The sequence below is a fragment of the Lagenorhynchus albirostris genome, chromosome 3, assembly GCF_949774975.1.
Source record: "Lagenorhynchus albirostris chromosome 3, mLagAlb1.1, whole genome shotgun sequence".
Taxonomy (NCBI): domain Eukaryota; kingdom Metazoa; phylum Chordata; class Mammalia; order Artiodactyla; family Delphinidae; genus Lagenorhynchus; species Lagenorhynchus albirostris.
In genome coordinates, this window is record NC_083097.1 from 29,540,412 (window position 1) to 29,684,590 (window position 144,179).

The 144,179-nt window shown below is 37.5% G+C and overlaps 2 protein-coding genes and 1 long non-coding RNA gene across 6 annotated transcripts; 1 reads left to right on the plus strand and 2 right to left on the minus strand.

Moving 5' to 3' along the window:
• Window positions 1–296: 296 nt before the first annotated feature.
• On the minus strand, window positions 297–46,405 carry NADK2 (NAD kinase 2, mitochondrial). 2 transcript variants are annotated; one of them, XM_060146024.1, is made up of 13 exons: window positions 46,035–46,405; window positions 30,844–30,932; window positions 29,863–29,951; window positions 28,701–28,782; window positions 23,383–23,466; window positions 21,428–21,564; window positions 16,481–16,559; window positions 13,465–13,530; window positions 12,019–12,114; window positions 7,093–7,148; window positions 6,910–6,963; window positions 4,629–4,752; window positions 297–2,427 (listed from the first exon to the last, which is right to left on the minus strand). In XM_060146024.1, exons 1-13 carry the CDS (start codon window positions 46,332–46,334, stop codon window positions 2,289–2,291), a joined length of 1,395 nt encoding a protein of 464 aa, XP_060002007.1. In that variant the 5' UTR covers window positions 46,335–46,405; the 3' UTR covers window positions 297–2,288. The 2 variants fall into 2 exon arrangements, with proteins under 2 accessions (XP_060002007.1, XP_060002008.1); XM_060146025.1 differs by lacking the exon at window positions 13,465–13,530.
• Window positions 46,406–46,813: 408 nt separating this feature from the next.
• Window positions 46,814–100,739, plus strand: LOC132518011 (uncharacterized). The gene is made up of 4 exons (XR_009539854.1): window positions 46,814–46,913; window positions 57,248–57,353; window positions 86,004–86,147; window positions 100,428–100,739. It is a non-coding gene; the product is annotated as an uncharacterized LOC132518011 (long non-coding RNA).
• On the minus strand, window positions 51,952–101,078 carry RANBP3L (RAN binding protein 3 like). Of its 3 annotated transcripts, XM_060146026.1 has the most exons (15): window positions 100,550–101,078; window positions 78,182–78,240; window positions 76,856–76,895; window positions 76,277–76,354; window positions 75,358–75,432; window positions 71,139–71,210; window positions 70,660–70,799; window positions 67,411–67,514; window positions 66,228–66,312; window positions 63,557–63,659; window positions 63,078–63,208; window positions 61,360–61,480; window positions 59,566–59,708; window positions 56,411–56,600; window positions 51,952–54,124 (listed from the first exon to the last, which is right to left on the minus strand). In XM_060146026.1, exons 1-15 carry the CDS (start codon window positions 100,638–100,640, stop codon window positions 54,081–54,083), a joined length of 1,476 nt encoding a protein of 491 aa, XP_060002009.1. In that variant the 5' UTR covers window positions 100,641–101,078; the 3' UTR covers window positions 51,952–54,080. The 3 variants fall into 3 exon arrangements, with proteins under 3 accessions (XP_060002009.1, XP_060002010.1, XP_060002012.1); XM_060146027.1 differs by lacking the exon at window positions 75,358–75,432; XM_060146029.1 differs by lacking the exons at window positions 71,139–71,210; window positions 75,358–75,432.
• Window positions 101,079–144,179: the final 43,101 nt, after the last annotated feature.

A 144,179-nucleotide genomic window follows, 5' to 3' on the forward strand; every position in this document is an offset into this window, starting at 1 on the left:
AACAAGAATAAACTACATTTGAAATAAACAATTTTCTAGTTCAGCAGTTCATGTAATATGATTTGATTTACTAGGGCCATGAATATAAATACATATGGAGCATCAAAAATATTAACTCAAAATTGTCTGAAGAGTCTACATTTAGCAGGAAGCACTGTGTCACATTAGCAGTGAATGAAGTCAAAGCGCACAGAGTAATACATAGCAGTGGGGAAAAAACTCTTGAAATATAACATTTTTGGGAAATCTGGTTTTCAAATAATGACCCATAAGAGCTAAAGAAATGAACTAAAAAAGAAAAGATAACAATGGTTTAATTTTATTCACATGTAGTTGCCATGAAAAGGTTAACTCATTCATAAAAACATTTTTGCTATTCAAACATACTTTGCCTCTCATCATCTGTTACAAATAAATCCCCACCACAGAGCAGAAATGTTAGAAGTTATATCACAAAGGAAGCACATTAAGTATTTTTAAAACCTTTAAAATATGGCTTATGAACAATTTTACATAGCAGGTTACCTATTAATATGTTACATATTAAACAGATCTCTGGTACCATTTTGGACAATTGGATTTCCTTGATATTAAAGATGGAGTTGGCATTTTTGTCAAAAAGGTATTTTAAACCTGTTAGGGAGTTTCTATAGTGTGGGATTTCACTTCTTTCTAAAGTGGCATCTTAAGTATATCATTTTTAAATCAAACAAGAAATTAGATCCATCTCTGGTAAAACACCAATTTTTATTGTATGCATCACGTAAACTCCTTGCTATTAGTGTCTATGCAGATACTCTTAACTAAGGAAAAAAAAAACACATTCTTGTTCTGGATATACAACAAAACCTAGATTATCTTTGTATAGTAACATTTACATAAAAATTTTGACAAGAACATGATAAATGCTGCCAGAACTAAGAGCACTCGATTTGATTATAATACACCCTAGCTTTCACAGAATTTACTTCTGAGCTCACTAGACTCAAGTTCTATAAGATAGAGTCTGTTTACTTTACCAATGTATATCTAGCACCTGACACAGTACATGGCACTGAGTGGGTATTCAATAAATATTTCAGTGATTGAAGAAAAGCTTTTAACAGCAAGTGGAAAAAAAAAAAACAACTTTGAATAACTGGAGTGAGAATACCAATTGTCTCATGATGCAGCAAGAGGTACTTTCTGTGATAATTCTAGGATTACTTATAAGTAGATCAGGAATTAGGTAAAGAAACTGTCATAATGGGAAAAAAAGAAAAGCCATAACATTTTATCCTCCAAAGCTAATGTGTAAAACTTGGAATATGAGTTAGGTGAAAACTACCATGATAATAAGTAAGGCAATTCCAAAACGAAAGTGTTTTGCATATTTATTAAATAATCCATTTTCTTTCTGACAATACTCCTACACTAGATGAAAATATCTTTTTAAAGTTTTACCAAACTCCTAATAGAATATGTCTAATTAGTTCATCCTTTTAGTCTTTGAATCCATGTTAGATAGTTGTAAATAAGGAAGAACTTTATTAGACACTCAAATCATTAAAAAAAATTACCTAAGACCTAAAATAGTTATTGGATAATTAATACATTTGAAACGGTGTCATGATTTTGTCCAGATATATTTCACCCAGCATTGTCAAAATTAACCTGACAGTCAATTAAATGAAAACATCTCTAAATAATTTCAAAAATGATTGTTTGAATTTTTTAAATCAATAGTCATAACAATATCATTGTGTTCTGAAATTAGAAAACTCTTAGCATATAAAAAACACATTTACCTACTTCAATTAGGTCAATGTCAGGATTTATCAAAATTCTCCATCACCAAATCTTTTAAAAAATCTTGAATTTTAGGTACTATAAAAAAATACTAATCAAATGAGATGTGTTTGGACTGACCAATTCCACAAAATTAGGAGGAAAAGGAAGGAAAAAAAGCTTGTACAGTTAAATTTCAAACCTTAAACATTTAATCTTTTATTGGAGCCTACCTCTCTAAATTTAAAGATATCAGCACTCCTGGAAACCAATTGTAAGCAATATAGAAATTTCACTGGTATGAATTCTAATCAATTTAGTCCATCCATTTTCTTACACAGTGAGTATCTTTTCCATCAGAATCCAACAGAATAATACAAATCTCACTTTCTTGATCACCTTTGAGCCCAAGGCCAACCAGTCTCAACAATAACCGAAAAATGTAGCCTTATGACTGGCAGTCTGTTTCCACAGTAAAACTATTTTTTCCAGTAATCAAAATTGTCATCTGAGGAAATCCTTCACTGTTCTAGAAGCACAGTTCGAAGCTCATCTTCTTTATTGATCAACATTGAAGCAATTGCTCCATCATTAAACTCAAAGGAAGTTCCTCCATCTACAACCATGCAGGCATCCCAACAACGAGAACGAACAGAAACCCTAAGCAGAAAGAAACATCTCATTAAATAGCAACACTTTTCTTAACCCTAAATTACAGGTTCTTTACAACACTTCATCGTCATCTAAATTGGCAGAGAGATCATTTGGCCTTGATTTTAAAAATCAAGTTGCTCTTTGATATGAGAGAATTAGTGACTATGTGAATACATGGGTACATCGTCAAAAAAATCTCAAAACTTCAATGTTCAGGAGAGCTCCATTCACCCAAACATTTATCAGTGAACAAGTTCAGATGGAATTCATAGGCTTTTGAATGTTGAGTTATTACCATTACAAGTATTTTAAGTAGTGAGCAAGAATGTAACTGTTTTCATGTAAAATTTTTATTTACGTACAACATACAGAAAAGGCACAAATTATTAGGGTACAGCTCAATGAACACATTTGCGTAATCAACACCCAAATTAGGAACTGAATGTTACCCAGCTCCCCAGAAGCTCCCTCACTGCTCTTACTCCCATCTCCCAGTCTCTACCCCCAGCCCCTCCTTCCCAAGCATATCCACTACCCTAATTTCAATCACCATAGTAGTAATAGTTTTGTCTATTCTTGAACTTTATATAAATGGAAGAACACAATGGGTATGCCCATGTCTGGCTTCTTCTGCTCAGTAGCATGTTTGTGAAATCATCCATGTTATTACCTGTAGCAGCCGTGTGTTCATTTTCATTGCTGTCTGAAAACACTTGCATTGTACAAAAATACCCAAATTTAAGTATCTCTTCTACTATTCATGGACATTTGGGTTTTTACCTATTGGGAACAGTGCTACTATGAATATTCTTGAGCATGTCTTTTGGTGCACACATTTCTGGTCAGTGTATACACTTCTGCTGGATATATATCTTGGAGCAGAATTACTGGGTCCCTGCATGCGCTGTATTCAGCTTTGGTAGGTAACTGCCAAACAAGTTTCCAAACTATTCCTAATGTTAGTACATAAAGGTCCCACTTGCTCCACCTTATCAACAACTGGTATTTTACTATTCTGGTGTGTGTGGTATCATATTATGTAGTTTTAATTTATATTTCTCAGATGAATAATAAGGTCAAGGATATTTTTCCATATACTTATCAGCCATTTGGATATTCTCTTTTGTGAAATGCCTGTCCGTGACTTTTGGCCATTTTTCTACTGGGCTGCCTGTCTTTTTCTTATTGACTTGTAGGAATTTTTAAAATATATTCTGGATATGAGTCCATTGCTAGACTATCTCACTCTGTGGCTTGCCTTTTTGTTTTCTTAATGGTGCCTTGATTAACAAAAGTTCTTAACTCTAATGTAGTTCAATTTATCAATCTTGTTGCTAAGAAATATTTTCCAACCACTGAAGTCATAAAGCTATTCTCCTACTTATATGAGCAAACATTTAAATGAATCTTTACAGTTTCACCCAAACTGAGTATAGATTCGTTGATTAATCAAAATTAACTCTCAAATGATAAAGTGATTTTTAAGTATGACGAGTTTCCTTTTTTGTGTCTTTCCTGGAAAAATTCAGTTGTGTATTTTCAAAAAACTATATGCACACTATAAGCAGCAATTTGTAATTAAACTGTTCTTTGCTTGCCATGAGATAGATGACAGTTTTTCAGAATTATAGTAGGTTTCCTTGTTAGTTTGGAAAATTGGGCAACCTTTACAAAATAAGAAATTACAAACATTTCTGTATATCCTCTTCCCCTCAAAAAACAATCCAAGGCAAATTTAATAGATGTGGGGAGGGGGGGATTCACTTTCAGGGAAAAGCTGAAAGCAATGACTCCTACTCTGAGGTTATATTAGACTTTGTATGACTTTGTATGAATGCAGGTCCTGCTTTTATGCCACAGCATGTGAAAAAAAAGTTGCTTTCCAGTCAGCTTCTTTTGAAGTGATAATTTGATCTTACTGTGTCTTACTAGAGTAAACAAACAAAGCCCACATCACCCAATTAAATACCTATGTTCTCCTTTCTATTAACTTAAACTTTAGTTTCTCTAAAATGGAACCCTAAGTGTTAGACAAAATATTACTTTAGCCAGGTTAGCATGACACCTCTTTAGTTCTACAGGTTCTACTTTCCCTGCTAGATTAAGTCTGAAGGAGTGAATTTAATGAAATTGAACACTTTTAAAGCCAACTGTGCTTTATAATTACAAGGGAGGAAAACAGCCACAAGACAACTTAGGAAGCTTACTTGGAGGTGAAACAACGCTGACGACTGCTTGAAAAAACTCTGTTTGCTATTGGTTCTCGAATACTGAAAAGTATTTTTGGTTCTTCTGGACTGTAGAGCAGCGATTCATTATATTCATTTGTTACTATAAAGAAAAAAAACAAATATTAGCACATTCGATGAAAGACAGTCACTTCTGAGAAGTGCAAAATGAAAATGGATGCCATCCCCAATTTACAAGCACAGTTCTATTCCAAAGGTCTGGTTGGCAGCAAGTTTCTTGGAACTCACAACACATTCCATTAAAAAAAGAAACCAACAAAAAAACGCTTATAAATGAGGAGTATGTTCCAAGATTAGCCCACAGAAGCCTACATCACCCACAATATAGCAGAAATAGGTACATTTGGCTGGGGTCGGGGGGTACCTATAAAGCTAGTAATCAAACAAAAAAAAGAGAAACTAGCTTGAGGCACTCGAAAATGGACCTTAAATTGCCATAATCTCTTGCTAATAAGTTCCTTTACAAAATACCACGCCAGAGAGTTCATAAGTATAAGTTAATAGTCTTGATATAAAATTCAGTCTCAAACAATGGCAGGCAATATGCTTTCTCTAATGAAACTGCTATTACTCAAGATATTTCTAGAAGGCTTTCGGATCTGCTTTCTCTCTAACCAAGAGGCACACAAGAGTTGGCATGCAGAGCACAAACTGGTTAAAAACAACTGTACAAAGAAACTGGGCTTGAAAGAACATTTAGTTGAGCACCACATTAAAAGACATTGCAAGACTATTAGATAATCTACCTTATATACCAAAATTTCATTTGAATTAAATGAAGTGTCTGTAACAGTTACTGCACCATTGTCATTCACTATTGCTTCTGAAGATAGTCAAATCTTCAAAGGAATAATATTCATTCAGTAAAGCAGTATGTTTATTAAAAGAAAAATCAATCACTGTATTTTATATATACCCTTAATTTGTATACCTGATATAAATTTCAGTTGTTTTATACACGTTATGCTTTAAGTTAAATTATATAATGAAGAATCAATTACTATAAATGCCTAATTTTCATTTCTTTGATGCAGATTTAACACTAATTCTAGCTCAAAGCCATGATTAAAATTATCTTTTAGGTCTCAAATTGAGAGAGGGAGAAAACAGTCCATTTTAGAGAGTTGAAAGTAACCGCAGAGATTTAGTCCTGTTTACAAACTATATTTTAAAGACAAACTATCTCCCCAACAAAGGAAGTCTTACGAGAATCCAAAATATATAAACAAAATGAACTCACACTGTTAATATACTCTATCAGGTATTGCTAAATCATTTTAAGAGCGACCAGTAAGAACATGTCTGTTCTGATAACTCTCAAACTCAAATATTTATGGATGACAGTTGCAGCATAGGTAAATAGATGCAACTATAAACAAGTTCGGATTTTTTGTTGTTTTTCTAAAAATAATTTACCTTGAAATCTTAGGATACTCTTCAATTAAACAGAGACAGCACGATTTAGCTTTAGTTTGAGGTCCATACTTTTGAAAATGATCCTAGCAGATGAGTAGACTTTAGTGTGTTAAAATTTCATATGCAAATCAAATGAATGTGGTTTTCAGTTTACGAATTTAAATATTTAAAAAAAATAAAATTTAACAAATAAATTTGAAAAATTCCTATGCCCCAGCAATCTACGTCCACTCTCTCATTCCACAGTTGAGGAAGCAGAGGAGCAAAGAAACAGTCTTGCCCATCGTTTCACAGTGAGTGACTGGCTGGTCTGGGATTGGAACCTAGTCTTCAAATTCGCTGATCAGTATCCTTCCTCCAACTGTGCTGGTTCTCTTAAAGGAACCCTGAAATAACTGGGCAGGGACATATAGGAGAAGGTTAAAGAGAACATTTTAGTGAATGTGAAGGTAAGCAATCAGAGTTCAGTGAATTCCTTCTCATTTAGAGGATATTAATGGCACATTGAGTTTAGGTGTGCATTTCCTAATTTCCAGATGTGTATTTTTCTACATTTTCCTATCCCCCAGGACATGTTTGCAGTCACACTGTTTTGACACAGAGGTTATATTTCCATGGTTGACAAAAATCGTAATATAAAATTCCAGCTTTAAACTTTTTATTGTTTAAAATATATTTTAAGGGGTATTATATTAAGAGCATATTTGAGTCAAAAAAGCACTACGCTTTGCTTAATTAGACAAGTACACTTCACAATAACATCCTCAAAATATGTACAGAACTTAACTGAAAGTGTTAGTAGTTATGATCATTGGTCACTGACCTTTCTCTACAAATTCTCTGTTCAATGGAAGACTTAAATTTCCTTGTCGTTTTGCTATTGAAAAAGGAAAAGGGGAAATATCTTGATTAAATAAAATAGTTTATAATGTACAATACAGCTAACATACAATAAAATATATTTAGCATATTATAATATAACATATAAGAGCTATTTGGTACTCACCAATATTTAGAACATCTTCCACAGCCTGAGGTGCAACCCTGTTAATATTGAATGACCTAGAAACAAACACCATATACATCTTTTCTTATTTTAGTTCTAAAAACATACGAAAAATGAAAAAGGAATAATCTACTTAATGTACAGAAAACTCTTAGAAATTATCAGGAAAAAAAAAAAAATGACCAAAAGACAACAGCCACCTTATACAGTTTTAAAAAGTGGGCAAAGTATATGGGCAAATAGTTCATGGGTCTATATGAAAAAAATGTTCAATCTTACTCATACTTGAGGAAATACATATTAAAACAAGATTTTTCTCAGATTTTAAAGATTAAAAACTGACAATGTATTGACATGGGTATGAGAAAAGAAGTGTTCTCATATACTAATGGAATTATAGAGATTACAACTGGAGGGCAATTCTGCTCTATTAAGATTTAAAATGAACATATTCTTCAACCTAGTAGTTTATCCTAAAATATATTTGTACATATAATACACAAAGACAAATACAAGGATATTTACTGAAGCATTATTTATAATAGCAAAACAACTGGGAAGCACATAATAGCAAAACCATAGGAAGCTGGGTAAATAAATTATATTATAGCCACTCAGTAGAATACTATGTAGATATTAAAAAGGCTAAAATACAACTATATGTACGGATAATGGAAAGATAACAATATGTTAAGTTAAAAAACCAAAAGCATTATATGGTATGTATGTGTGCATATATATATATAAAACTTACCTGTTTTACTTATATTAAAAAAATATATGCATGTACAGAGTGGTTACATCTGGAGATTAGTACTAGAGATATGAAGTGAAAGAGACTAACTTTTTGTTGTATACTCTATTATCGAACATATTTTAAAATGTGTATTTCTTCAAATTATAAAATAGTTTCTGAAGATGAGAAATCTTTTACTAGCAAATGCCTTGCTTAACCACTTAGGAACAAACATTAACACAAACATGAATAACTTTTTTTTAAATTAATTAATTAATTTATTTATTTTTGGCTGCATTGGGTCTTCATTGCTGCGCGTGGGCTTTCTCTAGTTGCGGCAAGCTGGGCTACTCTTCACTGCGGTGCACAGGCTTCTCATTAGGGTGGCTTGTCTTTGTTGAGAAGCACGGGCTCTACATGCACGGGCTTCAGTAGTTGTGGCACACAGGCTCAGTAGTTGTGGCGCACAGGCTTAGTTGTTCTGCGTCATGTGGGATCTTCCTGGACTAGGGCTCGAACCCGTGTCCCCTGCACTGGCAGGCAGATTCTTAACCACTGTGCCACCAGGCAAGTCCCTCAATAACTTTTAAAAGAAGCTCTGTGCTGGGGTCTAAAAAGATGGTTAAGGAAAGGTTTTTAGAAAACAAACTCTTCCAGGTAATTTGGAATTCTGCCTCTAACTCTTCTCACTCTTCTCAGTAGATAATCCACACGAACAGGCACAATGTTGCATAGTCACACAATTCCTAAAAAAATCTAAAATCTGGCCCCTGCCTTTCCTATTTTTCACCATTATCTGTCCTCCAATTTCACATTCCAAACACCCCAGGCTCATTCTCGCCTCTGTACCTTTGCTCATACTCACTATGTGGTATAAAGCAAAATACTTCGAGTGTTCTGACTTTCTTATTGTTTACTATGAGGTTCACAAAACCTATCTCATTCGCATTACTGTCACACACTACAAGACATAAGGCACTTTAGGCACTACCTGGCTCACAGCAAGAACTCAACACTGAATGAAAATGTCGAATGCAAGGAATATGTATGAGTTATACTCTAATTCCTCTGAATATACCCATTACTGAAAGATACGGTTTTGGAATTATACTTTAAATTAAAAGTCACATAAAAATAAGCTATTTATTAGGGTGCCACTGAATTAAAATATGTTTAGAGCAAAGGATATTAATGACTTATATCTCCTTATTGTAGTTAAGACTTAGTTTAAGAGAACGGAAGTCTTGTAAGACATGCTCTAACATTCCTAGAACTATGACTTATTAGAGATACCACAAATCAACACAAACTAAGTTCTCTGAATTGGGGTTAAATTAAAACTAATTTCCTATGGTTGTAATCTAAATCTCAGCCAATTCACTCTACCTTTAGGAGTGGTTTACATTCTATATCAAAGACAAACTATATGCCAAAGCAGGAGTTAGCTAGCACACAACTTTTTCCTTCGATCTACAACCTTCACCATTCTAAGAGTTCTGATTTGAAACTGGACATAACTTCTACTAAAGACAACCAAATCGAAAGACAAAGATTCTCATATCTTCATCAGCTAGTAAAACTTTCTCTTAAGAACAGCTCCTCACCCTTAATTAAGTCTGCTAGGGCAGAATGTATGGAGGAGGACTGGCAACAGTCTTAAGAACTCATGGAAACATAAATAATCCCGCTCTGTGGAACTTCTCCTAGTGTGTGCTAGAGATCACATCCCACACTGGGAAGAGGACCGAGACGAGAATGCAACAATGCAGAGACACTTGCTATGCAACATAACCATTACATCCTATGTCTTGTGCAAGAATTTTTGGAAATGCAAAGATGGGATAGCTAATCCCTGAACTCTCTTCCCCCCCGACCCCGGACACATGATTAGGCTATATTTCCCACCCCCTCTTGCCACATAGCATGTAACTAAGCTCTAGCTAAAGGAACAAGTGTGGCTATCATGGGCAACACTTCTAAGCATGTCTCACAACCTCCCACAGGGAACCGTCCATGCTTTTCCTCCTTCTGTGGCTCATGAGGTCTACACCTTATAGTTAAGTCCAGAATTTAAATCCCGCCTCCACCATTTATTAGCCACATGGCTTTGGGCAAGTCAGCCAATTTCTGAGACTTTTTAAACTCTATTAATGAAAATAAAATCACTTAATTCCAGAGTATTTTTGAGAATTTAAATAAGACAATATACTTACTTGGGACAAAGAAAGTGCTCAAAGATGGTACTGCAGTAAGTTGAAATTAACATATAGAACATATAACTTTCCCTCAGTCCCTCTGGCCCCTAGGCTTCTCTTTTCTCCCCCTACTTTCTGAAGAGAAAAAGGATCAAAAGATACATGGGAAATGCAATCGTAACAAAAGAAATGTTATCAGTTATGACAGGGAGGAGAGTAGAACATGTTAGAAGCAAGTAAGCTACATAGGGCTGAATAGAGAAGAAAAGGGACTGAGTTAACCAAGGTGGCAGGGACAGGATATAGTTAGAGAGACAGAGTTGGTTCTACACTAGAGCATGGGAGACAAAGCAGACTTTAATAAGCAACACAGAGAAGACTGAAATTCTAGTCTCAGCCATACTTATTTAAATGCAACATCAACACAGGACTCAACTATAAAGTGTGTGGCAGGGGAAATAAAACTCAATTTTAAAGCATCCAAACTTAAAGTCAGTTTGATAAGCACTGTTTTAGCTATATTTGTGAGCATGTAGTCATTTATTCAAAGAGTATTTAAGTGACTTTGTATTAAGTACTGTGCTATGCACACAAAAAATTAAGCAGGAAAAAAAAAAACACTAGTCACCATCCCATGTGCCTCAAGTTGCTCTAACTAACAGGGTATGAGCTTATCAGAAACTAATAATGTGCTAAGTGCTATAACAGTGTGATGAGGAAAAAGTGCTGGGTAAGGGCAAAAAAAGGGATCAATTAATTAGGCTTATGAAAGGAACTAGGTCTTAAGTAAAGGTTTCCTACAGAAAATGACATTTGAAGATTGGAATTTTCAGCCAGTGGATGGAAAGGGGAGAGTGTTCAGGCATTCAATGCAGGAAGAAGGTGCATTGAGCAAAAACAAAAAGCCCAGAGAGAACGTGGCTTGTGCTAAGAATTGCAAGTAGCTTGCAGTGTCTCCAGTGTGATGGGTTAGGGTCAGGCAGGAGTAGGCTGGCAAGGAGGTCATACTTAAAGGGCCTTATATGACAGTCTGAGCAATGTGAACATAGGAGTCAATGAAAGTTTTAAAGCACAGAAGGAAATAGGGAGATATACCTATATTTTAGAAATATTACTCTGTGGTAGTAGTATGAATGACAGCCTGAAGAATAAAGGGTGAGACACAAAGAATATTCACTGAAAAGATGGGGCCCTATACCAAAGAAATAGCAATAGAAACTGAAAAAGGGGGCTAGAGCTTCTGAATTATATCTGACAGGATTTAGAGACTGATAGGGAGAAAAGGGAGACTCAAAGATAAGAGCAAGGTTTTAAGGAATAATGTGTTTTCCTGAGAATATGATGTCAAGGTTAAGGGTGATACTATTAAGCAAGACAGGGAACACGGGGAGAACAACTGAAGACAATAAATTCAGTTTTAAATGTGTTGAATTTGAAATGCTATTGAAATCCTATGTAGTAAGTAGGTTTACAATATGAGTTTATACTCAAGAGAGAAGACAGCTACAGATAAAGGTCTGGGAGGCATGTGCATGTGTGTACTAAGTAGAAGAGACTTCCCAGAGAGAGGTCACAGGGTAGACAAGTTGCAGGATGTCCCAGGTTATCTCCAGTTAGGCCTTGAATGCACAAACCTCCAGCATATTTTTTGGTACTGTACTTTGTTTTCATTTCTTTACTATTACTTGAAATGTTCATTTTTAAAAATATATAATCCCTCAAAACATTTCTCATTTTCTTTTTTCTCTTTACAAACCTAGTATGGGAAGCTAAAGAATGACCAGATCCAGGCTGCGCTATAATCTAAGAAGTCAAAGCCGGACTCCTGGACCCAATCAATGAGTGTAGCTAAACTGAGCCAACAGATATAATAACACCAGGCTAGCTACCTCTTGCATATTAGAGGCCTTAGATACACCAATATGAGATAGCAACTAAATTACATTACGTAAAGTATTTCACAAAAGTTGATAAGCAACATCTCAAGTTACTCACCAGGCCTTTGATCCTGTTCCAGTACACAAATTGAGCCCTGAACTCTTCTGTTTTTCCCATGGACCATCATCAACTGAAATCTCGTAGTAGGAAGCCCTGTGAATTGAGAATATAAAAGTGGATTGGCTGAACTTATGTCTCATGGTAAATAAGATAAACATAGTCTTTCAGCGCTGATGAAATCTAAGTAGGCCAGCTTGACTGAGACATACCTGACTTAGTTGGCACACACATCATGATGCTAATTTCAATACTAATTAAGTGAAAAAAAATTTAAAATATCTGCATGTCTGCATCCCTCCCTGATCTATATGCACCTCCTTTCTATCAATACTTCAACATTTCAAACAGGAGCTTCTTGTAAATTTTTACCTAGCATTGCTGCTACTGCTTTTATGGAAACATACAGAACCTTATTTCAGAATTCAAAAAGAAAATACCATTCCTAGGAGAGTTTCATTCTTGGTAGCTAGTCCTTGTTACATCTAAGTCTGCATCTAATCCTTCAAGTTACCAATAGTTTCTGCTAAACTCTTGTTTCTTAAGTTACATACTAATGTGCCTTTTGAATTGATAGTAAGCTAGCAGAGATAATGAAGTTCTAAAGAAAAATCTCAACCAGTCCTGGATCACTGGACGAAACTAGGGAACAAGAACTGTAATTTTTTAAAAGATTTATATTTCTTAGTGTATTTAATAAATACGGAATCAACTGAGTCTTCTCCCACCAGCAATAATGACACTGTTCTTTAACTGCATGAATGTATAAATGATTTGCAACTATTCAAAGAGCTTTTGAAACACGTAAAAGCTTATTTTGTGAACTGTATCTTAAAATAATGATGTCACTGGTCAACAATGGGTTACTTTTCTCCAGCAAATAAAAAAGTTAAAATAAACCCTTAACAAAATACAGCTTTTCAAAATAATGACAATTATTAGACATGCCTGCAAATACTAACATTCAATGGATAATTTATCTCTTATTCTAACCCTTTCATTTCTCCTACCAAGCTCTTGGTTTGTGAACATTTTACATGATATAACTCCATGTCATTTTTTCTCTAAAGTCAGCATTCTCTACAAAAATAAAAGATAGCAAGCCTAATATTCACATTTAATCTATTTCATAGCTTTGTTATATCTTCCTAGAAAATTAGGAATTTTAGGTACATTAGGAGCCTATTATACACAGACAAGCCATCTGAATCCATAGGAATGGCTGCTATTATGCCAGAATCACATAGAGCCAAATATTACAGGTAAGTGAGGATAGAGGAGAAGCAGAGGTGAAGAGAAAGGAAAGTATAGTCAGGTGAGAGACGTTGAGCCCAAAACAATGAACAAATTTAGTGTCATTCCCACATGCAGGTTTATCAAGATTAGTCAACTCAGAGAATTTTGGCTTCAGGGAGATTATTTTTTTAAGGCAGCAATAAAACTCACAGTCCCTTTAGAGTGGGTATACTTCTTCTTAAATTGTCCACTGCTACAGCCCAAGAATAAGACATTCTAGGTTAGAACAAATAGGAGAAAAGAAAAAAAATTGGGCTTTTAAAATGTTCTTAAGTCTAAGAACATTATAAATGAGGCAGGAATAATATTGCTGCACTTTGTATTTTCCAAGCAAAGCACTTCAGTTTTCAGGAAGACCACAGTTCTATTGTATACACTGAAGAAGAGCACAGGCTTACCCTGGCTCTGTTATTTATTAATTGTGTGATTTGGGGCAATTTATTTCACTTCTCTGAGCCACAGACTTCCCTATAAAATGGAGATAATGAAAACATTTGGCAGGACTCAATATTTATTCACTCCATAAACATTATTAAGTGCCTATTATGTTTTAATAAGCACTGTGTTGGTACTGGGGATTTAATGGCAAACATAATAGACACGATCTTCTTGACGTTTATATTCTAGTAGGTAGGTCAGAAATTTTAAAGTAAATAATAATTACCAACTATTTAGAGTGCTGTTTTCTGCTTTAAGCAGTAAACAAGATGCTATATAAGAAATAATACAAGATGACTTTTAGATAGCACTGCCAGTAGGAAGGCGTGTACAGGCAGGGGCAGTCCAAAAATTGGCAATACTTCACAAGTTTTCATGACAACTCAATACAGCATCTGGAATCAGAAATTCTGGGTTTACATGATGGTTCTGATGCTAATTAACTAAATATATGACCTTGGGCAAGTTATTTGAATTCTCCAAAGCTCAATTTTTCACTGATCAATACAACTACTTTTCTCACAGAGCTGCTATGAGCATACATGTGACAACTTACACAACATACACATAGCAGGCATCCAATAAGTGTTCATTTCCTTTCTGCCTAAGGGTCTATGTCATAGAATCTTTAAAAATAAGTTCTAACATTTCCAGTAGTTAAATCTTTTTCAGTAGCATCAGAAGCCAACCCATTGCTGCCCTTATCTTAGTAAAGATATCAGGTGAGGCATCTAAGATCACAAAAAGAACAAGCATCAGACCTCAGGGGTAAACCAACCAAATCAAGACCACCACAAAAAATAAAAGCATTCAGTCTAAAACCTCCTAATGGGACTTCACTGAATTTCCAAAAAATCTATCAATTGACCCCAATTTTCCTCCTTTTATAAGTTATTTTTTAGTAAGTACAAATCATAAAGCAACACTAGTAGAAGCTCTCAAAAGTTATGACCTTTAAAATATACAAACAGAATAATGTAAGCCATTAAATGGCTTCCCTAGAATTAAGCATAAACTCACAAAACATCTTTACCTTTGTCATCTATTTATTTTAATGCAGACCTCCTCCAATCTCATTTTGAAGTTGTTCTCTTCTGCCTCTTTAGCAATAATGACTAGATTATATCACTAATTAGAGTTACATTCTCTTCGTTCTCTCTTATGACACAAATGTATCCATTACTCATTTCCATGTTGTTTCAAACTTGATATGCTATATACAAAGCTTTTCTGTTGCTGCATAAGTCTTACTATATTAAATACATCTTTACATTTTACCATATTTTAAAGTTCTTTAAGTAATATATTTTTATTTGATTTCTTTGAAGAATACATTTTACTTTTAATAATTTTTAAATTATGTATTTTACTACCTTTATGTGAGATACCACTATCTTTACCTTATTCATCTTTATATCCCTAGTGGGTGCACAATGTATTTTATTGCATACATTTAAAATTATATTAATAAAATAATTACAACTCAAAAAGATCATTCAAATCATTCTGTTGAATCAAGGCTTTGCTCTCTTCAGTACTACCTACCTCAGTTAAGGTATTGGCTAAAATGTGGCTTAAGACAAATTTCTCTTATCATAATTAAACTTCCTATAAAAGGATATGACTTATAATAAAGAGAATTTCAGAATATATGAAACTCTCAGTAAACTAGGGAATCAATTATGTGACCTTCAAAGGGTCACATGGTTCTGGAAGCAGGAAAGTAGGATATAGATTCATCTCTATCTTCCACCCCTAATTCACTTACATCAACAAAAATGAGAAGGAAAGTTCTAACATACTACCAAGAGTTAAATTAACTTTATACTATGGCAGTCACTTTATAACTGGTAACTGGTGTCACATAAAAAAATTTTGCAAAAAAATTCTACTGACAATTTAAGCCTAAATTATGTTCAACACTCACAAAATAGATTTTATCAGTAATAAAATACTATATTTTTATATTCCTAGTAAAGAGCTTCACTAACCTTAATTTTTGGCAATGATGGTTACAAATCTTAAGCTGTCGATACACTTGCTTTATGATGTTGCACTAAGAAGGATCGCTATTATCTATGTAGTATACTTGCCAAAAATGCTCATTCTGAATCTTACCATGCAGAGAAGAAAAAAAAATCATACAAATCTAAAAAAGGGAATATTCTACAAACCAATTGGCTTAGACCATTCAAAAATGTTAAAATCATAGATGACAAAACAGGGGTGGGGCTAAGAACTGTTCTTGCTTAAATCTAAAGGGCCATGATAGCCAAATGCGTTCTCCTTACCTGCATCCTGGACCAAAGCAAGCAAACAAATAAATCAGCATTAAAAAACATTATGACAGTCAGTAGGGCAATTTTAATATGGACTGTCTATAAGATCAATGTTTTTTATCAATTGCACATATATACCTATATATCATTCTCTTAAACATTTATAAAGCACCTATATGATAGATTAAAGGCTCTGAGAAATACTGCAGTAAAGAAATCTGAATAACTTTGTTTACCCCAGGGTTTCACAAACGTTTTTAGTAATAACACCTTCTTTCCTCTTATCATGTATTAACATGTACAAAGGTCTGGAAATATTTCATTAAATAATTCATTTCTCTTACTTATACAGTATCAATCATTCACAAATCTTAGGTTGTAGAAATAAATAGCTTAAAAATTACTAAAATATTAAAATTTCAAACTCAAGATCACAGGTTGAAAAGTACCTGGATGACAGACTCTCCCCAATGAAGACTTCATTTAGTGCTCTCACTGGCAAGAGCTGGGGTCCAGAAGCCTCAAACCCTGAAGGTAATGAAAGAAAAATCCAAGACAGCTCCTTAAATTTTAGAAATTTTATCATATAAAATTTATAAAATATTAATATATTCATATTTGTCTTTGTAGTGTCTATATCTTATCACTATTAACAGATAAATTAAATCATATTTAAAGTATTCATAATACAGACCCACAAAATCATCTAAACATTATGAAGCAATGAAGCCCCTGTCTCTCCAAAATAAACCTTAGGTCTTCTTGAAACAATTTTTCAAGAGTGATAAAATATATTTATCCATAGCATAAGATTCATGTGGTCGCACTTGACTTAGTTTTACTCTGGAAGCTTCAGAAGTAGAGACGATCAAGTACTTCCAAAGGAGAGCCATTCTGGATTTAAGCATCAAATTACATGAATGGCTCATATAGGAAACCAAACCAGTTATGTTAAAACTCAGATTACTTTTTCAAGTAGAAAACCTCAGGAGTGATTTTTAGCAATGGCAGCACTGGAGGAACAGAGCCACATCTCTTCTTAGGACTCCTAAAAAAATGTCATCTATTTTTTACTCTATAAGGTTGTATGCACAGCTTAAGTGATCTTCCTTGATGATTACTTAAACATCACTCCATCATGCAAAATCCTCCAAAGAATTCCCACTGCTTTCTGGATCAAACTTGTGATTGTCACCTTCAAACGGTCTCTCTTACTTTTTATCTTTTACCAGTCTCCAAATGGAAATGCCAGGCCCTTCCTCTCAATGTCACCAGTAGCAGATTCATTGCACCCAAGTATCTCCTGGTGGGCAAGCACTATGGAACAAGTTCCCTTTTCTGTCTCCTCCACATCTTTTTCCTTAGTCAAAGCTTAAAAGTCCACCTCAGCTGTGGCAGCAGCTAGCTTCTAAGATGGTCTCCAGTGATTCCTGCCTCCTGGTATTCACATTCTTGTACAACTCTCCCTCTCACATCACACCAGGATTAGTCTATGTGACCAACGTATGGCAGAAGTGACGGTACGTCACTTCTGAGATTGGGTTAAAAAAAGACACCCTGGCTTCTACTTGGTCACTCTCTCTCTCAGATCACTTGCTCTGGGGGAAGATATTTCATAAGCAGTCCAATGGAGAAGCCAACATAGTGAGGAACTGAAGCTAACAGCCATGTGATGAGTTGTGACGCATATCTTCCAGTACAATCTTGTCTTCAGATACTGCTGTCCCGGCCAACAGCTTGACCGTCACCTCCTGAGAGACCCTAAACTCAAACTAGCAAGCTAAGCCACTCTTGGATTCTTGACCTTCACAATCTCTGTGAAATCATAAATATTTTGTTTTAAGATGCTCAATTCTGGGGTAATTTGTTACATTTTAAGATTCTATGTTTCGGGGTAATGTGTATAGATATCTAATACACATTAGACACTTAATACACTAATAAAACTTTCCACCACTGTCACCAACACGACCACCAATCTATTATTCTCCTCTGACTTGTAGCCTATTTATGTTTATTGAATATTAATTACATGTATCTCATATCTTTTGGATTATAACTGCTTAAAGTGGCCCAACTATTCTTTCGATTATAAGCTGTTGTTACAATACCAAAGAACCTTTTAAAACTTATTTGACTAAATTATGTAATGGGTTAACATTATCAGCTAAATCTCATTAATATAGTAGAAAGAATGTGACACAAAAAGGTATATAGAAAATTTGCTGTGTTTAATCGAATTTGATTGTACTTCAGACTGCAAAACCTAACTCTTGAAACTCTTAATTTGGTACTAGATATATTCACATTTTCACATCTGACAAGTTTTACCAATGTAAAAAGTTAAAATTTATTGTTTAAATTATTTTTCTTTGCATAGGGTAAATCACTAATGGAATGTTTTACATCTCCCCACAGATTTTCTGCAAATGCTCAACTAACAGTAAGTACTCACTAAATATTACTAATAAATCTGAAATCTCACCATCAAATTGTAACCATATCTTTTTATTTTATATGGTCTTGACTTTTTAACCTCTAGACCCGTTTTTCTTCATCCTAATTTGCCTTTCTGTATTGCACTTTTATTATGTGTGCTTGCTGAATTTCACTTGAAATCTTTTATCAAAGAAGGAAGAGAAAACGTAAAATTGCTTCGAGTCTCATTAATCATCTTAATTCTGCTTATATTTTCTTTCATGCTAATTGACTACCAAACATTATCTAATCATGAACTGTTCATTTACAACTTGCTTCAGCAGGACATAATAAGATGGACTCAATACCAATTAACAATTTTCTATCCAAGAGAATGCATTACAAAATTAATTATTAATTTGTATTTTTAAGTATAGAATTGTTATACTAGTGACAGAGACTGCAACCCTGTGCAATTCCCTCACACTGTCAGACTGTTAGACTATGCTTCCAGGTCTACTCACATTGGGTATACCTATGGGACTAGTAATGGCCAATAGAATATGAGGAAAAGTAGTGAAAAGGCCTGGCTCCTAAAACTTCCCTAAGGATCCTCCATGCTCTCACTGTCGTCTTCTCCCCACAAGCTACAGAAGACTCAGAGGCCTTAGAAGATGGTAGGAGCCATTGTTCAGAGGTTGCCTGAACACCCCTTGGACAGTGAGCTGAGCTCTAAATAAACCTTCAGTATGTTAAGCCACTGAGATTATGGGATTGTTTATCAAATCAATTCACTTATCCAAATTAATACAACCAGGCTTTCAAATAAGAAAGTTACTAGTTTATGTGATTAAAAGTTTTTTAAAAAATAATCAACCCTACCTTCCCTTGAAGGTATAAAGGTAATAAAAATGAATTCTTCTTCATTAACTTGTATACAAATATAACCTAGTTAATGATAGATAACACTAGATAGAAAATTTTATTTGCTTAAAAGTTAAATCATCCCTTTTGCAAGCTGAAGTTTAAAAAAAAAAACTAGGATTGTTTTTCTCTGTAATCTTTTGTTCTAAATTAGAAAGCGATCAGGGATCAAACATGGTGGTATATTTATAATCTCAAACCTACTTCTATATTCAAAAATCCCAAATGGCAGCTTCCTAGAAAATGTTCCCTGCCAACTTGAAGAGAATTTAAATAGCAAATATGAGATATCCTTGAAATCCTTCTAAATTTTTCTCAGAAAATAAAGCTCTTTTATCAAAAAAAACCCCCAAAAAAACCCTCTAACAAGCCCACTAAAATAGTGCCTAGACATTGTAAATGTTATATAATTGCTAATAACAATATTAATAATTAATATAAGTAAAGTAATTTCCAGGGTTATTATTGAAAAATCTGAAACTACTGTGATTCCAGATTCTTTATATATCAAAAAACCTGTTCCAACCACAATCACCACCAACACCACCATCACTTCCTTTCTGGAAGCTTGCAAGAGGTTTGCTTTATCCCTAGTATTCTGACATACCTTGGTGTGGGACCTCTTACCACTGACTATATTAAGTACTTTGTGGGTCCTTACATTCAAAAACTGGTGCCTGAGTTTTTAGGAATTTTCTTATATATATATTTTTTATTTCAAACATTTTCTGTTCTTTTTCTAGAACTAACACTAATGAGATAGGAACATCCTGAATATTACTAAGTTTATGTGTAATTTTGTTTCATATACATTAATTTAGCTTATAAACTAAAAACAGTGAATCTGAGATAGGAATCTGAGCAATGAATCTTTAAATACCAAGCTACATCTTTCCTATAATGCTGTTGGTGAAAAAAACCAAATCCTGAACATCTTTTGGAGACAGCAATAACTTCTTTTGGTGAGGTATAAAGTAAAATTTCTAGCTAAGATTTTAATATCTTAAAAAAAAAAATTTAATATTTACTGCAATCTTTCAAAAATGATAATAAGAAATCATATGCTTATGAATTACTTGAAAGATGTCTAGATTTTTTAAAAATAATTACTTAAAAACTTTCTAAAAATCAAATGATTTTTTTTTCCCGGGGAAGAAGCAGCATCTTTAAAACATGGCATTAACTCAGTTTAGGAACATGTTAACCTATAAAGCTACAAATCACCATGAAAAACTCTGAAAAAAAATAAACATAAGTAAACATCAAGATACCATGACAAGACAGAAACAAAGACAGAAAGCAGATATGTAAAGACAGCTTTTGCTGATAAGTTTAGCCAAGAAATGAAATGCAGGAGGAAAAAATATCCTTTTATACAGTCCACAGACATTTAGGATATCTCTTGGGATCTTCTTGCATCATAAAAGTCTTACAGTTACTGGAAAAAGTGGGAAAATATTGCTAAATTATAATCCACAAATTAGCTCAAAACTGAGCATTCATCTTAACACAACAAAAAACCTGCATATCACCTTATGCTAATATTCTCTTAGCATCTTACACAAGTATTTGAAATGCAAATCTTAAAGCTGGGATGCGAAAATTTCCTAACAGAAAGATTCTAATCAATAACTAGAACCATGGTAAATATAATTAAATGTAAGTATATAAATGTATAATTATTATGAAATCTTTCACAGATTGGTTCATTTTCTTTCTACCATTTTCTTCTTCCTTTCTGACATTTCAAAGATTAAGGCCAAGAATCTTTCCCTAAATATCAACTATCCTCCTGGACATTTTATAGTCCTTCCCTAATCAATGAGTTTTCAAATCCACCCTAGAAAAAAATTTCACATGGAAATATGCTATATTTGTTATTTCAGAATCTAATCATAATAAATTTTACAACTCAAGTAGTTCATTGCACTTAAGTGTTGTCAGTGGCACTGAAATCCCCAAATAATTATAAATTATTACTTCTAGAAATTAGAGATCAAAGGAACTATAAATTACATATTGCCCCAAACACACTTAATTCCCAATCTACCTACTTTCATCATGAACTCTCTCAATGTTGAAGGCTCTACTATGCTGATTCAAACTTAGCTGCTGTTCATGAAGGTCCACAGGAACAGGGTTGATGCCAGTCCCTTCAAGGTATAACCTGATTCGCTGCCTCCACAACCATCTTACAAGAGTGAAGGAAAAGCAAATTATATTAAAATAGAATAAATTAAACAAAGGATTAGACATTATAATTTCTCAAAATTAAAAAATTCATAATAAAAAACTAGTTATTCCATGAACTTATTATACTAGAAACACCTAAAACCCACAGGTTCCTGATCAAAGACAGATTTAGATGTTTATTCTCTTTTCTATTATAATGGCAATATCTAATGTACTTGTATAAAACCTCCCAAAAAACTTGAATTAAAGTCAAACTCTTTATCAAGTATTCATTAAATCCTATATACTTAGCTAATAGTTGTGTTTTGCTCATTGTATAACACATATATAAAAAAGAAAGCATTCTGAAATTAAAACACTATTATGTTAAGGTGGTCAGATTAGATAAAAATCCCTTCCCTAAAATTCTGTAATATTGTTTTTCTGTTTTTTACAATAAGAGTTCAATAACAAATATTATAACACTTAAGATTAAACCTAAAACTTAAATGACTTTTTGGTAAAAGTGAAGAAAACAAGAATCAGGTTTAATGTCAAAATCAAAAACTAACATATGAAAAAGCCAGTGGGACAGATTCTACTAGGTAAGTATACAAAAATACACTCCTGCTTGGAGTATATTAGTCATTTGTGAAGGTGCTAAATTTCTGAAATGACTAGAAACTGGAATCGTTACTAAAAACAATGATTCCAGGGACTTCCCTGGTGGTGCAGTGGTTAAGAATCCGCCTGCCAATACAGGGGACATGGATTCGAGCCCTGGTCCAGGAATATTCCTCATGCCACGGAGCAACTAAGCCTGTGCGCTTCAACTACTGAGCCTGCGCTCTAAAGCCCGCGTGTCACAACTACTGAGCCTGTGTGCCACAACTACTGAAGCCCGCACGCCTAGAGCTGGTGCTCCACAACAAGAGAAGCCACCGCAATGAGAAGCCTGCGCACCACAACGAAGAGTAGCCCCTGCTCGCTGCAACTAGAGAAAGCCCGCGCGCAGCAATGAAGACCCAACACAGCCAAAGATAAATAAAATAAATAAATTTTAAAAAAATGATTCCAGAAGTCAAGAAGATTTAATACAATTTCACAAATACCTAGAGAAAAAAAGTTTTCTCAAAAACTTTTTTCTCTCTATAAAATCTAGGCTAAGTCAGGGAAAGAAAAGTAGTCCAACTTGGCTCTAATTAATCGGCCAACCTCAACTCAGCTCCTCCTTCCACCCTTCTCTTTTCAGGGCAGTCTGACCACTGAACAAATTAAGTGAAAGAAATATGAAAAAACATCTCCACTGCTTAAGAAATACTTAACATGTAAGGCAAAGATACCAGGAATCTCAGCATGGCTAGAGTAAATCTAACCCTCAGTCATTCTGGATGGGAGAAGATGAGGATAAAAAATAAAAAATCTCAGAGAATTTGAACATTTAATTTTTCACCAACAGTTTTAATCACTTTCTACCAAACTACCAAACTGCTAAAAACTGCTAAACTGCTAAAAACGTGTAACGAGGTTAAAGTAGAGACATGGCCTCTATCTCACTGAAGAAGAAAAACCTCTACTTGCAATTACATTATAGGCCAAGTGGCACTTGGCAGGGTTTCTCCATACAGCTCCAGTCAGGCTGGAAGAAGGGAAGTTAGATGTGGTTGTGACTCAGCTAATGTATTATTTTTTATGGCTACTGTTACACCTATGGACTAATCCAAATATTATCTAATTTGTTCTGTTTAACAGCATTTTTAATGGCACACATTAATAATATAATTATATAATAATATTTTAATAAGATAATGATAGAGCAATAGTAAGAAATTCCTACCTGAACTCACCACGGTAGAACTTCTGTAAGGCTTCTGGGAAGGAATGTGTGTATCGAACAGGAAGACATAAATGACCCTCAGACCTTTATTTTAAAAGGAATTTGCGTGGTGTAAAGGGAAGAAGAAAAAAAAAGTACTTAATTCAAAAGGTATCACTAAACTACAAAAATCAGATATGAAATTTTTTGAATTTCTACTTCTATAATTCATTTTGCCACAAATTGTCTATACTTTCAACAAGAACAAAAAAAAGACCAAATAGAAATAGTACTTTAAATACAGATTTAATGCCATAATACAACTTAAGTTTCCACATTACAGTAAAACTAAAAATAAAACCGAATTTGCCACTGATTGATTTCCCTGTAAAATTATCTAATGGTATAGTGGTGTTTGCATCTTACCTTTAAATTATTTAACTATAACTTTGGGCAAGTCACTTTAGCATCAGCTTCCTCATCTCTAAAAGGGCCATAAAACCACCAATCTAAAAGGTTATTATGAGGAATCAAACTATTTATGTGAAAGTTTTTTGAACCATAAATCCCTTTTAAATGTCATTTAAGATGTTCTTTTAACCAAAAGAGAACTCACAGCTTAATCTAATGTAACCCTTCATTTATTCAAAAAATATATAAAGGGGCTTCCCTGGTGGTGCAGTGGTTGAGAGTCCACCTGCCAATGCAGGGGACATGGGTTCATGCCCAAGTCCGGGAAGATCCCACGTGCCGCGGAGCGGCTGGGCCCGTGAGCCATGGCCGCTGAGCCTGCGCGTCCGGAGCCTGTGCTCCGCAACGGGAGAGGCCACAACAGTGAGAGGCCCACGTACCACAAAATAAATAAATAAATAAATAATAAACAATAAATAAATAAATTATATATATATATATATATATATATATGGATGAGCTCCTTCAAGGAGTTAACAACTTTATGTGGAAGACAAATTTTTTTTTTAAATGCAAATTACAAAGTGTTAAGATTGCCTATAGGTTGACACAGGAAGATGAGAGTATACGGCACCTAACGTGAGGAAAGGTGTCCAGAAAGTTCAATCATCATCTATATGATGCTGCAATCTTGAAGGAAAGGTTGAGAGTAGGCCTGGCAAAACAAACCCTTAATAATAACTGTAAATTAACATAAACGTGAAGAGCAGAGAAAAAGGCTTTTACAAAGTTGTGACTAATCAATTTACCTGAGAGGGTCAACACTGTGGTTAAGAAACTTAGGCAGGGGACTAAATTTTAAAAATTTTTATATTTACAGCAATACTTCTCTACAGTGCTAAGATTATAAAAGATAATCAACATTTGATAGAATACTTACGGAGGTCAACTGCAGGTCTAAAACACTCTAGAGAGAAGAATCTAGACCTGACCTGGAGGATTCACTTTCATTGTGGCTCACTCACTGGTGCTAGCTGTTGGCAAGAGGCCTCAAGTCTCTCTCCATGTGAGCCTCCCCACAGGGCGGCTCTGGTATCCTCACATCACCGTGGCCGACTTACTCCAGAATGAGCAATCCAAGAGACCAATACAGAAGTTGCAATACCATTTATGACCTAGCCTTGGAATTCACACACTGTTATTCCATATTCTATTGGTCCCACAGGCTGGCCCTGATTGGATACAGAAGTGGGAAGGGAACCACATAAAGGTGTAAATACTAGGAGGCTATCTTGGAGGTTGGCTATCACGTGCCCTCTATCCCATTTTGATCATTAAGCATTTAAATGTCATAATTATTTACAGGGATCAGTAGAGTGAGTACAGAATACAAAAGAGAAAACCGAAATTGTATATTTAATTTAGATGAGTCCTCAAGTGAGCCATCTTAGAAGTAGATCCTCCAACCCAAGTCAAACCTTCAGATGCCTGCAGCCCCAGCTGACATCTGACTATAACGTCATGAGAGATCCCAAGTTAAAACCACCCGGCCAAGCTCTTCCTGGATTCCTGACACACAGAAACCATGACAGATAATAAATGATTATTATCGCTTTAAGCCTCTAAGTTTTGGGATGATCTGTTATGCTGCATTTCACAACTACTACAGAAAAGAAGAAACTTAGGTTGAACATTAACTTCTGGGCTTATTTAAGGATTGTGAGACACCTCTGTGTTTAAGAAGAAGAATTCAGGCAACCTGAATTATGGAACAAGCCAGGGGCTTAATAGATTTCTGCTTGGGGGCAAAAAGAAAAACCAGAGGACTTCTAGAACACATCATTTTAGGCAGAAATTAGAGAAGCAACACCTGTTGCTTACCAGTTTCAAAATCCCCACAGGCTAATGAGTATTAAGCCAGCTTTTAAAGGAAAATATATTTCAACAAACTGTATAAAATATGATCACTAAAGAATCTCCTCCTTTAATGACGTAAAAATATGTCATTGCAAAGTTCTAAAATACACGTGCACGAATACTAAAGGCAATTAAAATGCTAGCAATAGCGAAATTAAGTCCTATACTCAAGGAATTTATAGTCTAATGGAAGAGACAATCAAGCAGAAAATAATAGGAAGAGGTAAGTGCTCTCTGTACAAGGAATCATAGTCAGAGCCCAGGAGAGGTACCAGTCTTGAATGAAAAAGAACTACACAGTTGAGTAAGTGTCGTAAGGGCACTCTAGGCAAAAGCACAAACAAAGGCATGAAAAGCACATGGACATCTGGAGAACTCTTTCACTTACTCTTTCAAACTCTTTCTTGATATCAACAAAGCTCCTCACCAGAGCAAAAACTCCCATATGTGAGCCTTCAATCATGACATTAGGATGCTCATACATTACACTGCACTTAAGAACAACCTTCAGAGGTTAGGGGAGAGGGGACTGAATGAATGTGGTCAAAAGGTATAAAGTTCCATCTATAAGATAAGTACTGGGGATGTAATGTACCACATGATGGCTATCGTTAACACTAGTGTACGGTATATTTGAAAGTTATTAAAAGAGTAGATCCTAAGAGTTCTTATCATAAGGAAAAAAACTTTCCCCTCCTTTTTTTTTTTTCAGCTATATGAGTTGACAGATGTTAACTAAACTTATTGTGGTAATCATTTCACAAGACGTGTAAGTCAAGTCATTATGCTGTACACCTTAAACTTATACAGTGCTGTATGTCAATTATATCTCAATAAAACTGCGAAAAAAATACAATTAAAAAAAACCCCAGGGCTTCCCTGGTGGCACAGCGGTTGAGAGTCCGCCTGCCGATGCAGGGGACACGGGTTTGTGCCCCGGTCTGGGAAGATCCCACATGCCGCGGAGCGGCTGGGCCCGTGAGCCATGGCCGCTAAGCCTGCGCGTCTGGAGCCTGTGCTCCGCAACAGGAGAGGCCATGGCAGTGACAGGCCCGCGTAGCGCAAAAAAAAAAAAAAACAACAAAAAACAAAAACCCCCAAAGAACAGACTTCAGGAAGGATCCTAGAATATTCCTACAGAGGCATCAGTCTTTTTTTTTAAGCTGAAGAATGTATAGTGCCTACAGGTAAATGAGGGTAGATGAAACTAGAAAAGCAGATAGGCAACAGATGGTGAAAGATCATATATATTATGCTACGGAATTTGCAATATAACCTGAAGGTCATAAGGAAACCCTGAAAGACTTTAATTAAGGAGTGGATACAATCAAATTTGTACTTTAGAAAGACCATTAAGGCAAAGTATAAAGAATGGGTTGGAAACAGCAAGACTGGAAGTTACTACAGTAATTTAAACCACAAACTATAAAGCTATGTTTAAATACAGTGAGGAGGGCAAGAGATGGACTCAAAGGTAAGATCCCTAAAACTTAGAACTAAATCCCTAGGCCAATACAACAAAGGGAGTGAGGGAAGGTGGTGAGGGATGGGTCATCACAGCTTCAGCACCCATTATGATTTCATTTATCATGTATGGGTGGGGGGAAGGAGATAAGTTCATCTGTAGACATGTTACATTTTTAATGCCACCGGATACATGCAAGTGGAGGCCAGTATGGCTAGAATAGCATGAAGAAAGGGAAAATAATAGGACATAAGGACACAGAACAGTCAGGCGCCAGATAATGTAGAGTCTTGAATGTCACAGTGAAGGGGACCAACTGTCCCAGTTTGCCTGAGACTGACAATTTTCCCAGGACATAGGACTTCCGGTGCTAAACTGAGAAAGTCCCAAGAAAACCAGGATGAGGATGAGTTGGTCACCCCAGTCATAGTAAAAATTAGATTTTATTCTGAGTTAGATGGGGAACCACAGTAAGACTTTAAGCAGACGTCACAGAATATATCAAACTTTTACAAAACGATCACTGTGGCTGCAGTGGGGAGAAGAGACTATAAGGTAAGAGTAGAAGCAAGATCGGTGTTGGATATACAGATCCTGGAGTCACCAGCATCTAAGTTAAAACGACACATGTTAATCAGCTATTCTGGAGACAGTACAGAGTGGAGTAGAAAAGACTCATCCATGATTGAGCAGAAAGATAATGGTACAAAATATTTAAGAAATTTGTCAGGAAAGTGAATGAAGTAAGGGAGAATTAAGAAAAAAAATAGAGGGGATAAACACACTGAAAGTCAAAGGGCAGATTTACTAGAATTGAGGAAGTAGGACTGCTATTAAGGTAGGCGGCTATGGTCAGAGTGATTTGAGAGGTGGGGAAATTCTAGGTGATGACAAAATCCAAGTATGATCATGGCTGTGGGTGGCTGGAACAGAATGAGGATAAATGTCAGTGAAGCTAAGGAAAGGAAAAAAAAGTGATAATAGGGTTTGGTCTATTTATTAAGTCAACAAAGTCACCCAGGAAATCAGTGGAGGCATATTCAGGAATGTAGATGAGAGCCAGAAGGAAGGGTAGAAGATGGAACATCATTAACTCATCCATCTTCAGCAACACCAAAGTCACCAGTACTCACCTGGGTCAAGGGCTCAAGTCTATCCTCCCACAGATATTACTCCCAAACTACCTGGGAAGTCAAATGTGAGAACTTGTCCATCCCATATCATAATTTTCTACCACCAACGCCAGCGAAATGTGTATATATTTCTCATGCCTAAGCTAAAAAAGAGAGCTATGTCCTTGAAAATAACGACAAAGAAGAGAAATCTACTAAAGGTAGAGGTCAATTCTACATGCCTAAATGTCATCACTGAAATGATTTTGGAACATGATTCTAACATTCACGATAGCCAGCAACGGTGATGTTTCCACTTACACAGCATGCACCATAGTAAACACCCTGTACCAATAGGATAAGGAGCTTCCAAATTTAAGATTTATCATAAACAGGTACCATGCAAAGCAAAGCACAAAAAAGTTTTTCCTTACCGTTCTGGGTCAGTGTTTACTCCAATAACTGGTTTAAGTCTGTCCAAGACTTTACTTGCTGCCAAAAGCATTGTGCCATCACCTAAAGGACATAAGACATAACCAGACTTGTTACAAAACTAGTTTTTAACAACATTTTGAACACTAGTTCTTTTAATAATCCCACCCGCACCCCATCCTGTTGGCTGCCACAGTCTACTCCTTTCTACCCACTATCCCTCTGTATTATCTCTCCCACTCTAATCCAGAATTTCTCAACAGTGGCAAGATGAACACTTCAGGCCAAATAATTCTTTGTTGTGAGGGCTGTCCTGAACTTTGTAGGGTGGCGAGCAGTATCTCTGGCCACCCACTGGATGCCAGCAGTAGCCTCCAGCTGGGAACCGCTATTCTAACTCTATCACTTCTATTAACCAATCTTCTTTCCCTCTCACATAACATCAGTCCCAATTCATAAATTATTTTGATGAGAATACATCCAACAAAAGTGTCCAGATTTGGATTTTTCTCTCCAAAAAAAATGTAAAGGTTTATAGAGAACAGTCACTAACATAATAATAAAGCTCAGGAAAAAACAAGTGTAAGTGTAAGTATATTGGGGCCAAAGAGGGATGGAATTTATCTAATCTCATTAAACTCTTTTTTTTTTTTTTTTTTGCGGTACGCGGGCCTCTCACTGTTGTGGCCTCTCCCGTTGCGGAGCACAGGCTCCAGACGCACAGGCTCCAGACGCGCAGGCTCCGCGGCATGTGGGATCTTCCCGGACTGGGGCACAAACCCGTGTCCCCTGCATCGGCAGGCGGACTCTCAACCACTGTGCCACCAGGGAAGCCCTCATTAAACTCTTAAACTCAACTTTTTTTTAAAGAGTGGCATAACTAAACCAAAATAGTTATAAATAATCCTTTGAATCATACTTAAATACACACTTTAAATATACACACAGAAATACATGCACAGAACCTTACAGTAACATCGTTCACTAGAAAAGTAAAATGTTGTATAAAGCACGTCTTTTAAAACCTGATCCTAAAAATCCAAAAATTCGTCTTATGGTAGGACTCTGAAAGCTTCATCACAGCTAGACCACAGGGTATTTGGCAATATGATTATTAAAGAGCATTTCCATATTCCAGCACCTTTACCTCTGCAAAACTATTACCTCCTGCAGCTATGACAGCATCTGCCCATCGAACAGTTTCTTCATCATATTCTCTCCTCTTTACGAGACGAACCTCAATCCCCTCATTCCTAAGATAAAAAAAGGAAAGTGTGTATAAAATTTCCAGTAACGTAAAGGAGTATGTTTTTTGAGAGGCAGATTATTACAATAGAGATTTAAAATAAATAAACAAGTTTGTTTTATAAACAAATTTATGTTTAGCTTTGTAAGGTCAGCTTCATTTTCACTTACCCACAACAACCAATTAACTATTAACTATAGGAAGCATATGTATAAACTGACTATCCCAAATCGCCATGTGCTTTAAAAAATCTCTTAAAGCCCTTGACGAATAGCAATATTGATTAATTAGAATTGCATTTCCTTTTCTCTACTCTTTCTGATGCTAAAATTCATGAATACAAAACGGCCCAGAAGACTAACACCTCGAGAGACAATTTTTTAAATTATAAAAGTGAATAGCTGTTATTTTAAATTCAACGAATATTGAGTGCCAGACATTGAAAGTGACTAAAATACTTTCTAATTTGCGTGTTCTCACACTGATTCTCTTGCATACACAGAAACTTATTTGCTGACTCATTTAGCCCCTAATTAACTGAAGTTTCTGTACTTGTAATTTTTAGACATTCAAAGACTATTATAATGAACACCTACATAATCCACTATTCTGTTTAAGAAATAAAACACTGCACTACAGTTGAAGCCTGCTGTGTACAAAATTAACTCTTTGTAGAAAAGGCACTTCTTGGGCAGACCACATAATAACTGAAAATCTGTGAAGTTTTCAGAGTACAATAAAAATTTCCTTAAAAACACTATAATATCAGGTCCATTAGCCATGATATAATTTTCTTAAAATGATTCTATAATGACCATCTTTACTAAAAATCTAAGTATTAGCTGCTAGTAAAAATAAAAATTGAAAGTCCCACTCAAGACCTGATCCCACAGACTTACCGTAAACTATCAAGAATGTGCTCTACATTTTGGGTGTGAATATGATGTCGTTCAAGCAGTCCACTGTAGCTAGAGCCTTTCAATGCAAGCTATATCAAAATAAAACAAGTTTTGCCTTATTACATAATATATATTACATATTATATTTCTTTAAAAAGCCCTATATAAAACAGAATGGGTTTTTTTTTGGAAGATACATTTTAATGACTATATGTGAAACCTACAAGTATAAACTTAATTAGAAAGTCTAGTTCCAGAAAATCGTAACTTGGTTTTAATACCAAACACAGCAGTTAGTTTCCTGAATCATGTGGTCAACGGGATCTCAAAAATCTCATGTTTTACAGCTTGAGTGCTTTTTTCCCTAAATGGATTTTTAACATACTGCATATGGCTACTGAAGACCAAAGATGAACTAATATTTTAGAAGGCAGTTAGATGACCTTTGTTCTACTTGGATTTTCAGCTCTCTTGTATTCAGATTTATGAACTCTATTTGGAATTTACACAATCCAAACAAAGCGCTTGTTAGCTGCTTGAGAATGGATAACTTTTAGATATAAAGACATATAGCCTTCAAGGATTATTTTTCCTAGTCATTTAGAATATTTTATAATGTCACTATCTTATCATTAATATTCTTTTAAAGTATATGTCTTCTGAATAATCTGTAAAGTAAAATGTTGAGAGAGAAGTTTAGAAACATCCATTTAATCATCAAGTAGGAAATATGTCCACTAGAGTGAATGCTAGAATTAAAAAGCATGTTATTTTCGGCATACAACAAAATTACTTACAAAACTACTTACTTACAGAGAAACTATTCAAGAAAAAAACCAGAAGACTAGCAGAAAAGATCACCTACAACTGAAGGTATAGAAGAGAACCACAACAAGACAGGTAAGAGGTTCGGAGATGCAGTATAGTCAATACCCATACCCCTGGGTGGCCAACCCACAAACGGGGGGAAATAATTTACAATTGCAGAGGTTCCTCCCAAGGAGCAAGGGGTCGGAGCCCCACACTGGCTCCCCAGCCCAGTGGCTCTGCATTGGGAAGACAAGTCCCCAGAACATTTGGCTTTGAAGGCCAGCAGGGCTTACTTTCAGGAGAGCCAGGGCTTTGGGGAATAGAGACTCCACTCCTAAAATGCACACACAAAATCTCACACGCTCCAGGACCCAGGGCAGAAGCAGTAATTTGAAAAAAGCCTGGGCCAGACCCATCTGCTGATCCTGGAGAGGCTCCTGAAGAGACAAGAGGCAACTAGAGCTCACCCAGGGGACACAGACACTGGTAACAGTCATTTTGGGAAGCTCGTTCTACCACAAGAATGCTAGCGACGGCAAGCACCATTTTGGAATCCTCCTTCTAGCTTTTTACTGCCAGGATGTGAACCCACAGGTCTGCTGCCTTAAGACCCCGAGGCCACAGATATCCCAGGACCCAGCCCTGTCCACCAGAGGGCCCAAGACCCAGCTCACACACCAGTACGCTCACACTAGCCATGGGACCCCCGGGGCCCTGCAATCAGAGACCCCAGGACCTGGCTCTGCCTACCAGTGGGCCTGCAACAGTCTGGGGGCCAGCCTCACCCACCAGTGGGTAGGCACCAGCCCCAGGACCCCCTGGGCCCTGGCCCTGGCCACCGGTGGGCTGAAATACCGACTCCAAGACCTCCAGGGCCCTGCAGCCAGAGACTCCAGGACCGCCTGCATCCACCAGTGTGATGGCACTAACCCCAGAACCTGGCCTCACCCACCAGTGGGAAGGCACCAGCCTGGGGATCCTCTTGACCCCAGCCCCACCCACCAGTGGGCCAACACCAGCTCTGGGGCACCTTGGACCTCTCAACCAACTGCCACAGGATCCGGCCCCTCCCACCAGCTTTGAGACACCCCCGACCCCATAGACAGTCATGTCAAGAACCAGCCCCACCCATCGGCAGGCCAAGACTAGACCCGGGGCCCTTGGCCCTGCAACCACCTACTCCAGAACCCAGCTCTGCCCACCAACGCAAGGAGCCCCAGGGCCCCACAGCCAGCAGCCTTGTGACCCAGCCCCACCCAACGGCAGCTGGCAGCCACCACGCAAGGCAGGGCCTGACAACCAACCAGACCCGGGACCAGCCACGCCTTCCAGACCACCCACAGTAGTCAGCCCATCACAGGAGGGCCCATACAGCCCACACAGGGGGCACCCCTAGAGCACACAGGTCTGGTGACCAGGGCAGAGTGTGCTGCTGGCATGCAAAGGACATCTCCTATAAAAGGCTGCTTCTCCCAGGTTGGAAAAACATAACCAACCTACCAAATACATAGAAATAAAAACTGCAAATTAGGAACAACGAAGCAACAGAGGAATATGTACCGAATTAATGAACAAGATAAAACCCCAGAGGAACTAAGTGAAGTGGAGATAGGCAATCTAAACCTGATAAAGAGATCAAGGTAATGATCATAAAGTTGTTCAAAGAACTCTGGAGAAGATGAAATGAAAAGGGTGAGAAGTCAGAAGTTTTTAACAAAGAGTTAGAAAATATAAAGATGAACCGAACAGAGAAGAACACAATAACTGAAATGAAAAATACACTAGAAGGAATCAACATTAAATTAGATGACATAAAGGAATGGATCAGAAAGATGAAAGATATAGTAGTGGAAATCACTGAAGCTGAACAGAAAAAGAGAAAAAATAAATAAAAATGAATGAGGATAGTTTACGAGACGTCTGGGACAACATCAAGCATACTAACATTCACATTATAGGGGTCCCAAAAAGAAAAGAGAGAGAAAGGGGCAGAGAACATATTTGTAGACATAACAGCTAAAAACTTCCCTAACATGGGAAAGGATAGACATCCAGGTCCAGGAAGCACAGAGAGTCCCAAACAGGATTAACCCAAAGAGGACCACACCAAGACACACAGTAATTAAAATGGAAAAAATTAAAGATAAAGAGAGAATATTAAAAGCAGCAGAGGAAAAACAACAAGTTACGAACAAGGGAACTCCCATAAGGCTATCAGCTGACTTTTCAGCAGATACTCTGTGGGCCAGAAGGGAGTGGCATGATATATTTAAAGTTAAGAAAGGGAAAACCCACAACCAAAAATACTCTACACAGGAGGGCTTTCATTCAGATTTGATGGAGAGATCAAAAGTTTTACAGACAAGCAAAAGCTAAAAGAATCCAGCACCTCTAAGACAGTTTTACAACAAATGTTAAAGGGACTTCTCAAAGCAGAGGGGGAAAAAAAGGCCACAACTAGAAATATGAAAATTACAAAAGGAAAAAGCTCATTGGTAAAAGCAAATATACAGTAAAAGTAGTAAATCAACCACGTACAAAGCTAGTAAAAAGGTTAAAAGACAAAAATAGTAAAATCATCTATATCCACAATAAGTAGGTAAGAGATATGCAAAGTGATGTAAAACATGATGCCCAACAGCAAACATGACAGGAAGGAGCAAAAATGAGTTTGAACTTAAGAGATCAGGAACTTAAAACAGTCACATGTATTTACAGATTGCAAGATATAAACCTCACAGTAAACACAAACCAAAAATCAACAATAGATTCACATGAACAAAACAGAAAGGAATCCAAAGATAATACTAAAGATAGTCAACAAATCACAAAGGAAAAGAATAAAAAAGAACTATAAAACAACCGCCCCAAATTAACAAAATGGCAGTAAGTACACACCTATCCATAATTATTTTAAATGTAAATGGACTAAATGCTCCAATCAAAAGACACAGAGTGGCTGAATGGATACAAAAACAAGACCCATATCTATGCTGCCTATATATACACAACGGAATACTACCCAGCCTTGAAAAAAAAAGAATGAAATCTTGCCATTTGCGACAGCATGGATGAACCTAGAGGGTATTATTATGCTAAGCCAATTAAGTCAGACAGAGAAAGACAAATACTATATTTTACTTATATGCGGTATCAAAAAAAAAAAGGAACATAACAAAACAAACAGTTATAGATACAGAGAACAAACAGGTGATTGCCAGGGGGGAGGGGGGGGAAAGGAAAGAATAGGTGAGGGAGATTAAGAGGTACAAACTTACAGTTGCAAAATAAATGGGTCACAGGTATGAAATGATCACGTGGTGACCATTTTGAAATGTACAGAAATACCAATCACTGTGTTCTGTAACAGGAACTAACATAGCATTGTAGGTCAATTATACTTCAAAAACAAACTCACTCATAGAAAAAGAGGTAAGATTTGTGGTTACTAGAAGCAGGGGATGGAGGGACGTGGAGTTGGATGAAGGCAGTCAAAAGGTACAAAGTTTTAAGATAAATAAGTATTAGAGATGTAATGGACAACACGGTAATTATAATTAGCACTGCTCTATGTTATATATGAAAGTTGTTAAGAGAGCAAATACTAAGAGGTCTCATTACAAGAAAAAACAATTTTCTATTTCCTTCATTTTATGTCTATATGAGATGACAGATGTTCACTAAACTTATTGTGATAATCATTTCATGATGTATGTACGTCAAATCATTATGCTGTACACCTTAAACTTATTCAGTGCTGTGTATTAATTACATCTCAATAAAACTGGAAGGAAAAAAAAGCATGTTATTTTCTTTCCTTTTCCAAATTCCCTTACGCCTTGACTCTTCATGATACAAAATCTGTTTTTCAAGTACCTGTCCAAAATACAGTCTTATATTCTTTCGTTTTAAATCATTACTTACTGAATTATAAAGTAAAACCAATTTTAGATAGTATTTTAATAACATGTATTTTTCTTTTTAAAAAGGTTATAAAAACAACACAACATGGAAGATACAGTCATGAAAAATTAAAACTACATATAATCTTATTACCTTGGGATAATTAGTGTGAATATTTTGATACCTACCTTCCCAATCTTGTTTATGAATAATGGGTTAAGACTTGTTTTTTTTTTTTTTGCGGTACGCGGGCCTCTCACTGTTGTGGCCTCTCCCGTTGCGGAGCACAGGCTCCGGACACGCAGGCTCAGCGGCCATGGCTCAAGGGCCCAGCCGCTCCACAGCATGTGGGATCTTCCCGGACCGGGGCACGAACCCGTGTCCCCTGCTTCAGCAGGTGGACTCTCAACCGCTGCGCCACCAGGGAAGCCCGGGTTAAGACTTTTAAAATAGTGTTGTCCTCACTCTATAATCTACAGGGAAACATGCTTTTCAGAAGAGAAGCTGAGGACATATTTGGCTATTTGAAAATTAGTCCATCTACAAATAATAAATGCTGGAGACGGTGTGGAGAAAAGGGAATCCTCCTACACTGTTGGTGGGAACATAAACTGGGGCAGCCACTATAGAGAACGGTATGGAGGTTCCTTAAAAAACTAAAAATAGAGTTATCATATGAACCAGCAATTCCACTCCTGGACACATATGCAGAGAAAACTATAATTTGAAAAGACAAATGCACTCCAATGTTCATAGCAGCACTATCTACAGCAGCCAAGACATGGAAGCAACCTAAGTGTCCATCAACAGATGAATGGATAAGGGAGATGTGGTATATATACACAGTGGAAGATTACTCAGCCATAAAAAAGAATGAAATAATGCCATTTGCAGCAACATGGATGGACCTAGAGATTATCATACTAAGTGAACTAAGTCAGACAGAGGAAGACAAATATATGATGTCAGTTGTATGTGGAATCTAAAATTAAAATGATACAAGTGAACTTATTTATGAAATAGAAATAACTCTCAGACACAGAAGACAAACTTATAGTTACCAAAGGGGAAAGGGGTGGGGAGGGATAAATTAGGAGGTTGGAATTAAAATATACACAATACTATATCTAAAACAGATAACCAACAAGGACCTACTGTACAGCACAGGGAACTATACTCAAAATATCTTGTAATAACCTATAATGGAAAAGAATCTAAAAATGTTTTATATATATATATATATATATATAAATATGTGTGTGTATATATATATAACTGAATCACTTAGCTGTACACCTGAAATTAACACATTGTAAATCAACTATACATCAATAAAAATTTTAAAAAGGGAAAATAAAAATAAACTGAATTCCACACAGAAAAAAAAATTAATCCATAGATGTTAACTCGCATATACTAAATGAGACAGCCTGTACAACAGTTTAATGCCTAGATATAAACCTCATTATATTTAGACAGAGCAAACCAATGTTAAGAATATTTTCTCTAAAGGAAAGCAGCAAGCAAGGTAATAATTAGATAATCGTTCATTTACTTTGATCAACAAATCAATGTAAATAAGGGTTGAAAAACTATTCTAAGAGTATCATTTCTAAATATGGATGAACATAGCATTAATATTCAGATTATTACTTCCATTACCCAACCACAGATTAACTAAAACTGCACTAACCACCTTTCAGTATATATGGATCACAGTGATTTTCTTTTCTGCTCTCTCCCTGGGGATCTCTAGTTTCAAGGCTTTAAAAGAGATCTTGTATGCTGATGCTGATGACTCCTAATTGCAATCTCTAATCCTGGCCTATCTTTAGGGCTCCAGGTGAAGGTACCCAACTGCGTCTCTGACATCTTTCTCTGGATATCTAACAGGCATCTCAAACTAACCTGCTTCAATAGCAGGCCCCTGATTTTCTAGCAGATAAGTTACCACGTTATATTATTTTTTTACAATAATTACCTCTCATGAAGCCATTTCAAGAGTAAACACTGAATAGCTAGAAATTAAGCTCTAAAAAATTGAATTTATTCATTCAGATATGTGAGTGCCTACTACTGTGTTCAGTGAAACATTAGCTGAGCTCAATCAAATGCATTAAATGCAGCACTGAAAACTCAGTGAGAACCCATTCAAAGGTAGAAAAGTCTATTAAAATATTTTCATCAAATTTACTGCTTCTAACCTGCTATAAATAAAACTTAAGGGTAACTGGCCTTCAGAGTTCAATTCACTGTCCAGATTTTTATCTTATGTTCCCATTTTTGGCTTCCACAATATAGAACATATACCCAGGAATAAAGGACATAAATCCTACATATCGGTACTATTAATTCTAATCTGGTGGTTCAGGAGCTTTGGTGCTTACTTCCTGGCTCTCAGAAAACTCCAGAAAATTAAGATTACTCAGCAGCTGAGTTTTATGAAACTTCAATTTGACATGGTGAAGGAGGTCTGAATTTGCAGGGGAAAAATTATAAAGAACTAATAGAAAACTAAGTTTTCCACGATTTTAATATGTTTTGCTAGCAACACTTAAGTTCCAAATCTAAAGACAAAGTTCATTTAGCATTAGAATACTTAATATTGGAGCAGAAATGTCACTTCATAAATTCTTATTCCCACTCACATTTCTTCTTGTGAACTAATTATTTAACAACTCATGCTCGATACATTTATTTAGAGAATACAAGTTCTTTAATTACTTTCATAAACAATCTAGCTGGTTGGGCTAGTAAGCTGCATTAACATGTACTGGCTAACTAGGCAGCTAAGAGATAAGGCATTTTTAAAAATCACTAATAAAAAGCATCAATTAGAAAGTCTTAAATCACTATTCAACTGGCTCATATTTTTTAAAGTTTTTTTTTAATATTCAAAGGCTAGTAAGAATTTCTAGCTACCCCCTCAGAAAATAACAACACTTCAAAGATTTAAAAACATACTTCAATCAGACAAAAACAAGAACACATGAATTCTCTGTAAAATGTCTTACAATTAAGAGATTAGAGAAATTACTGAAATTTAGAATACATTCTCAATTATGCAATGCTACACCTTAGGTATTAGTAACAAAGTTCTTAATATTTTCTTCCTTTTTTTCCCCAAAAGTTTGTTAGTTCCTATCAGCATTAAAAAACAAACAACAAAAAAACTTTCTTTTATGATTATTCACTAGGATACTTGGAAAAAGCAGTGTGAATCTAAAAGCTCTACAGGCAGACACACTCAGTATTAGCAAAAGAATTTTCTTATAAAATCTCCAAAAGCCAACATCACTTCTCCCCATGCGGCTCAGAGGTTAAAACACAACACAGCATGAAAGGAAAAAAAAGAGGGTTCTGAAGGGACAGAAATTCACCACACCTTAAAGTCAGAGGTGATAGGCTATTTTCTAAACGGCCCAAACACTTTTATTAAAGTATCACAGACATTTTTACTTGACCAAAACTGAATCTATTACAAATTTTTTAAACTTGTTTTACTAGTCAGCTGAGCGTTACTATTTTGTACTCCAGTAAGGGAAGGAAATATGTCTTTTTAAATTTAACACACTGTTTCACCAACTCGTGACACAATGACAGTTTGGTATGTAAACTCACTAGGCATAATTTAAGCACTCTTAGAAGAATACACTTAACTAAATGGTACACGAAGCACCATTCAAAATTGCCTTAAAAGGATTAGTGGTACCTAACTGACAGCTAAAGTAAACTACTTACCTAGTATGATCAGGCCAGGAGCAGGGAACCCTAAATATTTCTTCAGCTATATTTGGTATTTATCTTGGATCATTTCTATTCCATTTATTCTTTATCTCAGACTCTCACCTTTACTTTCCCCATTGTTTTATTCCTACTTCTGCATTCCCCTTAATTCTGTTTACTTACTCCCTTATATGTTGGGATTGCTCAAGTTACCTTCCTTGGCATTCTTATCCGTTCTCACTTCATTTTCATTTTCTCCCCACTCTAGGGACTTGATCTTCCAAGTATACACCAGTACCTATGAAATTAAACTTTAGGGCAAGCTTGTTTCTTGAGCTACAGGCTCAAATTTTCAAAGGCCTACCTTTATATTCACCCACATGTAGATCAAGTACCTCTCCCCAAAACCATCTAAATCTGATAATATATTCCCCGTTCTAATTTGCTTTTCTGAATCCCATATAACAGTTAATAATACTTCCATTTACCTAGTCAACAAAGTAAACCCCAGGTGGCACCTTTAATTCTCCCTTCACACTCAGTCTCCATAGCCGGCCAGTGGTGAAGTCCAATAATTATACCTGTAAACTGTTTCTCCAATCTGTCCTTTACGTTCATGCTGCCACTGCTTGAGTTCTGGGCAACATCAACTCTTATCTGGTCTCATGCAACAGCTTGCCTCTGGAATTTCTAAATGAGTTTCTTCCTTAAAAAGTATTTCCTATTCCCCTCGTCATCTAACCACTCCCATCCGAAGCCTGCTTTCATACTAGTCCCAGAATGGTGACGTCTCAGAAAACTGACCCATCCCTCCACTCCTGTGGGGAAGAGAGTAGGGCTGAGCAAGAGTTGTGTTCTGCTGCTAAAAGACTGAAAACCACTAGGAGATAAAAACATGGCATTTAACAACTTTATAAGGCCCATTTACCTGTTTAGCCTCAATATTACTTCCTCTTGAGCAATGATTTTCAAATTGCCCTTAGAATGGGTACCATACCAACCCACTGATCACAACCAGCATTATAAATAAACTATACTACATGTAACAAGGGTAAACTGGTTCATGTTACCTTCTATTTCAAATATGAGTACATCATGATGTAAGATTTTTCTGACTGTGAATTAAAGTCACCAATGTTTGAGTTCTTTTTACTGGCAAAAAGATGACCTTTCCCACTGTCTTACTAGTACTGTTCTCTGTCTCCTTCACCTGTAAATTCTTCCTTATTCTTTAATACTTAAGTATCTTAAAATTAAAAGATACAATTTCACCCTCATCACATTGGCAAAAATGTTAAAGTCTACCAAGTGCCCATGAGAACACTGGGAATCAGGGAGTTATTCAATGCTTATGGAAAAATTATTTGTATTTTTAATTGCAGCATTTTTTTTAATAGTGGAAAAACTGGAAACAACCTAATTATCCAAACAATGGAATACTATACAGCAGTTAAAATGAATTAACATATATCAACACAGATAAATTTCAAAACCAATAGTGAATAAGAAAATTTCTAAAAACTAGACACATTCTAAAGAATATGATATTACTGATGTAACTTTTTAAAGATATAAAACAATATTAAAATAAAGTCAACTTATACTTTACTAGCTGAGAAGATATTAATGTGCATAATATCTTAACTCAGAGCTTAAGCCATATAATTAAAAATATAGAAAAAGTGATCACCGTAAACATAAATCATGTTATTTACAATTTCATGGCTGGCTACAGGCTCCCCCAGGTAAGCCTGATACATAGTGCAGGCTGAAAATCAGGGCTCTAAAACATATTGATCAATGATTCTGTTAATGGTTAATTCCATCTACTGTGATATTCAGTCCTTTTACATCTTTATGAGTCTCTTATTTAACTGCAAATATTTACGGGAGTATACCTTAAGCCTCTATTTTCCAAGTTGTGTTCCACAGAATTAAAAACATTTTATGCACCCCCCCAAAAAAAAACTCATAGTCAAATAAAAATCATCTTTTGTTTAGGCTCATGTTTATCAAACATATTTAACCTCTTTCAGGGCACTCACATCAGTAATCTCTACCTTAAGTTTTTAGCAGCTAACATCTTTTGGAAGCCTGACAGCTGGAAATAAGGCCCTGGACTGGCAGCCTCAGGGTGAAAGAACTAAAAATGTTTTTTTTTAAATTCAGAAACATTTCACCACCTTTAACTAGTGGGGATGGAAAGGCAGAGAGGATGATGTGTAAGATACAGTCCTTGCCCTCAACTCCAGAGAAGAAAATAACCACAGATAATACACTAAAAAGGAAAGCTCAAAATCATATTATGAAAATACAATGAAGAATACCTAACATAACCTTGGTGGCCAGAGAGAGGCCCAGCAAGGTTACCAAGGATGGCTTCCTGTGAGAGTAATGTGTAAGCTTCACCTCACAGCAAGAACAGGAACTGGCTAAAGGATGGAGGAGCATTCAAAGCAAAAGGGGCTACAAAGGTAAAGACAGTGATGGATGCAAATCAAACTACCCTGAAATACCATTTTTTACCTACCAGGTTGGCAAAGACCCCAAAGTATGCTAAACTGTTTATGAAACAACAAGCACCTTCATATACTGCTGGTGAAGGTATACGCTGGCACAGCCTCTAAGGGGAGCAATTTGGCGATGCCTATTAAAATTTCAAATCTATGTACTTCCTGACTCAGCAAGTCCAGTTTTAATATTTTAGTGTTTGATTCATTAACACAAATGTTATTCATTACACAGTGTATTTAATAAACTAAAGCATCTGCACACAGTAAGTACTATATACATACTATTAAAAAAAGAACAAGGTGAGGAATAGCTTAAATAATGTTATCATTGAGTAAAAAGGGATGGGATAAAGAAAAAGAATATTTCCCTCTGTTGATTTGTATGTATATATTATTTCTGGAAAGAAAAACAAGAAATTGATTAGCATTGGTTACTTCCAGGGACAAAAACTGAGTGCCCGGTGACAGGAATAAGAAAAAGACTTTTCATTGCATACTCTTCTGTATCGTTTACATTTTGAACCATTTTAACGTGCTACTGATCCATAAATAAGTTAATTAAATAAGCACAACATCTCATGGAAATTAAAGCAGTTTGAAATCAATGGAAAATGAAGTTCTAGACAAGAACTGATTAGAAATGAAGCTCAAGAGGTGGACAGGAGTCAATTCATGAAAGGCCTTGTTCTAGCACACTAAGGATAATAAAGGTTCACCTACAATAATGTTTCTCGAAGTCTGATCTGGGGACCACTTGCAAACGTGGAGAGCTTGATAAAATGCAAAGCCCTGGACAAAGCATCAGCAAGCTTAAGGGTATGGTTCAAAGAGGCAGAGTCTGAGAGTTCTCCACAAACTGAATCTTTATATTGAGGGGTATGAGAATAAGGTTCAGGTACCTGCATTCTAACAAATTCCCTGGGTGACTCTATAGGTTATAGGGAGCTTCTGAGGGGTTTTAAGCAGAGGAGTAGAGTGGCCAGATGTTCACTTTGGATAGACCGTTTTGGTTCCTGTGTCTGGAAGATTTGAAAGGAGTGAGGCTCCGTTAGAAGGCTCTCTGGCAGTACTCCAGATCATGTTCTTTAATTTGATAAATACTCATATTGCATACACTACACTCATTGCACATGTGGCAAAAATATTATCTACCCAAGAACTACAACCTAAGCTACACCAGTGTTTTAAGGAAACTGAGTAATGGAAACAAAATCCAAGGCACAGCAACTCCCAAATCTGCTAAGAAGGCAATAACTAGCAAGAATGTAAACCAATAATAGAGGGACCACTACATGAAATTATTCCATCCCATTAGGAAATTAATTTTTTTTTTTTTTTTTTTTTTTGCGGTACGCGGGCCTCTCACTGTTGTGGCCTCTCCCATTGCGGAGCACGGCCTCCCGACGTGCAGGCTCCGTCGCCTGTGGGATCTTCCCGCACCGGGGCACGAACTCATGTCCCCTGCATTGGCAGGCGGACTCTGAACCACTGCACCACCAGGGAAACCCAGGAAATTAATTTTTTAAAAAAAACTAAAAATGGAAACCATTAAAGGGAGTTGCTTCTGAGGTTGTAAGACTTGGAGTCAGGGCAGAGAAGGGTGGAAACTGCTCATTTTTTATTTGGTATATATTAAAATATTTTGAAATGAAACATTCTCTTTGGCCAATAAGGCATGTTTAATGACGTCAAAACCCTTTCCAATCAGCTTTGAGTCACCTAAAGGTCTAGTTTGTGAGTGTCATCAACTCTGTTAATATAAGCTCCACATCCACCAACAGCTACATCACTTATGATGCAAGTAAACTGTAATAATAGTTCAATTAGCCCTTGCCAAGTCTTGAGCCAGTAGATGTAAAATCACTGAGTAGAAATCCTCTATTCACAAGAAAAGTCACTGACAGGTTAGGCGGAAGGGAAATGCAAGAATTAAAAATAAACCAATGTAAAACCAATATGAAAGAGCAAATGAAAGTCAGACTTTCATCCAGTCTGTATATGCTTTATCAGCTAAGAAGTATTTCCTCTAATTGTTTAAGTTGCTACAAAGTTAGAGAACCACAAGGCTTCAGGGTATGAAATTATACTAGCACTCCATCCCTCTTCTTCCATTTGCATTTTAACAAGTGACCTAATAGAGATCTATTTTGCCACAAAACAATCACCACCACCACAGCAAAAGAGAACCCTCTGGTACAAAACTTCAGGTTACCAGGACACCACAGACATAGCCAGCCACGGTGCCAGAAGACTCAAGTAAGCACTTGGCCACTTTCTTTTATATCCGATTCACATGATTCATATACCTTAGTATCTTTTACCCTAGGAAAACAGCAAACAGTATTAATCATCGTGTCATTCCTATTACAGAATTCCATTTTAGAACAACTTCACACAGTCTAGTATTATTTGGTCTGTTCCTGATCTCTGGTCCGGGTTCCACCTAATACTATGCCATTCTGAATACTGGCCTTAACATAAATGATAAAACTCAAATCAGTAAGAAACAAATCCAGTAAAATTTAATTGAAATGATAGCAACAACAACTATTTCAAAACTGTGTTCTACAGTCCAGAAGTTTTACTTCAAAAGTTTTCTTATTCCAAACAGCATACTTAGCAATAGGCAAATATTTACCTATTACAGATTTCTCTTCAGATACTCAGAGTGGGTGTACTAGGTAGTTCGATTTTTAAAGACTTGATTTGCCTTACATTTAAAAAGTTTTTATTAGTGTCAATCTAGTTCAGAGGTCCAAGAATTAATCTAATTCAGATGCCACTCATATTCTTGAGGCCTTGTAAAAGTTCTTCAGTTTTAAAATACCAGAAAGGGCCTTGGAGGCTACCTAGTCCAATCCTAGTATTTCACACACTGAACTAGGTGAAAGCACTTTGAAAACGACAGCACAACACAAAAAGTATCGCTGTCACCAAGAAGGCCCACGGAAGTTAAAAGGAAGTTAGCCACAGAGAACCTGGGCCTGGCTCCAAGCTCCTGACCCCGAATCCCAATCAAGTATACTATTTTTACTTGTCGTGAGAGGCTTCCATAAAATCGTATGAAGAACATATTTAGGGGTATATGGCATCCGACAACTTCTAAAAAGCAGGTCTTTAAAATTAGGAGTACAACCCATATGGCACACCTCTTTCCCAAATCAGAAACGCTTGCTCCAATTTTATTCCCTACCTCACCCTCAACTTCACTCCCTAACACAAACTCAACTACTCCGACCTCCTGCTCCAACTGTTTGCTGATTTACTCTTTAAATGATGCAAATGTTTTCTATAAATTGCTACCTTCAAACACTAGGGAAAAGGAGAGAAACCTGCACCTAGCATGGCCACCCGATGAATACAGGGGCCCTCCTCAATTAACTCATTAAACAGTCAAGAAGTTAAATGCTGAAAACAGTCAGTACTTAAACAAGGATGATTTACAATTTCATTCTGATACCTCCACAAAATATTACCAAAAGATTGCTGATGATTACGAACCAGAAGTTCAGAACAGGCTGTCTACTCTTGCACAGAATTCTACAGGATTATGGTTACAGGCAATTTATTCCAAAGCCTTTTGGTGCAGTGTCAACAATTAGAGATTTCCAATGGAGATTTTTCTGGACATACTGCTCATGGTAGCATCATCACTCTCGTTTCCTTAAAGTGGGTGGGGACATGGGATCAGAAGTTCCAAGAATAAGAGTGAAGGCAGATAATATTCAGGGTTTCCCCCCCCTTAGGTGTATTTATATACTTTGCAAAGTATTAGTAAATATCTATACCAAATATAGTCTGTTGTGGAGGCACTACTATATTATATAGACCTAGACGCTGTATTTCATAATTACCTTGTTTACCTGCCTTTTGCCTGGACCTTGCTACTTAACAACATACATTCAAATTTTCCCCGCTGCTCTGCCCAGCACTGGAGACACGTGAGCTTTTGATACAAACTCCTGGAACCTTGTCTGAGAACCACGTTCCAGCGCGGAAAAGGCTCAACCAGACCGGCTCCCCGGAGTGCCCAGGCCTGGCAGTCCTGCCCACTAAAAGGGGGTGTGTCTGCGGTACCATAGCTTCTTTTCCGCTGCCCAGAGCGGCGCCCAGGGGCTCCCTTTCCCCCGGGGCGGCCTGCGGAGCGATTCCCAGAACCGCACCCCCAAAGTCACGGCCGAGCCAGTGAGCGAACCAGCGCCGGGCCGAGGCACAAGGGCGGGGGCCGCCGGGACCCACCAACTGTTTCAGGTCCTCCTCAGAGAGCTCCGCGTAACGGTACCGCTGCTGCTCGAACTCGTACCGGGTGGTTTTGGCCACCACCACCACCCGGGACGGGCGGAAGCCGCCGTCGGGGCGGCTGCCACAGCCCGCCAGCTCGCGCGGCTGCCCCTGCCCCAGGTGCCGCCGGCCGCCGCCGTCACCGCCGAGCCGCGGCCGCGCGGCGGGGCCTCCCGCCCCCGGCCCCCTCAGCGCCGCTGCCCGGCCGCCCGCCACGCGACGACAGCTGCCCAGCAGGAAGCCTCTGTAACAAGTCATCGTCGGCCCGGCAGCAACTGCAGGCCCGGGCTCCCGCCTCCGCTTCCAGCCGCCAGCAGTGCGCGCCGCTCGCGCCGCCCCGGCCTCTACGTTCCAGCCGGGCGGGCAGAGGTTAAGTGCACAGCCGTGCGTGGCCGGCGCCGCAAAGGGGACGTGCCCAGACGTTGACGGGGGCGGGGAAAGCCGGGCGATTGGGAGCCGGGAGAGCCCTCGAGAGGGAAAGGTGGGCGGGGAAAAGCTGGAGGCCTCCAGGTGGTGGGTTGTGTTTGTTTGGGGAGCCTTTTCCATCGACGCCTGCGCAGTACGCTTCCCCCGCCCGGGAACCGACCTCCAGCTCCACCCCTTTCCCCCCGCGGTCTCCACCCTCCCCCAGGCCACCTCTTCCAGCCAATCAGAACCCGCAGCGGTTTCGGAGGCTGAGGAGCTTCAGGGATTGGCTGCGGCCGGGGGAAGGGCTGGAATTCTATTTGGTGTTGGAGCTAAACCCAGCTGGAACTGGTCTGAGGCTGCGCCGGCCCTGCGAGTGCGGTTTTAAGGGCTTGGCGGGAACGTGCGTGAGGCAGCAGCTTCTTGCTCGGGGTCAGTCCTTTTTTTCGTTTTTGCACATAAGACTAGATTCTTTTCTTATCGCACATAAGACTAGACCCTTTGTTCGTTCATTCAGCCACCTCGTATTGGATGGCTGATATGTCCAGCTCTGGGCCAGGGTTTGAGGAGACGGACTCAGGACCAGCTGCACAATTTGCGGGGCCTAGTGCAAAATGAAAACGCAGCCCCTTGTTCAGAAATTGCTAAGAATTGCAAGAGGGATAGACAGCAGTAAGCCGAGCACCGGGCTCATTTAAGCATGGTACCCTGTGGGATTGCGCAGGTGGTACATCTGCTAACCTCCAAAAAACTATTGGGGTGGAGGGGAGGTGTTAGCCTTTGAGAAAGTTAGAGGATGATGGATAGACGAGTCTGGCCAAGTGGAAAATTTCTAGATGGGAAGCTGTGGTTGAAAAAGTAGATAGGAAAAGAGTGAAGGGTAGAGAATGTTAATAATTTGGACCTTATCCTGTAGGCAGTAGTTAGCCTTTTGAAGGCTTTTAACTGGAATGCAATGAGTCCTGAGAGCAATGTTTGATGACTTGATCTGGTTTTCGAATGTGGAACAAATTGGGAGGCAGGAAGAGGAAGGGAGACTTGGGCGCTGTTGGAATAGTTACTCTTGGATCGAAGCTAGAGTAAAAGTAATGGAAATAGAAGAAAATGCTCCTGTTACAAGAGGAGAATCAAATGGCAGTGCACATCCTAATGTTTATCCCTCCTGCTCTTTAGATCCTTTTGCTTTGGCACTCTCTTCGCTTCTTTGTAGTCCGAGCACTATCAATAACTAGCTTTTGGACTTTGGGCAGGTTGCTTCATCTTTCTGGGCCTCAGATTCCTCATCTATAAAGTGAGGGAGTTGAACTAGAGTGATTCCAAGGTTCTGCCAAGCCCAAATTGATTCCAAATCTGTGACTTACTTTTCAGCTAGCCACCAACGCCAGCATTCACTCTTGGGTTCACTGAATATTTACTGAGTCCCTACTATGTACCAGGTAGTATATTAGACTGGGAAATACACAGTGCAGTCTGATAGATGTTTGCTTTTAGTAGGTCACTGACCCCTTCTGGCCAGGAACTTTCCCTCACAGGAGCTGCTAACAGTGACTCGTAGTGCACCCTAAAGCACACCTCTTAACTTCTGTGAGATGTGAGTTACTCATTTGTAACTTCGAACATCCTCAAGGTCCTTTCTAGTCTTACTAGTTCAACACTTTATAATTCCTTAGATACTAGGAAGGAAGAAAAGGGAGAAGTCACAGATGACACTGAGCTTTGAAGCTTCGTGACTAGGAGAATGTCAGTTGATCCATTTGACAGAAAAAATGAATTTAGAAAACCTGTTCTGGATCAAAGTCTATGAATTCTGTTATGCATATGCAAAATTTCAGACCCCTTTTCTTCCCATTTCACAGATAAGTACTCAAATTTTTGGATCTCCCCCGTTTCCAGCTACAAACTTGTCTACACTGACATCTTCTCATTTGGTATCTCTCTTTGTCCATTGTTATTTTGGGATCCCATCTCCTTCCACCTGCTCAGAAATATTGCTCCGTCAGGTTATCACCTTTAATATACCTTTAATTATCCCTCTCTATTGGACTTTCCTCTTCACTGTTTAAACATGCTCATGACATCTTTAAATTAAAGAAAAAACAAAAAACCTTTTATGCCCTAGCTTATATATATTGCTTGTTTTCTCTTTACAGCTAAGATTCTTGAAAGAGTAGTTGGTTCATCATTGGTCAGCATCCCTGCTGCCTATTCATCTGTCAACCTGTTGTAATCTAGTTTCTCCGTGCTACTTTACTAATTACTGCTATTTCCATGGTGACCAAGGATGTGATTGTAAACTCAGAAGACATTTATCAGCCCTTAACTGACTTGGTCTTCCTGCAGCATTTGAAATGGTTATCATTTCCTTTTGAAATTTTTTACTCTGGTTCACAGCACACCAGTCCCTAATGGTGGTCCTCCCATCTTTCTGTCCCTTTTCTGGATTCTTCCTAAGCTCATATTTGGGATCTATCCTTCCCTATCCTTGCCATCCCTTCTCTCTGTCTCTCTGTCTGTCTGTCTGTCTCTTTCTCTCTGTCTCTCTCTCTCTCTCTGGCTCTCTCTCTCTCTCTGGCTCTTTCTCTCTGCACTCTTCTGCATGAGCTTATCTACTCTTGTGTAATGAAAAGAGCTTGGGTTTGGGATTTAAAAAGACCTTGGTTCAAATCCCAGCTTTACCATTTATTACCTTTGTCAACCTTGGACTGTTCCCTTAATCTTTCTGAGCCTACTTCTTCATTTACAAAATGTAATAGCTTACTTATAAAGCTGTAAATATATGTACAAATGCCTAGCCACATGCCCATTACAAAGTATACACTTGGCAAATGTTAGTCCCTTTCCCCTTCCCTGACTTCAGCTACTACCAGTGTCTTTAGCCCAGACTGTCTCCGGAGATTTACATCCTTATTTCTAGCTTCCTGTTGGATAACACCTCTTGAGTCTTATGTATACAACACGTCAATGGAGATCAAATTATATTTGATTGCCTGCTGTGGGCGAAGCACCCTGCTAGGTGTTGGAGATAAAATGGGAAATAAATAAGTAGTGTCTCCCCTTGAACATACAGTCTGTGCAATGATAAAATTATTCACAGAGTGCTATAGGAATTTGGAGGAACAAATCTTCATTCAGCCTAAGTGGAGTTAGGGAAAGCTTTCTGGAAATGTCTCAAGCTAAACCTTAAAGAGTGAGTTAGGTATTAGCCAGAATCAGCAAGAGTAAGAAAGGAATTCCACAGAGGAAACAGTATGAGCAAAGATACGGAGTAATAAAATAGCAGTTCTGAAATCCTAGAACATTTAGAGAGAGGCAGGCAACAGTGGGAGGTGAGGCTAGAGAGGTTGACAGGGAGAAAGACATGAAGTGTTATATCCATGCTTAGGAACTTGGCTTTTATCCTGTATATGCTAGGAAGCCACTGAAAGGAGAGAATGACATGGTTAGCTTTGCAAAAATTATGAACAGAAATTTCTTAGAAGAAACACAAGCAGTGAATACATATCTAAAAGATCCTCAACCTTATTAGAAATCAGAAAAATAGAAATTAAGCTAATAGTGAAGTAGTCTTTTACATCCACTAGATTGGCAGAAATTAAGAAATATTGGTAATCCTCTAACTGTTTGAAAATTATTATATCATCAAGTATTTATTAGGCTAAACATTTGCCAGTTATGTCAATAACTCCTCCAATGCCTTAGTTTCTAAATATCATCTTAGAAATTTCAACTATGTTCAAGTATTCGAGTTAGTCAATTCCAAGTATGATGTCAAAAATTACTCAGTACTGTGGGTATAATCTGGCCATTGCGAAACAAACCAAAGTGTTGGCATTCATGGATTTAATATCAGTTTCAACTACACTCAAACAACTAAAATAATCTGTAGTATTATTATTATTTTAATTTTATATTTATTTTTATTTTTGGCTGTGTTGGGTCTTCGTTTCTGTGGGAGGGCTTTCTCTAGCTGTGGCAAGCGGGGGCCACTCTTCATCGCGGTGCGCGGGCCTCTCACTGTCGTGGCCTCTCTTGTTGCTGAGCGCAGGCTCCAGACGCGCAGGCTCAGTAGTTTTGGCTCACGGGCCTAGTTGCTTCGTGGCATGTGGGATCTTCCCAGACCAGGGCTCGAACCTGTGTCCCCTGCATTAGCAGGCAGATTCTCAACCACTGCACCACCAGGGAAGCCCCCAATCTGTAGTATTATTGAATTTCAAACTCAAACCCCACCTATGACAAGGGTGGTGTTCTTTTCTAGTGAACAAGCCTACCCAGTAGCCACATCTCAAGCAAGCTTAATTGTCCTCAACATTTTATGGGGAAGAGATTATATATCACTGTGATATTCACAACTTGAAGATTTACAAAGGTTACAATCTATCCTTCCCAATCCCTATAACCCCCTCTAGCTCACTTCATGTACATTCTGATTCTGAAAGATATATACGACCAGCCCCTGGCTTTTTTTTTTTTTTTTTTTTTTTTTTTTTGCGGTATGCGGGCCTCTCACTGTTGTGGCCTCTCCCGTTGCGGAGCACAGGCTCCAGACGCACAGGCTCAGCGGCCATGGCTCACGGGCCCAGCCGCTCCGCGGCATGTGGGATCTTCCCGGACCGGGAAGCCCCACCCTCCCTGGCTTTTTAAAAAATGACATGCACGTGCTCTAAGGCCTGTATAGGATATTAGGCCCTGACAACTAAGGGCTCCTGGCTTTGGCAGTAATGGTTGTAAAATATTTTAAGAGAGAACATTTTGCTGGTTTACAATTAAGCTGAATAACTTGGTATAAAAGTACTGTTGATAGAAAAGAATGTTTAGATTATCATAATATATAATCAGATATCATATTAAATATATCTTGTGTATCTTGTGTATTTGGGGAATATTTATCTAAGTAACTTTTAATAAAAGCAGCTTCTGGGACTTCCCTGGTGGCACAGTGGTTAAGAATCCGCCTGCCAATGCAGGGGACACGAGTTTGAGCCCTGGTCTGGGAAGATCCCACATGCTGTGGAGCAACTAAGCCCATGCGCCACAACTACTGAGCCTGCGCTCTAGAGCCCGCAAGCCACAACTACTGAGCCCATGTGCCACAACTACTGAAGCCTGTGCGCCTAGAGCCTGAGCTCTGCAACAAGAGAAGCCACCACAATGAGAAGCCCACACACCGCAATGGAAAGTAGCCCCTGCTCGCGCAACTAGAGAAAGCCCACGCACAGCAACGAAGACCCAATGCAACCAAAAATAAATAAATAAATATATTTATTTAAAATCAGCTTCTATGGAAGAAGACGTATGCTTTGAAATCACCCACCTAGTAACTTGTGAAAATGAATGTCATTATATGATTGATCACTTCACACTAAAGTGGGGGGGGCAAAGGATATAGAAAAGCCAAAAAGGAGAAGGCTAGATGAAGATATAGGACAAGGAGAAACTATAAGATGTTTCTATTTCTATTACCCCCCAAAATATTACTAAATATATGCATAAAGAGTATAAGAAGGAATAGCAGCGTGGAAATGGGTTGAAAGTCATAAGCTAAATATCATGTTTCTGCTGTTAGTAGCCATGTCATAATCCCTAAATAAAATGTTTGAGGCATTGAGAAAATTCATCTCCACAACTAAAGAGGGGTCAAGAATGAACATGTCAGGAAGATAAGGAAAATCTCTGTTTCTCTGCTTTACTTTAGCAATTTAGCATAATCCCAATGTTCCCATATCAGCTAAGATCTTATAAGAGAACCAATTCTTTAATATCTTCTCCAAATGTCTCCCTGTTTGTATTATGCTTCTAATGAAAATTTTCCTCCGAGTTTGTTCTGCATCAGAGTCACTCTTTTAGAATTAAAAAGAAAACACTTAAAACTTCTGATTTTCCATTCTTTTTATTCTTCCTTTCATGTTAGAGCTCTTCTTTACTGGGTTTTTTTTCCTTCTCTCAACCTTTTCTCTCTTCCTCTCTCACATTAACTTTTCTTCTCCACTTCCTGAGTCATTGCTTAATTTAGAAGTAAAGGATTTTATTTACTGTATTTCTTCTGGAGTCACTAGAAGAATTAATGAAAGTTAAATACTCAGTAGCTAAATTTTACTAAGTTATAGTTAGTGATAGGGAAAGCAAAACTTTCATCAATTATAACATACTAGCTAAATTATAGTCTAAAAGAGTAATTCAGCTTTCATATGCTAAACTTTCAAGCATTAGATTTGACAATAAATGCATATATATAATTGCTTTTACTATTATCTATGGTATATACTGTAATAAAGTAATGTAACTTTTTAAAAATATGTATTCACATGTATACTTCCATGTGAATATTGTTCTTCAAAGTAGAAATGAAGCTATACTCTTATCCCAAATATGTTGTCACTGTTCAGAATGTTTTCAGAAATCATTTTGTACTGTGAATTATTCCTTATTATGGACTGAATGTTTATGTTCTCCCAAAATTCATATGTTGAAGTCTACCCCACAATGTGATGGTATTTGGAGATGGGGCTTTGGGAGGTAATTAGGGCTAGATGAGGTTATGAGGGCCCTGGTCTGATGGGATTAATGTCCTTATAAAAAGAGACACCAGAGAACCTGCTGTCTTTTTCTCCCTACCGCCTCCCCGTGCTCCCACAAGAAAGAGATCATGTGAGCACACAGTGAGGTGGTGGCCTCTACTTGTGTAACTCCTGAAGCGTCTCTGAAACAAATCTCAAAAGAGGAACATCAAAATTCTGTTGCACAATTGTTGAAATTACTGTGTTTTACCTTAATAATGGCATTTAAGAAAAAAAGGTCATTTGGCTATAAAAGGTCTCTGTACAGCCTCACCTACTAGAATATTAATGACAATTTAATTACATAAATAAAGCAAAGAACAAGTTAACATATTTCACTTTTTGTATAGTTACTGTTTTGATACATAGGTAATGTATTTTGTTCATTCCTTTAACAAATATTGAATACTGACCGTGAGTCAAGCATATAGAAGGTGCGATAGATACAAGTGCAAGAACAGATATTCTCTTTAAAGGAATTCATACCATGAATATATAATATTATAGAATTAGGAAGTCCAAAGGTTAAATGAAAATACACATTTCCCAGAAGAAAAACATGATTTAATAACATGTTAACGTGCAGTTATAACATTTTTCAAAGAAATGACTCTGGAAGTTTTGTAAAATATTTGTTTTATGGCCAGACAATATATGACTGAAAAAATAAATATCTTAGATATTTATCAAATCCAGCAATTTATAATTTTAACTATTGTATCCATCAATGTGATGAATAGTCCAAATTAGTTACCAAATCTTATTCTAAATTAACTTCTTCAAAAATGAAAAATTTTGAACTTCCAAAGGCCATGTGTCTCTTAAATTCTGCCATTTTCTCCACAATAATCAAAATATAAAACCTCAGAATTATTATACTACACAGAGAAACATTTTAATTGCAACAAATTATATTTCTTGGACCTTTCTATAAAAACTGTTCCAGGAATGAATAGGATCTTCTCATTTAGTTATTAGGATGGTTTAGATTTTTTCAGTAAGGTGATCTTTTTGTAGATGTTTTCATGTTTATAGTAGGTAGCACTCATGAACAGGCAACCGACTGTCTGTGGGTCCACCTAGAAGAATCTGTGATATAAATTTAAAATAATTTATTGTACAATATTGTATTCATTTAGGTTTAATATTGAATACAACTGAACATGAATACTCATGAATATGCTTACTAGCAAGGAAATAAAATATATATAGAATCTGCATATTTTTAAGTAACGTTTGGAAATGTTCCTAATTTTAAATGTGACATTTTCAGATAATTAAACCTTTCCTTAATTCCTGGGCAACAAAGTTTAAAAAGTGAGCCATTTTATTGCTTCTATAACATTTAGCATTTGTGTGCAACACTTCCTAGAGAAAGTACTAAGTAAGGAGGGGAGAGGATGGGTTCATAAGATTGGCATTTACTTGGCCTTATTTCCATTGTTTCTCATGTTGTATGAAGATAGTTGCATATCACCCCTTTCCTAAAATGGAATATGGTAGAATATAGATTCTATTCATAAATGTGTCATTTGTTGATGAAATAATTTTGCCATTTAATCCTAACTGCAAGTTAACATTTTTCATGGATACCAACCCATTTTCTAATAGATCCCATTTTATTGTGACAATATAAACATTATAATAATTTTTATTTATACATTTCATACATTTAAAAAAAATTAAACCTCTTGTTTAATAGTAACAAAAAGAATCATATTCGCTTAGTTCTCTGGCTCAGAGTCTAGCAGTTTATGATTCTGCTCTGCATGTTCTGTGCATCTTTCCTCTTGACTACACTTTTAGTATTAGGCCAAGGAAGCTACTTCATCAAGTTCTGCACATGTTGTTTGATAGATTCCTAAATTATGTATGATTAAAATAGCTTTAAGATTTAAAATGATTAAAAATTGGGAAAATGCCTGCTAACACACTATTTTTGTAAGTCCTTTGTCAGTCCTCCGTAGAGCAGAATTCAGGGCTAAATGAAAATATTACTGAAAATACTTGGACGACTTATTGGAATAGCTACATCTGTATGAAAAAGCTGGATTACTCAGCCGTAAAAAGAAACAAAATTGGGTCATTTGCAGAGATGTGGCTGGAGCTAGAGACTGTCATACAGAGTGAAGTTAAGTCAGAAAGAGAAAAACAAATATCGTATATTAACGCATATATGTGGAATCTATAAAAATGGTATAGATGATCTCACTTGCAAAACAGAAATAGAGACACAGATGTAGAGAACAAATGTATGGACACCAAGGGGGGAAAGGGGGGTGGGATGAATTGGGAGATTGGGATTGACATATATACACTATTGATACTATGTATAAAATAGATAACTAACGAAAACCTGTATAGCTCAGGGAACTCTACTTAGTGCTCCGTAGTGACCTAAATGGGAAGGAAATCCAAAAACGAGGGGATATATGTATACGTATAGCTGATTCACTTTGCTGTACAGTAGAAACTAACACAACATTGTAAAGCAACGATACTCCAACAAAAATTATTTTAAAAACCCACAAAGCTGGGCTTATTATTTCCTTGACAATGGTTTTCTCCAAAAATAATGATGAATTTTAGTTTTAAATTCACTCATCAGGACAAGCACTAAAACCTAGAAATCCATTAACCAGTGGTTCCACTGCAACCTTGTTCAATTCATGAATCCGGATGTAATAAAAGAAATAGCGCCTTTTGCCCCAGGTAAAGAAGGTCTTTGAAAATAAAACAGTCAAATTCCAAAAAGGGAATAAGCCAGATTTGCCTGCTGGTTCCATTACGAGTATTTATAATTTCTTCTATTATGGCCAATAATAGGAGAATGAGAACAAGTGAAGAGAAATATTAATAATTGGTTAGTTTCAGTGTAGCAATTAATACTTTGCATTGTAAATATGGTCTTTTATGAAATGTATATGCAAATGATGTGCAGGTATTACAATAAGGCTAACTTTTGGTGAAATCCCAATGAAGGCCACATGCAGAAGACAGTGATTTTCAAACCCACCTCTCAGATGCAAACATCTAGGGCTCTAACCCCTGCCCACTTTGAACAGACAAGTTCCACTTTTTTTTTTTTTGCTGTACGCGGGCCTCCCACTGCCGCGGACCTTCCCGCCGCCGAGCACAGGCTCCGGACGCACAGGCCCAGCGGCCATAGCTCACGGGCCCAGCCGCTCCGCGGCACGTGGGATCCTCCCGGACCGGGGCACGAACCCGTGTCCCCTGCATTGGCAGGCGGACTCCCAACCACTGCGCCACTGGGGAAGCCCAAGTTCCACTTTTTAAAAATCTATTTCATATAAAAGGGTTGTGAATAAGATTTCTTTCTTAAACCTCTGAACTAACAAAAAAAAAGTTCTTTACCTGATCTAGTTTTAGTGACTTGGATAAAATCATCCTCATCCTCATCACAGCTCTCACAGTTAAATTGTTGGAGGACTGTTTCTGACTGGCTTTCAGCTTGATTTGCATCTTTCTGCTTATAGAAGCTTCGAAGTGCAACAAGACGGTGATGTATTGCTGCATGCATACATCCTGTATCTTTGGCACTGGCCTGCAAGAGGAAAATTAAGTTGTTAATATAAGTAACTTAATAATAGCCACACTTTACACATTTGTAACCTTTCACTATTAATAAGGAAGGAATTATATGACATAAATCTAGAATATAAATAATCCTAGAAACTAAAGGGTAAAGAGCCAATTCATCTTGAACCAAATTGAATCCTAGAGCAGATAATTTTATGAGGTCCCAATTTGTGCATTTTAAACTGAGAAAATGAAATTTTGTGATTTAAATTTTCGATTTGAATTTGTTTGTTAAGACCATCCTTCCTTCACTGTGTTATACTGTAGAAAATTTTAGGGTTGGGGGAAAAAGACTTGCATTTCCTTTACATCACTTGCTTAGACATCCCTGCAAGCTGCATAGCTCTGTAGAAAAGCAGAGCTCATTCGAATAGTCTGATGTTGTACCATAAACACATCAGAAGTCCTTGCTTTCAGTACTTTTCTATTTTTACAGTTGCTATTAATATAAAAATGATGGTAACAAGAACATTGGTATAACATTTGCTGTTATAATATCCTTTTATTTTTTCAATCCTTATAATAAAACTTTAGGTTATTTATTCCATTTATGTTAGCAAAAGCACATAGTGCAGGTATTCAGTAAATACTTGTTTCCTCTTCCCTTTACAGATGAGAAAATTATGGCTCAGAAAGACACAGCTTGTCTGCATTTAAACAGCTGGTTGACAGATTGGCTGGGACTTCGTTTTTGTCATCAAAGTCAGTGTTCTTTAAGGTAACATGTCAGTGGCTTACATTTTTGTATCTTTTCACAATTTCAAAGAAAATCTGGGAAAATTTTTCTCTTTGCTAAACCTTCAGAGAGCTACCAAATATTTCAAAACCAAGAACTGAGGGTTGAATCAACTACATGCCAACTTTTGGGGAGAAGGGTCTTAAAATATGGTTTTTCTTTTGTATGTTATTAAGTTACCTTAATTATTTTTAGGGAAAAAAATACACATTAAATAAAATATTTTTGTTTCTCATATTATGTTAGATATTACATAGCAGATGTTGAGTAAATATTTGTTGACTCTTGACCAATTTAATCTTTATATTAAGTACAAGGGTGTAATTTTTCTTCAGTAGGTTAATTAATAACAAATACTGAAAATATATGTAATTGAAATATAAATACAGTTCTGCTGCCTTGACTTTTTTACATTAAATTTTAAATATGCCTTTCACTAGTGTGTGTGTATATATATATATATATATATATATATATAGCCAAATTCATTCAGATATTTTCATTCAAGAAATTCAGAACAAGAAGTAAAAGCACAATAATATATATATATTTTTGGACAACAAATTTGCAATGCTTAAAAATAATTTCCAGGAAGTACCATAAGAAAATGCCGGTGAGAATGAAAATTGGCTCAGTCTTTCTGGAGATAAATGTGTCAAGACAAGTCAAAACCTTTTCCCAAGAGAATTAACATGTATGTACATAGAAAATTCCTTGCAGAATTTATAATAATGAACATAGTAAATTGCCTAAGTATTTAACTAAACAGGATTAATGGAATAAATTATGGTACATAATAGAACAGAATTTATTTTCATCTATAAAAGAATTCTTGAAGAATGAACTATTTAATAACAGAAAACACTCATTTTCATTGATAAGTGAAAAGGTTACATATGTGTATTTCACAATCAAATGTTAGCTATTTAATCTTCTCAATCACTTTATAAAGTATATTATTATTGTCTTCCATTGGCAGATGAGTAAAATCAGGTTTAGGAGGGCTAAATAACCTGCCTGAAAGTCATGCAGTATGTACAGTATGGTACACATGTATATATGTACCCACACATACATGTATATACTAAAATGTAGTATAAGACCAAAATGTTAATAGTGACCATCTCTGGGAGTGGAATTTTGGGTGATTTTTATTGCATTTTGTTTGCTAATCTCCAAAAATTATCCTACAGTTTAAAAAGTGAGCATGGGCCAGATATTGAGCCGCAGAATCTAGTCATAGTTAAATCTAATTGAATCTAATCATAGTCTCAATCTCAGACAGGCTGCTTTACCCACTCAAAGACAGGGGCATCTGGCCTAGCAGAGTATCCAGTATTATCTCGCTAAATGGTAAACAGGGTTTAGACATCTTACTCTAAGATTTTAACACTCAACATCACTTACACCTAACAGTGCACCTACAGGTAGTTAATAAAACCTTTGGTTTTTCATCAGTGGGCTCTTGCCAACTTTTGTTTTTTCATTATTATATGGAAGCCAATTTACTTGTATTGTCATCTTCTACCTGAGTTGCTTAGATATTCAGTCTTCTCAAGTCTTCTGAGACTCGGCCTATGGGGGAAATCCAGCCTTTTTTCTCGCCTGATTCATGTCATCTCTGTCTTTTTTGCCTGGATCTTGTATTTGAGGTCAAGCATTCCTGCTGCCGGAACAGCTAAAGCTGTGCTCCCATCCTGTTACCTTGGAGACTGACTCATATCCAGAATTGGAATTTGCTATTGGACTGGTTGTTTTAACTTGCTAGCCCTGTGTTTTTCCATTTCTCACTGGTTCCTTTCCAGTGATTTCAAAGCCTCAATTTCAGCACGCAGTGTAAGCATCAGGGTGTGGATTCTGCTGGCCTCCTAGGAGCCAATCCTGACAGTAGTCTCTCTGGAATTTAGTAAGATGGTTGACATAATTTTAAAAGTAAAGAAAAATGTAGGGGTTTGACAGCATGTACCAATACAAATGTCTTGGGACCAGTACCAATTGACTGCTTTGAACTGTTGTTAATCTCTAAATTTCATGCAAAATTTAGGTCTTATATTAGACTGTAAACAACCATAATAAATGGCTGATTTTTTGCTAATGGTATAGGTTATTTTAATAAAATGAAAAAAACAAATGTGACTGCAGAGATCTATAAATATAGTAGGATAATCCTCTATCACTGAAATTTGTCACTTACCTGAATTAAAAACACTTTGATGTTATAGTCTTCTAAATCAGTAGCTGTTATTCGTAAATTTTTGTGGTTTGCTTTCTGAATCTCCATTTGAGCCCAGAGTTTACTATTGAGAATCAGCCTCAGGCTGCCTTGATTGTGCATAACTAAAATAGGAAGATGAATTTATCAGACTTCAGAACAGTTGATTCCTTAGCCTTTCAGAGGAATTTGCCATTTTGGAAAGCAAATAAATCTGGTAGTTGTTTTTCAGACTCTATTGTCACTACTAAATTGTAATTTAATTGACTAGATTATAATTTGGTTTCCAAATTGGGCTTTATTATGTTGGAGGACCTTTTTATTAGCTTAAATGCTAAAAATGCTATTTTTTTTTACTATAATATTAAAAAATGGTTAAATTTTAGAATTCCTTTGAGGACATAATGGTCTGAAGAATATCTACCCAAGAATTGTTTATAATGGAGAAAACTGAAACGAAAACTTTAAGCATTCAAAAAATGGAATCAGTTAAATAAATGATGGTACAGCTATTGAGGATATTATGAACTCATTAAGAATACTAAAGAAAGATAATTATTAATGTAGAAAGGTGACCATGGCATACTATGCAAAAGAAAAAAAATCAGGTTACAAAGTACTATAGACACCATTTATCACAAATTTTTCAATGTATTGTATACATTTATTGTATACAAAGTCCTTAAGAATATATTTTATTGACAGAAGCTAGCTACTACAGGAAGATAGGCCTATGAGTAATTTAATTTTTTTTCTTCTTGTCGATCCATATTTTCCGTCTTCTGTAATGGACATGTATTACCTGTCTAATTAAAAGAAAAGTTGTTTTGTGCATTTTTTTGGCAAGTAGTGGAAGGAGTGAAATTAAACCAGAGTAGAAAACAGCTAATACCTGCCTTGGGAATGATAAGTCAGGTTATTTAGAAACCTGTTTGCCAGTGCTCCTAACTCTCAGTCTGAATTCTATTCCTTACTCACTTCTTGAGATTGATATCTGAAACTCACCAGATATCCATTTACCAGCTTCTACTTGTGGTCTCCTCCACAAGATTTGACCACCCGATATTGACCAGTAAACCCATCCACCCCGGCCCAGATCTCTGCCTGTGCTTACTTTCAGTTTGGACCTCTGAACAATGCCCAGTGTGTCTTTTGGATGCCAGAAACCTCCTCAGGCTTTTGGTTTGGCTCACCAAATTCTGACCAACACTCTGCCTGAAGGATTCAATAACCACACACCTTTATTTACTTGGAAATTGACCTCTCATCCCAACCCACACACTATGTTTAGAATGCCAAGAATAAATTACAGGGCAAATATTCTCTTTTAGAAAAACGATTCCACTTCAAAAATAAATTCATCACATTCCTTTAAATAATAATGATTACTATTTAGGTGTTTGCTGGGCTCGGTCATAGGTGCTCTACGTGCATTATCTCACTGAATTCTCACACTCACTAAGTCATGGACTTCTATTATTTCCACATTAAAGTGATGCAACTGGGGCAGAAGGAGAGTAAGTAATTTGTCCAAGGTCACCAGTTAGTAATGGAGCCAGAACTAGAACCTGTATAGTCTGACATCAGAGCCTACTTTAAATAGGAAGCTCCTATAGTACATTAAAAATAATATTGTTTAATTTACTGACAGCAGTCTAATTTATTGACAGCAGTCTAATTTATTGACACATAACACATCTCCAGAAAATGATGTGTACTTATATTGGAAAAATTTCCCTGAGAAATACTGACTCGCTTTACAAAATGATTCCTTACTTAGTCTTGACTGGAATGTTCCACAATCACTGCTTGCTGTGTCATTCAGTCTCAAAGCTCCTCTGCCCCTTTCAATCCAGGACTGTGTTGTTTTGTTGAATATAAAAAGCTTGCAGTTGATCTAAAGGACAATTTTTTAAAATGTCAAAATATAGAAAACTTTTCAAAGTGATTTCTTTCCTATGCTATAACACTTTTATTTGTCTGATACTTTACCAGAATAACCTTTGTTAATGATTTCTAAGCCAGCTTTAAAATTTTACTTAGCTTCTGAAACAATACAGTTTTTGAATAGTTCAAACATTAAAAAGCAAAAAGATGTACAAAGTGAAAAGTAACCCCACCAACACTAGTTCCCCATCTACCAGTTTTCACCCCCTACAACAGGTAATCACTGTTGCTAATATTTTGTTTATCCTTCTAGAGATATTTGTATGTATATACATGCCAATATGTATATATTTTTCTCCTATTTTTTCTATAAAAATAGAATACCATATGGTAGAATACCATAAATACTTTCCACATCTTTCTTTTTCACTTAACAATATATCTGTATATACCAACTTATAAATTAAACAATGTTATTTGAATTATGTAATTTATCTGAAAGTTAAGGAATCATGGAATTATTTGTATGCTTTAAAAATTTTAGCAAATACAGCATCCGAACTAGCATGTGATACCACAGAGTACCATACTATAATTTAATGCTTACCAGTGGTTCTCAAATACTACTATGTACAAGAATCACCTAGATGACTTGTTAAAAATATAGCATGTCAGGGCCTCACCCCTAGTGATTACTTCAGTGAATCTGGGATTAATCTGATCTGAGAGTTATGCTGTGAGACACACTTGTACAGTAAGTGTATCAGTAGATCAAGGGGGAAGAAAATAGGAATGAAGAGAGTTTGGGGTAAAACAGATGGAGAAAGGCTAAGGGAAATCTGTGCTTTGTTGAAAATGATTAAGTTGTAGTAATTACATTTCATATGCCTAGATTGACAGCTATACCACTCAACATTTGAATCCTAGGTGTGATACTATATACTACATCTGTGAAATTCTTGATTCATGTGAAATTCAAAACTTATTTAAAAGAACCTTTAGGATAAACAACAAGGTCCTACTGCATAGCACAGGGAGCTATATTCAATATTCTGAGATAAACCACAATGAAAAAGAATCTAAAAAAGAATGTATATATATGTATAACTGAGTCACTTTGCTGTACAGCAGAAATTAACACAACATTGTAAATCAGCCCTACTTCAATGTAAAAAAATGAACTTTTAAAGGAAAACAAAAAACCCTTTTATTATCTTGAACTGAAATCAATTCATCTTATCTGCATTTTTAACTTTCAGTGTAAATAGAATTTTAAATCATATGATAACAACAAATTATAAAAGCTGACATGAAAAGTGTAAAATATAGGTTGTTTTAAGGCAGGGTCCTTGGTTGTCTTCTTTCTAAGGGACTAACGGGCGTGGTTGTAAAGACAGCAATCCATTTTCCTGCCAATTACACATATAAATGTAAGAATACAACAAAATATTGGTATAATCCTTGGAAGCCTGTAACATTTTTATTTAAGCATCTCAGTCTTTCTGAAAAGTATACTTCTGCCTTTATTTTTCAAGCTGTCTCTGCTAAGGGTAGCTTATTCCACACATGGAGGTGCGGCCAGGAAGAGCAATACATGAGGCACAGACCTTTAACACACTGTGTTCTGTCTCCTCCCCGGTTATGACATCAATTTTCTCCAGCAAACATTTTGGTGATGGTTTAGAAGAGAAAGCAGCAGCTGATTCAGTTAGGGGTATATTCTTAAGAGAGTCTGTTCCTGAGAGAAAATAGGGGGAAAGAACACATAAAACGCCCCATTTTCCCTACTGTGAAAGTTCTTTCTTGCCCCTGTTAACATGCATTTAGCCTTAGCTTTTTATAACAATGAGTGTTCCCAAAAAATCAAACTGCTTGAGTTGAGGCAGATCTCTTTAATGATCCCACATATCATTAAGTCAAACAATTATTAAAGCTTATATATCATGTTTATATGCTTTAATCTTCACCAAACATTTTAAAACACAGGGCTATTGTTTTTGTATTTTATAGATATTAAACAAATGACATGGAAAAACAGGAAGTACACCAGTTGAATCAGATGTTTTACAAATGAAATAATTCTTACTTGAGTTTGGAGCGTTGATAGGAAATTTTAAAGTGAATTTGAATGGTTTTTCCTTGATGTATGAATCATTTTCAAGTTGAGGCTGAGTGAGTTTTTGAGTACCCTAAGTGGGGGAAAAAGATGTATTACTTAATTTTATCCCCATATATTTGCAGTAAGCCAAGAGATACTTTTGTTCTTCTCAGGGTGGCAAACAAACCCAAAAGCTCTGTTTTTGTTTTGGGCTCCTTTTGTGCTGAACAGAGAATTCCTCCCCATTATTAGAAGACCTTGGTTTTCCTCCCCATTATTAGAAGACCTTGGTTCTGATCTCAGCAAACAATCTAGTTACCACCAGCCTACTTCAGGTGGCATCTAGTTCCAGGGGCAATGGGAAAGCTTTTCGAGACCCAAAAGGAGGTAGTAGCTGTCCCATGCTACCACCACACCAACCTGATGCCTAGGGGGAGATGCAGCTGTTGTCACTTTTTCAAGGTATTTCAGTATTCTCAACAGTCCACTCTTTCTATCCAGTTCATTTAAAAAACTAAAAAGTTATCCAAAGAACCCACTAGCTGTCTCACATCATCACTACAGAAGGAATCCTAACTTCTCCTCTAAGACAATTTTTGCCAACAATCAATTTTTAAGGCTGCGTACCTGGCGATTCGCACATGTGTTGTAATCAATGCCTGTGTGAAGAAAGACCAAGTAATTTCCATGCCATTTATAACCTGTACAGCCCCCTGCATAGCTCCCTGCAGAACAGGGAGAATTGGACAATACTTCAGAACTTGGGTTTATATCTTTTCCCTTACTAATTCAAGATTCTTTCACATTATTTAACTGGACATCAAGATAATCTGTTAAAATTGGTAGAGATGGGTGTAACTATCTCCATTTTAAGAAAACAGAAACTAAAGCACAGAAAGTTTAATGACTCACTCTTAAAAGCACATGGTCAGCAAACAAATCAAGAGGGCATCCTGGCCCCCAAATCACACAGCCACAGGATTACAGGATCAACTAGAGGACAAACACAGGTGATCTCTACAGCTCCTGCTATGCTAGCATGTTATCAGCTTAAGGAGACAGGAAGCTCAGGTTCCTTTGTAAGTCAAAGTTGAAGCGCCCATAGGAAATGCACACAGGTATCTACCTCCTCACACCAAATCTGTAATTCCCACTGTAGTTCATTTGTATAGGTATCTCTCTCTTTCCCTTACTGGACTATAAACGTCTCTAGAGGACAGGGTCTTCTTTAGCTTTGCATAACCACTTACCCAGGTGGTTTTCAATCCTGGCTGTATATTCAAATCTCCTGACACCTGGCCTCACCCACGGAGATCCTGATCTAATTGGTTAGGGGAGATGGCCAGGCATAAGTCCTCTGAAGGCTCACCAGATGATTGTAATATGCCACCAAACTTGAGACCAATGCCAATGCTTTATATATCATAAGAACACAATCCACGTCTGTTAAATGAGTTGAATGTTAAAGTTGATCCCATGAGGTTTGAAGAGTATTTTATTTGTGTCTGTGACATCTTACAGAAGCTGCGACTAATCTAGAATAAATGTGCCTAAATATATTGCCTGGAAGTTGGTCCAGTCTGGTTCACATCCAAAGGTGTAGGTCAACAGCTCTAGGATTGCTGGAGCTGACCATCTTGGGAGTGGCAGAAGGGTGCCTCAAAGCTGAGAAGCTGTGATACTTCTCTTGGAATTGGGGTTAAGCCTGAGGCAGGTGTAGAATAAACTAGATCTTAAAAGTAACTGATTTGTGAAAGCCCTTAAAATTTTGGAATAAACAGGCCTCATGAGTTGGTGGTCCTTTTGTTATTCTGAGCCCTTGCACAGGTTTTAAAATCTGTACATCCTCTGTGGGATTCTTCATGTAATAGCCCTGAGACAAGCTAGCTTCCTTGTCTTGTCTCAGCCAAGATTCTGGTCTGGGTGAAAGTGGAAAGAGTATAAAGATGTGTTGGAACAGATAAAACCATGGGCACATTTGCTGCACAGCTTCCACTTGGCTGTATAATTCCCCACTGTAGATCATGCTCTGTTTTAGAAACGTGCCCTGTGGAGGACAGAGCAGCAACTGCCTCACGTAGGAGGATGCTCAGTATTAATTAAGGATGATGGTAATAATAATCAGGGGGTTCCACTTGGCAAGTACATTCTCCTAGGCAAGTAAAAGACTATGATTTTCCTCTTACAGCTAGAGAAAAAAGTTATAATAATGCTTTTCAGTGTAAAATCTTGAAGGGGAAAGTTGTGGTTAATGAGAAAAATTTGGCAAACGATTTTAAATGCATCTTGTTATAAAAAATGCTATTGAAAAACTGTATTAAAATATCATGACCAGTTGAGTTTATCTAACTATTGCAGACAGTTCTGGGATTTCCTTGGGTACCTCTGGTTTAATGCAAGTCAAAGAAGTATTTAGTATTTCTTATCAGTAATAATGTTATAATTATACAATTCCCTTCCTCTGTGGTTCTTGTCTATTATTTTAACAGCTAGAACTTGCTTCCCAGGAGAACCTTTCCAGTTAAAGACAGGAAATGTGCCTTTGAACTCAGGAGTTAAAAAGTATGCTCCAATTTAACATTGTCTTAATTAATTTGCCTTCAGAAATTTGAAGTGACAGCTCTCTATATAATAATAGAAACATTTGCCAAAATCTTACCAAAACTCTTTCTACCATGTTTTCTCCAAAAACGAAATCAGAACTGCAGCTTTTAAAAGAATACTTATCTTCATTTGATTGACATCTAAGGAAAAGAAATAAGCATTTGCTATTTTAAATATAGTAGCAGTGAATATAGCCATTTTAAACCTTAGCACGTGAAATAATCAGATGATTTAATAGATTTATGTAAAGCATAAAAACATCTGCTAACTTTTGTTTATCTGAAGTTAATAAGAAATGATGGAAAAATTGAGATAGGTACTTCCAGGCATGCTATTCAAAATATTTGACGGCTGTTACAGCACTGGCCAAGACCAGTCCAAACGGGCTGTGTGATCAACAGGCGAGCTGCCCAGCCCTTATCTTTTTGCTTTTCCAGCACTGACTCGTCTCCAGTCTCCAGTCTCCACTCTCCTTTTCCCCACTGGCCAATGCTTTTAGCGATCCAAGATCTCAGGGCAAAAGCAAAGCCAATCTATCTTCTCAGTTATACTTGAGTGTGCAGTGGTTTAATTTGGTTTTTCCCTCCCAGAAACTTTTTTTTAGTGTTTTAAGTGTTTTGTATAATGAGAAACTCAAAGACATGCAGCCCTCTGTTTGTTGACAGATGGACTCCGGGATCCCTATTGCATCCCCAATGTGCACAGTAGGTAAGGGCTGAGGTACCTGCGTGGGCCCTAATCGCGAGTCCAGAATGTCCACGGCTAGTTGTAATCTTCTCTCAGATCAAACATGCCCTCATCACTGGTGATGCTAGGAAATATTAACTTTCACTTTGCATATTTCTACTGCTTTCTTTGTTGTCTATCCAACCTATGTTAATAAATAATAATGCCAGCAATAATTTAAAAGAGGGGAAAGAAAGAATGCCATGGAAAGGCTAATCTATTAGCCAATAATTAATGCCTAACTAAATAAAAATTTAGCTGTACCTATTTGAAACATACTTACCCAAGTCAACAAGACAATAGAGATGATCCAATATCAATATGATAATATTTAAATATTAGAGATGTTTTAAAAAACATTTTAAATTTGTATATTTATAAAATCTGCTTTCAAACAGAAATCTTGGCATTTTATCTGTACAATGCCAGAAACTTTTTTCCCGGAAATGGTTATAATGATAAAAGAAAGCAAGAATGAAAGAACACCACCTGTTTCCCCATCACTAACTTACCCTACTGATGTAGGACCTAAAAAATTCTGGTTAGTAGACAGCTGGACTGAAATTCTGGCACTTGGTAAATTTTCACTTAGCAAATAGGAGTTCTCCTCAGAAATCTGAAAGAAAAAAATCCATCAAAAAGTTCATTTAAACTGCCTTACTAGATATATAAATGTGTTGAAAACTTACTTTGTTCAAGTACTACCCTAAACATTTTATATACATTATTTCATACACTCCTCACAACAACTCTATACACTTTGTACTTCTATTAAACACATTTTACAGGTAAGTAAACTGACCTAACAAGCTTAAATAATGGGGGCAGGCCTGGGCAACAGGGAAAGGGGACTGATATTCGAGCCTGGATCTGCCTGACACAAGACTGACTGCGAACATTCAGAAATCCCACCTCCTTTTGTTACTTTTACCCCTTTAGCCAAGTGGAGTTAATTCTCATTTCTAGATTAGTAAATATCTTTCAGGACTATTTAATCCCTGGAAACACCCTAAGAGCTTCACCATCATGGCCACCCAGTGTGAGAGAAAACTCCATCTCTTCCTCTAGAAACTTCCGACTGGTAACTAAATCAGTTAGTTACTCCATCTAATGTGTATATACATATGCACCTTACCTGCATTAATGTATAAATGAAGGAGTGAGCAGTTTTTGATCTGGAAGGAGCCCCTATCTGTTATCTAATCTAGTGTCCTCAGTGTTTTGTGGACACATCCCTTCCTCCACCAGGGATTTTCAAAGATGTTGCAGGGACTTCCTATCTTTAAAGGTAAATGGGGTCTGTTTCCACTTTAATTTTATATCAATCAATGAAAATAATTTTGAGTATTTTTCCCTTTGTAACAGAATTTGAGAGCTGAGAAATATGTGTCTAGAGAGTATGTGCCGTTGGTTAGCAAAGATCAAAGTCCATGCTTATGACTCAGTCACTCAGATGATTCATCTCAGCCAAAATGGTAGTTTTTAACTCTATGTTGGTTGAGATAGTTGTTATTAGGCATATATTATTTGAATTACATGCAATAAGTGACCAAAACTAATGACAGGATAAATGAAAATTGCTCTAATTTTGATATACAAGTTAATACAGATCATAAAAATAAGTGTTCTATAAAATTCCCCTACAGATAATTCTTACTAGATCTATAAATTATAACATTTTGTCAGAATTCTGACATAGCATCTTTTTTAAAAAATTTTTTAATTTTACTTTTTTATACAGCAGGTTCATATTAATTATCCATTTGACATAGCATCTTATATATAGTTTGTCTTTAGATCTTCAAAAATCATCATTCAATGGAGAAAATTCAATGATGGGCATATCCAATTAGGCTTTTCACTTATTAGGAATAAGTTCTATTTATGCCCTTAATAAGTTATTCAAGAAGAAATGCTTATAAACAATAGCCTGAAAATTTATCTTATGCTTTATTTTTATTTATTTTTGCGTTATGCGGGCCTCTCACTGTTGTGGCCTCTCCCATTGCGGAGCACAGGCTCCGGACGCGCAGGCTTAGCGGCCATGGCTCACAGGCCTAGCCGCTCCGTGGCATGTGGGATCCTCCCGGACCGGGGCACGAACCCGCGTCCCCTGCACCGGCAGGTGGACTCTCAACCACTGCGCCACCAGGGAAGCCCCCTTTATTTTTATTTTGTTACAAATTTTATTTTAAATACATGCAATGCAGGATTTCAAAAAATCATGGCAAAAATAAATATTGATCAACTTTTGTCATAATGTGCAATAAAAATTTTAATCTATAATTTATAGAACATGCCATTCCAAAATCAAAAGCAATGTAATAACATTTTAGAAATTAGTTAACACATAATACTTTTTCTTACATACTTTAAAACAAATTAAACAACATGTATCACTCCTTAAATAGGTAAAGAATTTATGTAATATAGTGATGATTATATTTAAGTGAAAATGTTTAATAAAATACTGATTTGAAATTTAATATATGTTATACCTAAAAGTCACATCATATATCATGCATAAATGATGAAATGATTTTTAAAATTCATAATGGGTCTCATTAAATCATGTCTTAACAAAGAAAAAGATTTGGAAATATAAAAATGATGGTAGGGCTTCCCTGGGGGCGCAGTGATTGAGAGTCCGCCTGCCGATGCAGGGGACATGGGTTTGTGCCCCGGTCCGGGAAGATCCCACATGCCGCGGAGCGGCTGGGCCCGTGAGCCATGGCCGCTGAGCCTGCGCAACTGGAGCCTGTGCTCCGCAACAGGAGAGGCCACAACAGTGAGAGGCCCGCATACCGCAAAAAAAAAAAAAATGATGGTAAATGCTGACCAAGTTCAACTCCCTCACTTCACTGATAAAAAAGAGAAGGTTGGTGCTTTGTCTAAGAATGCAAACACAGTTAGATAGCAGTAAAGGTAGGATTAGTACCAATCGGATTATTTTCACTGAATTGATTAAATGATTGGTATTTTAACACTTGCATGTGTCACTGTCCTCATGTTCAGTCTGGGAAAAAAACCAAAACCAGGTGATCAACCCTCAGTAGTTTAGCTGGAAGCAAATGACTGATGGAATAACTCTCAAATTCCACCCTGTTGATCCTGTGTTCCCTTCCTCTCAAGTGTCTGCTTCTGGAAGACACAGATAGAACTATAGCAACAGAATATCCCCAAGCCCATATCTGCATGGCCTGAGTAAAATGAATATCTCCTTAGAAAGGCCCACAGCAAGTGATTCAGTTGGAAGAGAGAATTTGTTTCTGTCTCCAGAGGCTTCCCAAGCCCTCCCAATTACACTGTGGAGGTAGTTCGTTACTCCTGTTTCCATGAAGATGGGTCTGGAAGGGAAGCCACACTAGCATGTCCACCAGAAGATACAAAAAAAATCCCTTTCCTTTTTTTGACATCTGACTCCTGGCCCCTGCCACCGCATTGCTCCCTTATTCTCACATGGGATCAATGCACCAGGACAAGACCCTCAAAGGTCCCCACTACACAGGACTCAGCTTTACAGCTTAGGAGATAATGCAAGACTTGTTCCCGGGAGCAACCCTCCAGTTTAAGAGGACAAGTTTAATAAGGTTACTGAGGGCTTTTGGCTATCTTGTCCAGCTGTTTTTCCAGCCTGGTAGCTGCTTCAGCAACAGAACAAAGGTCAGGCAGCCCCTAATTCCGGATATGGGGGCCCACAACAATCTACCAAAAGAAGGATGGGGAATTGAGGTCATTCCTACCATAGGAGGTTTTCTTACCTTATTTTTGTTTTTTTCTCTACTCTTGCAGGATTCCAGCACATCGTGTCCAAATGCTTTTCTTACTTTTATACACTTTTGAGCTTGAGGTGGCTGCAAGATAGCAGGTCTTAGAACATGTTCAGAATGTTTCACAGGACCTTAAAAGAACAGAATGAAAGGGTCAATATATCTTCAGTGAAATACTTTTCCTCTCTATTTTTTTACTAATTTAATGCTACTTTTCTAAAGTCATGATTAAACGAGGGGTTAATGTTAACTAATCAAAGTCAAAATAGCCAGTGAGCTGCCTGGTACTTTCTTCCTGCCTACTTTTAACCCAGTAACTATTCATTTTGATCATGGGACTTAGCTTACCAAATGCTTTCCTTCATGTTTTGTCACTCAACCACCATACCACCATACACACACACAGAGATTAAGATATGGATGGTAAAACAAAATTTCTGAGGTTCTTGTAATAAAGAGAAGCTACATACCTTGTTCTGCACTGTTCATATCAACATTCCTTTGCACAAAAGTTGATGTCATAAAAACATTGTTTTTCTTCACTGTAAAAAACATGTTTACAAAAATTTTTAAACCTATAGTCAGTTTCTACTGTTTTAACGGTCTTGCACTGAACTCACCAGTAGATGTCGCTGTTGGCACTAACAGAGTAATAGGCGGTGCTCATGAGAACACTGATTCTGCTAAAAAAGTGGGATGGCAAGGTGAGTTTCGCTACAGTCTTTTTACTCAGAAAAATAAGTGAAAATTAGGTCGCAAGTGAAATAGAGAGTTTTCTTTAGGATCATGAAATTGAATACTGAGAGAAATTCTACAGATTATAAACTCTGAATTGGTAGTGAACCATCTGTGTGCATTAGTATATATTTCTTATAGAATGTTATAAAACTGTTAGCAAATTCTGCCCCTTCCCCACTCTTTAATGATACCCGAAGAGAAAAGTAAAGATGACCATTATTCTAGGCCATTTTTCTGTGAAGTGAATTGATGGGATAAGACTGTGGTCTTGGCTGCAAGAACAGAATTGTAGGCATACCAAAGAGATATTGCTGATTGGGATCCAGACCGCTGCAATAAAATGAGTATCACAATAAAGTGAGTCACACAAATTCTTTGGTTTCCCAGTGCATATAAAAGTTACATTTACACTATACTGTAGTCTGTTAAGTGTGCAATAGCAATATATGTATCTTAATTTAAAAATACTTTATTGCTATGAAAAACAATATACCTATCTTAATTTAAAAATACTTTATTGCTTAAAAAATGCTAACCATCATGTGAGCCTTCAGAGAGTCATAATCTTTTGGCTGGTGGAGGGTCTTGCCTCAGTGTCTATGGCTGCTGACTGATCAGGCTGGTGGTGGCTGAAGGCTGGGGTGACCGTGGCAATGTCTTAACATAAGACAACAATGAAGTTTGCAGCATCAGTTGACTTTTCCTTTCATGAATGATTTCTCTGTAGCATGCAATGCTGTTTGATAACATTTTACTCACAGAACTTCTTTCAAAATTGGGGTCAGTCCCCTCAAACCCCCAACTAAGTTTATTCTAAATCCTTTATTGTCATTTCAACAACCTTTGCAGCATCTTCACCAGGGCTAGATGAGCAGGAAACCACTTTCTTTGCTCATCCATGAGAAGCAACTCCTCATCTGTTCAAGTTTTATCATCAGATTGCAGCAATTCAGCTACATCTTCAGGCTCCACGTCTAATTCTAGTTCTCTTGCTATTTCCACCACATCTGTACTTATTTCCTCCACTGAAGTCTGGAACCCCTCAAAGTCATCCATGAGGGTTGGAATCAGCTTCTTCCAAACTCCTGTGAATGTTGATATTTTGACCTCTTCCCATGAATTACAAATGTTCTTAATGGCAGCTAGAATGGTGAATCCTTTCCAGAAGGTTTGCAAATGCCTTTGCCCAGATCCATCAGAGGAACCTATGGCAGCTATAGCCTTACAAAATGTACTTCTTAAATAATAAGACTTGAATGTCAAAATGACTCCTTGATCCATGGGGTGAAAAGTGGATGTTGTGTTAGCAGGCATGAATGACATTAATCTTGTTTTACATCTCCATCAGAGCTCTTGAGTGACCAGATATATTGTCACTGAACAGTAATATTTTGAAAGGAATCTTTTTCTGAGCAGTAGGTCACAACAGTGGGCTTAAAATATTCAGCAAACCGTGTTGTAAAGAGGTGTGCCGTCATCCAGGCTTTGTTGTCCCATTTATAGGACACAGGCAGAGTAGATTCATCATAATTCTTAAGGACCCTAAATTTTCAGAATGCTAAATAAGCACTGGCTTCTATTTAAAGTCTCCAGCTGCATTAACCCCTAACAAGATTGTCAGCCTGTCCTTTGAAACTTTGAGGCCAGGCATTGACTTCTCCTCTCTAGCTATGAAAAGTCCTAGATGGCATCTTCTTCCAGTATAAGGCTGTTTCATCTACACTGAAAATCTGTTGTTTAGCATAGCCACCTTCATTAATGATATGGGCTAGATCTTCTGGATAACTTGCTGCAGCTTCTGCATCAGCACTTGCTGCTTCACCTTGCACACTTATGTTATGGAGATGGCTTCTTTCCTACAACCTCATGAACCAACATCTGCTGGCTTCAGACTTTTCTTTTGCAGCTTCCTCAACTCTCTCAACCTTTACAGAACTGAAAAGAGTCAGGGTCTTGTTCTTGATTAAGCTTTGGCTTGAAGGAATATTGTGGCTGGTTTGATCTTCTCTCCAGACCACTAGAACTTTCTCCATATCAGCAATAAGTCTGTTTCACTTTCTTATCATTCATGTGTTCACTGGAGTAGCACTTTCAATTTCCTTCAGGAACTTTTCCTTCACAGTCACATATTTGCTAACCGTTTGGTGCAAGAGGCCTAGTTTTTGGCCTATCTTGGCTTTAGACATGCCTTTCTCACTAAACTTAATCATTTCTAACTTTTGATTTAAAGTGAGAGACATGTGACTCTTCCTTTCATTCAAACACTTAGAGGCCACTATAAGGTTATTAACTGGCCTAATTTCAATATTGCTGTATCTCAGGGAATAGGGAGGCCTGAGAAGAGGGAGAGGGATGGGGGAGCAGGCTGGTTGGTGGAGCAGTCAACATGCACATTTATTAAGTTGGCCATCATGACTTATATGGTCGTGGTTTAAGTGCCCTCCCCCCAAATTACTATTACAGTAGTAACATCTAAGATCACTGATCACAGATCACCATAACAGGTATAATAATAATGAAAATGTTTGAAATATTGTGAGAATTACCAAAATATGACACAGAGACACAAGGCAAGCAAATGCTGTTGGAAAAATGGCACCCATAGACTTCCTTGAGGTATGGTTGCCACAAACTTTCAATTTGTAAAAAATGCAATATCTGTGAAGTTCACTAAAACGAGGTGTGTCTGTACTACACATCTCAGAGATCACCTCTTGGTTGCCAATCGCAGAAATAGCAACCTTTGAGTGTTGGATTAAAGGAGATGAGAAAAGAATAAGGATTGCTTCTTCGAAGTATTATAAATGTTGGGGTAGAATAGCTTCTCTAATTCAAAGTTCAATTACATGGTTTTTATGATCTTTATTATTAAAAAGTAACACTGAATGGGCCATTTAAAATTGTACTATTTGTCTCCATTCCAACAGCGCCAAGATTCTGCACAACATAAAATGGGATGTGCTTGGTAATATCAGTGGTTTTTTAATTCATTCTTTTTGTATGTGTGTCTGATTTTTAGAAAATGAATTGAAGCAGTCTTCCAGATAATTTAAAGCCATTCCTTTACTTTATGCACAAATACAATAAAACAAATCCTCTGGGATTAAGACCCCTATTCCTCTTAATGTCTGTAACTTGTCAGGCACATATAGATGGAGCTTATTGAACTAGAACCTGTCTCTTCTGTATGTGAAAGGTGTCTGACCATATTGTTGCTCAGTCACGCTTGGAATTGTTAATAAGAATATAAATTCATTAGTTTGAAAACTCTGTGGTTCCTGGGTAGAATCCGCTAAAAGGAAGTGAATAGTTCGTATTTTCTGTTTCTTGTGGTAAGCTTAACTCGGAAAAGGCAGTTGGTTGTTCAGTAGAAACAAAAATATACAAGACTACAAATCATAATCTTGATGTAGAGCATGTTTCAACCATTTCAAATATTTTATTATGATAAAATAGTTTTACTTAGCAAAGTATTACAAATTTCAAATAAAAAGAGGTAATGTTTTAATTAGTGAAAAATTCAAAAGGAATCATATTCTAAACTTTAGAATATAAATTTAAAGCATAAACTTTGAGAATCTACACAGTTATATATTTTGAGTACTGCATATATTATAAACTGTACAGATGGACAATAATAAGGAAAATAAAGCAAGTTACTATATTTTATAGGGCTACCTTACATAAAATAATACTGTCATAAACATGAAATCCTAAAAAACGTCATCAAGCTTAAACTTTCTACCAAAAATAAACAGATATACTGTCTAGATTTGTGGGGCTGGAATTCAGAACGTAGTCTTCCATGCATACTTTGCTAAGGTCCCTATTTTATTTGCCACTAAAATGTCAGAGTTTTATAGTAGCTGAAAAAGAAAGCTCGTCATGAATAAGAATGGATTTGGAAAAGTCAGAGTGTCAGGCTTGAGGTTCTAAGAAGTTCTTTATTACCTGGCCCAGAAGGGGGGAAGGTCGGGAGATCCGTGAAGGATGACGATCTTAGTCGCTTCTGGGACAAGGTTGATGCTAAAAGCAGATTGCAAACTGGAGTCAATGAGGAAGTGAGTTTTGTTTTTCTTTTGATTTGGATTTTTGCTGTTTTGGAAAATTTTCTTTATCACCAGATTAGAAAAATCTTTGTATTTTTATCGATTAAAAATAAAGAGTGCCTCTGGTGAGAATTATTCAGTAAATAGTTACATGATCATCGTGTGTTAGACACTCTATCAGGCGTGAAGATGACCTCAAGGAACTCTCAGTGGAGGAGACAGACATATACATAAATAGCTGTATGACGCAGCAGAGGGCAGTGTGATCTATCATAAAAGAAGTCACCAGAGTGCTTTGAGTGTAGGAGAGAGGCAAACTAAGTTAATGGTTTATTCAAAACACAGCATATGATAAAGTTCTTAGAATAAAGTGTTTTTTTTAAAGCAGACATCTGTTTATTTAAGTAGATGTTTACTTAGGAGGAAGTAGCAGTTTCTCCTAATTGTAAAGCTAATACATGCTTAATGCAGAAACTTTGTGAACACAGCAAAATACAAAGGTCGGAGTGGGGGGGTGGAGTGGGCTGGGGGTGGGGGGTGGGGGGGATGGACAAGGGAACCAAATCACTTGTAATCTCATTACCTAAGATAACACTGTGGTTTATATCCTTTCAGTCTTTTTTCCAATGTTGATTAATTGAATTTTTAAATAATAACTCACTGTGCCATTCATTTATAAACTGCTATCTTCATACAACAATATATTATAAACACTATCAATGGGTAGATTTTTAAACATTATGTGTTTGAAAAGTCCCTTAGTAGTGTCACACTCAGAGTAAACATAACAGTGAACACTCAACAGTCAAGGCTATACCTACCTCCTTGGGACTGAGAATCTGTAGTATGCAAAGTAAAAGACGAAGACCGGACACGCTTTCTTGAAGAATCATTACACTCTGTAAGAAATTCAATGTGAAGGGTAAAACTGATTGCAATAACAAATTAGCCTCAATCCATGATATGAGAGGAGAAACAGAATTTCCTTTTCTCTAGATATATCATCGTTTGACAATGTGTTAATTCCTGAAGCACAGTGTTAGATATTGGGGTTAATAACTTGGTGATTATAAACTGATAGGCATATCATCCTACTATGAAACAATTAGAAACAAGTGGCCTTGGCAAGAAGTTGCTTACAAATTCTGAGATTGTATAGAGAATGCTTTTGGAAGGTTGAAGTACAGGCAGTGGAGAATCATGGGATTCTAGCGTTGTTAACATCAGTGTTCTCAAAGACCTACATGTCATCTTTCAAAACAAGAGCCAGTCTACTTGCATGCTTAAAAACAAGAAAAACCATTCGATTTTACATTGTCTGTGCCACATGCCAAAATGCTTGTGCCTACTTATCTCTTTGTATAAAGATTGCTTTTGAAATACAGGATACAAATCGTTACCATGTTCTGCTGCTTCATACAGGGTGTCTTCTGCAGGTCTCTGGAAGGAAACAAAGCTACCAGTGAGAGCTGAGTGTTTGCTGTTTTCAAATCAGACTTTCACCCTGTCACTTTATAAGAGAATTCTCAGAAGCCAGGTCTATTCAGCTAAGCTAGGAAAAGCTGCTCACCTTTACTCACTAGGAGTTGAGTTTTTCTTTAGTTAGTTTTGTGGGTAGTAGGGTAAATTACCTCCATAAGTAAGAATGAATAACAAGAAAATACTAGTTAGGCTAAAGTGAGAATGCTCCTAATGCTATCCTTTGTCTTTCAAAGCAAGTGATTTTAGTATGATGCTGAAAAAGCAAATAGAGTCCTCAAGATTTCTTTTGAATCATATATTGCAGTTTAGAACTTATTTTATATCCAGTTTTAAGCTAGGTCAGTGGTGGGGAATACATGATGAGCCTTAGCCCTCCTAACCTCCTTCAGCCCCTCCCCTTTCCCAGTCACTCCAAAAAAAAAACCAGATAATTTGGTAAAAATGGCATGTTATCCATAGTTTCAAGATAAGGCCTCTGGCTTCCCATTTCAGCCAAATTGCTGTCAGTAAATCCCTATGATGTAAATATTCTGGAGTTACTACTCCTCTAAGTGAAGAACAGAGGATAAATTTATTTATTTATTTATTTTTTTCCAGTACGCGGGCCTCTCACTGTTATGGCCTCTCCCGTTGCGGAGCACAGGCTCCGGACGCGCAGGCTCAGCGGCCATGGCTCACGGGCCCAGCCGCTCCGCAGCATGTGGGATCTTCCCGGACTGGGGCACGAACCCGTATCCCCTGCATCGGCAGGCGGACTCTCAACCACTGCGCCACCAGGGAAGCCCCAGAGGATAAGTTTATGCAGCAGTGGTATCATTTAGTATAGCTAGCTTCTCGAAATACAATCTTGTCAAAATAAAAATCAAGGAGGGACTTCCCTGGTGGTGCAGTAGTTAAGAAGCCACCTGCCAATGCAGAGGACACGGGTTCAATCCCTGCTCCGAGAAGATCCCACATGCTGCGGAGCAACTAAGCCCGTGCACCATAACTACTGAGCCTGCGCTCTAGACCCTGTGAGCCACAACTACTGAGCCAACGTGCTGCAACTACTGAAACCCACATGCCTAGAGCCAGCGCTCCTCAACAAGAGAAGCCACCGCAGAGAAGCCCGCGCACTGCAACAAAGAGTAGGCCCTGCTCACCGCAACTAGAGAAAGCCCGCGCACAGCAAAGAAGACCCAACGCAGCCAAAATAAATAAATACCTCAAAAAAAAAAAATCAAAGAAAAGTGACTTGATCTTACCTTAAAAGTTTGTTTTCTCTTTTCAAAAACAAATATTGGTTGAGCAATGACAGATTTTTCTGTAAAAGTAAAAGAACATGCAAGAAATCAAACAATACTCTGACATTTCTAACACCAACTACAAATATTTGAAGATTTTTTGGGTTTGTATTTTTCCCTGCCTTTGGGTAAAATCCAAACTGTTTTACATGAATGCTGTAAATCGCATATTTACAAATGATTTTAACAATTAATTAGAGAAATAAATATTCGGGGAAAGTGATAGTAATATGTTTCCATAAATAGAGAGATCATCCCATTAAAAGAACAACCTTTAAATGTTTAAGGAAAACAAAGTACAATTACCTGCATTTGGAAACTCATCGTGACGTAGTGATTAACATCCTTACTTTTAGAATAAAACATTTCAAAGGATGAAAAATCTCATCTGAGGGCTTCCCTGGTGGCGCAGTGTTTGAGAGTCCGCCTGCCGATGCAGGGGACACGGGTTCGTGCCCCGGTCTGGGAAGATCCCACATGCCGCGGAGCGGCTGGGCCCGTGAGCCATGGCCGCTGAGCCTGCGCGTCCGGAGCCTGTGCTCCGCAACGGGAGAGGCCACAACACTGAGAGGCCCACGTACCGCAAAAAAAAAAAAAAAAAAAAAAACTCATCTGAGAGTAATACTTCTACTTGGTTTGGATCTCAAAATATAAATGGTACAGCTGTACTTAAATAATCCAGGAATAATTCATATTTCCTTGACTAGTCGTATACTAAGTCATGTTTTCAATATTTAGACTAAGAATCAGTCTTAAACAGTATTGTAAAGTAGGTAGTTTGTCTTCAGCCCTGCCAACCTTATTAATCTTTTATATTTTCCTCTCTTAGGTAAGGATAGAAAGGAACTCATTCACTCTAGGGTATAAATGAGTGATAACAGCATTAAATATCAGCACTCTAGAATTCTTAGGGAAGATTATATGGTTGTTAAAAGCTTGGAGGGGCTCTGGAGTTAGAGAGGCATGTGTTCAAATATAAGTTCCACCGCTAATTGGCAATATACTTTTGGAAACAATATGTCTGTACCTTAAGTTTCTTCATCCGAAAAAAAAAAAATGAAGACTATAACAGTACTTACTTTACAGAATTTATGTGAAAATTATGTGGATTTTTAGATATAATTACTTAGATTTTAATAAGACCAAAAAAAAGCCTGAAAGGATATTAAATATGTGGCGTGACACCAATCTCTATTCCAAAACTCACAGCTGACATTGCTAATCTATGACAACACTTTCTTGATGAGCCCCAATATTTCCTCAGCACTTTTATCATTATAGGCTTCTAGCAGCCATTACCGATGTATCATGCCGGCATAGAAGCTGAGGTAATTTGCCGTCACTGGTTAAATAAATAAGTCTAGCTGAAGAATTTCAAGGAACTACCAGATAATTACATCTTTTATATGCCAGAAAGGGGTTTTCCAGTTACCCACAATCTTATCCCATAATAGAGTGTCAAAACTCTGCCAGACTACCCTTTGCCAAGCTCCTGGGGCCCCGTGAACTTGGTACCTTCTTTCGGTCCAGCAAGATAAGCTTCATTTTTTTATGCAAGTGCTTACTATGCTGTCGGCCCTTGGAGCCAAGTGAACCACAGCAGAAAATGCTCAACAATAGATTTGCATTGCCATCCATATTCAACTGTAGCTCAATTCTTTGTTCTTTCTTAGAACAAGCTCCTTTTTCGGCAATTACATTAGATTTAAGAAATGAGATCTCTAATGACTTTGAAAGGACATAGTCTTTGTGAATGTGCAGTGGAATACTTATGAAGTGGAATAATAAATGGGCCTCTTCTAAATTGGACTTAGGATAGTTGTCCTTAAAATAGTATGACTTGACCGAACCATAGACAAATAGCATGTTGACTTTTCCTCTATCAAAACATAGAGCTAAAAATGGGCAGAAGTGATCTTCAATGGCAGCGTTAAGTAGGAAATCATAAAGGGTTACTTGTAGCTTGGAGGGCATGTGGTAAAGTAGGAAGGCCATTTTTTTCCATCAATTCAACAAATATTTATTGAGTATCTTTTTGTGCCAGCCACTGTGCTAGGATCTAGGTATACATTGTCTGATTGAAGGTATATTAGCCTCAGTGCAGCCGCCTCCTCTCCCTGACACTGCCCAGCTCATTAGCTGGAAAACAGATGACCTCCTTACCTCCTCTTCCATCTAGATTCTCTCTCCCTTTCTCAAACCAGTCCTTTGGCTCCAAAGACAAAGTCAAAAGTAAACATTTATCAAGCCATTGGGTTCATAGCAGTTTTCTAACCTGACCCAGTAGGAAAACTTGAAAATAAGATCACGGTCCTTAAAATGATATATTTTAAAATGTATCCCTTCTTCTTTCTAATATATTTGTTGATCAATCCACTTATTCAACAAATATGTATTGAGGGGTGACTGTATACAAGTCACTCTGCAAGGTAAGAGGGAGAGGACAGTGGTATAAGATGAGGCTGAAGATGAAGTTGGATTATCTAAAATAATCTTCCCGTCTCAAGATCCTTAACTTAATCACATCTACTGGGTTTCTTTTGCCACATAAGGTACATATTTACAGGTTCTGAGCATTAGGATACGGACATCTTTAGGGAGCTGTTATACTGCCTACCACGCATACAAAATATTGAGGTTCAGTCTGAGCACTCTCTACTCAGTTCACAGAATGCTGGCAGCCAAGTTTATTTCCTCCAGGCAGGAAATTATAAGATTTTTCTCTGGAGAGTCTGAGCAACCCGAAAGAAAAGAACAGAAGATATTGGCAAACAAATATCTCAGTGAATGGTCAAACCAGATGATGAGAACCCAGTGCAAGTGCACACAGCTGCCGATGAGCTTTTTCGTGAGTGCCTCTTTCTTAAATATAAGCAGGCAATCAAGGGTCAGCAGACATACAATTCAGTGATGGAATGAGTAAACAGAAGGAAAGTAAACTGGAGGGAAAAGACGATGCAGAGAGTTTAATATATTTTTTCTAAAATTATATACAAATAATTTATTCTCATACATATATATTTTATAATTATATATCTAATATGTATATAATTAATATCCTCACAGATATGAAACATCCATGAAGCAAAAACAGAATACTATTTTTTAAAAAGAGTAACACAGAACAAGAATAAGCTTTTAGAAATTTGGACTTTAAAATACGGTAGTAGAATCAATGTTGCCTTAAAAACATCAGTAGAAGATTTAGAGAATAAAATTGAGTAAATAGTCCACATAGCAGAGCAAAAGAACAGAAATGAAAAATGTGAGAAGAGATAAGAAAACTCAGAGGATCAGTCCAAGAGTCACTTCAATGCCTGACTAATAGAAGCTATAGAGAAAGAGAATACAGGAAAAAGAGGGCTTGAAATTATCAACAAATAGATCATTAAAATTCCCCAAATCAAAAGACATATGTGTCCAGTTTGAAAGAGCCAATCCAATACTCAGAACAATACATGAAAATAGAACCGTACCAATGCACATCATGAAACCTTAGAACACCACTAAGAAAAGGTCCTATTGGCATGGAAAAGGGGGTAAAAAAAAAGTCACATATGAAGGGTCAGGTATCGGAATGGCTTTAGGTTTCACAACAACAATCCTGTAAGTTAGAAGTCAAAGGAGCAATGCTTTTAACACTCTGAAAGGAAATGATTTCCAGTCTAGAATTATATGCTAATATAATGTACCGATTAAGTGTAAAGACATGATAAAAACATTTCCAACTGTAAGCTCTCAAAGTATGTATCCCACATGCACTCATTCTCAGGATGCTTCTAAAGGAAGTGCTCTACCAAAAGAGCTAGTAAACTAAGTAGCCAAGAAACAGGGGCACCGGCTCAGAAGAGGTGAAGGCAGCCTCCAGGATGATGGTGAGAGGATAGCCCAGAACGATAGCAGTACACCAATTGCAGAGAATAACCAGTCCACAATGGGGGAGGTCCCTGAGGAGACTCCAGGAAAGAAGTCTCCAAAAGGATGGAACTAAAAACAGTTGAATATCTCAAGTAACTGAATACTTTGAAAGCATATTTAGATAATTGGAAGAGACTTTGGGGGTTGACTGGTAACTAGTACGTAGAGAACTAAGAAAACAAAACAAAACAAAAATATGACACAATTATTAAATCCAGAGAAAACAAAAAGTTGGGCAGGAAAACAAAAGTAATCAAAATATATTACATAATCATGACGATGTGAATACTGAATATTGATCTAGTCAGACTACAGATGCAGTGATTTTGGGAAGATGGGGGAATGGAAAGCATTCATGTGTATGGTGGTAGTGGGTTGAAGGGGTCAGAAAAATCTGTGAAAGGGACCTAAATTCTTCCATAGTTGCAAACCAGTAGCACCTAAACATAAATATAGAGAAGTAGCCCTAAATGCCTGGTATTTGGTTATATGGAGGTTAATACAAAAGAAACAGCTGTGAGTTGGATGCTGTTACCTCTGGGGACCAAGAAAAAAGAAAGCAGAGGAAGGGGCCAGGAGGAGATTGCTACTTTTTTCCAGAAAAGCCTTGTAGGACCATTTGATCCCTTAAACCACATGAATATACGTAACTTTGAAAAAATAAAAACCAAATTTGAAAATAATTTCTTTTCTACCGTAGTGTCAGACACTCATGATCAAAGGACAATTCTCACGCTCCTGGCCAACGACAGACTTCTTATTGAATTATACTGCTTAACAAGTACCCAGTATCTTATTTCTTTGGCCTACCTGTTCTTTGCATAGAGATATATGGAAATAGATGTGTGGGCAAGATGGATTCACTGAATTCAGGGTGCAATAACACGCTTCTGAATAACTAAAGATCTGCTCTTTATAATGCCGTCTAGTCTACTGAAAGGCATTTTATGTTCTTGTCCTTCACCTTCATTCAAAATACTCTTTCACATCTCCAGACAAGAATTCAGCTAGAACATTATGCATAACGTAAGAGCTTTGTTCTTCAGGATTCTAAGGTAGTGTAATGGTCAGTGTTAACAGTAAATATACACTTCTTTTCTCCCTATTCTAATATGTACCATAATTTTCCCCCCAAATTTTGGGTGAGTTGTAAGGTCTTGTTCCTACCTTTTTGTTTTCAATATATTTTATTGGCACTCAGTCTCTGACAAACCTGTTTCATGTAGGAAAGTAACTGGAGATTTTCAGTCATCTCAAAGGAGAAGGTTTAAGAGTGTCTACTGAGCCAAAAGCAGATCCGGAAGAGGAGGAAGAGACTGAGAATGGAGTCCCAGTGGGCATGGGGGCAGGAAGCTCTAGGGGTCCCACATTTCTGCTACATGGCTTCTCCCACCGAGAGGCTGGCAGACTGCTTCATGCTGCTTGGTAGTTTAGGGTGATTAAGGTGAAAACTGAGTTCTCCACACTGGATAGAACCAGGCTACTCCAACCAGGGCCACAAAGGTTGTGGAAACACTCTTGGCAGGAAAGATGGTGGCAACAACCCTCCTGCAGAGGAGCGGACACTGCCAAATGGGTCACCTCTAATTGCTACCAGGACTAGAATTATCCACTTGGACTGCAGCCCTGGCATGCCCTGCATTTTCCTCTCTCTCTTCCTGGATTTTTCCATGTGTCTCTGCCACGTCCTCTTTTCTCATTTCTTCTCACGTTCTAAAACTGTCCTCTTCACCTCTTTCACTCGTGTCTGGCTCTCTGACTGGTCAAAGCATGGATTTTGGAGCTCTGAAGTTAGATAATCCTAGAGCTGTGCTTTAAAAAAAATTACTGCAAGGCTTAGCTTTCTCGTCTCTCTCGATATATATTTTAAAAGGGTTGTTATGAGGATAGAAGAAATGTGTGCATGTAAGAGCACCTGGTACAGCTTCTTCAAACCTTTTTGGAACAAGGCAGAATATCTTTCTCTCTATCGATCCATCCTCCATATATACACAGATATATATATCCATGTATATCCATTTACATATACATGCCTAAACACACAGCAATATGTCAGAGCACAGGTTGCAAAGAAGACACTCAATAAAAGTTAGCTTCCCTCCCTCCTCTCCTCCAGTCCTATGTCATTGCCATCACCTAGCTACCCTGTTAGCTCTGGGGAAACTTCTTAATTGTTCCTCAAAGGTCTTTCTTTTTCCTTTCACTCATTACCTTATTCTTACCCCTGGTTCTCTTCTCACTTTTCCTTGTTTTACTCCTATCTTTCTTTTTCTTATTTAATATCAGGAAGTTTCTGAATTCAGGCCCATGGCCCATTGATAGTTTTAGAGATCCTTGCCCCTCAAAGTGTGGTCCAGACAGACTAGCAGCATTGACCAGGGACTTGTTAGAAATGCAGACTCTCAGGCCTCACCCCAGACCTACTGCAGCAGAATCTGCATTTTACAAGATCCCCAGGTGGTCTGTATATGTGTTTGAGGACCGGTCCTCTAGAGCACCTCCAGGTGTCTGCCCACTGAGACCAAATCTAGGAAGATGGCAGTGGAGACCCTTGGAGTTAATGACTAAATCTCCAGACGTTCTGAGTAACCTGACAGTTAATGAGAAAAGAATTATAACTCAAACCACACACTATGATTATTGTGATTCAATGTAAGGTGAAGTCCAGGGCTACTCTGAAGACCTAAAAAGAAATGCCTGTAGTTAGGATATTGAAATATCAATACTGATATTGAAATCAGTCATTCAGATATTCTGCTTAAAACAGTGATTTCCTCTCCGATGCAAGGAGTCTTCTGTTTTAATAATATGTCTGAAATCTGAGTAATGGAATTTTTTTTAGAAAATATCTTTGCTTGGGATTATTAAATGTCAGTTAAAATGTTTATTTCTGCAAAGCAAAAATTTAGCCTGAAAGCATAAACTACATCAAAAGCATTTGTCATAGTTCAAAGATTTTTCAACAGGAATTTAAAACATCTAAAGTCTCAACTATAAAAAATGACATCTTCTGTAGAAAAAAAGATCAATCATAGCAGGAGACCCAGGAAGAGGGGATGTAGAGGGTCTGAATCACAATTTGATTCTTTTTAAAAAAAAGCCCTCAAATCTATGTTAAAATATTTTAAGATAGTTTTAAGAAATGACAAATTGTTGCCCCAGAAGAAAAGTGAATCTGTGCCAATTCATGATGGAACTATAGGCATAAGACATTCTGTACTCATTTCTAGCCATCTATGGAGGAATTCTGTAAAAATGCAAAAGGAATGAACTAAACAACAAATTACCCACCAAAATATTAAAAAATATGTCTTTACAGAAGGAGGTGGTAGGGCCACAGAGTCGTTATTAACTATGATGGGACACTCTTGATTTTACTTTATCAGATGTTTTGTACTGACTGACTTGAAGGTAAAATAACCAGGACCCCAGAGGGAAACTTCCTATTTACATTCACATACAATTTCCTATTTACATAGGAAATTGCCAGGCTGAACTCACAAAGCACCAGCTCAACTTGAGACACAAGATAAATGGACCCTGCTGGAACAATTCCAGCCTTGTCGTCCCTGCTGAAGTTATAACCAATTGTGTACTATGAACACAAGTGTGTTGTAATACATACATTATAGGAAGTAAAAGGAGAAAACACTTTTCAACCCAATTCTGCATTTTTTGAACTGCTGTAAATTTTTGTTGGAAATGGAATTATAAACTGCCTGCTCTAAGAAATCTAGAATTTCTTGGTTTTGATTCAATGTGAGCACACACTTGAGAAAAAAAAGAATCAATATTAGAATAAAACGAAGGAAGCTATCCCTTTTCTCATAAATACCATGCTGATAAAGAAATTACTCATTTTCAGAATGGGACATTGGAGAAGAAGATGAGAAAAGTATCTCGCAACCCACTGAATACAGCCGTTACCACTGGGAACTTTGTCTCATCCATCCGATTTTCTGAACTCATCTGCTTCTTATGCTGCTAGTCTTCAAGAGATCCATTCATCGTAAGTTCCAAAGACTTTAGACTCTTTTGTCAACTGGTTTGTATATTGGTCTCCATCTAGACACAGATCAATTTCGAAAAACCAAGACATAAAAATAATTAAAGTGTCTGATGTGAGCTAGAACTAGAGGTTGTGTCACACACAGACCTTGCTACCCTTCTGGAGGTTGGACCAAGCCCCTGAAAACTCTGTGTTTAATGCATTCTCACCCCAACCTCAACACCAAACCATGCCGCTTAGTTTATAATCCGGTCATATGTGGTGGTGGGCTATGGCCAGCGACTTGATTTCGTTTGCATTTTAGAATCTGGAGATTTGTGGCAGTTCAATTGAAGAAAACTTCTCTCATTTCTTAAAGTCATGTACTTCACTGATGTCATTATAAATAGGGAACTTCACAGATTTTAAAGAACAGAAAACTTTCATTAAGTCATTTGATACAGAACATCTGGCAAAATCACTCTGCAGATCAAAATACAGTGATGAAGGAAGAAACTGGCTTTATATTTTTGAGAGTGTTTTGTAATGTATCCCAAAAGACATGGTCGTCATGTGCAGTGTGCTTTATATTTGGGGATGTTCAGTGAGTTGAACGGTTTCATGAAGACCTTCTTGTTTTCCAAGAGGCCTTTTTCAACAGCCAACACAGCATACTCCATTAAATTTTACTATTGTTTTCAGTGTCAAAACATGACTCTTTGAATTATTTCTTTTTCTTTCTTCTTAAAACAGTACCATATGACATGCTTATGCGTGTCATGACTACTCTTTAACCTTTTGCCTTTTGAAATGTTTAACTTTATATGACCTAAAAGTTAGACCTCGCTGATCTCCCATGATGCTTCTTTTATGCACATGTGTAATGTGAAAATGTATATTTGTATCATACTTCATCTATTATAAAACGTGTCTAAATATATTAATCTTTGGTGACTAAGTAAATGACTACCACGAGCCAGAATGCAGGGTTTTATAAACCTAAACTTTGGCAAAAACGAGACTGGATTCAAATTCCGTCTCTTCAATTCACTAACTTTGTGAGCTAGGGCAGATCACTTGATCCCTCTGAGGCCACGTTTACTCATCTGTAAAATGGGAATAGTAAGACATACTTCACAAAGTTGTAAGGCTTTAGCGAGGTAACGTAGATAAAATGCTAAGCACAGTACCTGGCATATGAGAAATGCTCGGTAAACCGGGGCTCTTACTACATGATACGATCCTCAAGAGGTAAGTTATTAAACCCTTGGATCATGAGACAATGAAGCCTCCAGAATTACAAGATGTGTGCAAGGTCACGCAGCTCATACTTAGAGATCTGGGACTAAAACACATGAGAGCTGACTCTGAATCTCATGTGTTTTCCTCTAAGAAAGGCTCCCTCTTGGCTTAGTTAAATGCCTGTTTTACAGCTTCTTTTCTTATGAAGCTGTGATGTACCTGAGCTGTGATAGCCCTTCTGCCTTTGTGGTCTGTACGAGCCTAGTTGAGATGTCATCCCAGACTGTGTGAGTGTTCCTGCACTTTTGTTTTGCCATCCGTAAACATGCAAGATGCTTCACTTATTCTTACCATTTTCTGTTCGTATTTTGACTTTCAAAAGGTTTGTTTGAGAATGTTGGCAGCCAAATGGCGTGGTGAGCCTAGCAGTTTAAACCTCTATGTCAATATTTATTCTCAGCCACTGGCAAAAATGACTCAGAAGAATGTATTACTTTTGACAAAGCATACCCATTTCTCCAAAATTTGAAGGTGTTATTTTACCTATAAGTATTATAGACCTTTATAGTTTATGGAATATAAACTATTGTATGCTTTTGTGGTAAGGTTACCTGTAATCTTTAATTACTTGAATATGTTTGTCAGCAGCAAGTGTGGGCCCTCTGGATTGATAATGCCAGAAAGAGCTGTTTGCTCTTTCTCGACACCATTCCTTTGTTTATGCCCATGGGGTAGTAAAGATGCAGAACGTGTCTTGTGATGTGCCTGGTCCACTCGGTACCATTTGGAAATACATATTTCATTTGACAGCATTTATAAATCACATATTCTCCCCTCAGAATAACTTGCAGTGTGAAAATGCTTCCATATGTTAGAAGTGGGTCTCTCCATTTTGCTGAGGGAGGAGGGGATGGAAATATAGTCTAGGCTTCATGGCATGTTGAAGATAAGTATTGTACAGGTTTAAAATGGTATCTGTTAATTTTAAGTAATTCCCTAGCGTTTTCTGCACTGCTAAAATTAAAAAGGTCATCTTGACACAAAATATCATATTAGTAATAATTAAATCACTCTTCACAAAGACTATTAGATATGGCTGAAATGCTGCTTCATATATTGAATCCAGATACATTTAAGCTCTTCCTCGTCAGTAAAGAAGGGCACTATTTTTAAATTCCCTCATGGATTCCAAGGCCGGATAGAGAAGCTTGATTGCAACTTCTTGCAATTCCCAAACTCTCTTCCTTAAACTCACTCCTCTTTGGCCCGAGCCTTTGAGCAGGCAGGAGAAAAGGCTCCTTGTTTTCCCGTTTCACAGGAGTAAATGCATGTTATTCCACTGAGAACAAGACCTCGGAGGCCTAGGCAGGAAGAAAGGAGCAGGGCTGCCACCCAAGGCCCTCACAAGCCCAGAAGGCCTGGAGCCCGTTCTCCTCTCGGGAACTCGCGGAAGCCCCCGGAGGTCAACATTCACCCTCACCTTACGTGTGTGAGGACTGAAATGCCCTGCTTGCCCTCGGGGCACAGAAATGGAGCGGGGGGGGGGGGGGGGGGGGGGTACCGTGCCGCCTGCTGCAGATGGTTCTGCACACACGTCTCACTGCTCTGCTTTAGAACTAGTTTGAGAGAAGTAAAGGCCAGGTAGCAACTTGTAAACCTTACCAGAAACATTTGTTCACCCTGCTACAGAAGATTACAGGATAAAAACTGATCAGTTTTCAAATGTATATGACTTGAAAAAGTCTCAAAAAGAACCCCCAAAACCTGAGAACAATCCTTTATATTTATTCATTTTCTTTCCTTCAAGCTTTTATGATCATTGAACTATTATGACAAGTCAAGATGAAAGGATCAGAGGAGATATTGTAATTATGTGATATCTTTTTCTAAAGCATTTTTTATTGTGTGAAAATATACATAACATAAATTTTACCATTTTAATCATTTTAAATACAGGTCAGTGTTATTAGGTATTTTCACAATACATAACTATCAACACCATCCATCTCCAGAAATTTTTCATCATTCCAAACCGATATTCTATACCTATTAAACACGAACTCCCCATTCCACTCTCCCCCCAGCCCTTGGTAACCACTGTTCTACTTTCCGATTCTATGACTCTGACTAGGTACCTAATGTAAGTGGGGTCAGACAATAGTTGTCTTTTTGGGCCTGACTTATTTCACTTAGCGTAATGTCTTCAAGGTCCATCTGTGTTGTTGCATATGTTAGAATTGTATTCCTTGTAAAGGCTGAGTAATAGTCCATTGTATGTGTATACCACATTTTGGATCTTTTTTTTAAATCAGCTTTCCCTCATTTGTCTCCTCCTCCTTTCTTTGCTTCCCTTTGGCTCCATATTTCTCTCTAACACCCACCTTCCTTGTCTCCCTACATGTTTCCCTCCCTCTACTCCTCCCATTACTCCTTCCTCCCTCCCTAACATACTCATCATTTTCTCTACATGCTTAATATGTATTAATATTACATACCAAGTACTCTTCTTATGGGTATTTTTTTAATGAGGTAAAACTCAAGTTTATCTCATCTTAATTTTTTAACTATGTTATATACTTTTAATAATGATGGTCCTCATATCATAAAATTCTTAGATAGATGTAGATGGACACATAGTCCCAGCTCTCTGCACTAACTACTAACTTTGAGTAGATGACTTAGCTCCTCTGGTTTCAGTTTTCTAATATGTAAATTCAGTTGTACTACGTGATCTTTGAAGCCCCAACAGTCAATCACAGTCCGAGTGATTGATTTATGAATATCAATCACTCGGAGGAAATTTTGGGGAAGAAAAATATTGACTTATTTGGTAAGTGTTAATTGCATGCTATGAGCAAGATAATGAACAATATCTTGAGTTTAAGCCTTAAAATGTGACAAACGTTCACAAAGATAGAAAGAAGTTTGGCACATCTATTATGGTGGGGATTTTTAAAAATATTTATTATTTTATTTATTTATTTTTGGCTGCACCAGGTCTTAGTTGCAGCATGTGGGATCTTTAGTTGCAGCATGGGGACTTCTTAGTTCTGGCATGCAGACTCTTAATTGCGGCATGCGTGCGGGATCTAGTTCCCCAACCAGGGATCCAACCCAGGCCCCCTGCGTAGGGAGCGTGGAGTCTTACCCACTGGACCACCAGGGTAGTCCCCATGGTGGGGTTTTTTTATGAAGATTTGTTTTCTCTATTTTTTTGGTTTTTTCTTATCTTTAAATTTGTAGCTAGTTGTTCTCTACAAATCCCTCTAAACCTACTTTGCTTCATCCCACTAACAAAACCATCACTTCTACTAATTAATTTTAGCTTACTCAATTTTCAAAAAGAAAAATGGCAAATAACACCGAAGCTTGAAAATGAAGCTCCTTATGACAAAGTTGGCCTTGTTGAACAAACAGAACCTCGTAGTCTGTAGCACCGGTATATGTCTTACCCATGCTCAGCTTATAAAAACACACAGGCACACAAATCTTTATCTGCAATTTCATTTCTCTGCAGATAACTAAAGTTTAACACAGCCAACCTTAGACCAAAATAGTCCACTTCCAACATTCAAAAACTTTCTCCTTACTTTACAGTCTCTCTCTAGATGGCAGCATCCCTCTATGTTACAAATTACCTCCTTTCATCAGGACGAGAAAGGATTTGGTGCCGGTTACTTAAGCCAGTCATTATATAGATCTGAAGTATGGTGTTTTCACTCAGGTGCATCGCTACTCTAGAGGCATGATCAAGTTACTGAGTTGTAGTTTCTGGAGGTCTGGTAGTTTCTCTGGATCTGCTAAGGGAAAAGAATTTATGTCCTGTCAGCATTACATTCTTTTAGGACCTGAACCCATTTTGTGGTGGTATAGGCCATTTAAAAAATTTCTTCCTTCTCTCTCCTGTGAGATCAGATCCCATCTCCTCAGTTCCAATTTAACCCCTGTCCTCTTTCTGGCTCAGCTCACACATGCATGTTTTATGCTCTTTTGATGTTACTTTAGTTAGTTTCAAAATATATCTTCAGACCATCATCACTTGTTAGCAGTCCAGATCTTATACCTATGACTTCTGCCTTGCTTGTTTATTGCCATCCACAGGGGGTGAGCTGTCTGACATTTGGGTAGAAGGAATGCAGCTTCCTACTGAATACAGGTATTGATTGCATATTAAATCCTGACTTTTGGATATTGTACTAGATTTGCCAACAGACTTCATTAAAAAGCAACGCAGGTGTGAAACTTACCTTGCCGAAATGTTGTTTAAGATTTCAAGTCAAGTTAATGATTTAATATAATGGTTGAGCCAGCACTTTTTAAATAGAATCCTCAATTTAAATAAAAAGTGAATTATAACCATGACTATTATTTAGCCCTTTTTAATTTGGAGTTTTGGACACTGCTTGTTTATTTTGTCAGAAGTACGAAGGATTTCTCCAAGGCCATAGCAGTCCAGTTCCAAAAACAGTGCATTGCTGTCTTTCACACTTCATGCAGTGTGAGAGATACGGACTGTGCTGTTGTTTAAAAGAAAACTGCTAGCCCAGCAAGCAGGTCACTTTCTCTGGGCTGATGTATTTGTATTGATACAGCTGCATTTTCTCACCTCTTTCTCTTAGGGACAAATACCCACTTCTGAGACAGTTGGATGTGGTTAGTAATTTATATAGAAATTAACCGGTGACTTCAAAAACAACACATTTTGAACAACTGAACCACAAATTGAGTTCAAGGGCCAGCCATCACTCAGGCCCTTCATAAGTGCTTAGCTGAGCATCTATTTCTGTGCCTCATAAGAGGCAGTGAGCATGGATTAAAGCAGAGGCTCTGGAGTCAGGGTTCTTGGGTTAGGATCTTGCCTCTACACCCCTGCTGTGAGGTCTTGGCCATTACCTATCTCATGAGGCTTTTGCAGAGAAACGAGCAAACACATGAAAAGCGCTTAAAACAGTGTCTGGCCAATGACAAACACTCCGTAAATGTGATTTGTTTATAAGTGACATATTAGCACTGTGGTGTAGTCCAGGGTATAACTTCAGTTTACTGCTCTCAAAGAACTTGTACAACACAGTTAAGGAGACAACATCAACATGAATGAAATAATTATGGACAAATCATAGAATCTTAGTTTTGAAAGGGGTCCTATAGGTCCCCTAGTGGAACTCACCATCTAAGGTGTCTAGAGCATCCTCAGTAGATGGCCTTCCATAACATGGCATATCAATAAGTGTTAAAAGGTATCCTGTTGGGCTTCCCTGGTGGCACAGTGGTTGAGAGTCCGCCTGCCGATGCAGGGGACGTGGGTTCGTGCCCCGGTCCGGGAAGATCCCACATGCCACGGAGCGGCTGGGCTCGTGAGCCATGGCCACTGAGCCTGCGCGTCCGGAGCCTGTGCTCCGCAACGGGAAAGACCACAACAGTGAGGGGCCAGCGTACCGCAAAAAAAAAAAAAAAAGGTATCCTGTTGCCCGAGGTTCCCAGCATGTGTGGCAGCATTCTGGTGTATGTGTTAACATGTGTGCCAAGATCTTGGTCCTTCATCCCACAGGGTCAGCCTCCTGTTTTTACCCCCAAGCTGTTATACACATTTGAGATTCATCTCTGTGGTGCATGTATCAGTAATTCATTTCTTGCTACTACTGTGTAGGTATCCAGTGTATGAATATACCACAATTTGCTTATCCATTTACCTTGCTTATATACACTTGGGTTGTTCTCATGTTGAAGCTCACAGGAATAAAATCTGCTATGAACATTCTTGCTCAAGCTTTTTGTGGACGCATTGTTTTCATTTCTCTTGGGGAAAATGCCTAAGAATATAATTGCTAGATCATAGGGTAGGTGTAGATTTAAGTATATAAGAAACTGACAAACTGTTTTCCAAAGTTGTTATACCACTTCATGGCAATGATTAGGAGTCTTGTTTCTCCACATTCTCCCCAACACATAGTATCAACAGTGTTTTTAATTTTAGCCCTTCTAGTGAATGTGAAACAATATCTCACAGTGATTTTAGTTGCATGTTCCTGATGACTCGTTATGTTGAGCAGCTTTTGATGTGCTTACTGGCCATTTGTATATTCTTTCTGAAGTGCCTGCAAGATCATTTTTCCGTTTTTTAATCAAATTGTTTACATTGAGTTCTTTATATATTCTGATTAGAAGTCCTTTTTCAGGTACATTTTTTACAAATATTTTCTCCCAGTCTTCTCTTTTCTTTTCCTAATGTTATCCTTTAAAGAGCAGATACGTTTAGTGTTGATGGTCTGATTTGTCTAATTTTTATGGTTAGCACTTTTTCTGTCTGTCTAAAACCTGCCTATTCCAACTTTGTGAAGATAGTTTTCTGTTTTCTTTTAGAAGCTTTATAGATTTGCTTTTGCATTTTAGTATATTTCATCTCAAGTTAATTTTTGTATGAGGTAGTTATTAAGGTTCATTTTTAGTAATATGTTTATCTATTTGTTCCAGGATTATTACAGAAAAGACTATCTTTTTCTCTTTCAAATTATCTTGGTCTCTTTGTCAAAAATCAATTGACCACATATGAATAATAGTTCAATTTCCTGGCTCCCTCTTCTGTTGCAATGGTTGATTTTCTATCCTTACACCATTATTATACCACCTTGATTATTATAGCTTAAAATCCAAAGTATAAGTTGTCAACTGTGTATTTCTTTCTCAAGATTGATTAACTATTCTAGATCCTTTGCATTTCCTTATAAATTTTAAATCATCTTGTCCAAAAAAAAAAGTCTGCTAGAATTTTGATTGGGATGGCCTTGACTCTCTAGATCAATTGAGGAGGATTGATACCTTAATAATATTGAGGCTTCCAATTCATGTATTTAGTTCCATCTTCTTTAGCTTCTCTCTGCAATGTCTGTTTTAAGTGTACAGGTCTTGCACATATTTCATTATTTATTATTATTAGTTCTAGTGTTTGGGGCAGTGGACGTAGATTCCTAAGGGTTTTTCTACATAGACTATCACTTGTCTGTGAATAAAAACAGTTTTATCTCTTTCTTTCCAATACGTAAGCCTTTTGTTTTCTTTTTCTTAACTTAGTACACTGGCTAGGACCTCCAGTATGATGCTGAGTAGAAGGAATTACAGCGGACATCTTCGTTATCTTCTGATCTTAGCAGGAAAGTGTTCAGCCTTTCACTTGATACTGAAAGTACGATGTTAGATGCTGTTTTTTGTAAAGTTCTTTATCAGGTTGAGTAATTTCCTTTCCATCCCTAATCCTTTTAAAATTTTTCATGACTGAATGTTGAATTTTGTTTATGTTTTTTTCTGCACTTTCTGGCACAGTGTTGTTTATAATATTCCCTTGTTATCCTTATAATATTTGAAGGATCTATAATGGCACTCTATATCATTCCTGATGATGGATTATGTGTTTTGTCTCTCTCTCTCTCTCTCTTTTTTTTTTTTTTTTTTGGCTGCACTGTGCAGCATGCAGGATCTTAGTTCCTCGACCAGGGATCAAACTCATGCCCCCTGCAGTGGAGCAGTGGAAGCACAGCATCTTAACCACTGGACCACCAGGGGAGTCCCTGTTTTGTCTCTTTTTTATTGATAAATCTAGTTAGGATTTTATTAATTTTATTAATGTTTTCAAAGAAATAGCTTTTGGGAATCAGGGATGAGTAGAATATTTCCTCCTAGCTTTGGTTTTAGAAGTAGGAAAATGAAAGAGTTTTTTTGTTTATTTTTACTTTCATGTTTGTTGTTTTAAGTCTAACTCCAGAAATGCAATTAGGGATGGCTTTGACAGCCATAGCTGTAAAACAAATTGTGGTAAAATACACATACCATAAAATGTACCATGTTAAGCATTTTTAAGTGTACAGCAGAGTAGTTTTCACTTTGCTCACATTGTTGTTCAATCAATCTCCAGAACTCTTTCACCTTGTAAAACTGAAACTGTATACCATTAAACAATGACTACCCACTCACCCTTCTTCCTGCCCCTGCCCAAGCCTCTGGAAATTCCCATTCTACTTTCTGTCTCTATGAATTTAACAGTTCTACATCTCATATTAGTGGAATCATGCAGTATTTGTCTTTTGTGACTGGCTTATTTCACTTAACATAATATCCTTAAGAGTCATCCATGTTGTAGCCTGTATCAGAATTTCCTTCCTTTTTAAAGCTGAATAATAATCCAGTTATGTATTTTGTTTATCCATTCATTTGTTGATGAACACATAGGTTGCCTACCCTTTTTGGCTCTTGTGTGTGCAAGTATCTGTTTGAGTGCCTGCTTTCACTTCTTTGGGGGTATATACCCAGAAGTAGAATATCTGGTTCATAGAATAATACTGTTTTAAAATTTTAAATAGTAAGGAACTACCATACTATTTTCCACAGCAGATGCATGATTTTACTTTCCCACCAACAAAACACAAGGGTTCTAATTTCTCCACTCTCTTATCAACACTTGTTATTTTCTGTTTTCTTTTTTTTAATAGTAACCATCCTAACAAGTATAAGGTGGGAAAGTGAAGTTTAAATAATTACATTAATTTTCCAAATCCTCACATATGTGCCATCCATTAGGAAGGCTTATTATGGAAAGGATTCCTGTCCTGAGTGTGAGGTTGAACACGATAAGTGAATAGAATATGAGTTCTCCCCTTTCTAATAATTTTTAAATGATCTATATTTGTTTCTACCAATCTGTGACTTTAAATGCTTTGCAAATAGAACAAAACTATCTCTTTGAAGCTCCCTTTTGGTGAAAGAAAAACAGAAGTGCGTGTAGGTCTTCTGGAGATTGAGTTTAATAATGGTCAGCAATTTAATCAATCATGCCCACATAGTATGAAATCCCATATAAAAACTCCAGACACCAAGCTCAGTGGAGCTTCCTGGTCGGTGACCTAATTGATGTACTGGGAGAGTGGTGCACCCAGACTCCATGGGGACAGAAGCTCCTGTGCTCGGGACTTGCCTAGACCTTGCCCTATGTATCCCTTCATCTGGCTGTTCATTTGTATCCTTTATAATAAAATGGCAATTGTGAGCTTTCTTGAGTTCTGTGAATGTTCTAGCAAATTTTAAAACCTGAGAGGGTTGTGAGAAGCCTTGAATTTGTAGTTATCCAGGCAGAAATGTAGGTATCTTGGAGACACCTGAAAGTTGTAACTGGCATTTGAAGGGGGGCAGTCTTGTGAGACTGAGCCCTTAACTTTTGGGGTCCTTGCTAACTCTAAGTAGTGTTAGAATTGAATAGAATTGTAGGACACCCAGTTGGTGTCAAAAAATTGGTGTCAGAACACACAAAGAAAATCAGGAGGAATCCCAATGCATCTTGGGTCTGCAGAGGTTTTCTAATATGGACCAATGAAGAAAATTAATCATGGTAACACTAAGAATCATGGATTTTATGAGACAGCTGTATATAACAGAAAGTGCCTTGAATGTAGATTTTAATAACTATGTAACCTTGGAAAAATCACTTGACCTTGAAGATTCCTAGTGTCCACGTCTTTAAAAATGAGGCTAATGATGCTTACCTGTAATAGTTAATTTTATGTGTCAACTTGGCTGCACCACAGTGCCAGATATTTGGTCACATATTATTCTGGATGTTTCTATGAGAGTGTTTTGAATGAGATTTACATTAAATTGGTGAACTTTGAGTAAAGTAGATTGCCCTCCATAATGTTGGTGGGCCTCATCCAGTCAGTTGAAAGCCTGACTAGAACAAAAGATTGACCTCTCCCGAGGAAGACAGAATTCTGCCAGCAGACAACCTTTGGACTTCAGCTGTAACATCGGTAGGATCTTCACGTGGGTCTCCAACCTGCTGCCCCACACAACAGACTTTGGACTTGCTAGCTTCCATAATCATGTGTTCAGTCCCTTAAAATAACCTCTCTCCCTCTCTCTATATCTTTATCTATATGTATCTGTATATTTCAATATACACACACACGTATATACATATAGAGTATGTATGTATGTACATGCTTTGAGGTTAACAAAGTAGTCTCACATACATTATCTTATTTAATTCTCATGACAACCAGGTGAAGTAGTGTATTAATCAAGTTTCTGCAGAGAAAGAGAACAATAGGATGTATACATACATGTGTACACGAGGCATACATACCTACATGTATGTAGACACATGTTACATACATGTACACACATCTGTATAAGTAAATAAGATGATGTCTGTGAAACTACTTTGTGAACTTCAAAGCACTGTAAAATGTAAGGATCATTAAATCTGCCCAGTACATGTAATGTGTACTGAAATTTGTGCTGAGTATTTATAGACATATAAATTAATGTCTACAAATGTGGTCTCAGATCAAGGTTATAGACAGATGGATTTGAAATACCACAGAAGAAGCAACAGTAGAAAGATTAGCCTTCTGGACTTCTGTTCTGGACTAGTATAGCACCTGTTGCCCTAGAGTGTAAAGTCTATGTGGACAGGAAAGCATGTGGCTTGGCTGACTTAGGTCAGCGTACATACCCAGCATCTGGCACAGTGTTTTGCATAGTCATTGTACAGCTAATTGCTGAAGAATAAGTGACTTTTATCTATGTGGTCACCCAAAAAGCACATTTTGTGAGTGACTAGGTGGAAAGAGTTAAATACCTCAGACTTAACATAAAGCACTTTAGCATCTAGCATGGAGGACTGGAAAGTACGCATGTGTTGAACCTGGTTATGCCTCAGAAGAGTTAAATGTCAATTCATCCTGACCTGTATGCTGGAATCTTAGTCTGGCTGGTGGTAGGCCAAAGCCACAAACTCAGAGTATCTCAGTGAATAAATCCACAGCCAGCCCTCACTCTGAAACAAATGGCTTTGCTTCCTTGGACCTTTGCTGAACTTTGCATAATAACAAGGTACAAATATAGCTTGTGGAAAAGTCAGAACCATTGCACTGAATGAATACTTTTAAACTCTGGGACAGTAACTGGAATGCAAACACTGCCCAGTGTCACTTGTCAACTCACATCTCTAGATGACATCTCTCGTAGCAGTCAGTGGCCAGTCTGGACTGCATTAGCATGCTTCACAACTTTATGGGTTGTGGTTTATGTGGGCAGATATTTTGAGACTCAGTTGTGGAAGAATATGGTTGCTTTCAAAACATTCTAGGCAAAAGCTTTGGTCTGCAAGAGGAGACCAGACTTCTAATCTTGTTGATATTTTGGGAAATATGTCATCACAATGATATTTCCAGGCTGTTCTGGATATGGCCAGTAAGGCAGAGACCATCAACACGGCCTGCCTTAAATTAAAGCAACAGTGGGATACTATTTTCCACTTATAAAATTGGAAAAAACCAATTTTAATAATACCCAGTATTACTGAGACTCTATATCTCTACACTGCTGATTAGAGGACCATCTGCCTCCCCCACCCTGAAAAATCTTTAAAAACATGCATATCCTTTGACTCCACAATTCCACCTCTAAGAATGTATTCCAAGAAAATAATCTTATCTCGGCAATGATTTATCCTTTAGTGTACGTTAAACACAGTGTTGCTTGTAATAGTGAAAAATTAGAAATCAATGAAATGTCCAGCCACAGTAAATTGCCTAAAAGAATTTTGCTACATCCATATGAAGGAATAGTATACAACTGTTAAAAATAAGGTTGTAGAAGAATATATAATGACAAGGGAACTTGTTCATAATCTATTGTTGAGTTAAAAAGCAGTTTGCAAACTCTATGTACAAAATAAGTCTATATTTACTTTAAAAAATCAAGCAAAGAATAATTTGTACATGTGCATATAAGAAAAGGCTAGCAGGCTATACATTAAGATGTTAATAGCAACTATTTTTGGGTGGTGATTTTTACAGGTGATTTTTACCATCTCCTTTATGCTCCCCCTAGCAAGGTTACTATAATAAATATTACATCAACAATTGTGGGAGAGGGAAGGTAGCTTTAAACATTTCAAACAAAATGAACAGCAAACAAAAACCCTATGATGAATTAGATTGTCTATTAATAGAGAAGCAAGTACATTTGACAGTGCTGTGATTAAACCCAGACACATTCTAGGACTTTACATTCTAAGGCAGTTAGTTCAAAATAATTTATATGAGCCCTGACGGTACAGAAGGGTCTTAGTAGTTTTTGCTGTTTTCACTTAATAGGAAGTATTTTATACCCACACTCTGCTAAGCCTTGTACAGCATGAAGTCCAGGAACTGAAGCAGGGAGGTGGCCTGACACATTCACACAAATGTTAGCACACAGATGCCACCTTGGAAATGGGAGGTTTCAGCCCTTCAGCCAACACTCCTCATACCACTGAAATCTAAAACTGTGTCTATGGAAAAATAAAGAGCTTGTAGTCTAGATCCATACATAGACAGATCCATCTGTCTATTGAGGGTATTGAGGAGAAGTTAGAAATGTTTGGGGTGAATCCTTAACCTCTTGGGGGTGATGTCATCCCTGACACCCAGCCTTCTCTATAAGTGTCCTTGGTGTCCCTGACAGAATGGATTGGAGGGATCGTCCTGTCTATTCATGTCAACCATCTGCCGCTAATTGATGCAGCTGGCTGAGTAGTGGATTTGAAATTTTAAGACTGATGGTGAAAATGGCTGCAAGGTAGATAGTTCAGTCTGAATGAGTGCCCATCATGTGAAATGTGACACTTTGCCCTGTCTGTCTCCATCTGTTCCAGAACCATAAAAGAGAAAGAGCCTAGAATATATTTATTTCTCCCACAAATGAATGAGCCAGAGATCCAGACAAATTTAGGCTTAAACTTTAAGTCCAAGATGATACCATTAGTGGTAGGACAAGGGAGAACATTGCAGACTAACTTAAAGCCACTCTCAGCAAATTTCCCCTGTAGCAGATTCAGCCTTGGCTATGCGGGTGTTTTGAATTACACAAAATCCAGAGTACTCTGGGAAAATGACAGTGGCTAGAAGTGTAAGCACATAAGTTTCAGAATGACAACTCCATTCTCGATAGTCTTCTATAGTCCTTTAAAAACCAATAGTGAATGCAAGTTAACTCACCCTTATACATCACTATTATGTCTATTCTCAGAGTTTAAAAATGGAAGATTGCAAAGCATTTCACAGCAGAGATTCCCCAGCCCACCATCCTTCCGGAAATGCAAATGGACAGGAGGTCACAGAACACACAACCCATTAGCCTGACTGACTCACCTTGATGTTGCTGGTCCTCTGGAATCTTCAGTCTACAGGTGCGCAAACTGTTGAACAGGTGGCTGCTGCCCTTTCTTTGTATGGTAGACATGGTACTGGCAGTACGGCTGTGGCCCCAGTATCAGTAGGGTATTCCTTCCCTTGGCCAGTCACCTAGAATGGTCTTCACACGATACCCAGAACCACAGAGGTACAGGCAGATGCTGTCCTTGCATGGAAAAACATTTACTTCTCTAATAAACTTCCAAGTGTTTCCTAGTCATGACTCTTGAAATAAATATTTACCAACTTGTAGCTTCTCCTACATATAAAGATGCCAATTCATTTGGATAAAAACACAACTTAATTCTTCTTTCATTTCAAAGCACATTGAAACTTCCCCCCTTATAGTGTAAAATCCAGTAAAGTAACTATTTCTAACAGTTTTGCAATGATGACTCCTTCTGCTGACATGAAGTCTAATGGCTCCAGTATTTAGAGACGACTGCTAGAGTAATACATACCCAAAGGGGAGAAAAAAAAAAGTGCTGCCGAGTTAAATCAAGTGATTTCTAAGCCTGGTCTGAGTTACCCTCCGTGACAGCTGAAAGTGAACGGTTCTTAAAGGAGGCTGGAAGGGGGAGGAGCCGAGTGGGCTAGGCTGATTAGCATATAGAGGCAGGCAAGAAATGGCGTTGGAGTTGCTTTGAATAATAGTGACCAAAGCAGGGATTCTAAAAAGATGCCCCAGCGTTGCAGTCATTCTAAAAAGATGCCCCAACGTTGCAGTCATCACATATCTGACTTCTGCTACTTTGTTTGTAATTAAAACGAACGCTCACAGCAGGAGTTTATACCGCATGGATATTGATGTGTAAACCCGACATCTAAAGGAACTGCTAATGAGCTCATGGAAATCTACTGCTGGAACTTTCAGTTTCTGTAAACACCTTTGAGTCTTCAGAAGGGGACCGTTTTAGAGCCGACTGCTGTCAAGGCAATTATTTGGAGTTCTGGAAGAAAAATAAAAACACAAAACATTATCTTTCCAGAGATCTATATCTGTTTCCCCTTAGATTATCTATTACTACTTCTAGGTCATAAGACAAAGCTATTTCCAGTGTTTTCTTGTGCTGAAATAGCATACTTCATTGAAATACTGAAAATCGTTTATATTTCATTGAAATAATAACGTATTTCATTACTGCTTCAAGACAAACACCTTTCATTGAACTTAGGAACCTGCTACCTCTGAAGTTGTAATGAATGCTGGTAGATCCTACCCTTCAAGATTCACAGCTCTTGTAGATTCAGAGATGAGGTGGTGGGCAAGGACAAGGAGGAAGGCAGAGCTGTTTAGCTTCAAAATCTGGAACCTGCAGCTTCCTGTGCACATTTGGAAACTGGTGCTGAGCTCGACACCCTAACTAGAAATTTACCTCCTAGCCGGATCCTGGTGGGCACCCTCATTTCACTTTGAGGCAATTAACGGTTCCCCAAGCATACTCTGAGCTATGAAAACGCTTATGGAATGTAAGTGCTGTTTCATAATTCTTATGATTTTTGTCAAACTGCTTTTACTATTTTAATAAATAGTTTACCTATTGCAGTTTTTTAGGTCCCTCAGAGTGTAACAGGTTATAGAAGTGTTTGGCTACATTGAAAGAGATTCCTGTTACTAGAGAACCATAGTTTCTGCTTTAAATGGCTGGTGTTTATCTCCTGCTTCACAATGGTCATGGTAGGAGGCTGAGGTATTTTCTTGCTGAATTACATAAAGCTATCAATATGCTATCTAAAGCAATTCTACTCCAATAAAGTTGTTAAAAATAAAAAAAAATTGAAAAATTAAAAAGATATTTTAAATATAAAAGAAAAAAGAAGATGCTTATGTTGGCATTAAGTAAGAGTGAAAGAGGGCACCAACACTATGTGTTCCCCACATTTGTTGGTATCACAGAATCTAACAACATTAAAAAGTATTCGTATAACTTATTGGGTTTGTTTTCATTGGAACGCTTATTATAGTATCAAAAATGTCTTCTGATTCATTAGTGAAATAAAATAATTGTGCTCTATATTAAAAAAATATATATATTCTACCTAGCTGTGGACCTCACTAAACGTATTATCATGTAGGTAAATCAGATAACCCACAAAACTGTAAGCCAGGCCTTGAGAGAAATGAATGTTTTAAAAAGTGTTTTACAATGAGAAAAAAAAAATATATATATATATATAAGAAGAGAGAATAGCATAATAAGCCCTATGCACCCATCACTTGGATTTAGTCATTATTAGCTCATGGATAATCTTGTTTCTAATGTGTGTTTCATCACAACCACTTTTCCCCCTCTCTCCTCCACTGCATTTGAAGCATCCCAGACATAATTGCATTCATAAATATTTCAATATGTATTTCTAAAATGCAAGGACTTTGAAAAATAGAACCATAATAAAAGTGTCACCTTTTTAACAATTAAGCATGATTCCTTAATGTGATTAAATATCCAGGTGGTATTTTGCTCAAATTGGGACCCAAAAGTCCACACATTGTATTTGGTTGCTATGTCTCTCTCTTTTTTTTTAATAGTAATCTTTTATTTATTTATTTATTTATTTATTTTTGGCTGTGTTGGGTCTTCATTTCTATGTGAGGGCTTTCTCTAGTTGTGGCAAGCGGGGGCCGCTCTTCATCGCGGTGCGCGGGCCTCTTCACTATCGCGGCCTCTTTTGTTGCGGAGCACAGGCTCCAGACGCGCAGGCTCAGTAGTTGTGGCTCACAGGCCTAGTTGCCCCGCGGCATGTGGGATCTTCCCAGACCAGGGCTCGAACCCATGTCCCCTGCATTAGCAGGCAGATTCTCAACCACTGAGCCACCAGGGAAGTCCACTATGTCTCTTTAAGTCTTTTTTATTCTGTAGGTTTCTCTCTGAGAGGAAATGTTGCTTGAAAATTAGCGTCTACATTTACCCTAATGCAAGGTCTAGTGTTTCAAAGAATTCCCCTAGATGCCTCCATTTTTCTTACTCACAAATGAATGTAAAGCTGGGAAAAAAGAGAAGGAAAGGAATGGTCAGCTGACCATAGAGCCAGCTTTCTAACCCCAGCACTCCCACTAGTGTACTGTGTAACCTTGAACTAGGAACTTAACATCTCTGAGTTTGTGTCTTCATTTGTCAAATGAAACAGATGTTTAGTAAGCAATGCAAGAAAGTATTCAACACTTGCTCTGTCGATATGAAGGCCTGGAAAGGGAAGGGGTATCCTGTTTTATCTTTGGCTAAAGACTGAGAAGAAAAAATAGATTTAAAACTGAGAATCTGAGTAGAATTTGGGAGTGTATTTGAAAATCTAGGCCTTCAAGTCTCAAACTTGGCTGACAACCATAATTACCGAGGGAATGTGGTAAAGTTAGAGAGTTTTGAGCCCCAATTTCAGAGTCTGGGGTATGGGGTATATATATAGTAAAAATCTATATATGTATTTTTTTTACATAACTCCTACCCCCCAATGCCAGCATTATTGAGATGCAGTTGACACATAACACTGTGTAAGTTTAAGGTGGTACACGTGTTGATTTGACGCATTTTTTATATTGCAAAATGATTATCACCACAGCATTAGCTACCATCGCCATCTTGTCACACAGTTACCATTTCTTTTTTGTGGTGGGAACTTTTAAGATTTACTCTGTCCTAGCAATATTCAAGTATATGATATAGCACTATTAGCTATGGTCACCATGCTGTACATTAGATCCTCAAACTTGTTAATCTTATAACCGGAAGTTTGTACTCCTTGACCAATAATACCCGATAACCCCTGGCAACCGCCACTCTACTCTGTTTCTCAGAGTTTGGCTTTTTTTAGATGGCATCAGTGTAAAGTCCTCTTATCAAAGTAAACAAGCATAACCTGCTTAAACAGATCTGGTTTGCTCCACTACTTCATTCATTATATCTTTCCTGAGGACAGATGAAACCAAACAAACACTCCCTAAACATAGTAGTTTCCAGTCCACGACCTAAGAGTATAGACACAGTACCGGGGAAAGCTTGCTGCCTGGTTCCTCCATGTCCCGCTGTTGTGTATCATTGAGTGAGCCCTGGGCAGTGACCCTGTGACTGAGTCAAGAGCAGGCTCTTATACTGCATGTTCAGTTACACTTCTGCTCTCAGAGGCCTCTCTGTTTTGACTCACCAGTTTCTATTGGAAATAAGCCAGTGTAGCTGAAAGCAGTATGTTACAGGAGTACTGTATGTGAAATAGCATCAGATGTATAAACCATAGTAAGTATCAGTTATAATAAGCCATAGCCGTTACTTTTCAGACACACCACCAAGTTAGTAGTACACAGTGGGCATGTTATACTTTGCTTTTTGCTTGTAAATAAAAGCAAAAAGTCAGAATACAAAAGGTGAAGTCTGCCTGGGTCAAGAAACAGGTGAATAATATCTTTGCTTGCAGTTCGTTTAAAAATGAGTTAGAATCCTCTGAAAGCCAAGCTTTTTCCCTTATCAGCTCTCTCTGATGCCAAAACGATGCCACCAGTTTCCTTGGTCTAGGTTCTTCCTTCCCTCCCATATCCTTTCCGCTTAACCTGTGTCTTTGTACTCCCACAAGAGTAGAGTAGAATGGCATGTCACAGGTAAACAGTTGATCTTATCAGCTGATGCTTTTGGAGTGATACTGGAAAAATTGATATTTGATTATTAGAATTCTCAGAAAGCTATGAATTCTAATCATAAGATATCAGTTTTATAATCTAAATGGTTCTCGGTTTATAGGAGAATTTTCTTTGTTCAATTGAACCATGTTTAAAAAGTATTGTATGTTACACATGCATTGTACATTAGTTCACAAGTGAGTTACTTGTTTAATAATAACTTGCCTTGTTTCAAAAGTATGTATGATACCTAGTTGACAAGTTTACCTACTCTTTGAGGGTCTTAAGACTGTTTTGAATGACAAGTATTATATATATACAAAGCAGTAGTATTGCATTCATCACTCTCATTCCTAGAGCATAAGATAAAAGACCCTTAATAGAATCCAAACACAAAACTATGAGACCCTGGGCTGAGCCCAAAGCACTGCAGGAATTATTAAATGGTTATTGCAGTTCAAGACTGGTGAACTAGTGTTAAGACTTTAGATTTTCTATTGATTTTAAATAACAGATCCCTTGCTCCTCTGTATCAGCCAGTGGTAGATTTTTTTTGTTTGAAATCCTCTTCCTTCCACCTAAGACATTATAGATGAGAATGTTGAGTTTCAAAATCTCACAATGACTCACGTAACATGTGTATCACAAAGTACCATCAAGGCAGGCTTTTGAAGCTGTTCAGAGTTGTGTTACTCTAAGTTACTGTATGTTATTAGCTCAAAGAATTTCCGAAGTAGTACAGTTAGCTGGACTCCCATGATTGCTATTTGTAGAAACAAAAGAGATGCAGATGGTTGTATTAGAGATTGTTTTGCTGGAATACTTCCTCCTGTCAATAGATTCAGGAGGCTACACTGGCATAGCACCAAATTGCTTATTTATCAAAGTTGCTCACCATTCTGAAATTGCTACCATTGAATGCCAACATTTGAGTTTTGGTTATCAGAAATATTGCCACACTCCATGAACATTGCCTTGGCAGTTCAAACTAATTTTAGCTCTTTCACGGCAGCCTCAGATATGGCTGCCATAGGGCTCCCTCTGGAGGTCAGCAGAGTCCAAGGTCGGTTAATAAAATAGCCTTGGCCTCAGGATAAACCCATGTTTTTTCATCCAGCACCCACAAGAATGGGGTCTTATATTTGTGAGCTTAGGAAATGATTATCTGTATGTGAGATTGTAGGAAAGTTACCTGATTATGCGTGTGATTTGATCATTGCTATGTTCCGATATTTAATCTCTGTAGCTTTACATTTCCCTATCTTTACTGAAGTCTTTTAGCCAAAGTGAAAACACAACAAAATAAAGCCAAAGATCAGAAAAATACCGAGTTTTAATTTGCTCGTTCGTTTGTTTTAAGTGGCAAGGAAACACAGAGTACAGTGGTTCTGGTTCCATAATGTCCACCATCTGGGTAAGAGCAAATGTTCCTGCAGAGTCTGAATTGCATCTAAAAGTGTTTGAAGTACCCAGGAATCAGGGTCAGCAGGTTTGCAGAAGAACTGAAATCTCTGAAGGTAAATACTCATTAACTGGGATCATTTCCAAAATAAAGCAAACTAACTTGCACCAGATCAAACTCTTGTTACTTCATTTGAGTTTACGTTTATAAGAATAAAATAATAACTAAACTATGTTCCTCATCCTCTCCCTCCCTCCTTCCTTCCTTTCTTCCTTCATTTATTCATTTTCTCTCTTTTTTTCTTTCTCTGTTTCTTCTTTCATTCATTTCTTTTATGTTAGTTAGGTGGAATATAATATATAATAAATTAATTTAATTATTCTATATCTGGGATTTGTTTCAAAAATAATTTAAATGAAAGATATGAGGGGTATAGATGAAATAACATTGGTCATAAATTGATAATTATTAAAACTAAGGGATGGGTACATGGGATTTATTATACTTTCATGTCTACTTTTTTTTTTAACATTTCCACTATAAAAAGTTTTATAATTACTCAGTGAATCTAACTGAAATTGTACAAGAAATAGGCAATGTGCTAAATTTATTAGGATGTGGAGAGAAACTCTTCAAATTTCCCATTTTTTACTCCACATATTATAAAACATATACAAATATAGGAAATGTTAATATTCATAATGTATTCATGTAGTAGTATAAGAATACAATTTATAAACAAACAAAGGAAACCACACTGGGATACATTCTTAAATATCTGGGCCATAATCATCAAATTCAGGAACCTCTGTGGCAGAGAAAGAAGGCTGGACGTATGTGAAAATGACACTGTCATTTAAAGAGAAACAAACAGTCATTTTACTCATTACTTCTCAACTGTACAGATGTTCTCTTCTATACCATTTTTCTTATTTTCTTATTTCTATTTCTAAAAATACAATTAGATTGTGTCTTAGTTTGGGCTGCTATACAAAATATCATAGACTAGTGGCTTATACACAACAGAAATCTCTTGTCACAGTTCTGGAAGGTAGACTTCCGAGATCAGGGTACTAGCATGATAGGTTCTTGTGAGAGTCCTCTTCCAGGTTGCAGACTGCTGACTTCTCACTGTCCTCACACAGTGGAAAGAGGGTGAGGGAGCTGTCTGGGGTCTCTTTTATAAGGGCACTAATCCCATTCATGAGGGCTCCCTCATGACCTAATCACTCCCCACAGGGCCTACTTCCTATCAGCATCACATTGGGGGGATTACAACATATGAATTTGGGAGAACACAAATATTCAGTCCATAACAGATTGTATTTGCAAAGATGGAAGAGAGTTTCCATCCAAATTCAGCTCCTTAATTAGGCATTGAGGAAAAAATATCTACGAGCTTTTTGTATTCCCACATACATGACTTCAGAGGCCTGCCCACAATATTCAATGAATATTAACTAACTTCTTACTGTAGAACTACAAACACTTGTTGCCTCCCAACAGACAGATCTATGAGTGTGTGAGCACACACACACACACACACACACACACACACACACGTATGCCCCTTATCCCCCTGGCATTCACAACTGGCATGTGAGAATCAGGTGTTGTAGCTCAGACTTTGATCTTCAGCTTTAAATAACAAGAGCACCTAGTGAGCTGCAGGTGGGAAATCCTAGACCAGTTTCAGGGCTCCCTGAACATTTGCATCAGTACCAGGGCCATTGAAACCACTCCCTAATTTCTCATGAGGACCCAGAGTGGCTGGGCTTGAAGAAGATGGAAGGATCAGAATATAGGATCCCTCTCATTGTCTCAGAGATCCAGTGGGGTAACCATATGAGAGTGGTAGAGGGTAAATCAAGAAAGAATCAGCCTTCCACATCTGATCATTTGATTATTTCTCGATTTAATGGGAGCTTGAAGCTCTCCCAGGAACTCCAAAACCTGGATTTACGTGTTATTGGCACAATTAGGTGAAACTACTAGCACGTTTTTCTGTATATTACACATATCAGTTACATCAGCAAACATACTTCTTCACTGTCACCTTTTTGAAGTAAACCTGTGTAGACAGTCAATCCTAAACAGAAACTTTAAGAAGGCAATAGAGAACAGATATTTTAAAATTACTTGTAGGAAAGACTAATCAAAATAGCAGGCCAAGCACACACTTCCAAATCCATTCAAATGATTAAAAATTGTACAAAGAGAAAAATTTTAAACATAGATGTTTAAAATATAGACGTTATACATTAGAAAGTTATCTTCATGTATCTGCCATAATTGGACAAGAAACTATGAGGACTCACAAGAAGATAAAAAAGAGAAGGAATCTAAACAATAACAGTGGAGTAAAGCATTGTAGAGAGGAAGCTTGGGGTCAATAGATATAGGTAACATGGGCAATCATCACATATTAATGAAAAAACTGCGTGTGGAACAGAGGCATTTAGCCACAGAATAAATGCTGACAGTTGTCCTTTTTTTTTTTTTTTAAACATCTTTATTGGAGTATAATTGCTTTACAATGGTTTGTTAGTTTCTGCTTTATAACAAAGTGAATCAGCTATACATATACATATGTTCCCATATCTCTTCCCTCTTGAGTCTCCCTCCCTCCCACCCTCCCTATCCCACCCCTCTAGGTGGTCACAAAGCACCGAGCTGATCTCCCTGTGCTATGCGGCTGCTTCCCACTAGCTATCTATTTTACATTTGGTAGTGTATATATGTCCATGCCACTCTCTCGCTTTGTCACAGCTTACCCTTCCGCCTCCCCATATCCTCAAGTCCATTCTCTAGTAGGTCTGTGTCTTTATTCCCGTCTTACCCCTAGGTTCTTCATGACATTCTTTTTTCTTAGATTCCATATATATGTGTTAGCATACGGTATTTGTCTTTCTCTTTCTGACTTACTTCACTCTGTATGACAGACTCTAGGTCCATCCACCTCACTACAAATAACTCAACTTCGTTTCTTTTTATGGCTTAGTAATATTCCATTGTATATATGTGCCACATCTTCTTTATCCATTCATCCGATGATGGACACTTAAGTTGCTTCCATCTCCTGGCTATTGTAAATAGAGCTGCAATGAACATTTTGGTACATGACTCTTTTTGAATTATGGTTTTCTCAGGGTATATGCCCAGTAGTGGTATTGCTGGGTCATATGGTAGTTCTATTTGTAGTTTTTTAAGGAACCTCCATACTGTTCTCCATAGTGGCTGTACCAATTCACATTCCCACCAGCAGTGCAAGAGTATTCCCTTTTCTCCACACCTTCTCCAGCATTTATTGTTTCTAGATTTTTTGATGATGGCCATTCTGACAGGTGTGAGATGATATCTCATTGTAGTTTTGATTTGCATTTCTCTAATGATTAATGATGTTGAGCATTCTTTCATGTGTTTATTGGCAGTCTGTATATCTTCTTTGGAGAAATGTCTATTTAGGTCTTCTGCCCATTTTTGGATTGGGTTGTTTGTTTTTTTGTTATTGAGGTGCATGAGCTGCTTGTAAATTTTGGAGATTAATCCTTTGTCAGTTGCTTCATTTGCAAATATTTTCTCCCATTCTGAGGGTTGTCTTTTGGTCTTGTTTATGGTTTCCTTTGCTGTGCAAAAGCTTTGAAGTTTCATTAGGTCCCATTTGTTTATTTTTGTTTTTATTTCCATTTCTCTAGGAGGTGGGTCAAAAAGGATCTTGCTGTGATTTATGTCATAGAGTGTTCTGCCTATGTTTTCCTCTAAGAGTTGGATAGTTTCTGGACTTACATTTAGGTCTTGATGAAAGAAATTAAAGATGATACAAATAGATGGAGAGATATACCATGTTCTTGGATTGGAAGAATCAACATTGTGAAAATGACTATACTCCCAAAGCAATCTACAGATTCAATGCAGTTCCTATCAAACTACCACTGGCATTGTTCACAGAAACAGAAAAAAATTTTCACAACTTGTATGGAAACACAAAAGATCCCGAATAGCCAAAGCAATCTTGAGAACGAAAAACGGAGCTGGAGGAATCAGGCTCCCTGACTTCAGACTATACTACAAAGCTACAGTAATCAAGACAGTATGGTACTGGCACAAAAACAGAAAGATAGATCAATGGAACAGGATAGAAAGCCCAGAGATAAACCCACACACATATGGTCACCTTATCTTTGATAAAGGAGGCAGGAATGTACAGTGGAGAAAGGACAGCCTCTTCAATAAATGGTGCTGGGAAAACTGGACAGGTACATGTAAAAGTATGAGATTAGAACACTCCCTAACACCATACACAAAAATAAGCTCAAAATGGATTAATGACAGTTGTGCTTTAAGAATGTGAGTTATCTGCCTGGAAAAAGCTTTTAAGCTGGGACCAGAAAGAGAAGGAGAGCTGGAAATGCCCTAGGACCACCCTCTCTCACCTCCTGGCTGGAAAAAGATATGGAGAGAGACTGGAGAAGAAAGTAGATCTGTTCAGGAAAGAAGTACATTAAAGGCTTCCACTTCTTTGCAGTCACTCCTCCTTTGCAGTAATGGGAGGATGTCTGTCTGCTCTGTATCCATGAACCCCAAAGTGAACTCTGTCAACACAACTAGCGCACACTGACACAAAGTATGCAGTCAGCCCTCAGGAGAAGTCCTGCTGGGGGAAAAGACCTATGCAACTGCAGAGAAAAGTGATGCTAACTCCCAAAGCAGTGACCTAAATTTTTACTCATAAATATGAATGGCTAATGCAGCATCATCAGATATTTGAGAAAAACCAGTAGAAGAAAGGAAAAGGACCAGGATTAAGCAAAGGGTTAAGCAAACAGAACAGATTACTCTGGAAAAAATAGAAATAATGCAGAAAACCAAAAAGAACTTTAAAAATATAATTTTATTTAGTGTCCTCAGAGAGAGAAAGGATATTACATCCATAATACAAGAATAGGTCACCATGAAAAAAATGAGCTATTATGGCAATATAAAAATTATTTGAAATTAAAAATATGATTGTCAAAATATTTTTCATTACTAAAAACTGACTTGAGTAATAAACACAATTAAAGATAGAATTAGTCAAATGGAAGGTAAAAATAAAGGAAATCTCAAAGGTGTGCAGAGCAAAAAGGCAGACAGAAATGTGTAAACAAACTGAAACATGGAAGTTCAGTGTAGGAGGTTCATCTACTCCTCCACTTACTAGTTGTGACCTTGGGCAAGCTGCACGTTACTAATATCCAACCTTAAATGTGCATTTACTGTTTGCCAGTACTAAGTCCTTATACATATTAACTCATCTCATCCACTCAGCATTCCTCTATCTGTAGGATATCTTTCTATCTGCCATGATCTACTACACCCTTGATTTGAGGAGCTGGATGCTCTGTAGTACTTTCACCTAATAAATTAGTCTCTTTATAAAATACCAATTAAGTGACATAGAGAGTTCACAACCTACATTTCACCCCTCCTTTCAAAGGTTAGCCAGGGATTCTCTCTCTGCCTCCCTGAAAATTGTGTGGTGCCTGTGGTAGAGGGAAAACATAAGGCACAAACATAGAAGCATCTAGTCATACAGCCAAGAAATCTCAGAGACAAGAGTCAATGCCAAAACAGGCAGTGGTAATCCACTGACATGTGGTTTTGGCCTAAACAGAGCTTCAAATAATACTGAATTAACAATCAACCTTTCTTTTAAAAGACTTGTAGATTTTGTCCAAAATTCTAAATTGTAGTTTCTTATGACAAAATTGGAATATTTGCCCCCCACCTTCCAAAAAAGCAACAAGTCTGCTAATTAAGGCAGGCCTATTGTAATAAATAGACTCTAAAATATAGTCCCTCAAAGAAGATAGAAATTTCTTTCTTTCTCACATAATAGTCCAGAGATGAGCAGGTGATCCAAACTGAATAGGTGGCTCTATCTGAGGTCCTCCACGAACCCTGGTGGCTTCTAATATTTTGTTCCAAAAGAAACATTTTTATTTAACTTTTTTGATTAAAGAAATGACTACCTACACCAAAAAGCAAATTTTTTGCCTCCTGCAGATATTCAGATATTGAATAAATTGAGGCAAATTTACATCTCCTGCATCTTGCAGATGACAAATAGAAATTTAAAAGCACTAATATTTATAAAGTACTGTTTTGAAGATTATAGATAAAGATATAGTAAAACAAAGTGAAAACCAATAAAAAGTCCTCTGCAAAGCATTACATGTGACCTATAATGACCTGCATGGTGCTAAAGAAGAGAGAAAATATGCAATGCTCTGTCTTCATTAGAACACAGGTACCTCATTTGTACTAACTGCAAATGTTAACCTGATAGTACCTTCATATTCTTATTCACTCTGTAGTGGACATTGTTGAATGCCTGCCCAACAGCCATTTCCTCCTCTCCCCTTGTTGACAGAACTCTGATCTTGTGCAGCCACGTGCTTCAGGGGAGCTAGGCCTCATCCCCATCATCAGGGATTATTCTGACTCATCATGAAGATCCCATTCTCCTTGCACTAAATATTTGTGAGAAAATAAATGCTTTGAATACAGCCTGGCTCTAATTTGTACCATGTCAAATAGCTTTTATGATGAATAGAAATGATACTGATAAATATTAAACATTTAGTATCATAATTTCCAGGAGAGAGAAGTCATTCCATCAACATGGACTGGCTTGGAGCCATCCCTGCAGCTGCTTCACCTTTCACTATAACAACGCTGAGAGCAGCAGGACCCTTGTCTTTGGAAACAGCACACACTTTGCCAATATCAATACAATACTTGTTTAGCTCTGACCTTTCTACATCTCCATTCCTCTTATTATTGCATGTAGTAGTCACTGGTATAGGAATCTGTACCCAACAAAGATGCCCCTGGGCTTTTCATACTCTGTGCTGTCCCTGAAATGCCCTTTCTCTTGCCTATTCATTCTTCAACACTTAGATACCCCGGCACCACCCTCTTCAGGACAGAGTTAATCACACCCTCTTCTGGTCTGGAACTATATTTTGAATATATTTCTGTCATTGTACATATTATATTTCCTGATAATTACCTGTACGTATATGTTTCTTCTCAGTAAGATAGGAGTGCATTGGGCTTAATTATGGTGCTTTTGTTTTGTTTTTGTTTTCGTTTTTTGTGGTACGTGGGCCTCTCACTGTTGTGGCCTCTCCCGTTGCAGAGCACAGGCTCTGGACGCACAGGCTCAGCGGCCATGGCTCACGGGCCCAGCCGCTCCGCGGCACGTGGGATCCTCCCGGACCGGGGCACAAACCCGTGTCCCCTGCATCGGCAGGCAGACTCTCAACCACTGCGCCACCAGGGAAGCCCAATATATGGTGCTTTTATTATTTATTTATTTATTTAAATATATTTATTTATTTGGCTGCTCAGGTCTTAGTTGCAGCATGCGGGATCTTTAGTTGCAGCATGTGGGATTTTTTAGTTGCAGCATGTGGGATCTAGTTCCTCGACCAGGGATCGAACCCATGTCCCCTGCATTGGGAGCATGGAGTCTTAACCACTGGACCACCAGGGAAGTCCCTATATGGTGCTTTTAAATTAGAAATAAATAGAAGAAAGGAAAGGAGCCAATAAGAAAGAAAAGAAGAAGGGAGGGAAGGGAAGAGAAAGGAAAGAAGGAAAAATGTTATGGTTTCTTTCTTTTTCCTCGATGAGACTACGATGAAATAACCAACCTGTCAAGTGTTTAGATCCTAGCAGATCATTCCCCAAATTGGGAAAATTTCTGCTCCATCCATGGTTAAGAAACCAAGTGGAAGAAATTGCATCCAAATTTTCTAGAAAAATTGTTTGGGAAAAGTAGATTAGATGACTGTAAAGAAGTGGTTGATACCATACACAAAAATAAACTCAAAATGGATTATAGACCTAAATGAAAGACCAGATACTATAAAACTACTAGAACAAAATATAGGCAGAACACTCTTTGTCATAAATTGCAGCAATATCTTTTTGGATCCACCTCCTTGAGTAATGGAAATAAAAAGAAAAATAAACAAATGGTACCTAATTAAACTTAAAAGATTTTGCACAACAAAGGAAACCATTAACAAAACGAAAAGACAACCCACAGAATGGGAGAAAATATTTGCAAATGATGCGACCAACAAGGGGTTGATTTCCAAAATATAAACAGCTCATGCAGCTCAATATCAAAAAAACTAACAACCCAATCAAAAAACGGGCAGAAGACCTAAATAGACATTTCTACAAAGAAGACATACAGATGTCTAAGAATCACATGAAAAGATGCTCAACATCGCTGATAATTAGAGAAATGCAAATCGAAACTACAATGAAGTATCACCTCACACTGGTCAAAATGGCGATCATCAAAAAGTCTACAAACAATAAATGCTGGAGAGGGTGTGGAGAAAGGAAACCCTCCTACACTGTTGATGGGAATGTCAATTGGTGCAGCCACTATGGAGAACAGTATGGAGGTTCCTTAAAAAACTAAAAAATAGAGTTGCCGTATGATCCAGCAATCCAACTCCTGGGCATATATCCAGAGAAAACCATACTTCAAAAAGATACATGTACCCCAATGTTCATTGCAGCACTACTTACGATAGCCAAGACATGGAAGCAACCTAAATGTCTATTGACAGAGGAATGGATAAAGAAGATGTGGTACATATATACAATGGAATATTACTCAGCCATAAAAAAATGAAATAATGCCATTTGCAGCAACATGGATGGACCCAGAGATCATCATACTAAGTGAAGTGAGTCAGAGAAAGACAAATATCATATGATATCACTTATATGTAGCATCTAAAAAAAATGATACAAATGAATTTATTTACAAAATAGAAACAGACTCACAGACTTAGAAAACAAACTTATGGTTACCAAAGGGGAAAGGTTGGGGTGAGGGGTAAATTAGGAGTTTAGGATTAACATATACACACTACTATATATAAAATAGATAATCAACAAGGACCTACTGTATAGCACAGCAAACTCTACTCAAAATTCTGTTATTAACCCATATGGGAAAATAATCTGATAAAGTATATATATATATATATATATATGTATAACTAAATAACTTTGCTGTACACTTGAAACTAACACAACATTGTAATCAACTATACTCCAATATAAACTAAAAATTAAAAAAAAGAAGTGGTTGACATTTGGAATAAACAGAAAGAATAAAGTGCTACTGACCTAAGAGGCAAAGTTAGACTTTAATATCATTTAAATGAGATCAGGTTCATTGAATTGGAAGGGCTGTGAAATCAGGCAGGCCTGCTGGAATCTGGGCTTCACCCCATGCTGGCAGTGTGACCTTGAGCAGCTTACCATCTGCCAGCTTCTGTTTCTGCATTAGACAAAATTAGTACAGTAATACCTGTCTTATAAGATCAATATGTAGTCTATATTGGGTGAGATAACTACATCTATCTCAATGCTGGGCACAAGCCGTTTAGATGTTAGCATCTTCCATGCATAGCAAGTACTAACTTAGAATATATATATATATGCATGTATATACATACATATATATACACACGCACACACATTTCTTCCCACTAATATATATATGTACTTATATTTAACATACATATATACGTGGTGTGTATTATATATATATGTATATATAATACACACACACACACACACACACACACACACAGTTGACCCTCAAACAAAGTGGGGGTTAAGGGCAACGACCCTCTGAGGAGTGGAAACTTCCTGTATAATTTATAGTTGTAGCCGTGGTTCCCGGTATCCGCATGCAAGGACTGAACCAATTGTGGATTGTGTAGTACTGTAGTATCTACTGGGAAACAACTGTGTATAAGTGGACCTGTGCAGTTCAAACCCATGTTGTTCAAGAGTCAACTGTATACTTAGATATATAAGTATATATATATATATATATTTAGAAGAAATATGTATACATATATATGCACACACATGTAATGAGCTGGGGAGGACTCATGGTGGAAGTGGGGATACTGACCAGGATGAGAGGAGTGCCCTGGCTGGTGAATAGCGAAGGAGTTTTTAGGGGTGTTGGGCCAGCTCATACATATTCTGATTTCTACTCTATAGTGATTCTTTTAGGATGAGTCAACTCTCCACAGAACCAACATTCCCAGGCGAATTTCTTCCACCTAATTTGCAGCCTGTGGATTGCACAGGCCTCAGTAAGGGGGCATGAAGATTCTCTGAGGACAGGGACCATGTCCAGTTCAACTTTGGGTCCCAAGTGTGGCGCACTGAGACTGGCACCCCAGAGGTGGCAGTGAATTTCATCAGAAGAAGGAACTCGTGAAATCACGCTAAGGTCCTGTCTGAGGCCTAACTCCTGAGATTTACATCAACAGCAGAACCCAGAAGTTCTTGCCAAACTTTTCTTTGATGACATCTTTTTAAGACCTGCATAATATCAAGCAGGAAAGAAGTAGGGCTTCATTCTTCCTTGACTTACCTCACATTCCCATTTTCTCTCAGTGCAAGGAAAACTTTGTCAGCTCTGTGGCTGAGACAGCAGCCTTTCAGCTGTAGGAATTTTCCAGTTGCATGAGAGAGCTTCATTAGAAACCATCTGTACTCTCACCCTGCAAAGGAATAAAAAGAAGAAGAAAGAAAGAAATGATGACTCCAAAAAACAGATATTTTTGCTTTTTCTTTTCCTGACTCTATTTTCATGTGTTATTAGCTGTATGTTTAAAATTATGTCATTGTTTATGATTTATAAAGTTCTAAATAAAATACTGTTTACAGTTACACAAAGCACAGAAGATGTTAGCTAAATATGATGGAAAGATGGCGATAGCTCTCCAGTCTGAACGCAAGAGGAGAGCCCCGCTGGGAGCTGACTAACATGATTTGTTTAGTCAGCGTTTGGCAGCCCCAGTGAAGGACAAACACAGCAGATACCAAGTGGAAATACCTGCACTACATGTCAGAGAGTCAGCCAGGCTTGATATAAGAAATAACATTGTTTGAGGGAATTAGAATTACGAAATGAAGTATGTATGTAAGTAGGAACTGTTTAAAAACTATTAAGTAAAAATATATGGTTTCCCCTTTTAGAACTCCTTTGAAACAAACTTTATAAACCTCATTTTGAGTTTATAAGTAGGCAAGCATTTAGTAGTTTAAAGAGGCATATTCACTTAAGTTCCAAAAGGCTGACAGATAATTAAGATACCTGAATTGTCTGGCAGAACATGGCAGAGATTTGGTTTCAAAATTGTTTCAGGTGAAGTATTACATTTCAGAAAAGTCTCTGTGTGGTTTGGGAAGCTGATTCACAGACTTTGGAGTCCACCTGGTATTATGTTCTAGGCCAAAAAAAGGCATGAAAGTCATGAAAGAAGTGACGTCCTCCCACCCCCAATGTGATGTAAAGCCTGTTCCACCACAGCCGGATGGTGAACAGTTCTTGGATTGAATCATAATGGCCTATAAGGGCCCTTGTACACCTCCAGTGGCAGAAAGAACTCACCAGGCAAACCGTGTAACAGAGCTTGTCCAAATTCTTAAAGGGATTCAGGATCTGCTGGGTTGGATCACAGGCCATGGAGAACAGAATCAGAAGATATTAACTCATTTGGCATCACTTCTTGCCTACTAGCTCAGTAGTTCTCAACCCTGGCTGCACATTAGAATCCCCTGGGGAATTTTAAAGCATTCTGATGCTTGGGCCCCACCGCCAGAAAATTTGAATAGATTGATTCAAATTAGAGCTTGGGAGCAAATATTTTTCAAGAGTTCCCCAAAGTGATTCAAATTAATAGCTGGGATTTTAAAACATGGCTCTAGACTATAAACTCCTTGAGGGCATGCTTACTACCACCACTCATCTTAGCATCTACTGTAATGCCTGGTCCATGGCACATGATAAATATTGTTGAGGTGAGTGAAATAGAATAACAACAAAGGGTTCTCTTCTAAACCAAGATCAGCAATGTTGCTGCCAGTTCTTTATGTTTATCTCTACACCTTGATACATACCAGTGGGTCACATGGTACTTGTTAGCACAGTACCTCACTTAGACCTGGCGAAGTAGGGCCCACACTTTGGAGGGCCTTCCTCGAAATTTCTAAGTCTCTTCCAGTGCCTATGATTGACTGGGAATGGCAGTACCCTCTTTGTTTCTGCACTCTCTGTGTTGCCTGTGTGCTCAACCAGATACCTCCAGGAGCTTCTAGTCTCAGGAGAGAGGGATTTGACAGACAGCAGTTCCTACAATCCTGATGTCCCCACAGATATTGAAGCAGATGTTGAGTTTGAAAAGTACAATTTCTGAACCTTGTGTTTTAAATAAGAACATTAACAGTGTCACAGGGATAAAAATTACATTCAGTTATTTATGTATTTGATCCTGCCAAATAGATGCTTGGGAAAAGCAAAGATTCTCAACTTCCAACTTTTCTGAACAGAATTTGAATTTAAATGACAAATGCTTTGTTATTAGGGTTTCTCTTCCAGTCCTTTTAGTTTCTGAATGTCTTCATTTGTGGTAAATACAGGGAAGATTCCTGTTAGTGGCAAGATTGCAAAATAGAGAACAGATTTTCCCAGGGTGTTTTTTTTTTTAAAACATTTATTTATTTATTTGGCTACATCTGGTCTTAGCTGCAGCATGCGGGACCTTCGCTGTGGCATGCAGGGTCTTTCGTTGTGGTGTACCGGCTCTTTGTTATGGCGGGCTTGCTTCTCCCTAGTTGGCACATGGGCTTCAGAGATCGCGGGCTCAGTAGTTGCAGCATGCGGGCTCTCTGGTTGTGGCACACCGCACGGCATGTGGGATCTCAGTTCCCTGACCAGGGGTCAAACCCCTGTCCCCTGCATTGGGAGGTGGATTCTTAATCTCTAGACCACCAGGGAAGTCCCTCCCAGGGTGTTTTACTTAAACACTTTACTTTCACTTAAACAAATAGGGATGAAGAAGAATCATGTTTAAAAGTATCCTGCCAGGGGTTTTGTGGGAGAGTGGGTTTTATAGCATCAGAGGTGTTACCGGTTGATTCAGACCAGTCATCCAGCCAGTTGTAGTGACTTTCCAAAGCTATTTTGGGAACCTAGAACTATCCATTTTCACCTCCCCTCATATTACCACCAAAGAGAGGTACTGGAGAAGTTGATAAACTATTAATTGTGACAATAACTTGAGACATCAATCCACGAGTCTTACTTTCTTCCCTTTGCTACAACAAACCCCTTCCTGGATCAGAGAACAGACATAAATACAGATGTATAGGATCAATAAGGACCAGCCAGGTATGAGACAAAAACACTGGGGGAGTCAGAAGTCAATTAGATGCCCTACTCCACCTGCTAGAGGACAGTCTACAGAGCTATTGGAGAGAAAGACTGGGGTGACTCCTTGAAGAAATCTTGGAGTGTTAGAGTTGGAACACATTCTTTTCACACCCTCACTCTCTTCAGAAAGGAGAGCGCTTGTCGTGATTTCCTATAAAGTGGATCCGCAAAGAAGATCCTGTGAAGTTCAGGGGAACACCTGAACACAGGGACTTGCTGAGCGGCAGAACCCACTGGCACGTCCGGGGCTGCCAGGGCACAGGCAGAAGACATCAGAGAGCTTTGGACACAGGCAGAGGGCATCAGAAAGAGGACAAGTCGGGAGAGGCCACAAATCACCTCCCAGTTTTCCACAGAGCCAAGGTGGTTTTAATGGTAAGTCCAAGCTTCCCAGTGGCCCAGAGGTCCCATAAGATGGTTGGAAGCATAAGTCATCTTGCTAAGCAAACCCGCATTCCCTGGATACACATGCAGCAAAGGGGCAAGTACCAGCCTTACTTAGTCCCAGGGAGGAGGGGCCCCTGTCCTTGACTCCATGATTGAGAGCGTTCTGCATATTGCCCACAAATGCATTTGCCAAAACTACATGGTACTGCTGCCACCAGGGGTCTGAGATAAGAGCTGGCACAGACTGACACTTTTCAGGGTCCAGGGAAAGCTTCTTCACTCCTTTAGATACTCTAAACAAAAGGCAATTGTGTCCAAAGCCCTGAAGGTTTGTGGGCTGTGCTTCTGCAGAGGTTGCTTGGAAGTACAGGGAGGATTTTAGCAGTGCATTCAATGCAAATACTTCAGGGAGAAAAAAGACAAATTTATTTATAAGCCCTTTCTCTCAAATAGTGTGAGTGCAGAAGATTCCTTTATAATGAAATATTAGTTCCCTCACAGTGTCAACTGCCCATTTTCTTCTTCTTCCTCTTCATGTTTTAGTTTGTACTTCCAGAGGTGCTCATAAATTTGCCCAGGATTTTCAATAGTTAACCTGATAGCTGAGAAACAACTGTAGTATTGTTTATATAATCCTTAAATGTGTATATATGTAGGTCTAGTTGTAGCATGCATGAAACATGATTCCTTTCCTTTATACTGGCAATTTCATGGGCATTAAATTCTAGAATGACAAATCCTTTTACTTTTAAAAAAATATTTAATAAGATTTAATTTAAATGCTTAAAAATTTTCAGTTGAATTGATACACTATAATTTGTAGTTTGTCTTTTAATTTATTTTGCCTTTTAATTTTAATAAATAATTTAAAATATTTTAGAAGAAATCTTACTTATTTTAGAATTAAAAACTAGTTTTATTTGTTTACATCTATTTTAAATTTTCTTGAAATTAATCCAAATTTTATACAGGTTAAATATAATTACATTTTATTTTTTAATCTATTTAATTATTACTGACATAAGAATACAAGTTACGTGTGAAAAAAGTTTTTTGAGAGTTAAAGAAATTCACATTTATTTATATGTGTGAAAATTTTGATTATATCAACATAATTAGTGCCTTTACTTGAAGGTCAAAAAATTTAGATTCTAGGAAACAAATATATATTAATTTCTGAACTATTACTCATCCAAACATAGCCAGCCCATCAAGAGAACACTCAGTCATGTGTAATCCAAATTAAATCTAATTGATTTAATTGATATTTTGCTAACTCTAAGCTTTATATATATTTTTCTGATTTGTTCTTACAAAGTATATTTTCAAGTTAGGACAATAGAACATATTTCATTTAACAATTTGTCAACTTGATTAATAATTCTTAAATATATAGACTTAAGGTATGTGGGCCTCCATTTGCCTCAGGCCTTATAAAGGTTGGGTCGGAGTGAAGGAATTCTGCCAAGAGAGACTCATGGCAGACCACCACTCTGGGGATGAAGCAGAAGTGAATCTCAGGATGCCAGGAGCATACAAAGATTCCTCAGCCAGCAGGAACACACCCACAACCAGACTGGGTGATGACCTTGCCAGCTAGAATCAGCAGAGAAGTGACTGTAACCAGCTATTCAGTTTCCTGCCCACTGTCCTGGGTCAGTTAGCTCATTTTTCCTGCTCTTCCCATCTCCCTGAAGCCTTCACAAAAGTCAAGCATGAGATTCTGCCTCTGGAATTTCAGTAAGCATTGGGAGTGAAGGCAGTTTGAAGAAAGAATTTTGAACTGGATAGTGATTGAAATAATAGTACCTGAATCTGACCACAGATACACTAAATTAGATGGACACTTACCTGATTATACTATATTTTATTTTCCTGCTGTAACAGAAATGGGGGCTTGTAAAAGGAAAATGGGCACCAATACAAAAACTGAGTTTCAGATTTGCCAACATCTGACTTGCACTTTTACAATGCATACCTCTTACTAGTAGCACCTTACTGGAGAATAGAACACCTTTTAAATGGTAGAGATCAGCAAAGGTAGAAGGATGGGGATTATTGATTTCTTGGCTTGACACAGTAATTTGTAATCTGAGCTGTACAATAGAATTATCTAAAGGCTTCAGAAATAAGCCAATTTCCTTGCCTCACCTCAGACTAATTGAATCTGAATCTCTGGATATAGGGCTTAGTATCTTAGTAACTCAGGTGATTCTGGTAAGTGACCAGGGTTGTAACGCACAGGGCAGGTCTGCCTGGTCAATTCTTTGCCAGTTTTATATCTGTTCCTAAATCTTGTCAGATTCACCAGTTAATGCTGCACTCTTTCTTCTCTCCCTATCTATGTTGTCTTGGTCCGAAATCCTGTCAACTGATTAGGTCCTTTGCCTCAGGTGCCTTGCACAACAATTTGTTTACTGAGGAGTGTGACAGTCATAACAGTGACCTGGGAAATAAGCCTGTGTCAAAGCCAGTTAGTCTCACTGTTTCTGTTTTAATGAAGCAGATCAATTAAGAGGGCTGCACTGGAAAATTTCTGAGCTGCCAGACCAGCAGTCCTTCGGTGATTAGGCACCAAATTCATTCATTCATTCACTCATTCAACAAGCATATATTGAGCATCAACTATGTGCTCAACACTGGAAATAAAATGATGAATAAAGATACAATCTCAACCTTCAAAGAACTGTTTTTTATTTGTCAACTCAGAAATCAGTTATTTCTCAGACACCTGGAATTTACCTGTTCTTAGTCCCCAAACTTACCACTCCTTTCTAGACTATGGAATTTGATAGGCCAGTATTTTTTTTTTGAAGAGTCACCAATTTTTAATTTTACAAGGTAAAAAAAATCAAGTGGAAGTCTTTTTAACACACAAAACTTAGCAAGTATATCATCTCAGCATAAGGAACTGCCATTTAAATGAAATAAATTTAGCTTCATGAAAAACTCTACACTATTTTTTTCTCATTTTGCTGCCTCCCAACAACCTTTCTCTAAAACATTTGTTTAAAACCAGATAACTAACTTTCTTTCTTTTCTTTTTCCTTTCTTTCCTGATAATGAATAGTACCAGTTATCCTTCTCCAAATAAATATTCTAGGAAGTGAATTATACTTCTGGCCAAGATGGAGTAACAGGACCAGATTAATTCTCCCACCTTTAAACAATCAATAAATGAAGAAAATATACGAAGCAATAGTTTTCAAGACACTGGATATCATACATTGAATAACTGTGATTCCTAAAAGAAAGGAGACAAGTGAGATGAGCCCTATATTTACCCTTTCTTGCTGTCTTAAGAGAGATTCCAGTCTGTAGTGCAGAAAAGGGAAAAACCAGGTGGAGCCTGAATGATTCCCTGACTTGAGAGGGAGCTGAAAGTCTGGCATGAACAAGGTGACTGGAGTTCACAGGAAAGAGTACTGGGAAAGAAAAAGCTGTACAGAGCTATCTGAAGATATGAAGAGTTTTCCTTGAATCTTCAGTTGAGTACCGATGAGCATATGCATGTGAGGAACCTGCCTTAGACCAGGGACAGAATCACCTGGAATGGGTAGAGGAAGAGTGCCTGGCACTTATACAGGATCAGAATAGTTCTTGTACCCAGAAATCACACTGGAAAACCTCATGATTCATGGGGCAATGGGTAAAGTACTCAGAAAGATGTTGTCTTGGTAGTGGCAAATAATTTGTTCTATACTGAGGACTGTTCTGATCCCACCTAATAAATCATAAAGCAAGACTTGAAAAAATCAAATTCTTTCCACGTAACATAACTATGCCCCAGAACAAAGTGCAAGAGTATTTATGTAAGTATCATAAAAGTAAAACATATAACAAGGTAAAATGGATAATGACTGCCATCAAATAAAAAATTACCAGGCATGCAAATTATTACTAGGGATCAGAAAAGATGCAACCTCATAGTAAAGGAAATAATCAGTCAATCGAAATAAACTCAGAACTAAATATGTTAGAATTAGCAGACAAGAATATCGAAATAGTGATTATAACTATATTTGATATTTTCAAAATGTAAAATGGAGACATGAAAGATATAAAAAATAGACCCAAATAGAAATACAATGTCTAAAATAAAAAATACACTGGGTGTGATTAGCAGAAGATTGAACATTGGAGATAAAAAAAATTAGTGAATTTTCAGGTAGACTGATAGATACTACCTAAAATGTAATGTGTAGAAAAAAAGAGATTTTTAAAAAGTGAACAGAGTGTCAGTGAGCTGTTGGACAACTTCAGGTGAACAAATATATGTGTAATTTGATTTATCAAGAGATGAGAGAATCAGGGGAAGGCAGAAAAAATATTTGAAAAAATAATAGCCAAAAAATTTTCAAGTTTGATGAAAATTATAAACCCACAAATTCAAGCACAAGAAAAATAAAGAAAACTACACCAAGGCACATCATAATCAAATTCTTCAAAACCAATGACTTATATACTGAAAACAATAAAACATTGCTTAGAAAAATTGAAAACCAAAATTAATAGAGATATATTGGATTGGCCAGAAAGTTCGTTCAGGTTTTTCCATAACATCTTAAAATGTTACAATGAACTCTTTGGTCAACCCAATATATTGGATATGAATCTAGAGATATATTCATGGGTTGGAAGACTCAGTATTATTAAGATTTCAATTTTCTCCAAGTTGATCTGTAGATTCAACACAATCCCAATCAAAATTTCAGCAGGCTTTTTGATAGAAATTGACAAATTGATTCTAAAATTCAGATGGAAATGCATAGGACCTAGACTAGCCAAAATAATTTTGAGAAAGAACAAAGAAATTAGAGGACTAACACCACTTGGTATCAAGACATTATAAAGTTACAGTAATCAACTCAATGAGATGTTGGCACCAAGATAGAAATATAGATCAATGGAAAAGAATGAGCCCCCAAATAGATGAACACATATATACACAACTGATTTTTGATAAAAGTATAAAGACAATTCAATGAGGGAAAAAACAGACTTTTCAACAAGAGATGCTGGAGACTTGGATATCCACAGGCAAAAAATTGAACTTGTATCTGTATCTCCCATCACCATACAAAAATTAAGTCAAAATGGATCATAGACCTACATGTAAAACCAGGAACTGTAAAACTTCTAGTGGAAAATAAAGGAAAAAAAATCTTTGTGACCTTGGATTAGGCAAAGATTTCATAGATAGGATATGAGTGGCTTATAGGTATGAGTCATAAAATGAATGATATGATGTTCTGACTCCTTGGCATGAGTCGTAAAAGGAAGTGATATATTGAACGCTGTCAGAATTTAAAACTTCTGCTTCTCAGAGGACACTGTTAAGAAAATAGAAAGACAAATTACAGACTGGAAGAAAATATTTATAAATAATATATCTGATAAAGGATTTACATCCAGAATATAATAGCAAACTCTCAAAATTTAATAAAAAGAAAACAACTCAATTTTTATTGTTTTAGAATCAATTTCAATTTTGAAAAACAAGGCTTTTTTTAAAATGTCTTTAGGAAAAGACAATTTATAAATTATGAAATACATAATTTAAAACCAGAATTTCTGTCAAATAAACTCTACCTTAATTTCCAAGCCACTGTGGCTACAAGAGACAGATATCAATATATAACAAATAGGACAACAAAGAGAATTGGGACTAAAACTAAATAAACAAACAGATAGTTACTAAAATAAAACTCTTAGCCAAGTCAGTTGCAAAGAGATATGCAGAATACTTATAGAATGAGTTGCATCTTAAGATATATTCAGCAATATCTTATACTCTATTGGCTACTTAATAAACTGATGCAAAAAAAATTTTTTTTGTAAGAGTAGAGGAAGGCAGATGGGCTGCACATGCACAATGCTTTTATTACCTATGCATGAAAACATCAAGGTCATCTCCTGAGAGCTGGGAAAGGGAAGATGTCAGTCATCCACGGGGAAGTGGAAAATATAGAGAAGGCTGGAATCATCATATGCATGGTATACATAGAAATACATTTAGAAATTACCAGATAATCCAAATTAAAAATACTTTGATCCTATCTTCTTAAGCCAATGAGAAATATCTTAAAATTAGACTTTTTTGACATTTAAATTCAGTCTTCCAAATTGCCTCCTGAGTCTAGAAATGTGATAAAATTCCTTGAACTAGTCTTCTCTCACTCTTGCTCTCTTATGTTCTCTTGGTGACAGGGATGGAGAAGGTGTGTTCACTATATAACTAAGAAATTCTCAAGATAGTAAAATATGGTCAAAAACCAAACAATCAATAGCTTCAAGGGTATATCTTTACTGAGAATATGTTTGGCCTAATCACCCATTCTTTGCAGTTCTACATTATTTTATTATGATTACATATATTAAGAATAAAAACCCTAAGGCAATCTAAATATGTATATCAAGTATATATATGCTATGAACCAAAAAGCCAAAATCTAATTGTCTAGCCAGAACTGTTGACTGCTTAGGGCATCCGTGATGAGTTGTAGTCTTCAATTAAGGGACTAGGTGGTCTAGAGGGTCTTGTTTCTCCTATGCTTTCAAATGACACAAGAACTTTTTAAGAATTCCATCAAATGTTTTACTGATGAAGCTTTTGGGGTTTCACGCAGATCTTGCTTGTGGATCTCAGACACTGCTATGCAGGTCTAGCAAGTTATTGGACTCAGATTTGAAGCATTATTGGGTGAACCAGAACCAAATTCTCCCAAAAGAAGGAATGGAAATTTAAAGAGCTCCAGAAGCAAAATGTAGGACAACTTTTAGCTTTTGACTAATTTGTGTGACAAAAGAGTCATAAACCCATGAAGGAATCTACATTGTCAGTTCTACTGGAAAGAATATGTTTTAAAATATTAAGTCTTTGTGCCTTTCTAAAAAACACCAAATGTATCTATTCACACCTGTATGTTACCAAACAGTTTTAGTTAACACTAAACAGTTAAATTTTGACTACCAAACAACTTTAGTTAATACTTTTCCATTACATCTTTAAGTGTACTTTCTCCAGATATTTTTTTTTCCTGGAAAAATAAGCCTAATTTTTGCCTTTGTTTTATTTTGTTAAGATCAAGTACAAGCCTGTATAATATGCCAGTTTTGCTGGTGTTGCATTATCAGAAAAATGCAACAAATTGGATCCTGAATAATAAACTAAGAAATATTTTAAGGCAGAACATAAATTTTACACAGCTAGAAATACCCATCACCCTCTGCTTGGGATGGGATCATATCTTTTTCTCCATCTTTCTCTGGCTACTGACCAGAACCAAGAAATACAGATGTGCATGAAAATTTTTTTAAATTTAAAAATTAACAAATTTTTTAGTGCCTAAAGAAGGGGGCTACACAAATGTCTTGAAGGCCTTACAAATATTTTTGACCAAATAAATTGTCATTTTATTTGAAAAGTTTTCTCTCACACCTTCTCAAAGAAGTCTTTAAAAACCCATTCTAGAACAAAAACCACATTCACAGAAACATAGACAAGATGAAAAGGCAGAGGGCTATATACCAGATGAAGGAACAAGATAAAACGCCAGAAAAATAACTGAATAAAATGGAGATAGGCAACCTTCCAGAAAAAGGATTCAGAATAATGATAGTGAAGATGATCCAGGACCTCAGAAGAAGAATGAAGGCAAAGATCAAGAAGATGCAAGAAATGTTTAACAAAGAACTAGAAGAATTAAAGAACAAACAAACAGAGATGAACAATATAATAACTGAAATGAAAACTACACTAGAAGGAATCAATAGCAGAATAACTGAGGCAGAAAAATGGATAAGTGACCTGGAAGACAGAATGGTGGAATTCACTGCTGTGGAACAGAATAAAGAAAAAAGAATGAAAAGAAACGAAGACAGCCTAAGAGACCTCTGGGAAAACATTAAACACAACAACATTTGCATTATAGGGGTCCCAGAAGGAGAAGAGAGAGAGAAAGGAACCGAGAAAATATTTGAAGAGATTATAGTCGAAAACTTCTCTAACGTGGGAAAAGAAATAGCCACCCAAGTCCAGGAAGCGCAGGAGTCCCATACAGGATAAACCCAAGGAGAAACACACTGAGACTCATAGTAATCAAATTGGCAAAAATTAAAGACAAAGAAAAATTATTGAAAGCATCCAGGGAAAAATGACAAATAACATACAAGGGAACTCCCATAAGATTAATAGCTGATTTCTCAGCAGAAACTCTACAAGCCAGAAGGGAGTGGCATGATGTACTTAAAGTGATGAAAGGGAAGAACCTACAACCAAGATTACTCTACCCAGCAAGAATCTCATTCAGATTTGATGGAGAAATAAAAAGATTTACAGACAAGCAAAAGCTAAGAGAATTCAGCAGCACAAAACCAGCTCTACAACAAATGCTAAAGGAACTTCTCTAAGTGGGAAACACAAGAGAAGAAAAGGACCTACAAAAACAAACCCAAAACAATTAAGAATATTGTCATAGGAACATACATATCAATAATTACCTTAAATGTGAATGGATTAATTGCTCCAACCAAAAGACACAGGCTTGCTGAATGGATACAAAAACAAGACCCACATATATGCTGTCTACAAGAGACCCACTTCAGACCTAGGGACACATACAGACTGAAAGTGAGGGAATGGAAAAGGTATTCCATGCAAATGGAAATCAAAAGAAAGCTGGAGTAGCTATACTCATTTCAGATAAAATAGACTTTAAAATAAAGAATGTTACAAGAGACAAGGAAGGACACTACATAATGATCAAGGGATCAATCCAAGAAGAAGATATAACAATTATAAATATAAATACACCCAACATAGGAGCACCTCAATACATAAGTCAACTGCTAACAGCTATAAAAGAGGAAATCAACAGTAACACTATAATACTGGGGGACTTTAACACCTCACTTACTCCAATGAACAGATTACCAAAATGAAAATAAATAGGGAACCAGAAGCTTTAGATGACACAATAGGCCAGATAGATTTAATTGATATTTATAGGACATCCCATCCCAAAACAGCAGATTACACTTTCTACTCAAGTGCGCACAGAACGTTCTCCAGGATAGACCACATCCTGATAGGATCACAAATCAAACCTCAGTAAATTTAGAGAAATTTGAAATCATATCAAGCATCTTCTCTGACCACAACGCTATGAGATTAGAAATGAATTACAGGGGAAAAAACGTAAAAAACACAAAAACATGGAGGCTAAACAATACGTTACTAAATAACCAAGAAATCACTGAAGAAATCAAAGAGGAAATCAAAAAATACCTAGAGATAAATGACAATGAAAACACGACGACCCAAAACTTATGGGATGCAGCAAAAGCAGTTCTAAGAGGGAAGTTTATAGCTATACAAGCCTACCTCAAGAAACAAGAAAAATCTCAAGTAAACAATCTAACCTTACACCTAAAGGAACTAGGGAAAGAAGAACAAGCAAAACCCAAAGTTAGCAGAAGGAAAGAAATCATAAAGATCAGAGCAGAAATAAATGAAATAGAAACAAAGAAAACAATAGCAGAGATCAATAAAACTAAAAGCTGGTTCTTTGAGAAGATAAACAAAATTGATAAACCATTAGCCAGACTCATCAAGAAAAAGGGGGAGAGGACTCAAATCAATAAAATTAGAAATGAAAAAGGAGAAGTTACAACAGACACCAAAGAAATACAAAGCATCCTACGAGACTACTACAAGCAACTCTATGCCTATAAAATGGACAACCTGGAAGAAATGGACAAATTCTTAGAAAGGTATAACCTTCCAAGACTGCATCAGGAAGAAAGAGAAAATATGAACAGACCAATCACAAGTAATGAAATTGAAACTGTGATTAAAAATCTTCTAACAAACAAAAGTCCAGGAGCAGATGGCTTCACAGGTGAATTCTATCAAACATTTAGAGAAGAGCTAACACCCATCCTTCTCAAACTCTTCCAAAACAATTGCAGAGCAAAGAAAACTCCCAAACTCATTCTGTGAGGCCACCATCACCCTGATACCAAAACCAGACAAAGATACTACAAAAAAAGAAAATTACTGACCGATATCACTGATGAATATAGATGCAAAAATCCTCAACAAAATGCTAGCAAACAGAATCCAACAACACATTAAAAGGATCATGCACCACGATCAAATGGGATTTATCCCAGGGATGCAAGGATTCTTCAATATACACAAATTAATCAATGTGATACACAATGTTAACAAATTGAAGAATAAAAACCATATGATCATCTCAATAGATGCAGAAAAAGCTTTTGAAAAAATTCAACACCAATTTATGACAAAAACTCTCCAGAAAGTGGGCATAGAGGGAACCTACCTCAACAGAATAAAGGCCATATATGACAACCCACAGCAAACATCATTCTCAATGGTGAAAAACTGAAAGCATTTCCTCTGAGATCAGGAACAAGACAAGGATGTCCACTCTCACCACTATTATTCAACATAGTTGTGGAAGTCCTAGCCACGGCAATCAGGAAGAAAAAGAAATAAAAGGAATACAAATCGGAAAAGAAGAAGTAAAACTGTCACTGTTTGCAGATGACATGATACTATACATAGAGAATCCTAAAAATACCACCAGAAAACTACCAGAGCTAATCAATGAATTTGGTAAAGTTGCAGGATACAAAATTAATACCCAGAAATCTCTTGCATTCCTATACACTAATCATTCATTCATTTCATTTTTCAGATGAAAAATCTGAAAGAGAAATTAAGGAAACACTCCCATTTACCACTGCAACAAGAAGAATAAAATACCTAGGAATAAACCTATCTAGGGAGACAAAAGACCTGTATGCAGAAAACTATAAGACACTGATGAAAGAAATTAAAGATGATACCAACAGATGAAGAGATATACCATGTTCTTGGATTGGAAGAATCAATATTGTGAAAATGACTATACTACCCAAAGCAACCTACAGATTCAATGCAATCCCTATCAAATTACCAATGGCATTTTTTATGGAACTAGAACAAATCATCTTAAAATTTGTATGGAAACACAAAAGACGCTGAATAGCCAAAGCAGTCTTGAGGGAAAAAAACGTAGCTGGAAGAACCAGACTCCCTGGCTTCAGACTATCCTACAAACCTACAGTAATCAAGAAAATATGGTACTGGCACAGAAACATAGATCAATGGAACAAGATAGAAAGCACAGAGATAAACCCACGCACCTATGGTCAACTAATCTTCGACAAAGGAGGCAAAGATATACAATGGAGAAAAGACAGTCTCTTCAATAAGTGGTGCTGGGAAAACTGGACAGCTACATGTAAAAGAATGAAATTAGAACACTCCCTAACACCATACACAAAAGTAAACTCAAAATAGATTCATGACCTAAATTTAAGATGGGACACTATAAAATTCTTAGAGGAAAACATAGGAAGAACACTCTTTGAAATAAATCACAGCAAGATCTTTTTTGATCCACCTCCTAGAGTAATGGAAATAAAAACAAAAATCAACAAATGGGACCTAGTGAAGCTTAATAGCTTTTGCACAGCAAAGGAAACCATAAACAAGACGAAAAGACAACCCTCAGAATGGGAGAAAATATTTGCAAGTGAATCAACGGACAAAGGATTAATCTCCAAAATATATAAAGAGCTCATGCAGCCCAATATTAAAGAAACAAATGACCCAATCCAAAAATGGGCAGAAGACCTAAATAGATATTTCTCCAAAAAAGACATACAGTTTGCCAAGAAGCAAATGAAAAGCTGCTCAACATCACTAATTATTAGAGAAATGCAAATCAAAACTACAATGAGGTATCACCTCACACCAGTTAGAATGGGCATCATCAGAAAATCCAGAAACAACAAATGCTGGAGAGGGTGTGGAGAAAAGGGAACCCTCTTGCACTGTTGGTGGGAATGTAAATTGATACAGCCACTATGGAGAACAGTATGGAGGTTCCTTAAAAAACTAAAAATAGAATTACCATATGATCCAGCAATCCCATGACTGGGCATATACCCAGAGAAAACCATAATTCAAAAAGACACATGCACCCCAATGTTCATTGCAGCACTATTTACAATAGCCAGGTCATGGAAGCAACCTAAATGCCCATCAATAGATGAATGGATAAAGAAGTTGTGGTACATATACACAATGGAATATTACTCAGCCATAAAAAGGAACGAAATTGAGTCATTTGTTGAGACGTGGATGGATCTAGAGACTGTCATACAGAGTGAAGTAAGTAAGAAAGAGAAATACAAATATCGTATATTAACGCATGTATGTGGTACCTAGAAAAATGTTACAGATGAACCGGCTTGCAGGGCAGAAGTTGAGACACAGATGTAGAGAAAAAATGTATGGACACCAAGGGGGGAAAACCGTGGTGGGGTGTGGATGGTGGTGTGCAAAAAAAAAAACCCATTCTAGGAGAGATAATGTCAACATACTGAATTATAAATAATCTCTGAAAATGAAGTATTTGGATGAATCATCACTTTCTGTTGTTTTGTTTTATGAAGTTCACCTTTCAAATATTATTTTGATGTTTACCTTGTCCAAAGTGAAAGACATGAAAGCATTCTAATGACCTGTTGGCTAGTTTCCTTTGTTCTTAACATATATCCCAACTTCTGTTCCTTTAAACTGGTACAGGCATTTACCAATAGTTACCAGAATTCAGTTTTTATCAAATTAAGAGTGTTTGTACCAGAAATAAGAAAAATAAAGCTTATCAGAAGACCATGATCTTTGTACTATTTATCCAGCTGTCCCTCTTAGAACTTACTGCCTGTTGCTTGGAACAACATTTTCCTTCTTGCCCACGAGATCCTGAGATGTTGGATTTGGTGTTTGTTTATATATACTTGTATTCAAAATATCAAGAACTACATCTCTGGGCAACTAAAAAATTGAGGACAGAAGTGAGCAAACAAAGTCCCTGCTCTTTGGAGCTTCTGCTAGATGAGGAGTGTGCAGTGAAAGTATAAGGAGCTGTAGGTTAGAAAGTGGTCCTTGAGGGGGAATTTTCTGGCAGTCCAGTGGACTCTGCACTTTCACTACCGAGGGCCCATATTCGATCCCTGATCGGGTTAGGGTTAGGGTAATAAGATCCCACATCCCATAAGCCATGCAGTGCGGCAACCCCCACCCCAAAAAAGTGATGCTTGAGCATTCCTTTCCTATCTTGGGGAGCCTTCTACAGTGGAAGGATCCAGGTCTCTTGGGACTCTGGCAGATAAACTCTTGGTGAGTTGGATGTGGGCTGGTGTCTCACCTTCCTCAGTGCTGTTTCACTTCCTGGGGTTTGGCCACAACATGCAACATCTGGGTTCCTACTCTCAGACTCTAGGCAGACTCTTTGTGTTTTACCTTCCTTTCTTTCTACCAGCCCTTGCCTAGTTACTGGAGTAAAACTTGTCTCCTCTCTCTTTTATTATTCACTTCCACCTTCATGTCATTTTATTAAACCTACTGATGACTTTTGTACATGAGTAATAAGAATAAAACATTTTGTTAAGCCCAACTAAAACCCTGTGGTTTGAAATAAAATGAGCCAAAATTAATAAACAGTGACAGCAAACTTGCTACAAAGCCCTCACAGGCATTTAGAATTCTCCTTGAGGAAGTCTGCATCTGTCTTTGCATCCTACTTTAATGAACTTTGCTTCTTGGTAGTCCCCCTTTTCACTGAGCTGGGCCACTTACATTAAGCTGTGGTTGGAGTTATGCCCTCTCCAGTCTAGAACATGACCAATTCAGACTGTAGGTGGACAAGATTTAAGGGATTCCAGCCACACTTCTCCTAAAAGTCATGTTTTACTAGTGAATGAGAATAAACACCAGTAGGCTGAGGTCTGAGAACATGAATTATTGTTATTATTATTGTTGTTGTTGTCTTCACTTTTAGGAAACTCTTCCAATAGCTCCAAGTCATACCTTAGTTTATGAGCTATTGTTACAAACAGTGTCTCTCAAAATGAGACTCCAAATGAACTACATCAGAATCACAAGCTGTATTTATTTTTTTAATTAATTATTTTTGGCTGTGTTGGATCTTCATTGCTGTGCACATGGACTTTCTCTAGTTGCGGCGAGCGGGGGCTCCTCTTCGTTGAGGTGCACGGGCTTCTCATTGCGGTGGCTTCTCTTGTTGCAGAGCACAGGCTCTAGGCACGCGGGCTTCAATAGTTGTGGCTCATCAGCTTAGTTGCTCCGTAGCATGTGTGATCTTCCCCGACCAGGGGTCAAACCCATAAACCCCGCACTGGCAGGTGTATTCCCAACCACTGCATCAACAGGGAAGTCCCACAAGCTGTATTTCTTTAAAATGCCAGTTTCCTGGGCCTCATATCATATTGCTTAAAATCTCTAGGGTTGGGGCCTCTCTATGCATTTCTGGTACATACTCCAGTTTTAGATCCTTACAGGTCACAGAAACAGTTAAAAGACATTTGTGTGTTTACATACATTATGTTTTAGAATTGCCATTTTCTTTCTCTGAGTAAATGGGACCAGAGGAAGTAGATGAAAACGAAAATTGCTTTTTAAAAAATCACTCTCTAAAGGAATTAGTATTGTGAAACTTTGCATTCATGTGACTGGAACTTTACTTTTCCACATGTGCATAATTATTGCAAGTCCTTCTTTATACTTCAACCTAAACTTAGACTATGTTATTTCATTTCTACCTGGTTCTACTGAGCAGTTACTCATGTATTTATTCAGCAAACAACCGTTGAGGGACTTCTATGGGCCCCACACTGTCCTGGGATTGGAGATGCCTTTAAGGACCTTACATTTGAGAAGTGCAGTAGACCGAGTATTGGAGTCAAATAGGTAACTAGGGAATTATGATACAATAAGGCAAGCACCGTGATGTGATGTGCGCAACACTCAAGCAAAATAAACTACACAAGTAAGTCATATTCTGACCACAGCACTAATCTCCTGACTTCTGCAGCTGCAGAGTCACCCATCATGGGCATGGTTCGTGGTTTTCTGCCACCGGCAGAGGCTCAACACAGTATCTCTTTTAGTAAGGCTTCAGAAAAAGGAGTGTTTATACTTACACAAAAGAAAAGCGGTTTAGACACAATTGTAACTGGAATAAAAAATCTCCAGCCTTAAAGGACTTTTTCTGAACAGGGGAAGTAAAAATGTTTCTACTGCTCTTCTTACTTTTAAAAAATTAGTAGGCATGGTCACTGCTCAAAAATCAAATAAGGATATGCTAGAGAAAAGTTGGTTGATTCTTTATATTGCTAAGGGTGGAGTCTTGATGTAATTGGCCCATTGTTTAGCAAAAAAACTTGATCAGAATCTGGATTTGCAGACTTACGCCCTGATCCTAGTTTGGTTGGCTTGGTTTGGAATTAGATCAGGGTTTCTCAGGGTCTGCATTACTGACATTTTAAGCTGGATAATTCTTTGTTATGGGAACCTGTCCTGTACAGTGTAGGATATTTAGCAGCCTCCATGGCCTCTACCCATTAGATGCCAGTAGAACCTCGCTGCTCAGTCATGACAATCAACAATGTCTCCAGATCTTGACAAATGTCCCCTGGGGAAGGGGCAAAATTGTCCCCAGTGAAGAACCACTGGGTTAGCTGGATAGATTGCTCTGCACTAGAAAGTAACAGCAATTTGGGGATGTTAAGCTGACATCTAGGAAGACAGAAAAAGGAGAGGCAGCTCCCAGTAGCATAGCAGCAGGCCTGGCTTCAGAAACTACGAGTGGCAGGGAAGACACTGGACTTATAAGAAGAGTAATGTCTAATATTGTTTTGGGATGAACTGAAATTTCTCTTCTTCTTCTTCTTTTTTTAAACCCACAAATATCCAGTAAAATTCTATTGCTTAACAATGTGGGAATTGTGGCCTCCTCTACCTGAGCCCCCTACCCCTACCCCACCCCCCGGTGAAATCATTTGGCATTGCAGCCCAGAATTCTGGGCAGTGACCAAGAGTGAAGTGAACAGAGGCCCAAGATGACCCTAGGAGCTGTGGGTAGAAGCCATAGGACAACGGAGAAGTTGCACAGACTTACTGAGATGTAGACTTGAAGCATACGTCCCTTTCCCCAAATATTGCAGGAAGGAAGGCAACCATTGCGGTGGAGGAGATAGGCAGACATGAGAAAGAATAACTGATGACAGTAAATTCTGTCTTTCCCTTTCTTGGAAATATCTTTAAATATAGTAGCAGGTGAACATATTTCAGATGGATTAAGCACCATATTTTCTGTATGTATGGGAAAGGATTAGACAACCTTTTGGAAGATGTTTCTAAATTGATGATTTTAAAGCAAGACATGAATATCAAAACAGTGAAAACTAGGTACTTTTAATTATTTTTTTAAATGAATGACTTAGGTAATATTTTTAAAAATTTATTTACTGAGGAAAAACTCTAAGAGCATACAAAAGAAATCCTTAGTTTTTTTGCTCATTGTTGAATTAGGATGGTGAGGACAGCAGTAATCCTTTCTTTAGCCAATTTATTTTTCAAATGTGGTTACTATCATTTTAGTAAAAAATACATATATATGTATATATATTTGTTATATGAATATATCAGTATGTTAGGTGACCTCATTTCAACTCAGAAATTTAAGCAGATGGATTCAATATAAACCAGGTAAGATGATCTTCCTGCAGAAGTCACTCTAACACGGTAAGATTTTTTTAGGTTGATGGTATTACTAGGACCTATAATGTTATCAAGACTTGAACAAATGTGAAGGGAAGAGAACTGGAGCCCAGCATTTTCTACTTCTATTAGTCCTGAGAGATGCTCTGAGAAATCAAATATACAGAAAAAAATTTTGAGACATGTCACATAGTAGGCTCCCTTCTTGGAGTTTCATGATTCACATTAATACATAAAAACTCTGAGAAGTCCCACAACAATAAATTTAACTTCACTTACCCCAAAATTTCCAAGCTTATTTATTATCCTATGGGATACACATTGAATTACACCACTGTACGCTAATCAATGGTTTTAACATCTGAAGAAAGAATGAGTAAGCAGAAGTGTATTTGGTAGGGAAGGGGAAGGTTGGCTTGGAATCAAGAAAAGGGAAAAACCCCAAGGTTAAGAATGTAATGTGTCAGCTACCTTTAACACTGTATAGGAGACTCTGACTGATGAACATGGGTGTTCTGGTTTGATTGGTAGGCACGCACCCAGCATGCAAATGGATATGCCAAGACTTCTAAGTTTGATACAATAGCCATGAAGATCATTCAGATACTCCTCTGATTCTATGCTCAGCAAGCAGCTTTCTGGCTGTGACTTGGCTTTCCATATAACTTTATCTGTAGGGAGAAAAAGCAATGATATTGTTCCAGTGCATTTGATAATTTCTTTTTGCAAATCATTCAGTAAACCGGCATGAGTGTCTTGTGAGCTCCATCAGCTGAGTAAGTCCAGCTAATCCTAACTGCTTCAGGGAACTCTAGAAAACATCAGCTTTGCACCTGCAAGCTCAGGACTGATCTTTGGTTTTAATGATCCTTCCTAGGTACTAGCATCTTCCATTCTCAAACCCAACTTGAATGGACTCCTTTAAAAATAGCTTCTCTTCACTCCTATTAACTACAACCAAATGACAAAGGTAAGTTCTGGAAAAGAAAGTTCTTAAAACAATGACAACAACAACAAATCTCATGTATAAACCTGTGCTTCTCAAACTGGGAAATGCAGATACATGGCACTGAGCAAAGATACACACAAAGCCCCAAGAGAAACATGGTAAATCTTCCAGGATTGCCCATTTTATTCGACCTAAAAATTACTTTTATATTGAAACAAACATGGATATACCTTGGAATAGAATGAAAAACCCCTTTGAAATTTTAGGATAAAATGTGAAACATCAAAAATTTCACACTTGTGGAAGACCACTTTGGACTTTGCCCTCAAGACTGCCCTGGAAAGGGGATGGTGGCATGGTAGTAATTATCATTATCTGTGATGGAAAATCGTGGGGGTCATGGCTTAAGAAAAATTTAAAAGGAAAGAGGAAAAATACCTAACACTTTTCAAGTAGCTACTATGGGCCAAGCATTTTAGATAAATGATCACACAAAACTCACCACTATCAGGTAAGCATGCTATCTATTTGTAAATGAAAAGGTAGTAGCCATGGTGGAGCCAAAATTTGGATCCAGATCTTCTTTCTCTGTGTTCCTGCTACTACATCAGAAGTGTTCTAAACAATGAATTGCCATACATTAGTGTAGGTTCTGCAAACTTGATTTATAAAGGGCCACATGATAAATATTTCATGCTTTGTAGCCATATGGTCTCTGTCACAGCTACTCAAGTCTGCCCTTGCAATGTTAAAGTAGTCATAGATGGTATAAAAATGAATGAATGCCTGGGTTCCAAGAAAAATTTATGACACTGAAGCTTGAATTTCTTTTAATTGTTGCATATCATGAAATGTTCTTCTTTTTCTCTTTTCCAAGTATTCAAAAAGCATTCTTGGCTCATGGGCCATACAAAAGCCCGACCCATAGTTTGCCAGCTTCTGCATTAATGAGTTGTAAGACTCAATTTAGTGAGTTGCTTCCAATATTAAAAAATAAAAAAGATGCAAAATAGAACAGAAAAGAAGAGAAAATGTCACAATATATCATATACGGTAACTGTGTCATGAAGCTTATGACAGGCACCATGAATTTATGTATCTCCAAGAGAGAAAAAAAGGCTGACATTTATTAGTTCAAGATCCCATCAATTGTAACATGCATCCCAATTTTAGAGATGTTACAATGTAAAAAATTATGTATCTTATAATGACAATATAATGAAATACAATTTACATACATGAGTGTGTGTGTGTATCCTAGTAGAGGATATAAAATACATTTTTCACTGTAACTCATAGTCCATACCACACAGCCACTGCCTATGCCATGCCTTTTGAAATAAACAAAGAAATGAAAATGAAATTTAAAAGATTCTACCATCTTAAAATAAAATAAATTATTTTTCCACATTTCTTTCCAGTTCTTGCCAGAATACATACCTAATTTTAACTTAGCTGTAATCATAGCAGAAACACAATTTATATTCTGGGTTTTTCTTCTGTACATTTTTAGGTTGCTACTTGATTTTTGCCATTATCACTTTTAATGGCTGCATCATATCTAATTGAAATTGGTAATTTCTCATGCATAATTTACCAAGCCATTTTTCTATTAACTGTTAGGTTGCTTTCTATTTTTCCATAGATCTATAATGAATACCTTTAGATTCTAGCCTGTTCTTTTCTTGGAATTTTGATTATTTTGTCAAATGGTACAAATGCTTCATGACTCTTTAGATGTATTGCCAAATAATCTCTTTTTAAAAAATTTTTTTATTGAAGTATAGTTGAGTTACAATGTTGTGTTAGTTTCTGGTGTACAGCAAAGTGATTCAGTTATACATGTGTGTGTGTGTGTGTGTGTGTGTGTGTCTATACATATATATTTTTTTCTTTTCCATTATGGCTTATTACAAGATATTGAATATAGCTCCCTATGCTATACAGTAGGGCCTTGTTGTTTATCTATTTTATATATAGTAGTTTGTATCTGCTAATCCCAAACTCCTAATTTATCCCTTCCCCACCCACTTTCCTCTTTGGTTACCATAAGTTTGTTTTTTATGTCCGTGAGTCTGTTTCTGTTTTGTAAATAAGTTCATTTGTATTGTATTTTAGATTGTACATATAAGTGATATCCTATGGTATTTGTCTTTCTCTGTCTGACTTACTTCACTTAGTATGATAACCTCAAGGTCCATCCATGTTGCTGCAAATGACGTTATTTCATTCTTTTTTATGGCTGAGTAATATTCCACTGTATATATGTACCAGATCTTCTTCATCCATTCATCTGTCGATGGACATTTAGGTTGCTTCCATGTCTTGGCTATTGTAACTAGTGCTGCTGTGAACATTGGGGTGCATGTACATTTTAGAATTAGAGTTATTTCCTGATATATGCCCAGGAGTGGGATTGCTGGATCAAATGGCAACTCTATTTTTTAGTTTTTTAAGGAAGCTCAATACTGTTTTCCATAGTGGGTTTTACCAATTTACATTCCCACCAATAGTATAGGAGGGTTCTCTTTTCTCCACACCCTCTCCAGCATTCGTTATTTGTAGACTTTTTATTGATGGCCATTTTGACCAGTGTGAGAAGATATCTCATTGTAGTTTTGATGTGCCTTTCTCTGATAATTAGCGAAGCTGAGCATCTTTTCATGTGCCTATTGTGCCTATGTCTTCTTTGGAGAAATGTCCATTTAGATCTTCTGCTCATTTTTTATTGAGTTGTTTGGTTTTTTTTTTGTTGTTGTTATTGAGTTGTATGAGCTGTTCATATATTTTGGCAATTAAGCCCTTGTCAATCGCATCTTTTGCAAATATTTCCTCCCATTTCATAGGTTGTCTTTTCCTTTTGTTTATGGTTTCCTTTGCTGTGCAAAATCTTGTAAGTTTGATTAGGTCCCATTTGTTTCTTTTTGCTTTTATTTCTATTGCCTTGGGAGACTGACCTAAGAAAACATTGCTATGATTTATATCAGAGAATGTTTTGCCTATGTTCTCTTCTAGGAGTTTTATGGTATCCTGTGTTACATTTAAGTCTTTAAGCCATTTCGAGTTTATTTTGTGTATGGTGTGAGGGCATATTCTAACTTCATTGATTTACATGCTGCTTTCCCCAAATAGTTTCTTAAATGGGGGGAATAATTTACATGTTTAATATCTCTCAGCATTGTTTTAAATGTTGAAAACAATGCTTAAAGGAATAAAAAAATTGATGTTTTCCTATTAAGAGATAATGGATTTTGCATCTGGAACTTCAAAAATAATGATTCTCTTCAAAGAAATAAATCCCAGGAATTAATCGTTAGCTTAGATGAGAAAAAAAAAAAAGTGGAATGGTAGGTCCACACCCTCTCAGTTGATTTCACTCCACCAGTGGGCAGAACAAGTAGCAAGTGAAGCTACTCCATGCCCCATGACATGGGACTGTTCTTTTAGGAGGATGTGAAGGATAAAAAGGGCAAAGAAGCAAAGATGGCTTCAATGATGCCTGCCTGGGCTACTGGAAAAGTTGTACATTTTATAGAGCTAGAGAAATTGGGAGGGAAAACCTGTTTTGAGTGGGGAAGTGATTCCTCTCATTTCAGATATGCTGAGTTCAAGACTTCCAAGAGTGGGGTACAGGATGAGAGTGAGAGAATAGAACTGGCAATACAGTAGCAGAATCATTAGCATAAAGGTGATGATCATTTTATCTATGAGAGAGACAAGCTCTCAGAGAAGGAGAGAGAGGGGGAGAGGGAAGAAGAGGCAGATGGAAAGGGAGAGAGAGAAAGAGACAGAGAGACAAAGAGACAGAGATGGCAAGAGTAGAGAGCAAAAGGCAGAAGCCCAGTTTTAAAGAACAGGAGGAAGAAGAGTTGATGAAGGAAAGGGAGAAAGGCAGTCAGAAGAGTATATCAGAAAGCACAGAGGAAAGTGTTTCAAGGCGAGCATGACCAACGAAAACACACACTTCTACAAAGTGATGAGGAATTTTCATTGGCTGGCAGGAAAGACTGAATTTGACATGAAGGCCCTTTTAAGAGTGCATATTGGGCTGGGAGGAAATAGAAGCCATTTCTTAGGAGAAATGGAGGAGAAGAAATGGATGTTATGAATGTAGGCTATCAGTTCCAGGTGGATGACACCTCAACGAAATAAAAGTGGCAAGGGAGTAGCAGGAACAAGTGGATTTTGTTAAGCAGAAGATACGTATTTGAAGCCTGAGAAGAAGGGGCAGGGAAGACACCAAGTTAATAAAGATGCTAAATGAGTGTGGGACCAAGTTTGCTATGCTTAAGCTTGCTATGGTCAGAGTTGTACAATGCCATGCATGCAAAAGTCTCTTGAAACAGGTGTTATTTGCACGCTCTATGACAGTAGATTTCAATCTCTTTTGACTGCAACTAAGAGTAAAGAAAAAAAAACATGTCTAGCTGAAACAAAAGTTTCATCCTGATATTTTCTATTATTTTCCATTTTTCACCCTTCTCCTCTTCCTTAATCTCTCTCACCCTTCTTTTCTCTTCCTCTATCTCCTTCTCCTCCCTCTAGTTGAGTCCCATTAAATAAACTTCATAACCCACAATTTGGAAAACCCTGATCTACAGGGTGGCCCTCAAAGAAAAGTTTATTTGAGGGGGGAGGGGCAGGGGTGGTGGTGGTTGCAGGTTGCATTATATCAAAAATTTCCCATAATATGCAAAAATATTTTATCACACTAATTTAAAAATGTATGATTCAGATTCATATCAAACACAGCTATACTATAAAGTTCTTCCTTCTACTGCAGAGACTAGAAGAACCAAATATTTCCCCAGGCTCCCTTGCAGCTATGCAGCTAGGAGTGGCCAGACATCCAAGATCTAGCCCATGAGACATAAGCAACTGTCTGCTGGGGATATTTGGAGAGCATTTGTTTTTCTGCTGTGTGGCTCTGTACCTCTTCTTCCTGCCGTGAATGTGGAAGAAAGTCTTGCCTGGAATGGAAGCAGCCACACTGTGACCATGGATGAATGATCAAAAGAATTGCAGGGACACTCTGACATTGCTGAACCCCGGAAACAATGCCAATGCCACCTTGTGGCACTTGCTGCATCACTAAAGTTCAGAACAAAATGATCTTCCTATCCAGAGCCCAAGAACAACTCTATGCCTGTCCCCCCAGTTCACACACTCACCTTCTCTTCATGAGACCTGGAGGTCCCAGCCAGGTACAGAACAGTCTCATGTGAAACAGAGAGGACCACTGCACCTCAAAAAACATAAGGAAATGGATGGAGAACAAAAAAATGTCCTTCTTGCCAAGAGACCTCCAGTAACTGTTAAGTTCACATTTCTTTCCATAAGAATTGGGAGTCCTGCTGCAGTGTGCTAGTTCAGTCTTGATAGGATAAATCGGCCTTGAACAGAGAGGACCCTAACTCCGGGCTTGTCATTACTGTTCCCCCTGGCTTTCCCCTCTCAGAGTTGGTGCCTTGCCAGGAAAACCTCTGTGGCCTGGAAGGTCCCATTGGCACAAAGGGAGATAGATGAGACACGATGTTCAGGTTCCCCAAGAAATCCTGCACTGCCCAGGCTACCCCGGCCAGGTGGTAAGTCTCAGGCTTGGTCATTTATGTCTCCTGCTGCTGGCCTTGGGAAGTTCAGTCTCTCCCAGTAAAGGTGGTGGTCAGTGCTGAACCATTCTTTGGGCCAGTGTCAGGCTCACTGTGACACCCTTAGTGTTAGTAAGGTTTGTCCAGAGAGACAAAGCCAGTAGGATATGTGTGTGTGTATAAATTTACATACCTATAGACATATGTATATAGATAAAGAGAGAGAAGAAGAGGCTGATTTTAAGAAATTGGCTTATGCAGTTGTGGGGCCCGGCAAGTCAGAATGTTGCAGGCCAGGCCAGCAGGCTGGAGACCAGGGGAGAACTGACGTTGCAGCTCAAGCCCGAAGGCAGTCTGGAGGCAGAGCTCCTTCTTCCTAGGGAGCCTTCAGTCTTTTTCTTTCTTGAGACCTTCATCTGATGGGTGAGGTCCACTCACATTATGGTTTATTCAAAGTCTACTGATTGAAATGTTAATCACATCTGAAAAATACCTTCATAGGAACATCTAGACTGGTGTTAAACCAAATCCCTGGGTACCGTAGCCCAGCCAGGTTGACACATAAAGTGGACCATCGCACCCCTTACTAATAAAAAACACCTCCCCTTTTCTAGGCCCCAAATAGGAGGACAGAGGTGTCACTGCGGGGTGGTCTGGCTTTCCACGTACTTTTTT

What these genes read in the sequence shown, in the direction of transcription:
- NADK2 (XM_060146024.1), bottom strand. Translation starts at nt 46,334, where the DNA reads ATGACTTGTTACAGAGGCTTCCTGCTGGGCAGCTGTCGTCGCGTGGCG. An exon ending in TTCTACCGTGGTGAGTTCAG is followed by an intron (nt 21,565 to 23,382) that starts GTAGGAATTTCT and finishes CACTCTTGTAAG; the next exon opens with ATGGTTGTGGAGGCAGCGAA. An exon ending in GGAAGATGTTCTAAATATTG is followed by an intron (nt 6,964 to 7,092) that starts GTGAGTACCAAA and finishes CTTTTTCAATAG; the next exon opens with CAAAACGACAAGGAAATTTA.
- RANBP3L (XM_060146026.1), bottom strand. Translation starts at nt 100,640, where the DNA reads ATGTCTACCATACAAAGAAAGGGCAGCAGCCACCTGTTCAACAGTTTG. An exon ending in AGAGAAAACAAACTTTTAAG is followed by an intron (nt 76,896 to 78,181) that starts GTAAGATCAAGT and finishes GTTTCCTTCCAG; the next exon opens with AGACCTGCAGAAGACACCCT. An exon ending in TATGAACAGTGCAGAACAAG is followed by an intron (nt 70,800 to 71,138) that starts GTATGTAGCTTC and finishes TGTTCTTTTAAG; the next exon opens with GTCCTGTGAAACATTCTGAA.